This window comes from Triturus cristatus, chromosome 9 (assembly GCF_964204655.1).
Source record: "Triturus cristatus chromosome 9, aTriCri1.1, whole genome shotgun sequence".
Classification (NCBI taxonomy): Eukaryota; Metazoa; Chordata; class Amphibia; order Caudata; family Salamandridae; genus Triturus; species Triturus cristatus.
The window spans coordinates 375,797,550-375,941,728 of NC_140592.1; the positions used below are offsets into that span (position 1 = coordinate 375,797,550).

Genomic DNA, 144,179 nt, shown 5'->3' on the forward strand with positions numbered 1-144,179 from the left:
CTTAATTTTACCAGAAGACAAGTATATTCCAAATAGTTGATTTTACACACTGCGTTTTTGGCATGTGTGTGAAAATGTAAGCAAAATAATGTGGTCTCTCGTGCCATACAGTACTCTGGCCAGAAGGTGGCGGCAGGAACGCGTGAACTGCCAGTAAACTTTGTCTTGCGGCGATCCAGTTTCATGTCAACATGCAAATACAAGTTTCTCCTTCTCCGGAATCTTGTCCCCGAGGCGCTAGAGCTAGGGCGAGGCGTGCCACTTTGAGGCTCCTGAAACATTGCATAGTTTAGAAAAAGGTTTCCTAACCGTCACGCCCTTTTAATACGACTTGAGCTGGTTTCTCCAGCATAACAGGAACAACCGCACCTGCCTGTCTCTGGCTCACCTCAGACAATGACAGCTGGCAAAGTGATGTTTGCACATCAGCCACGGATCCGCCTCGCCCCTTTACAAACAAGTCCCGCCTTACAAATGCTTTAGCAATGCTGGCTTTACAACTCCAGCCTGACGCCGACAGACTAACCAGCAACAAAAACTGCGGATTTAAAATCTACGTAAATAATTCCATAGCAACCCCTTGACTTAACTACCATGGAGTGCGCGCACTCCTGTGAAGAATATGCTCTCGCAGGGGGACTTTCCTTCACGTTTGTGGTTCACGAACGTACAGCACATACACCCCATAAAGGTGTAAAGGTAGGGCACAAGACCTACACGGGTGGTGTGTGTGTGGGGGGGGGGGGGGGGAGGGGAATGGCTAATCAAGTTAGGCAGTGCATAAGCGACATCTTGGCGCCTGACATCGCATGAGGCATCACAGGAAGTGGCATCAAAACCCATAACCTCACAGGAAGGGACATCACAAGAGGTTACATCAGATCTTAATCTCACATGTTTTGCAGGCCTATCATGATGAGTACATTACGACCCCAGCAACCTCCACTCACAACGCCGGACGATCACACACCTGCTGCAGAGCCGCCCCTAAACGCACCGAAGGCACCATCTCCTGCCGGGACTGCAGCTTCACCAGCATCCGGCCCGCTAAACCACCTACCAAAGAACCCAACCACCTCAGATGCATCCTGCTCAACACCTGCAAACACGCCGTGGAACTCTGGGACCTACTCGACAGACGCCACCTTCCTGACAGAGACCTGGCTGAATCCCTCCTCGGCACCAGAGACATCGCCATAGCCATCCCGGAAGGCTACAATATCACCCGCAAGGACCGCACCAACGGAGTTGGAGGAGAAATTGCCATCGTGCACAGGAATACTCAAGATCTAGACAAACACCGACGACACCCTCAGCACCGCCGAAAACCTGCACTTCCAGATCCACATCGATCCCAACACCACACTCAGAGAAACCCTCGTCTACAGACCCCGTCCACAGTTCAGCGACTCCATCGCAGACTTCGTCAGCACACACGCCCTCCTCTCCACGGACTACATCCTCCTCGGGGACCTGAACATCCACCTAGAGAACAACAACCCCAACTCTTCCACCCTGATCGACAAGCTCACCAACCTCGGACTCAGACAACTCGTCACAACACCCACCCACTCCGCCGGCCACACGCTTGACCCCATTTTCTCAGCAAGCGTCCACGTCTCCTTTAACCACACCACCAAACTCAACTGGACCGTTCACCGCTGCATCCACTTCACCTTCCGGAAACCCACCACGCACCACCGCCCCCAACAGATGCTGCACCGCTGCTGGAGCAAAGTCACCGAAGACCAGCTGTCCACCACCCTCGCCCGGACAACACCCGCAGATGCGACTGACCCAGACACCGCCGCTCACAACCTCAAAAAGTGGATCAACGACTGCGCCAACACCCTCGCCCTGCTCAAGAAGCCCTCCAACACCCGCACCAGCAAGAAAGCCAGCTGGTTCACCGAAGACCTCCAGGCGAACCTGCCGAAAACTCGAAAAAAACCTGGATCTGCGAACAAACACCGGAAAGCTACAAAGCCCACAAGAACACCACCCGCAGACACCACCACCTCATCAGATCCACCAAAATGACCTCCTTCAAAGACTGCCTAGACAATGCACACAACAGCAAAGAGCTCTTCAGCATCGCGAAGGAACTCTCCAACCCCAACACCAACGACATCCCACCTTCACAAGACCTGTGCAACTCGCTGGCCACCTTCTTCCATCGCAAGATCGCAGACATCCACGACAGCTTCAACGCCGTGACCACCCCGGCAACCACCGAGACCCCCGCTCCCACAACCACCACCCACACCAACCGCCTTCTCTCCTGGACCAACACCATCAAATTCATGAACACCGTCCACTCCGGATCCCCGACAGACCCTTGCCCACACCACATCTTCAACAAAGCCAGCAGCACCATCGCACCCCATCTCCGGAAAACCATCAACATCTCCTTCGAGACAGCGACCTTCCCGGAGAGCTGGAAGCATGCAGAGATCAACGCCTTACTCAAGAAATCCAAGGCGGATCCCAAGGACCTCAAGAACTTCCGGCCCATCTCCATGCTCCCGTTCCCGGCGAAGGTCATCGAAAAGGCCGTCAAACAACTGACCTGCTTCCTCGAGGAGAACAGCATCCTAGACCCATCCCAGTACGGGTTCCGCAGCAACCAAAGCACCGAAACTGCCCTCATTGCCGCCACCTACATCAGGACCCTACTAGACAACGGCGAAACCGCCGCCCTCATCCTCCTAGACCTGTCAGCCGCCTTCGACACGGTCTGCCACCGCACACTACGAACACGCCTCTACGACGCCGGAATCCGAGAGAGCCCTAGACTGGACATACTCCTTCCTCTCTGGCAGAACATAGAGCATTCGCCTCTTCCCCTTCCGCTCTGAAGCCACCAAGATAATCTGCGGCGTACCCCAAGGCTCGCTCAGCCCAACGCTGTACAACGTCTACATGTCACCGCTCGCGCACAACGGCACGACCTCAACATCATCTCCTACACCGACGACACCCAGCTGATCCTCTCCCTCACCAAGGACACCCATACCGCCAAAATCAACCTCCACAAAGGATGAAGGTAGTCGCCGACTGGATGAGGAACAGCTGAATTTGGACAAGACGGAGGTCCTCATCCTTGGATCCACCCCCTCGGCCTGGGACGACTCCTGGTGGCCGACTGCACTAGGAACACCCACAACACCCACCAACCACGCACGCAACCTAGGGGTCATCCTCCACTCTACCCTCTCCATGACGAAGCAGGTCAACGCAGTCTATTCCTCCTGCTTCAACACCCTCCGCAGGATCTTCAAGTGGATCCCCACCAAAACAAGAAGGACGGTCACCCAGGCCCTCGTCAGCAGTAGACTGGACTACGGGAACGCCCTCTACACAGGAGCCTCGGCCAAACTCCTGAGACGGCTCCAACGCATCCAGAACGCCTCTGTGCGTCTGATCCTCGACATCCCTGGCCACAGCCACATCACATCCCACCTGTGAGACCTGCACTGGCTCCCTGTCGACAAGAGGATAACCTTCAAACTCCTCACCCACAAGGCACTCCACAACACCGGACCAGCATACCTCAACAGACTCAGCCTCTACACCCCCACCCGCCAGATCCGCTCTGCAGACCACGCCCTCGTCACCCGCATCCGAAGAGTGACCGCCGGCAGCAGATCATTCTCCCACCTCGCCGACAAGACATGGAACACCCTCTCCATCCGCCTAAGGCAGACCGAAGACCTTCTGACCTTCAGAAAACTTCTCAAGACCTGGCTCTTCGAACCGTAGCTCCCCCCCCCCCGCGCGCGCCTTGAGACCCTCACGGGTATGTAGTGCGCTTTACAATGTTTTGATTGATTAACTAAATGAGACGATGTGGCGGGGTTGTGCTAAAAGTGACGCAACATCTGGAACTCACCATATGCATATATTTTTTTTAAACTCTCCCATAAAAAAATTGGTAACAAGGAGAAATGTGGCAGTAAATCTTTGCTGCTTAATTGGTTTCAAAGTCTACATTTTAAAATAGCTTATGAAGTTAAGGCACCTGCTACACAGAGATCTTTGTGCACCCAGTAAATTTCAGGGAATGATAATGGTGTGATGGCTATAGAGATTAACACATTTGCTGGAGAGATCTGTGTCTTGCCTAGTACCAGTTTTGAATCAAAGTAGGGTTAATTTGCCTCCTGCAGAGCACATCATGTAACATGCAGGGGACAGTTTTTTATTTTACGTAGATGGCTAAGTGGGTTACTGCTTTTAACACAGAGATCCTTTTGTAACTAAGAGTTCATAAATTGCAGTCCTTCTAATGTAGCATAGTGAGGTATAATGGACATGGGACTCGTACACCTTGTAACTCTCACATGTAACACATCCAGCAGACGCTTTTCCTGGTTGTATGAATGTTAACGTTTATAACACATGAAAAATAAAGTTTAAAAAAAAGTGACATCCTGTATATAGATTTACACACTTGTATGATTTATTGACAATGTATAATGTGTATGTGAAGTACTAACACCCTGCAAAAGGATGAGTAGTGCTATAAAAGATAAACGAAAATAGTGGTATTTAATTTGACATTTGTGTAAATTTGTTTAAATTCTGGGACAAATCAAGACATCTGGCATTCTTACAGTCTATGCATAGGTCCGCTACACAGGGAATGAACAAAGTCAAAACCATTCTTCTTAAGTACTTGTGAAGTAACAACAAGCCGTGTGCCTTTGTTTTTCTTCATTGCATTTGCATCTAGGTGTGAGGCTCCAGATAGCTCCCACAAGGATACTCCCAAAAAACTCACAACTGGAATTTAAAATAGCAGAGCCCCCTACATATTGCTGCCCGGAAACACAAGCAGATAACATACAGGTGCTGCTAAACGTGTCCCGGTGTCTGAAAATGACATGGTCTGGTAGGGCCCCAAAACAGAAGTGACAGGAAGGCAATACAGAGCTTTAGCATTTCGTAATCCGGGATGAAGAAAGACGTTTACTAATGATTTAGAAGTGGATTTTTTTTTTCTATAAAAAAAAAAAGTAACAAAGTTATCTAGCAAAGCAAACGAGTAAGAGGTCAGGGAATAACAAGTGTTTGAAACTCTAATTTTATTATAATAAGAACATTACAATTGTCTTTAGAAAACTACAGAGTGTCGAAGTGCTACATACCAGTCCGCAACAGGTCAAGGCACATCTCAACCCTGTAAGGTGGGGTAGCGGGCGTTTGTGTGCTTAGTCATCACAGTTCAAATGCACTAGTTTTGAAAATGAGGTGTAGTGGTCTTTAAAGAGACGCTGATGTGGAGGGATGAAATAAGAGGAAGAAAGGTGTCAATATTCCTCTATAACGCACCCTCTTCCCTCCAACACGCTACATGATAAGGGTGGAGTATTTTCAAAGAGTTCAAAGAGGGAACATGCAATTTCAGAAACCAAGCAACAAATGTTGATACATAAACTAATAGGTCTGTATAAAAATATTCATATATAGTCCTCATCTATTGCTGGGAAATACAGAGCAAAGGAGACCAACTCAAAGCTAGTAAAAAGTGTGCAGGAGAAGAGACTCATTCCATCTGAGAAAATGCAGAGCAGGAGGTACAAGCTGGCATCCGTCAGAGGCGGGAGGGTGGACCAATTCGGATTTCGCAGTCTTGGGAATTCTGATATTTTGAGGTAATCTCCTTAGGAGTACATTGTCAGCTGCAGCCACTGTAATGAGAGTGCAGAAAGTCAGTAATTTGTGCAGGCAGCACCTGGTTTGAAACAAGATGTGAAAAAGAGGTCTCCCTTTCGGTCCCACAGTCCTGAACGAGCTGGAACCCGAGACAACCCATGCATTAGATCTTAAAAATCATTTGGCTGGTGTTATCTTATTTACTGTTGAGAACGTGTATGCATCTCAGATGCAAGGTCCCATCTTCACAATCTCTAGAACCCCAGATGCAAGAAGCAACACTGCACATCAAGTACCACCACATACCTCTTGCATGGTGACCTTGATTTTACCATCGCCATCTTTATCCAAGGCTTTGAAGGCACCTGCAGGGGGAGACAAAATGAGATCATCAGGTGGTGCACTGGCTATTTCAACTGTCCACTTGGATAGAAGGGCAGATTAGAAACGAGACTGTAGGAAGAAGCTCTATTGCTTAGTTAAATGTTGGTTTCAAAAGTGCTAGCATGCTGCCTCTGGATCACTTTGCTGCGCAAAATCCATTAAAGCTCTGGAGGATATGACTTTGTTGGGATTGGGACCTTTCCTTCCAAACAAGCCAATTGAGGGTCCTTCGGCACATCTGATCTGGGTGTATGCGTGTGTGGGGGCCAGCCCCTACACAGGACTAGTGTTGCCCTGATGACGGATGTATGGTCTAAGGCTTACTTAAAAACGTATGCTTTTAATGTGGGAAGGCTGGGTACTGCTCTTACATTATGAGGCTGGGAAGTAGGGTCCTTGTCTCCATTCTTCTTCTTTCTTTGGACTAGGTGTTTGGGTGCGAAGTCTAGCATGGCAGGTTTCAAAAATAGCCTAGCGTGACGTGCGGTACCATTTCCCTCAAGTAATCAAGCTTGTACACCTCTCCATCACTTTAAATTCCTATGTACAGGACTGAACATGGATGTTCCACAGACATCCACGATTTTAGTTTGCGCTTGTCTTGCTGTAGAAGCTGGTGGGATGCTTAAGACCTATTGCGAACTTTCAGTCTACTTATAGGTCACCTATTGCTTACTACTGGTTGGCTGGTCACCCATTTGCTTGCTTCTTATACAATGGTTAGCGTCCTCTTGTGTTAGTTCCTCCTCTTTAACGTAGCCTTATCATTCTTTAGTTCGGCCGACGTATTCTTCTATTGCTCAGTTTTAGAAAACAGCTTTTTGGGGGGGGGGTTAATCACTTATGTGGATATGTTTTCCAGCTCTCCCCCTGACAAACACTAACCCCTGCACTACATGTTGCTCTTTTTCTTGTGTGCGGTTCGCTATCTGTGCTTCTCTACCCGACAACCCAGCCCCCCCTTCATGATGTGTTGTTCTTTTCATGGTGAGCTTCTCCGGCCTCCAGTATTGTCTCCCATGTGTGCTGCTTTTTGCCTCCTGCCCCACCCGCACATTTTTTGCCCACCCTCACTGCTTATTTTTTGCACTTTGGACCTAAAATAATTAAATAAATGAAATTTACCAATTCAAGTGAGGTCTGCCATCTGGAGATGGGTATAGATACCTATTGACGGGTGCCACTAGGTAGTTCTAGTTAGGTCAGCTGTTCCATTGGAAAAACATTTGTGTTGCTGTTAACTTTGGCACAGTTTGATGATTTCCACGAAACTTTTAAAAAAGGTGCTACTTTTTGACTAGTTTGTGCATGTAAAGTTTTGGTGTAATCCATCAAGTGGAAGCAGAGACAAATGGGGGATTCCAAAACACAAAATCCACATACATCCACGATTTACACCAAATTTGTCAGGAAGCTAGATCTTGGACCGCAGACAGTGCATTTTAAGATAAGGTTTAAACCCGTTCAGTAGTTTTGAGAAATTAAGGATCAGAAATAATTATATATCTAGACAGTGGAGTCAGACGGAGGCTCAAGAGACACTTGCAAGAGCGGCAATTTAAAAATGGAGGGTTTCGATTGGCCCAGGGAGCTTTATTTCCCTTGGGCCAACCCGCTACGGATTGGCTGCCAGCAACATGAAACAAGAGTCCTAGGCACACGTTCTAGAATAAATATATACAAGCGTTTTTCTTTTCAGAGCAACATGAAATTACAGTATGGAATGGAGATAGTCGACACAGATTTTTTTTGTTCTTTCCAAGTTGAAATGCATTTGAAAACATCAAAGAGAAAAACCAACCGACACGTGTTTCGTCAAGCAGGTGGTACACCCGTGACTCTTCAGGGCTGAATGTGGAACAAGGATGAATCGGGCAGGAGGCCGGTGATAATTCCAACCCGGCCTAGTCGGGTTCAAAGTAAAGGATAGAAGCCAAGGATGGCTTGTTGAGAATGATGTACCACGGGATGACGGGCGGGTTCAGCCGTCAACCGTGAAGTCTGAAACCTCCAGGGTTCGAGAAAAACGAGGTACTCTCCACCTTACAGACTTCACGGTTGACGGCTGAACCCACCTGTCATCCCGTGGTACATCATTCTCAACAAGCCATCCTTGGCTTCTATCCTTTACTTTGAACCAGACTAGGCCGGGTTGGAATTATCACCGGCCTCATGCCCCATTCATCCTTGTTCCACATTCAGCCCTGAAGAGTCACGGGTGTACCACCCGCTTGACAAAACACGTGTCGGCTGGTTTTTCTCTTTGATGTTTTCAAATACATTTAAACTTGGAAAGAACAAAAAAATCTGTGTCGACTTTATCTCCATTCCATACTGTAATTTCATGTTGCTCTGAAAAGAAAAACACTTGTATATATTTATTCTAGAACGTGTGCCTAGGACTCTTGTTTTACTTACTGAGTGGGCCCTTGCCACTCCCTTCAGGGGTTATTGGGGTTTCCCCTGACCTTGTGCCACCGTATTCTTATTTTCTAATTACTCTAAATTTACCGCTACCAGGCAGGGTGCCAATTTTCCTGCGCACTCAAAACCCTACACGGAACCCTCAGCAACATGAAACATGTTGGTGGCAGCCATTACAGGACTTGGGGACTTACTTCCCCGTCCTGAAGTAAAAAATGAAAAATAGTATAAAGGGGGCAGTATAGGGATACCCTGACCACCTAGGTCCCATGCGGGTGAGTGTTCAATAATTCTACAGGCCTATGATGCATTAGGAGCACATTCATTTTGTAAACACACCGATTAGCTGGACCCAAGCAGTAAAAAAGTAATATGGTAGTTACCCGCCACTATGTTAACTAGAAAACAAACTAGTGCACTCATTGGATGAGGTAATCACTGATGTTATAGAACATGTTGTGAGTGATGTACTATGCGAGGTCACAAGCAGTGCATGTTGGGGGGGGCACAAGTTATAGTTCGCTCTGCTAACTATAGCTGGTGAAGGATTTCAGTGTTTGTAAACAAATTTGTTCAAAGCGCTAATGGTTTCACTGACAAATTCACCTACCTACACGATCACTTTTGGGGGGGGGGGGGGGGGGGGCAAGAAAGCTGCGCCACCCCTCTTATGGCTGGTGCTTGTGGCTGAGAGGCATCCTGCTGGTCCCCGGCCGCTGAAGGGCAGAGGGTGCCTGGTGGCCACCAGACTACCTTGCTGGGCCCCGCAGGTGCTGCTGTGCCCTACACTGCAGTGACCAACCAGAGACAGCTGGTGACTAATCCTGGGGGTACTGCTTTTGCCCCACGGCGCCCCGGGGCAGACCCGTACACGGGCGGGTGAAATGGCACCGAAGACTTACCTGGGAAAGGGGGCACCGAGAGCAAGGAGTGCACCTTGCTGGCACTGGAAGGGGCATTCCTGAAAGCGCTCCTCCGCCTTACATTTCGGCTCACTATTCCACCAAGAGAGTGGTTGAGCTGGAGCCCCACACTTGAGGGTAAACCAGGGGGCTGCCCGCTACCACTGATGAGACTTGAGGCCTATCTTTGGGCCTACGGCTTTGTGGCCTGGTCCAAAGCGCATCTTTTATGCCGCTGATGGTGCGGTGTGAGCAGGCGAGCCCTGGACGCCAAGTGACCAGAGGTGACAGCTTGAACGTGGGCTGCAGTGGTGCCTGCACAGGACTGAGGTGCACTCACTATTGATGGAGGATTGTCTGAGCAGCTGCAGTAGAGCCTCCAGGGGAGTGGAACATCTTAGGAGGTGCCTACACCTAGGTCTCCTCTTAAGACGACAGGAGCAGGGGTTCCCTTGGGGGACAGCAGGCCTAGGGTGTGGCTGGGAGCTTGCTGCTAGAGGAGGGGGGGGCACAGGGAGCTAGTGATCTGTACACCTGGAGGTCTGGGGTACCAGGGATCCTCGATAGTCTTTTCAAAATGGGGTGACTTCGGGTGAAGGGGTGACTTTGGAGCAAGGTCCTCATCCCCATACTGACTGGACCGGTCCCAGAGGAGACGGGGTGGACAGCCTCCTGGGATTGGGATCGCGGCCTGGCATTTGGACTGTGACCGTTGACACAGGCCCTTCACTGCTCCATTCAGTGACTCCTATCCCGCACAAGCCTCAGATGATGGCAAACCCCCAGCCACTTGCTGCACCAGACATGGACCCTCTGGATGTGGTTGCCCTGCCTTGCTCCTCTGTCTGCCCTGAGATGCAGGTCCTTTGGCGTGGCTCCTTCCTGCTCGAGTCTTCCTGGTGCAACTAAGAGCCTTGAACTGTGTTGGGGGTTGGATAAGTGATGACCACACTTCTTTACAACACGATGGGTAAAGAGGGACCTCAGCGGCACAAGCAGGGGAAAACCATCCTGCAATATACTGCCCCCCACCATCCCACACACGGACTCACTTGCCAAGAGCGATCAGGGACCTCGGAGCGCTTGCTTGAGTGACAAGACAAGCCCTCTTGGGTAGCCATCCTGGAGGCTATGCTGGGCTCCAGGATGGCTCTTGAAACAATTAGCAGGCGTCTCCATCCAAGAGAATTTGCTGCAAAGTGAGCTCTGCAAAGTAGAGGACAAAGTGAAGACTGCGGAAACTATTTACACACACCTGCAGGCGAAGGAGCGTCAACTTAAGCTACAGGTGTCTGTAGTCCGGTAACTGAAAACTCAGACTTCTAACAAGGCCATGGAAGTAAGACAGGCCGATGACTAAATTAGCTTTCTAAAAGACGGCAATGACGTCACATGGCTCGCAGAGCATCAGCATGACTCAGAGAGAGACAATCATCGGGACGGGCCGCGTGTTTGTCTTGGTCGACAATGAAGAGAGCGGAGCGACTAAGCAAGCATGTTGGAGGGTAGAAAACAAGAGTGTAACTAACATGGAGAAAGAAAAAAAGACGAAGGATACTGCCGGCGAGCAAGACTATACAGAAGAACAAGGAGAGTACCCAGTTAGAGTCCAGCTCTCCGGGGGAGGACGAGGAGGCTGTGGAACCAACCAAGCAGCCCAGGAGGCTTCAGGCACGTCCCGTGGGCTAGTGCATGTACAATAAGGAGGTGGTGGGCGGGAATCCGGTTCACCAAATAATACTACGTCTTCACAAATAAAAACCCAAACTGCACGGGTGTTTTGTTCACATCGATATAGAGTAAGTGCCCCGTTTGAGCTGCATCCAGGAGCATGACTGGTAACTGCATACCTGAGCTCTCCTCTGATTCATATCCTATATTTTGTTTGAGGGCCACAGTACACCTTTCTCCTAGGAGGAGATGGGAAAAGACCAGAGAGAAGCCCCAGGACCACCACATGCCAGTGTTAACCTGGAAGACGAGGAGAGTGGATCTGGATTCGGGACCTTCTTCAGGTGGATATAAGAACTGGGCAAAGAACTATACTAATACAAATAAATAACAAAATCGTATTACTGGGTTTGGGGGGAGGAGCCAAGATGGCGACCGGGACGGCAGCGTAGGCTCCCGGCTCCGTGAACCTCCACATCCCGCACAGATATCCTGCATGTGATCCTCAGCCTGCGCTACATGCCCGTGTTGGTGATTGAGAGCGGCAACCGATCGTGTGATCCTGAAGTTTCTGGCGGCGGTACCGCCTGAGAAATGTTCATTTGAAGTTTGCGGCCTGTGCAGCCCTGGAGCCGGGACCTCGGGTGGACAACATGGCCGGGCGGCAGTTCAACAACAGCGGCCATTGGTGACCGGGTGGAGTCGGAATACCGAAGCGGAGCGAATATTGGCCTAAATCTCGCTGTGGTCGCTCCTACCATCGAGCGTGGCGTAGTGGGTGCATACCCGGGGTGACGATTCCAGGGTCTTTCGGCGATTGCCTGGGCCCTCGCCAGTGAACTGATCGGACGCGGCCTGTGGCTCGTCCCGATTTGCGCGGGCTGCTCCCGGTTTTCGCGGGCACTGGCCCAGGAGGAGAACGACTGTTACCTGTGACCACACACTGGATGCATATTTTGCCTGCCTCCGGAACCCTGTTTGCAGTGCCATGGAACTTGATGCGCTTGTGCCGGAGTCCCGGTTCCCATCTGGGGTGGCCCTGCCCTGTGGCCATCTTGATGGGATGGACTCTATCATCCTGTACATTGGGTCACAGCAAGATTGGGAGTGTGTGGCGCAGAGGAGCGTAGCGGAGCGAGCGCCGGGGGCTGTGCTGGGGTACGGTGACCCTCGACGCTCTCGGAGCCCTTCATTCCACCCTGGTTCACGGCGCCCGGGTATTGGGGAGGAAGCTGGATGGTATTGCGTCAGCGTCGGAACAGTTGTGGTCTGCCTGTCCCCAGGTACACAAGGATCTGCTTCACCCTACACAGGAGGAAAGTAACGTGACCGCCTCTGTGAATAAGGGACAGCTGGAAATTTCGGACACTGTGGCAGCGGGTGGTCGGCTGGCTGTGGGGTCGGCCTGTTCCGGAGATTTTGGACTTGAGCAGAAGGTGGTGACTTTGTCCCATGCGCGGCCTCCGGCGACCCGGGCGATCTTCCCGCAGCGGTCGCTTGCTCTGGCTGATTCCTCCTTCCTGGACCTTGTGTGCGGCGCAGGCCCTGGGGCAGTACTGGGAAAGGTGATCTTCCATGACGATGACTGTGTTGGTGTTCAGAGACATCCTCCCTACATGTGTGTGTCCCTTCCTGGTCTTCTTTGGACGCTCCTCTTTCTTGTAACTTTGGACATGATAATGGGTCGCTGGGTATGCATTGGTGGATTCACAAAGCGTGGCCAAGGATAAGGCTGATCCTTCAGAGGTTGTCATTTAATAGGCGGGCGGGCTTGGGGGTTGTGTGCTCTCACGGCATAACTAATAGTGTAGTCTGTGAATAATGCTCCCCATTTCTCTTAGACATGGTCGAATTTTGGTTGATTACTGTTTGTTTTGGGGAGGAATATATTGTGCGGGAGGGAGAAGCCAGGGGCATGATTGAAGGCCCTCCTCCAGTTTATTACTACTCCTCTCCCCTTCTCTGTTAGGGGGGGGGGGGGGGGGGGGTTCCTCTCTTTCCCTTTTTTCTCTGTTTCTTCTATATTTCGGGTCTGGTTCTGGGGCGACAGGCACACTGCGGGGGGGGGGGGGGCCGTAGTCATCTGCAGAGGTGCAGGGTGGGGGGTTGGGGGAGGGGCTTCTTTAGTCCTATGGCCTCCTTTTTCTTCTCTTATTCTTCTTTGTCTTTCTTTTCTGGGGTCAGTACGGTAGGTTTCCTTCGTTGCCAATCATTGTTTTTTATTTGTGCATCAATTTCCGTGATGTCTTCTGGGTCCTAGGGCAGGGGACTGCAGGCGCAAACGGCTCGTGACATTCCTCCACATCCTGAACCTCCTGTTTCAGCGCCAGTGACTTGATAGATTGCTGTTCATTGTTGACGTTCACTACTCTGCCTGCCATTTTTCGCTGCTGAGAACTTGATTGGCACCTGATCGTTCTATCCCTTATTGTAAAATGAAAACCTTTTATATCCTGGTTTCCCCTTTGGGCTGTTCACTGGACTAGAGTATACTAGCATGGAGAATCTGCTTCCCGAGGTGCTGCGTGTGATTAAGATTTGCTTGCTGTTACTTTAACTGCTTAGCGGCCGGCCCCGAGGGTTGTAGGCCCATACTTGTCTTTGGTTGCAATGTCAATAAAGGTTTTTCAAAAAAAAAAAAAAAAAAAAGTGTATTACTGGCTACAGTGTATCTGTCACAGCATGGATTAGAGACCAGTCTCCCAGCTGACAGTCGTCTCAAAAACCTTGGAACATCGAATAGAGGACGCGGAGGGCCGATTACGACAGAATGATCTGAGTTTATTGGGCTTCCCAAAGATTGGTAGATGGCCAGTCCACAGAGATTCTTGATGGACTGGGTGAAGCATAAACTGCGCCACAGGGATTTGTCAGATTTATTATTGAACAAGCACATAGGACCCTGGCCCACTCTCCTCCCCGGGAGCGCCAATGAGTGCCCTTATTGCTAGAGTCTTGAATTACAGGAATAGAGACAATCTTCAGAGCAGTTAGAGAGGCATCCACTCTGCGATATGAAAATAAAAACATTGCGATCTAACCTGACTGCAGCCAGAAAGTTCAGGAGCAGCGTAAATCTTTGTGAGGTGAAAAAGATTGCACGCGACGGACCTTAAGTACATGCTCTTTTACCCCGCAAAGCTCCTCTTTATAGCAGCAGGGAAATAACACTTCTCAGAGTGCTCCGAGGAGGTTGGTTATGGTTCGATATGTCGGACAGGCTCCTTGTGCGCCCCTTAAGTACTAGAGACCCCTTCCACTCCTGCCCTAGACAGCACATTGGGGTAGATGAGTTGGGTCTGCAAGAAGAGGCCAGCAGGTGACACTGGATGTCCCAAGCGATGTGGCTCAAGAGGATTGCACCATGAAGTCTGCTGCTGCAGAGTTCATATTAGTGTCTGAAACACTGTTCAATGGGTCTCCCCCAGATGGTGAACAATCAAGTACTCCTTCCCAAATTAGGGACGTTGTTCATGGTACTGTCTCTCCTTAACTGATATTTGCAATCTCATCGATTGACTGGGGGAGCTCCTTGTTGCTTTCTCAACTCCGTAGTGGTGTGTGGACGGATATTACAGCTGCTATCCGGAGGATGGTTGAGAGGTAATGCTCGCTATGTTATACTGCAGCAGTGTAATATAAGCGGTGCTGTAGCAGACACCAGTATCGACCAAGGAGAAGCAGCGTTTTAGATGCTTCCCCCAGAATTTCTGGGCATCTCCTTGGAGGCAAGTGGTGGTCATGTGCTGAACTCCCTTTTGTCTGTGGTCCTCTTGTATCCCTGTAATGAGCATGGGGAATTATAAGTTGCTCAGGTAGGGAAGGAGGGGTTTTACTATCTAAAGTTCACACTAATTGTATCAGAGTCCCTGGGGGGGCGGGAGTCCTTTTAATGGACCATCTTTTTCGCTACTTATCTAATCACAACCCTGTCTGCTGTGAGATTGGCTGGGGGAGCACTGTATGACCGCCTTCATCCTGAGGTTCCCTCTTGAGATCCTCTGGACTAAGAGGGCAGGAAGACATTAGGGCAAGCAATGATTTTTTTTATTAATCAACTGATCTTTGAAGCGACACAGGGCCAATGAATGGGAGGCTTTGAAGGCTGCGATATGGGAGAGTCGTGTTGGCCACACTTGTGGGGTTAGACTCACCCTCGAGGCAGATCTTTTTCAAAGGAAGGAAGAACTGACACAAATACAACAGCTTCCCCCGGATGATGCTGTGAGGAAGCTGGGGGGAGGTATAGGCACGGAGACGGGTCGCAGACGTACGGGACAGACTGGGCAAGTACACACTTAAATCCTACCACTAGCCCCTCCATAGGGAGGGAGACCGCTCTGACCGGTTATTAGCGTAGATCCATAGGTTGGAAATTCCCAGCTACCCCATACTTCACCTTAAATTCACTCAGGGTAGGAAAGTCTTTACACAGAGAGAGATAGTGGATGTGTTAAAGTCTCCCCTAAAACAAGTGTATCGTAGCTCTCACCCTCCTGACCTGCAGAAGAGGATTACGTTTATGGCCCCCCCTTGCCGTTTCCCATGGTTGGGGGAGGTTGCTGCCATGAAACTGGAGCCAGCTCTCACTACAGAAGAGGTTCCCCTGGCACTCCGGCAGATGCCTAGAGGGAAAGCGCCGGGAAGTGTTGGCTTCCCTGCAGAATTCTGTCATGCTTTCTCCTCCTTTCTTACGCAATGCTTATAAGAGGTATATTTGGAGGGCTCATCCATGAGGAACAGCTACATCTCTATAATGCTGAAACCCAGGACGGACAGATCTAACCAGTCCTCATATAGGCGGCTCGCGATGATCAATACGGATACTAAAATCATTTACCAGGCGCTGTCCCTACGACTGCATCCGGTGATTCCACAGCTAATCCACGAGGACCAATGTGGATTCATTCCAGGGCATACTACTATCATAAACCTGTGGTGGCTAATGCATATCCCACAATTAGTGGAGGGGAGAGACGAGGAGCTTGCCGTAGTATACATCGATATCGCCAAGGCTTTTGACACAGTCAAATGGCAGTAACTCATGCGAGTCTTGGAGGCGATGAGGTTTGGACCACAGTTCCAGGCCTGGGTGTGGCTTTTATACACTAGCCCTTTGGCTAGGGTGAGGGCTGGTGGGGTATGTTCAGATTCGTGGCAGAGAGGCAGGGGAACAAGTCAGGGTTGCCCACTATTACGGTTTCTTTTTGCCATCGCCCTAGAGCCGCTAGCCATCCAGATCCGGCAGGAGATGTCTGCCTGGGGAATCGGGATAGGCGACATCACTCATCTGGTATCTCTTTACGTTAATGATGCCCTTTTCTACCTTACATCTCCTACAAACTCTCATCCTCATTTTCCTGGGACACCTAGATACCTTTGGGGAGCTATCCTATTAATTCTAAAAACATCTTTGGTGTTTCCTTTTGGAGGACCTAGAGACTTAACCACCCGTACCCCTCTGCTAGGGCATGGACGGATTATTATTGGAGGGTGGCGGTGGTGGACAAGATACAAGACAAAAACATATACAGTACAATACTGACAGTGATGGAGGGACTTCGATCCTCTGTGCAATTCTGGAACACTCTCCCGCTCTCCCTTATGGGGCAGGTGGCCATCTCTAAGATGGTATTTTTACCACGGTCTATGTACTCCATTTAGCATTCATTTGACAGTCTTCCTCAGACGGTGCTCAGGAAGCTACATACATTCCTTCCTCCTTTCCTTGAACTGGGCAGGAGGGAATAGCAGGGTGGCAAAAGATTTCCTATTCTTACCGCTGGTAGAAGGGGAGTGGCGGTTCCAAATCTGGAACAATACTACCTGGCCTCTTAGTTACAACATGCTGCACACTGGCTCACAGAGGAGGACAACTGGAAGAAGTCGCTCCTGTGGCGCTCCGTGAGGGGCTGGTCATTTCCACACCATTAAATAGCTGGGGAGGGTGCGGACCAGATACCATACCTTATTTAGCACTCTGCTTCCCTGTGGGAGAGTATCTTCAAGGTGGTCTTAAAGAAAGCTTCCTTTGCTTCGGAATTTGTCTTCTGGGACTTATCTCCTTTCAGAGCGTTAGCAGATACCACAGATGTGTCTGCCTGGTGAGATGGGAGGATGGGAGATGCTAGGGGGTTATATCTAAACAAGGTGTTTATTTAAATTTCGAGGCCACTCAGGATAATTTTCATCTAGGACTGGGGCAGTTCCTGCAACACGCAAGTCTCCCTGCCATAATCCCGCATATGTCCCCACTTCCCTGATGCACCGGTCACATCTCATACATTCCAGGGGTTGCAGGGAGGAATGGGGTGCAATTTGTCTCACTCCTCTAGAAAGCCATGACAGGTGATCGGACAGGACACACCCCATCGCCTGCACATGCAGCATGGAACAATGACCTGGGGGTAAATATTGAAGACGCACAATGGGAGAGAATGTGTACATTGGTAAAATCCATCTCAAGTAATGCTAGGTTCAAACTCACATTTCCATTTACTACAGCACACATACATAACACCTGTGCTCTTGCATAAAATGAATCCTTCTCAGCCCCGATGTCAGAGTCTCTTTGCTTCATTTTTGGACTTGGCATGAACCTGCTCACTAAGTATGCAGATGTTCTAGATGAATGTGGTACCACAAGTTCTCATGGCCAAAAAAAAGGGGGTGGGGGCTCAGCTCAGAGTTGGTAGAAGTTATTAGTCTCTTGGGCTGGCGACAAATAGAAAACCTACATTTTCAGAGAAGGGCCAGAAGTTATGCTACAACTTTTGCCATTCACATGCAAATGACCACATTTGTGTCTGTGTGGAAATATGCAACCATAGGGACAGTACAAAGATGCTGGTGTGTTACTGGAGAACCAGATCCCCACCTGTCCTAAAAGTTGGTGTTTTTCTTCTTCTAGGATTCTGTGGACCACAAAGGAGGGCTTAGCAGCAAACTGAGCATGACCAGACTTGAAAACTGCAAGTGACTCCTCTTTATGGACCGTCAGCTGAGGGATGGTCTGAATACCTAAAGCCTATGTTACCGAAGGGCAGACAGCCGTAGTCTGTGACACATATTCAACTGGGTGTGTCAGGCGCCGGCAGGGTCAGTGAGCCTCATCACAATGCATGTGCTGCTCTCAGTGCATAGGTTGCAGTTCAGCATACCAGCAGCAATGAGCCTGCACTTCAAAGGGAGAGAGCAAGTGACTGTACCCACCTGCAGAGGCAAGTCTTGGGGGATGGGGGCGTTACATCCAGCTTCACATTTTTCATTTTGTGTTTCCTAAATACTATTTACAGACTATATAGATCATATCCCATGGGCATAGACGCTGGTGAAGGACATAATTCTCTGGATGTCAGTGTCACCTCGACTTTGAAAAAGATGGTTTGGATTGCCATCTGTGGTCCTATGCATTACTTCATTTGGTTTTCTGTGTGGTTTTTGCTTCTCTGAGTGAAGTCTTGTGCATTCCCTTTGACAGAAGGACATTCGTCTGGAGTTGTAAGTGTAAATTCAGAGGTAGGGGTTGAATGGTCTTCGATTGCACCCCTATTTTTCCCTGTTCCAAGTTTCTGTCCTGGTATTCTCAAAGTTCCTTTCGAACAAAGGTCCTCTTTGCTTAATCAACCAGAAAGATTCAGATTTGCATTTTCACTCAGTCTTTTAGCTCATCACCCAATTTATTGTTGCTTCTTGTTCGGCCACGGCCTACCTCGATCAGCGGTGTCCTATGTAAGCCCTGGTGGTCCAGTTCCATGCCAGAATTTCAAGATATTCTCAGATACATGGGAATCTCAAGTAACAGACAGGGAGTGTTAATCCCAATAATCTGGCATGGACCGGCCGCCCTGGACCTACAAAGTACATGCCTGATCTAGATCACCTATGTTGTAATTTAAGGTGGATACATTCTATTGCAGCTTCCTATACAGGACTTTGCCTTTTTGCCATTACTTTCATTACTCCTTTCTCCCTTCTGCTCCTCACCTTTATCCTCAGATTAGGATCACTTTGGTTCACTTCAATTTTACTGTCTTTCCTTTCAATATAAATCACTTGGAGGGGAGGGTGTGGAGGGCTATTCTGCCTGTTGTGTGTTCAGCCTATCCTAGACCACAGGCCTACAATACTTTAGCAATGGAATATCAGAGCTCAAAATGCAAGTGTTTCAATGGAGTCGTGGAAGTACTCTGGTACCCCAGAACAAGCATTGGCATAGCCAATAGGTCTTGCCTTTGGGACCTTATAAGTATTTAGCCATGCAACAGTTGCATAACTAAACACTTATAAGGTCCCAAAAGCGAGACCTATTGGCTATGCCAATGCTTGTTTTAACTGCTGCAATCTATTGAAGACTCACGGAGAACATCAAAGCGGCCGTGAAAGTAATCGCGGTAAAGCACATGCACTGTAGCTCTAGGCTAGCCTGGTAGCACTTTTTGGAGCCCTCACAAAATGTCTCGCCAGACCAGCGCATGCGCTGAGTCAGGCGAGACCTAATAAAAACGGGCACTTGCCCAAGGAAGAAAATCTAGAACTTGAACAGAGAGAACAGATGGTCCAGCCTCGTGTGAATAGTTCTAGCGTTTGAGCTCAAGTGAAATGCACGTTGCAAGAATACATACGGAACATGGCGTCCAGTCGCACAAGGCAGCTGATATAGTTGTCAAAGTCCATGTTTCCATTTTCATCAGAGTATCTACGAACAATCATACTGTAGAGCTGCTCATTCAACCGAAACCCTGCAATTGAGAGAGAAGAGGAGCCAGAAGAATCAGGGGTTAAAAAATACAAAGTAGTTTAGCAACACAAATGGTAAAAATATGACTGAAAAACAACATTCTAAGAAGTGCCCGTTTGTCAGATTGCTATTTTGGAAGAAAGGCAAAAACTCCAAAAAAATGTGCACACTTATCCATGACTGCTAAGAGCTAATTTCAGGTCCAACACTTTTGTTCCACCATTTCCTGAGCAGGTGATTGAGAAACTGTATTGCTAGGGTACTGCAGGCACAAAAGCAGTTTCTACATTTTATGCCACTTCCACCAGACAGCAGTGACAATAAGAACCGAGTCACTTCTGTAAGTGTCCATCATACTGCCCTGCCCACCTATTCAGATCCCCTTTCGAGAGAGTACAATACATGTGCTTCCTAAACTTTACTCTTCCAATGTACTTTCCACACACAGCATTATGCAATGCATTTATTCTAGATCGCTCATTCCCAGTAAGTATTGTTCAATCTGGGATTTTCCAATGAAATGCAATGGTTTCAACTTGCCTGCAGCTTCGAAGGCCCCCGGCAGCTCTGATCTGCCAATGGTCCCAGATCTGTCAGCATCATATCGTTTGTAAATGGCCTACAAGAGAAGGTAGAATTGAGCACTATGAATTAACAGAGAACCCTTAAATGTTGTTTTTCTGTTCACAAGTTCAGCTCAAAATAAAGCAGGTATCCTGGACCTAAGCATGTACCATAACTAGGAAAAACGCTGCCTCCCTCAGCCTCAGGAGGATGCAATGACAGAGGGTACAAAACGGCTGTCATGGACAGTAGCAATGGAAAGTAGAACATTGAGTTTGAGAAGCAAGGAAGAACAGCGCAGGCTTCTTGCCAAGTAAAATATAGGTGTGCTCTGAAGGTGGAAAGCTTTGGTCCCAGAGGGTTCTCTGAGAAGATATAACGTTTATGAGCAGAAAGCAACCGCTGATTTGGTGAAGTGTATAAATGAGTTTAAGCTTCAGGGGAGTTTGGTCAGGATGGGTGTGGATTTGCTCTATTATGAGCTGTTGAGTCAATCTAGATCAATATACCACAAAGGACCCGTTTTGATGCATGCATGTGCCAAGGTGTGCGCCTTCTAGTGCAATAATACTAATATGTAAATACCTGCCACTTCTTGATATTGTCCCATAAATACTTGAATTCACTGAATCCCAGTTTTCCAGTGCTGTCACTCTGTTAACGGCATGATTAAGGAACAATAATTATGAGTCACAATACAAATATTAGCAGTCAGGAATCATCTTACCTGTTGCCTAAATAAACCCACCATGCCTCTTTGTTCACATACAATAGGATATATGTGGAACTGCTTTTTGTTAAATTAATTTTGCTGATGCTTACTGAAAGGTTCTAAACATTTACACCGAACATAGTCTGTTGGTATATTCCTATGTTTAAGCGGCATAGTGCTCTGAGGAGGGTACCCTAAAAAGGTACTGATAGTCTTCTAAATGGAACAAGTCTCTGAAAGCTTCTGTAGCCATTCGGAGGATGCGCCTTAAACACCAGCAGATCAATTTAAGAATTTGTGTATTGACTAGTGGCCACTAATATCCGCCCCAGTCAGGCACTAAAGTTGGGGAGAAAGCCGGACTGCAGACTCCTGGGATCAAATTCAGCTCTGAAAACAAGTCTAAAGTATATCAGGTCCCCTTTCCTTCCTTTACCCTCCTAAGAGAGAGGGAACGAGAGAAAACAATTGAAATTTACTTCAGTTCTCGGCGAGGGAAACATGAAGACAAGTCAGGCCAAACGGGTTACAACTGTGGTCGTTTCCATCTCACTGATATACTCAAACCCAAAGCACGTTTTAAAGCTTATTTTGTATTCAACAAAAGGATACATCCATGACAGCCACCATGCTACGACAGGAGTCGACGCTGAATCCATCAGTCTTTAGGTCTGCATCTACAATGTATGATCGGGTAAAATAAGTTTAGGAAATATCTGCAACAGGAATCATTCAGATTAGTTACTCTAAAGCAATAGGCCAAGTTTTTACAATAATCGACTTTGGGGTAATTAATGTTTGTTAACCTTTCCAACTCCCAAAGTCTGCTACTGTTAGTTCAGGACTTCTACCATAGAAACACTAGCCTTACTCATTTAGGATACCAAACTCAAACTGTTGCAGTACTTACGTCGAGTGACAACCTTGTTTAAAATTCCCATCAACTCTGTCGGACTCACTTCCATATCCTAGGAAATAGAAACAGAAGAGGGGATACCAGAGTAAACACCAGACATATGCGACGTACATTTTTAGGGCAGATGCTGGAGCCATTCACAATAAATGCAGTTTTAGGGACCTAAATCTAGACGCCTGCTGTAATTTGAGGGTGGTGGCAAGGCAAAGTATGGATACATTAGAACAACAAGGTTGATTAGATCGAAACATCGGTTTGCGAGGCAGGGGCAGCAACACTACAGATGTTAGAGTTGCACAACTAGCCTACGTCCAACAGAGCAATAGCTGGGGTGTGAGAATAGTTGATGTTTGTGCGGGAATAGTGTGGTGAATTCGTACGTCTTGTTTTTTGTAAAGAGGGATACTTTCCTTTAAGGAACACTGTTAGCGCCTCTCCTGCTCTGAACCAAAGTTACTCAGGTAAACTAATATAGATGGCATACAACCACACCCAGATTTTTATTTCAGAGAAAAGGGATCATTGTGCTTGTAATGGGTGAAAATAAGTCCATGATGGGTCAACTTTAAATGCAAGGTAAGCCTAAAAGGCAATACCTCGTGCCATTCTTGCTCTCTTATTGAGATTCTAGGAACATTTACGTATTTTACAGAGAAGGCGGCACCACCTCGCCCCCAAATACAAAAATTTACCACACAGAAAATACAAATACTGTTAAGTATTTCTGCTAAGAGCCAAGTCATTTGTTTTTTCACCAGGAATTTGCAGAGAGATACTTTTAAAGGTGGTCAGTAGGTTTCAAGAGGAGGCTGAGAGATGGTATATGCCACCCCTCACTCTGTTGGGGAGGGTGGCTGTCTTAAAAATAATAATGCTCCCCAAATTGCTCTAAGCCTTACAAAATTCTTACTACCCAGTTCCCAAGGCGATGTTCACCAAGCTAGAGGGAGACCTGCAGGCATTGCTGTGGTAGGGCGGTCATCCTAGGATAGCGCTAAAAACCCTTCAACGCAACCCATTAGAATGTTGGGATTGCTCTCCTGGATGCAAGGGCCTAGTAATGGGCGTCCCATCTGGTGGCTGTTAATGACTGGTCTTTTGCGCCACAGGACCATTCTACCTAAAGACTGGAGCAAGCACAGTTCACCATTCGGACCTACTGCCAATCCCTATTAGGTGGGAAGGGTCTTCAGCAGCTCCTGGCAGCAACACGGGTGGCAGTGGAGGCCTGTAGGAAAGCCACTAGGTGTATAGGTTGGAGTGGTAGATTAATGCAAGTGACTCTGCTCTGGGAGGAGACATGGATGTGCAAATTGAGGAAACTTAGTGGGTTTTAGCCTTGGGACTTGCAAGGAATCTCCTGGATGAGTGACCTCCTGGAGGATGGAGGTAGGATGTCCTTCTCCTCCCTTCAAAGATAATATCATACGAGTTCCAACCAATACTTAATTTACGCCCAACTGCGACATGTCTGGCAGGCGGAAGGCCTGGGTGAGCTGGATCTGACGGAGTAAGCCCCTCTCGAGGGAAGGCTGCTCCTAGAGGAGTTACATTAGAAGGAATTTTCCCTTGCCTATAAAACTCTCAGGCACACTGGTTAAGCGGAGAGCCTGCTGGGGGAGGACTTAAGGGGGGGGGGGGGGATACCTTGAGGACGTGGATTGGGATGCGGCTCTGATGCATCCAAGGGAGGTCCCCATAAAGTCCCAGATGTGTTTGCTAGAAGTCAGGTTACTGCATCGGGTCGATTATGATAGGGACCATCTGCATGGTATGGGGAGGGTGGCACCCCCGAATTGTTTGCGCTGTGGAGTGACTCAGAGTACATTAGTACATACACTTTGGAGCTGCCTAGCAATTCAAGTATACTGGGTACAAGTGATGGGGGACCTCAGTAAGGTGTTGGGGGAAGATATCCCTCGAGCACAAATAGATTCTGTTGGGAGTCCTGGAAGATGTAGACGTCCCTAGGGCAAAGCGTCTTTTGCAAATTTTGGCTTGTGGTGGCGAAGCGTGATATAGCACGGAGCACCTGCAGTCCAGACGGTGGGTGAATTGAGGCCTAATGTGGACCTCTACATGACGGTGTAAAGGGTTACATATAAAAGTAGAGGTCGCCCGCACAAGTTTTTCAAGGTCTGGTGGAGCTGGCTGAAACATGGACATACAGTTCCCCGCCAAAGTAGCAGAAGCTTTTTACCTGAAGCTTTCGTGTGCTGTCACCTTATGAGTCATGGTCTTATCCTACTGAATCATACTGCTGTGGTCATATGCTAACCCCGAGTGGAGGGCTGCCAGTGTGTACCTGCCTCCTCCTTTGTCGTAGGGTGTGTGATTGCACCCTTTTGTTTCTGGTTATATGCAAATTAAAAATCAAAAATAAAGATATTTATATAAAAAGGCCAGGGTCATCTTTAGGCAGAGAGATGCATCTCCTAGTCACTTCAAAAACATAAAAACAACTGGTCGAGCATTTCCACTCCTAAACCTGCAAATTCTTTACAGGAAAACCATGCATCACTACCCCCCCCCCCCCCCCCACCCCCCAAAAAAATACTGTACTTATCTGCTTTATTATACACAAATATTTCTGCCTATGTCGCTCAGAGGTTTGTGTGCGGTTTACCCAACTGTATCCCTTTATATTAGAAAAGATAGAAGTTGAGTTTCCCATTCTTTGAGCGTGTAGAGCAGGCTCAGTTTATGGTCTCAGATGACCAAATGCTGCGCCCACACCCAGCTCGATGCAGATGGGCCAGATAACTGTGCAACAGTGGTGCCAGGCCTACGAGAGAAACCCTGCAATCAGGAGGCGGGAGGCTTGCAAGACCACTTCAAGATCCATTCCCAGCAGGCAAGCTGAGCACTTAGATGATTCTAAAGGGGAGAGTTACTCTAACCTGAACTTGGCGGGGGACAGTAACAGACTAATAGGAGTCACAGAACAAAAGCAGCAAAGTATATATACACACACATATATATGTACCCTCTTCCCTAGTTCTAAACAAATGCAATGTTCCCTTCCACTCTTAAAAATTAAATATATATTTATTTTTTTAAGAGTGGCAGGGACCATTGCATTTGTTTAGAACAAAGGGGAGAGGGTGCGCGATGCAAATCAGCCAATGAAATATCACCATCTGTAAAACAAAGAGTTTCATATTTTCAAATACTCACATCTCCAGCCAGCTGTGAAAATAGACGCCGGAACTGACGGACCTCTTCACTTTCACTGGCCTCGACAGTGGAAGCATGGGTGCGAGGGGGCTAGAAAACAACAGCATCACTGAGAAGAGGCATGGACGCCTAACAACCGCATCAGAACACAACATTTCTAGAGGTTTATACCAGGGGGAAGCAGTGCAAGGACACTATTAAAGGTGAATCATCGGGACTCTTTTTTTCTAGTGTTCCCAAGTCAATTTAGCTACTCACGGTTGACTCAGTCTTTCCCAATTAATCACTGTACAACGTGTCGAATGCAGTTACTAGGAAACTGACAGCAGATTTCCCCAGTTACCAATGGCAATGCTGTCAACCCCACACAACTACTTACAATGTATATTCATTACAGTAAGCCTTACTCTCCCTTTTCAAAGTCTAACAGTAGAAGGGCTGTGCCCAACCTCTTGGAGACGGGCACCGGGATCATCTTTTCTATGGCAAACCTCAATCCTCTCCAGTGCAGGAAAATGGAAAATAGTGCCAGTGCATCACACACAGTTCTTTGGGTCCATCAAACAGTAACCTCAAGCGGCAAGCTCACTCAAAGCTAAAGCAGGTCTGTGGATGATAGTAGGCCTCAACATTACTGAACACTGCACATAAGCAACAAGAGTATTAATGTGTCCATCTTCCTCGTCCCAGTTCTAAAGGTGTGAGGCTACAACGCAGTTCAGGATAGCATGTTGGTGAAAGAGTCCTAACAGTGCAACACCGATATATTTCATTAGCAAGAATCATGAAGACTAAGATGAAGACTAGGAAATGTAATTCCAAACTCCTAGTGGAGGACTATCAACCTTCATTAGAAAACAAGAAATTAACATGCCTGTGGAACCCAAAGAGACTCTCCACAGATGAGGCATGGAAACAGTGTTGGGAGCCACCTCACATGTACCTAGCAGAAAGGCGGTCTCCATTACATGGGTTTACCCTGTGACAAAACTTCTTTCTGCCAAGGACCAGCATTTCAAGCCCAAGGGATGCTTGACAAAGACTTTGTCGCTCTACCATCTAGGACCTGTTGAGCATCTGGATGCCATGAAGCGCACCCCCACAAATTATTTGCGAGCTAGGTAATTTGTGGGGTGTCGACCATATTCCCTACATCACAATGTCTCAAACAGTATGTGGGGCCACTGTGCACAGTCATCGCGACACGTTAACGCCGGTTCCAAAACTAGAAGGACAGCAGCCAGATTGTGGTTGAGTTGGCTAATCTGCTTACTGATATTACAAAACCTATTATTAAGGCTATTATTGTCTTTGACACCTTATCCCATAAAGAAACCATGAGGAGAAATGAATCCTCCCTCGTTTGCTCGGTCAATCATTTAAACCCACTGACTAAGTTAAAGATCTTGGAATTGAGGATGAGAGAAAGAATAGAGGCTTTTTTCTCAAGAGGGAAAGTACTTGTACTCTCCTCTGGCAAACCTGAAGTTATAGACTTCCTATAGCAAATATAAATCATTTGTTAAAATCAATCAGTAATCAATGTGCTTTCTTACACAGGATAACAGTTTGGTTAAGAGAAGATACCCCGTGGGTCAGGCTTCTTAATCCAAAATCCTACGTTGAGTTTCTGATTACCTCTTTTCGAAAGTCATGGACTTCATTACTTTCATAGCTTGAGAAAATCTTTCCATTTTATTCAGGTTAGAACTATCAATTTAGATCACAAGATGGAGAAGTAAAGTTCTTAAGTGTGGGAATCCTGATTCAAGTCATAAGTACTCGCCAGACTCCCAAGCATCTTATTAGAATATTTTAATTGATAGGATTCTGAATCCTGCCATCCCAAAACAGGATTTGAGAGATTAACTGCCAGTAAAAGGCACTGCAGGTCACAGGTGATACACATTTCTCTAAAAGAGTTAGTGTTAAATTTTAAAATTTACAAAGTGGTTGCTTATTTGTTTACATTTAATCGATCCTTTAAACCAGTATAACGACTAACTAGTGTTATTCACCTTAATTAGCAGTTTATCTATTATTGAATAGTCTTTAATGAAAAACCAAGGGAAATTCAAGAAATGCTGCCTGCAAGCAGGATTCGGTCAGGTACATTTTTAATAGGTCTTTCATACAACAGATGGTAGACATTTAAAAAATGCTAAGGGATCACACACACTTGTGGTCTTTATTCAGGTGTACAACTTCAATGAGTATTCCCACGGACACAGAAATCCCTTTCCAAGTAAGAACGTTCCCTTACTCAACATATGCTGCTTCCATACTGCCAAAAGGCTTTATGGATTTCATGCATGTGGAATGAAAGTTTGCAACAGAGTACCCGGTCTGCCAAATTCTAAATAAGACCATAAGTTTCTCAATTTAGTTTTTATTTTTTTTCTTTACTACCACCCTGTGGACTCCCCAGCTTCTTTTTAGACCAAGAAAACTTTCTATGTCTTACATCATATTAATCTTCGTATTGACCACGTTCTGCTGTTGGGTGATCTAAATCTATGGCCAGAGATGCTGGTAGAATCACGGTGTTCTTTTTTTATGACATTTCAATGAGGTGTCTGGCTCTGCAAAATCAGAATCCCACGCACTTGATGGGATGGATATCTACTGGAGCTAATCGTCACTAGAAACCTTTTCACTTAAAAAACGAAACTGGAGTTTCCTGCCAGGGTGTGGGGGGGGGGTCATTATTGTTTGTCCCTGTCCCTCTGCGCCAGATTTTTCTTGGTGATGAGGGAGAGGGGAAAAAATACATTACATCATCCATCCTAAATAGGGCGTGCTCTGTAATGACCTTCCTCTGATGGCCCTAACTTAGTCAGGATGTCGGAGGAAGAATTCAGTCAGCGGAGCCAATGGGGGCTCCATTAACAGAATACAAAAAGGTCCACTTGCATCTAAATGAGGCAGGCGGACGGAAGGTTTGGCAGTCCGGTTGCTCAGGTCACGTTTGCCAGAAACCTCTTTCGGATGAAAACCCTTATCTTTCATTTAGTAAGACTGCTATTGTAATCCATTTTAGACAGTTGAAGCCTTGCACCCTTTTCCCAAGCCTTTTCTCATTAAGTCAGCCAGAATCTGGAAGGAGTTGAACAGCAAGCAGTTCTCAGAGTTGCTTTGCTATTGTTTTTTGTGATAAATCTCCCTCTCCCTATATAAGCCACTCCTTCAGACTAAACCGGTTTAAAACAGCCTTTACTAATGTACTAAATGCCCTCGTCCGAACGCAGGCTGGGAAAAGGATTTGATTATCTATCCATTCCCACAACAAATTAGGATGCGGCCGCACTGAAACTGGCCTATCACACGTCTGAATAACCCTGGAAGAGAGCCTACTCCCCCACAGCAGTTCAAATCTAAGTTCATAACGCTAGTATGAAGGAAGTAAAAATCTATATTTCATAGCACTCAGACTGCACAGGCTGTCAATGTCTCCAATGACCTTTATATGATTTTTAGAGAATTCACTAATCTTTGTGCACTACGTTTCTTTCTTCACCATTCGCGACATGTAACGGGCCTCATGTTATCGGTCTGCAGAACGGGACTAATATTTGAGATGCAATAGAGCTGAAAATGTCCCCATGCTAGCTGAATCCTTCTGCTATGCCGACCTTATTCTCTCCAAAACATTTTTGGGAGGGATTCACTCCTATACCCGCCAAAGAGGTCAATTAAATTATTGCTTTCATCAAGGTGTCCCAATGACCCTTGTCCATATCACTTATTAAAAGCTGTGGCACCAGACTTGGCTAAATGTAATTGAAAACACAGCGGTCTGGGGGAGGCCACTAAGGTCCTCGGGTAGTGGGGCTACTATTTAAATTATAGCCTTCGTCTAGGTTTAGTAATGGAAAGAAAGAACCAGCAGAACTGGCAAAACAATGCATGAAGGGACACAAGGTTGTACGAATGACATCACATTTATTATCATCATAAAACGGAGTGTCATCCATAGTTAAGGAGCTAGTCCTGGTGCTCACACAAAACGTGAAAAGTGCGTGAAGTGATAAGTGCTGATGACTTAAAATTTACATCGCATTGACAACATAGTACAAAACTCAGAGAGTATTAAGTTGTATTAATGGAGTTTTGGTTGTGAGAGCTCGACGGCGTTTTGATCTCCTTAGTTAGAGATCATCAGGGCGGAAAACGTGTGAGCCGATAGGATCTTGCGGCATGATGCTGATAGCGCCGGTTGGGTAGAAGGTGCTGTCTCAGTCCCATGTAGGGGCCGGAAGCTCGTCTGCGACAGGTGCAGCAAGTTGTTCGATTCTAAGAATCCGGATAGCACTATGTTCACAAGCCTCTCGAGGATTTTGCTGATCGGAAGGAGAAGGGAAATGGGGCGATAATTCCCCAGCACCTCTGGGTCTAGATTAGATTTTTAGTAATGCCTTTACCATGGCACATTTCCATGGCAGAGGGACCACTCCAGATGCAATTGAGGCGTTGATCAGATCTCGGATAACTGGGAGAATTTTATTCTTTGCTAATTTCAGTACATGAGGGGGGGGGGGCTGGATCCCTAGGTGATACTGTTCTAACCCAGGCCGGGATGTCTTCTAGGGAGTTTATATCCAGCTGGGGGATCCGATCCAACGTGGCCTGGGCACTCCAGAGTGGGTAGCCACCGGATGTTGGTTCTTGTGGGTGGTTGAGCAAGGGAATGTGAGATATATATCATGGATCTTTTTGTAGAAGAATTCTGCCAAGTTGCAGCGGATGAGGGCACCATCTGTGGAGATTTGTGGTGACGGGGGGGATTAATAAGTGTTTTGGCTATACGGAAAATGTTCTGAGGTGCGTTGGAGGCAGAGGTGATTATTGCCTCATACTATGTAGCTTGTGCCCTTTTAATTTCCGTTTGATATATTTTAATAGCCTCTCTATATTTTTGTTTTCTGGGGGCTGCATAGTCTTTTCTCCATATCCTTTCAAATGTTTTACAGGCTTGTTTGAGCATGCGCAGCTGGCGAGTACCATGGCGAGTACCATGGCGAGGCCTTAGATCTAACTTTGTTGTGGCCGGATTGTTTTGGGAGGGCAAGGTCTAGCGAGTGCTCAAACCATGTATTGAACCAGTCATTGGCCCCTGTTGGGTTTGAGTCTTTGCAACATTAGGGGGTATGGTGACTTCTAGAACTTGGATCCACTGATCGAGTGGAAGTTTAGACCATGGCTGTTTCCGACTCATAATCTTCTTGGATGAGATTGGTGGCCCTGTGGTGACCCATGATAGTGGGATCAAAAAGTGGTCAGACCAAGGACGTCACATTGGGTCCTCTACCAATAGTTCCTCATTGTTGGTAAAAATCGGATCTAGGAGGTGACCTTTGATATGAGTTTCCCCTGACACTCTGTTTAAACTAGAGTGCTGCCAAGTTTTCTGCTAACTCCGTGGCAACAGAATTGCTGGGGTCATCTAGGTGCAGATTATGATCTCCAATCACTGTGAAATTGGAGGGTGAACTAGCTAAGTTGGCTATAATGCCGCTAATTGCCTCAAGAAATTGTCCTGGTGATCCTGGGGGACGATGGATTAGTACTCCAGAGTGTGTATGAATTGGTGAGAAACTAATTGAGAAGTCCATGTTCTCACAGTTGGGTAATTGCTCAGGTGAGATACTGCATTTAAACCTACCTTTATATATAATCGCAATCCCTCCCCCTTTACTGCTTTTGCGGTCTAGTCTTTGGATGACGTAACCGGAGGCAAGACTTTGTGCGAGGATTGGGTCGGACTCAGTTAAGAATAGCACGTCCAGGCGCTCATCCTCTAGTAGAATAGAAATTTCCATTGCGTGCCTAGGTAGGGATCTACAACTCAAGAGGAACAATTTGTGGCATACCGGTCCCTTCTCTCCTGTTTGAGCGACAGGGCAAGGTGTAAATCTGAAAGGGCAGTATGGGCAGGTATTAATATCTTCGGATATGCATAGGGAATTAGAACAGTTTTCCCGTACAGTACCTCTAAGGGAGAGTAAGAAATGTTAGTTAGTTTACCTGTGGACAAAGGGCCATGGTCTGTGGCCACTGGTCCCGGCCGGGCACAGACGGGCTTGCGTTTGGCGTGCCTTTGGCACGTCGGTGGCGCACCCACTGTGCACATCGCGGTTGCAATGCATTTTTATGCGTTTCCAGCAACTAGCCCGCTGACTATTGGCTTCTCCTCCTGCCCCAGCCGGAATGATGATCCAATTGCCACCTGCTCCCTCCACACAAACGGGATGACCCGCGGTAGACCGGGGGGCGGGGCGGTGGGGACTGCCGGTTGAAGGCTGAGACAGAACAAAGTGAGTAAAATACCTAGTGCGAGTGTTTCAAAGTCTCAATTGCTAAAACAAGTACAATCTAAAAGTCAGTTTCTGTTTTTAAGAGGGTTTGAGTTCAGAGCTTTGAAAGGATAAAAAGGTAAAAGCGTCTACTGCATAAATAAGTGGCATGTCTAAAAGAGTCTTGAGCGCCAGACCGAGGGTGCAGTACCTATGATCTGGTCATGCAGCCGCGTCGCGGTTGCCATGCACTTGTGTGTTTGCAGCAACTAACTCGCTGACTATTGGTTCCGCCTCCTGCCCCAGCTGGAAATAAGGTTCCCAATTGCCACCTGCTCCCTCCACACAAACGGGACGGCCCGCGGTGGACTGGGGGGCAGGCAGTGGGAACTGCCGGTTGGAGGCTGCGACGGAACAAAGTGAGTAAAGTGCCTTGTGCGAGTGTTTCAAAGTCTCAACAATTGCTAAAACAAATAACACCAGCCCCCTCTCAAGTCTAGATCACACAGCCTCTCAGACATTTTAAAGGCGAGCGGATATAAAAGTAGGTCTTTTCGAAGGGCAACCTACTTTCTTCTGCTAAGAAATAAGTTGGTGCTGCTGCTTTTGCTCATTATACCCACGAACCAAAAAATATGCATAAAGGCATGAACTGAGTCGGGGACTTACCAAACTGAAATATTATGGATGTGTGGCAAACACGGATGCTCCATTCACATGGCAGAGGTGCCAAGTGTTAAGATATTATTTTAAGAGGGTGTGGAGGTGCCAGTCTCCGGAGGGCCAGGGTGGTGTGGGAGGAATTTGTTGTCGCTCACCATTCAAACAATTAGGACTGTGAAGGGGGACAAAGTGATACACCAGGCTTCATTGTGCAGGCTACATAATCCACCATGCACCTGTGGTACTGCCCAGAACAAATTACAAAACTAAGTATGTAGAGGAAATAATTCTAAAATAATCTACATATGCCCAAAACATCCTCCCACAATATGCTTTTGAGGCTGCCCAGTGAATTAAGACAAATGCATCAAAAGGAAGGTGCTGAATACTTACTGCTGGCTCTGGGTTATACTGGGCAGCCGCATCGCTGTAACATAAAAAGAAAGTTACACATTCACAGTGGGACAACATGAGGTGCCATATGAGCGTTCCATGTATGCATTTTGTTTTGCATGTAGTGCCACTGCTACCTAGCAGAGTCACTGATGTACGGCATGAGAGGGTTCAAGCAACAGGCATGAGAGGGTTCAAGCAACAGGATAATTTCATATTAGCATACAGCGCAAGAAACCCCTGAATACAGCATGCATATGAGATTTTATCTAGATACTGCAGCAATATTTTAAAAAAAGAATGCACCTTAATATATACAAAGCATATTACTACAAGTGAGTGTCCGTGTAAGGGGGGAGTACAAGCTCCTCACCCAGTTTCTGTATCAATTTATCAAAGTGAAACCTCCTTCCCTCTCATCTGCCATACTCGAACAATCAAACAACGTGGAGGTCTTTGACTTCTACTTTGAGGAATGCTGGATTCGAGTGGATCTTCAAATAATTACTCACATGTTTGAGAATCCCAAAACACTTCTGTTAAAGTCTACTGACATTAATAGGTTCAAACAACGTGTTGAGCCCCTGTATACATGTCTGGTGTAAGACAACAACAAGCATTTACAATGCAATGGTCTCGGCATTGGTAAAGTTAGAGCTATTGGCATTGCTCATGACATTATTTTTGTTTATGTTTTTAAAACATTTAAAGAAACGCCATTGTTATTTACAATGTCAATAGCTTAATCACTCTCCAATGCGAGACCTATTGCATTTGCACCCACACACAGATTAAGCTTGTAAATTGACATTGTAAATAATGCCGTTTCTTTACATGTTTTAAAAACAAACAAAAATAATGTCATGAGCAATTCCAATAGCTCTAACTTTAACAATGCCGAGACCGTTGCATTGTAAATGCTTGTTCTTTTTAAAAGATGGGCTACAGGCGCGCAACACCCATTGGACTCAAAGGGCTTCGCCCCCCCCTCTGTGGCAGCCGGGATGAGACAGCTTCCTGGGCACACACAGCCGCACCCAAGCACTTCACAGGCCTTTAAAAGACCATTTGCATGTTAATGAGGCCTCGCTGTTGTTTCACCCCTTTAAGAGCCCCTGCAGCCCCTCTCTGAATTTGGGATGTCAAATGGGAAATGCCCAGTGGAAAGTCCTGGCTTCCCCTGCCACTGAGAGGTGTGATCTTGGGCGAGGCCGCTCTATTTACAAACCCTTCTGTTGCCCAATGCAAGAACTGAAGGGCCCGAGGGCAGAAACCGCAGCTGGGAAGCAGGAAGTAATTGTTCTTGAGAAATAGTCTTGCGTGATACAGCAGTCAATGGAGGGCTTAGGGGCATTGTGATTAAGGCTTCCTCTTTCCGTTTATTCTGTTTTTCACAGATAAATGGTGTAAAATCGTAACAGTCCCAGCAAATCTAGGACGCCCGACTCCCTACTTCCACAAACTCAGGACTGGAGGCAACATGTGACAGACACTCGAGCAAAGCCTCAGGGCCCAGTAAAATCTAGGATGCCCGACTCCCTACTTCCACAAACTCAGGACTGGAGGTAACATGTGACAGACACTCTCGAGCAAAGCCTCGGAGTCCAGTACTGTCTGCACCTCCACAAAAACTAAGGATCAAGCGGGGGCCGGCTCATCCAACTTCCAAAACCTTGCCACTATTTTCATCCCAAGATTTGAAAACTTATGAAGCATCTACAATTCCCAAACACTGCTCTTATTCGCCAGATTGAAAACAAATGTTAAAATACCCAACGCTGGGATGCTCCTGTCACAAGAACCGAGTCAGGGATGCCAACGGTAGCTCCACAAAGCTCCCTGCGACTCGCCAAAATGCGCTTCGACGCCTCGTCATGGGTAATAAGCGCGATATAAATAAAATTACAAATTACAGCAGCCACGCTGGCCTCCTCGTTGCATGCGTCCTGCCCTCAGAGTCCTCTGGAGCTGCTTGTTAGCCGAAGGGACCGAAGTCAGGGCCCTGGTACCAGCCGTGCGAAGCGGAAGACAATTACAGCTTATTAGGGTCCCGTCAAGGCCGGCTTACCAAAACAGGGAGTTTTACCAGCTATCTCCAACAGAGAACAGACTGAAGGATTGTCTCACCTAATTACGGGCTGCGGGGCCCTCTTTGTCCGCCTCGGCACGGTTGTCCGATCGCTTTTCTCCGGCCTCTGGCTCCACTCGAGCTGGAAGTATGCTAATTAGAAAAGAAATGGCCGCAGCGCCCCTGTCAGCTCTCGTTAACGGCAGAAGACAAAGCTTGGGATACGTCCGCGACGGAGCCCTACGTACTCCCTGCTCCAGCGCTCATTAGCACGGAGTCTGGGGCCTGAGGAGACCCTGGGATAGGCCTTGGAAGTTGGACGGATAGAAAACGGAGGGCCGTGAGAGGGGTGAGGTAAGAGGCGCTCCTTAAAATGGGTGCGGTCAGAGGTGGGAGAGCCGCGGAAAGCTCGAGCCAGGCTCGAGCCTGAAGTCTGTCTCAGCTCGAGAGCCTCTTGGAACGTGGGGTCCAGAATGAGACAAGCTTTCACTGGAGTTCTTTGCGGCCTAGCGGCCTCAGTTGTGGTACATCCAATATAGTGAACCAGTTTCGAATCCGATCCAGGGCTTGCTCAGTTTCTTGTCGATCTTAAAAAAAAAAAAACAAGGCAGAGCAAAAGGCACGCCACTGCCTTTCTCCGAGGCAGAGCAGAAATGCCTCGGAGAAACGCAGTGTCCTTTTCGGATTCGGGGGCGTGTTTTGCTGTTATCTCCTCTTGCCATTGGCTGGAGGAGATAATTAGACTTTCTGCAAAAAACACGCCCCCCGATCCGAAAAGGACGGGGCCTAATCGGAATGACTGACCTCTTCTCCAATGGCTGGCCAGCATTCAAGAGGCCAGCCAATGGAGAACAGGGGAGAAGAGGGGCGGGTGCAAGCCCCTCTTCTCCAAGTCATTAAATCTCGCGAGCGAGACTGCGCAAGCGCAGCCTTCGCTAGCCGAGACCTAAAAAAGTGTTCTTGTGGTCCACCACAGTAGAGTCCTTTTAGGATTTGGAATAGAGCTTAGGGTTAAATGCATGGTAACGTGGCCCTACATGCGATTAACAAACCGTAACTGTCTTTGCCAACCGTTTGGAGGAAAACTACAGCAGTGTGGCAGAGTAGAAAGACGTTATCCGAAGATATGTTCAGGCCAGCTTGAGAAACTCAAAATCTGCTCTCGCCTTGGGATCTAACCAATATTGTTGGTAGAACGTGTGCGCTCTGGGATAAATACTTCTCAAGCGTGCTGGCACTGCTTTGCAACGTGCTGTCTGACAAGAACATTTAATTAAAGAAACGATCAGTGAATAGCTCAGTGGGTCAGAATTCCCCTCTTAATAGGCAAACAACCGAGGGAAGCATCATCTGCCAGTGCATGTGAAACCCTCGGTTTTAACTAGGCAACATTAAAGCCAAGCCTAGCTATCATTAACATAAAACAAACAGTAAGTCTCATTGGCCCCATCTATTGTCATTGTGCTTTGTTTTACCGATGTTCATCATAGAGAGAAAAATGCTTTTGCTGTATTGCTGATGCCGAGTAGGACTGGCAAAAAAAAGTGCGATGACTCACGCACGTGTCTTCCCACTTATAATGCCACTAAGGCGGCCTCGTGTAGAACAAGAAGACAGCTCCTACTGTACAATATACAAATAATGGATCTACTCCCTCAATCACTCATAAATAATTACAATATTAAGATATTAACAAACAGAAATAGTTAACTAGACTGGTTTACTTAGATGAACAAAGGACCAAAGCAATAAAGGTGCTTGATGCTGAGGGGGTTACACACCACGTAAAAGAGAAACGGACTGTGTGAACAAAAAACAAAAACTGACATATGACAATCAAAACAGAAGTTTTGATTAACTACAAGCATAAGGACATAGAACGAAAAATTAGAAGCATGTTCATATGCCACTAAGTCGGTGGTGTTTCAGACGTTCAGCTATGAAAAGTAATGGTCCATGGTGGACCAAAGGAGGGAGAAATCCTGTGGTGCCCAGGTAGGCATAATACGCAGTGGGACCAAGGGGACCAGAAAGAGTGGTGGTGGGCAGAGGAGGGACGTGTAAGCATGACCAATTGAATTGAGGAGCTGCAGACAGCAGCGACCTGAAATTGAAATAAGCGTGTGACTATATGGGTAGATTAATTAGAACAGGACACGCTGGGGGTCCAGAGGCAATTACTTAAAATAACTATAACTGGTGAAATTCAGTGTTTAAGTTTAAAATGTTACGTTTGAACTGATGATTTCATCTAACTAAAACATCGCTTGAATCTTTGATTTTTTTTTTCCTGTAAATTTCTGAGTTTGTTTAATGCAGAGTAAGACGATGTTAGCATACTCAACAAGGTCACTGTAGAGAGAGATAGATAGATCTCCCAACAGTGGCAGTCGCCACTGTATAATTATAGTTGGGAACTAGTAACCATAAGAAATTGATTTTTTGGTTTGCTAATAATGTGGACGCCATTTAACAAATCTTCACGAAACTTTCCAAAGATAAGTTAATTCACCTTAGTTCCAAAGGAGCTTGAAAAAAAAAAAAAAAAAAAAAAAAGAGCGGAACGGACAATGGAAGGCAGGAAGAGCAAAGAAAAACTTTAAATGGCACTAGAGGGATTTCATTCTGAAAGCTGCGCACGAGGGAGAGCAAAAAAAACATGCACTCACATGGAGTTGTTGCAAAGAAAAAAATAAAAAGTCAGTCTCCGGATGTGAGAAGTGGATGGGCACAAGTCAGACAATCTAAAGAATGGTAGAAAGCCTTACTCCGGGGGGTTCAAATACAAGGAGGGAAAGGAAAGCAATCTTAGAAGAAGTAAACAAATGACAGTGACAAGAAAGCCAGTCAATGGTAAGCAATGAGCTGGCTCAAAGCCAATTGCAAATATTGGTAATGTCCACAACAGGTCTTCGACAATTGGCAGCTAAAAACTGTCTGTAGACTAAATCGAGCAAGCACTGGCAAAACTAATAGGTCTCCCTTATGGGAGAGCTATTGGCTTTGCCAATGTATTTTAGCCATGTTGGATATACAGCAGCACCACTGCTAGCTATGCAGCATGGCTAAAAGTTAACAAAAAACAGCTATGACACGGACAGTACATTTTTTTTTTATTACTGCACGTGGGGGGGGTGGACAACGGAAGGGATGTACGTTTCATAATGAGGCAGCCATGTTTTTTCTGCTTTGAATTTAACATTTCCAGACGGCAGAAATCTTGGAGTAAATTAAATATTTACACGTACAAAAGCGCATTTAAGAGTAGGAGTGGCCAGTAGCAAATTGCAGCTGCCGGGCCCTTAAAGGATAAAACAGTTTTAAAAATATGCATATACCTTGATGAGGAGAGGCGAATGAGCAATGGAAGAGTTGGTGGGGTCTACAAATAAATACCCTAGTGAGAGCAACAAGAAGTAGGTCACTGCGAGGTATGGGGCAGCTTGGGTGGGGGTATGGGGCAAGCCAAGAGTGACAGGGTGGATGGGGGGTGCAACAGACAAGCTGAGTAGCACAGAGAAGCGTGGGGGGAGAGGCAGCACACAAGGGTGAGAACCAGAATCACAAGCACTTCCATAGAGTGTTGAAAGAAAAACAAACAAGTGCTGGTAAAGCCAATAAGCAAATAGGTGACGCCTATGCACTTTGACACAGCTAGCACTGACCCAGTCATAGCGCTGCAGTGCAACATGTAGAAAATCCGCGCAGGGGTTCGGGCAAGAGGGAGGAGGATAGGAAACACACTAAGAGCAGGATGGGGGTAGCGTGCATTTGGAGTCGTGTGAAAAACAAAAACTGCTGCAGTGCAAGAACAAAATAAAGTCAAACACAGCGAGAGATTCCATTTAAAGTACAAACTCTCAAAACCAAGTAAATTATCTTAAGAGCAGCTTCCGCTGGCAATCGACCACCATGGCTCATGCATGAGACTGGGCAGAAAGAGTGTTGCGGGATAAAACAGAAAGCAATAAGAGGGCAAGGGCTGCCCCTTAATAAACAAAAAAATGCCCGATTTTCACATGGGTTCAGGAAAACGGAGTGGACAGGGTGCAATACTGCAACATCAAGAATAATGAGCAGATGTTATGTTTCGTTTTCATAAATTTCCTAAAGAAATACATACTTATACCATATTAAAATCGATCAATACAGAGACAGAAGCCACTTCTATTATAGAACCTGGGAGGTTCACTGGTGTATTTTTTAACCCCATGTTGGCTATTTAGAGTACATAGTTATAGCTAACTGATTATACAGCATTTTTACCAGAACCCCTGAAAGCTTTTAACTCCACAATCTATGGACTGTCTTTTTTTAGAAATACAATTTTTATTTTTCTAAACTTTTATCTGCAATTGAGTGAAAGTAACTTTCATGTTTAAAGACGACTTCGGGTCTGCTCAATCTGCTCAGAAATAGTTAAACAGAACATGGAGGGGACATCTTGGCAATTAAAATACGGGCGTTAGCACAACTGTGAAGAAGCATTTCCTTATTGATCATCCACACACCACCCTTGCTGGGTGACACTTGAGGATAGTTTCCTCAGATCCAGGGCCTATGCAGGAGTGTGCACATTCATTACACACTGAAATTATTGCAAAGAGGAGCTCGGAAACAGCCACTGGTCAAACATGGCTGACAATCAAAGACACATTTCTCAGATATCCTACAAAGGCTGAGTAATTTCACTATGATTGTAAGAGGCTAGCATGATGAAACTTGGAGACTAAAACGATTTTTTTAAACTGCAAACAAACGCATGTTATTACGGATGACAACGAGGGGAAGCGGAAACCTAGCTACAAGAGTCCAATCTAGTTTCTGGAGTGTCTGCTCCCTTGCTCTTACTCTGGTCCCATCACTATGAAATAGGAGACTCTTGAGGGGAAAACTTGGTCCTAGGTGTGAAATGTGTGGTGTCAGTGGCGAGGGGTCAAAGAATCAGTGATGTCACTTCCGCTAACCTTGGCCATTTGATGAGCTGATAATGACCGTGTGCTTTGCTCTCTGTACTGCGAGGATTATTGCGGGTGAACAACTTTCGTAGACGGAGGCGTGCTTCAGGCCAGGTTTTCCCCAGATCAGAAAACCCAACCAACGGTTTAATATGGCCTGCAAAAAATATATCCGTATAGAGAGATTAAAACGTTATTCAAATAAAAATACTATTTCCCCCTCCCGCGGGCCAAACTTCCTGGAAGGGAGCCAAGCCCTTGAGGCTGATCTAGCGAGCCGATGGGCGTGGCACTGAAAAGTAACAGGCGGAGGTCGGTACAATGCGCGTGCAACAGGAAATGAGGCAGCCCGAGCAAACGGGGACTTTCTCTCGAGACAGATTAGGTGCACAATTTGTTTAGAATTTTAAACTGATTGTTGCACTTATGAACTTGTCGCGGAAAAGGCAGTGTTTTGTTTTCAATATTAAAAATATTTAATCCCTACAGATGTGTCTGGTCCTCTGTGGGCTAATGCATGGTTTCCCCAAGTCCAACAGCATGCTATTTTCCCAGGTTAATATCCATAAACCGTTTCCCACGGCTATTTACGAAAGTCTATAGATTACAGGTATAAAACACCCTGAACCGTGAACAAATTCAGTCTCAATTATTCAACATTACCAATTAGGAACTGGACTTACTGGCGTACTTTCAAGAACTGGGGTGTGTGATTTGTGCCTGACCAGTCATTCTCTCCGATCTCTGCAGCCGCGCAAGGCACAAACTTCCATCTAATGCTGCACAGGTGTGTCTAGCCGTAGCAGCAAGGCACACCCTGGCAGAGTTACGAGGACAATAGGTTTGTTAGCATTAGAATACTGCCAGTGTCTATTGAGGCATACCAAAGCCCCCGAGGATCCATAATCGACCTACCTCCACCATTCAAGAGGACCGAACTCAAAACACTCGCATTGGAGAAAAGGATCCAATTTAAAACTTTGTGCATAAACTAGGAAGCCTTCGAAGCAAACAAACCCAGACTACCTCCGGAACCTTCCTTCTCACATCAACCCCGCAGTAAAACAGATCAGGCAGCTCAAAGTGAATGTTCGTGAGGCCCTTATATATCAACAATCATTGGCAACGTTAAAACGTTTCGCCTACGAGCTATTTAGGCTTTATCATGTTGCACAGCAGCGTGGTTACTGTGCAACATGGCTTAAAGTAACAGGAGAAAAATACTGAGCCACGACGCGTCTAGCATTGACCGAGTCATAAAGTTGCTGCACAATATGTAAAAAGAAAAAGAAAGAAAAGCACGGGGGGCAAGCCATGAGGAAAGTGAGGTGGAGAGAGGGAGCAACACAACAGTGGGGAAGCAACACTAGGGAGGTGCAAGGAAGAGGGAGGCAATAACGGACAGCAAGAAGAAGGGGGTATGGGAAAAGCAAAGCGAGGGAGGCGCAGGAGAGGGAGCACCGACAGACAGTTGGAGGAGGGCGGAGAAAACAAGCGGAGAAAACAAGCGACACAAAGGAGGTGTGAGGAAGGAGTGAGGGAGCAGCGACACAGAGTGGGTGGGGGCAAGAGAACGGACAGTAAGAGGGAGGTACTGGAGACACATGCACTCAAGAGAGTGCATGTAAAACAAGCATTGGCAAAGCCAATTGGTCTAGCTTATACAGGAGCTATTGGCTTTCGGCAAGGTGTTTTAGCCATGTTGTATACCAGAGTAGATGCTGTTCAGCTTGGCTAACATTGGGGTGGGGTAGATTGGAGTAGAGTGGGGTGTAGTGAGGTGGGTTGGGGTAGATTAAGGTAAACTGGAGCAGGGGAGATATAGTAGAGTAGTTCAGAGTTGAGTGGGGTAGATTGGATTGACATGGGGTAGACTGGGGTGGGTAGACTGGAGTAGTAGATTGGATAGACTGGAGTGGAGAGGGGTAGAGTGAAGTGGGGTATATTGGGTAGACTGGGGTGGAATACATTGAGATAGGGTAGATTAGGGTAGAGTGTGGTAGGTTGCAGTGAGATGGACTGGGGTGGAGTGTGGTAGGATGAAGTGGATTAGGGTCGGGTAGATTGGAATGGAGTGGGGTAGATTGTGGTAGACTGGAGTGATGTGGAGTAGATTGGACTGATGTGGGGTGGATTGGGATAGATTGGAGTGAGGTAGTTTGGGGGTAGATCAGAGGAGTGTGGTAGATTGGAGTTGAACAGATTGGTAAAGAGTGGAGTGGCTAGATTGGGGAATAGTGGAGTCGGGAGGATATGGGTACGGTTGAGCGGGGTGTGATGGATTGAAGTGTGGTAAATTTGAGTTGAGTGTGGTAGACTGAAGTAAAGTGTGGTAGAGTGGGGTGGGATAGATTGGAGTGGGATACATTGGGTGGATGAGAGTTGGGTAGATTGGAGTGGGGTAGATTGGGAAAGGGTGGGGTAAATTGGAGAGGAGTAGATTGGGGGAGTGGGTTATACTGGTATAGAATGGAGTGTGGAGTGGCATAGACTGGAGTGGGTTAAACAGAGTGGAGCGTGGTAGAATGGGGGTAGATTGAAGTGGGGTAGATTAGAGTGGAGTGAGGAAGACTGAGTAGATTTCAGTGGAGTGGAAATTGAAGGGGAGTGAAGTAAGCTGTGTGGAGTGGCATGTAGTAGAGTGGCGTGTTGAGTGGAAGGGCATTGAGTGGAGAAGAGTGCTGTAAAGTGGGGAGGCATAGTTTGGAGTATGCATTGTGGTATGGTAGTGCATTACAGACAACATATTTCAATTTGAAATGACCATTACATTGGCAGAGACATACAGCTTTACTGCACTCAAACGATAATGCGTGGAAATGTCATCACCTAATGCATTGATGTGTTTTGATCATATTCAAATATTTATTTCCACCACACTTCAGAATTACAAAAAGAACGCGCTTCATTTGTACTTCAGGCAAAAAACAGAGTGCGGCCAATCGGATTTTTGTTTACATTCAGGCTTCCATGAGCCGGTGGGGCGACGAGCCCATGGCTACGCACCTGCGCGCCTTGAGTGGTACTTTACCTGAGAATATTTTTGGCAGCCTACGCAGCAACCCTACACACATACCTACTCCCTGCTGACGAGAGGCAACTACCTCGAAACACGTGTCCAGGGATGGCTAACGCGACACTTATTTTCATTTTAAACTTTTGGCATAGGCGTACCCGCCGACGCTACTTCATGGACCACAATTCTTTGGGGTAACACGCTGGTAGGACTAGCAGAGTGCGGTCAATCGGATTTTTTTTTTTTTAAAAAAAACAAAATGTTCACAAGGAACTCATTTATCCAAAAAGTACTGTAAATGCAAGCTAAGTAACCTGCTCAGATTTAATCAAAATTATTACTCTTTGATGCCGACCATCTGAATTAGGTCACAGTAGACAAATACGAGAGTGGTCGCTCCACTGAGAAAACCGCGTTGGTGACGATTAATTCGTCCTGGAACTGAAATAAAGATCAGCATCGGGTTTCTACCGTTAACCCTTGATGCAACCCAGCCAACTCCATATTGGAAGCAACCATAGTTCTGCAAATGCTGTTCCTGTGTGATTGTTACCAAATCTTCTCATGACAATCGTTCCCACTGAAGGAAACTCCCAAGCAATAGACACCCTGTGCAGTACTGCTCCCAGAAATGCTGTCCTGAAGAGACCCCGTATCAAGAAAGGGTCGAAACGTCCACTTTGACAAAAGAGAGTATGAAAAACACATCAAAAATACATCATCCAATGTGTATATAGCTCGTCCTTTTGCTATTTACCAATAAACCTGTTTGTACCCCCATTTTTTTCACATTTCTCACTTAGTACTCACCTAGATAGGTTATGGTCACTGCACTGGGGCTCACAATTCACCCTTTTGTACAATTAATGCAAACCGTATAATTATTTTGTGTATAAGGATATACATCTGTGGTAAAAACTGACTGCAGAATAAATCTTACTTACTTCGGCTGAAGTAAGCACCATCTTGAATAATATGTTGTCGGGCTTATTTAAGAATTCTCATTATAAAGTGTGCAATGTATAGATACTTGGGTATTTTCTACCGTGACCTAATTCAGATGGTCGGTATCAAAGAGTAATCATTTTGAATAAATCTGAGCAGGTTACTTGGCTTGCATATACAGTACTTTTTGGATAAATGAGCTCCTTGTGAACATTTTGTTTTTTGCCTGAATGCATACCCACGCAAGGACATATGGGTCGCTCTTGTTTTCTTGAATAATATCATTTGTACTTTCGTTATTGTGATATATGATGAAACATTAGCACAGTTTATTTTTAGGTCTCCCGCAGGCAGCGCATGCGCTGTGTCTTCAAGACATGCTGTGTTCAGTATGTGGGTTTTCATCCCCCACGCCCTGCTGCAAATTTGTTAGTGTGTGTCGCTCAGAAAAGCTAGTTTCGCAGTGGTTTATTTGCGTTCTATGTCCCACCTTCTTGTGTCTTGCTCCTCCCCTGGAGTATTGGCCTATTACGAGTATCCTTTCACAAAAGAGTTTTTCCAATTGTGTTCGCCTACTCTTATTATTTTGGCAGAGTACACAAGTTTTCCTGGCTCAGCGCAGCACCTGCTTCATGGACACCGCGCTTTATCATTTACAGACGCTCGCTCTGCTCACGGTTATTTACAGGACAGCAGCACCATCACAACAAGGCCGCAATCTTTGCACTACGATAGTTATTACAAGCAGCAGTTGAGGGGTACAAAATTTGCTCGCCTTACGGTCTCTCAGTGTTGAAAGGCTAGTTCGCATTATAGGAGTTCTGACTGGACCTGCGCATCGGCACAAATCACACTGGATGTCAGAAACACAACTAATTATACAAGAGCATCCCCAGCGCTTTAGCGCTATTACTACTCAATTTGCCCAGATTTGCATCCTGTTCTCCCCCTTTTCAAGTGCGCCCAAAAGATTATATGTAAAACGAGTAGACCGGTCATGTAGGTTGACACTGTAGTGTCAAAAAAGATGCCCAAAACCCCCATCCTGCAAATTCTGTGGAGTTCAGGAGTCATCTCTGCCCACTGACGTCAGCCTATTTTTTTGCTTTTAGGAGACGTTACACACCTATTCAAGGCAAGTTACTGACAGAGAAGCTGCACAGCCAATGCAAATGAGCCTCCAGGAACTTCAGGCAGGAAAAAGGTAACTTTCTAAAAGCTACTTTTCCTTGATCTTTATTAAAAATTCGACTTCACCATTGAATTGGATTGTTATTAGCTAGAGCTATTAACAATTGTTGTTTATTTCTCTAGCTGGTCCCATTCCCTAGATACAATATTATCATTTTATTCTGTGCTCTGGTTTTCTACATTGAACAGCTAGGCCTGCCATAGTGAAAATAGTTTTTGGGTGCTAGTCACTGTAAGGAGATGCAAACATGAAATCTCAACATAGCCTATTTTTAAATATCATGCACTCTGCCTTGTGGTATACAAGGCCTACACAGGAGTGACTTGTTCATATATAAAAAGGGAGGGCTGTATGTGCCTACAGGGTTTATTTTAAGAGGCTCAAGTGCAGTGTTTACACTGCAGCAGTTAGGCTACAATGGTAGGCTTGAAGCCATGTTTGCATTGCCAAGGTAGTGGATGGCACAATAGGTGCTGCAGTCAACTTGTGGCATTTAACTTGCAGGATCTGGGTACACTTTGTACCATGTGCTTAGGACTACTAGGCAAGTTAAATATGCCAATTAGGAGTACGCCAATTCTACCATGTTAAAAGGGGAGCACAGGCAATTTACCCCTGGCTAGAAGGGGTAGTGTACATATTTCTAAAACCAGCAAAAATAGAGTCCAGCAAAAGGCAAAGAAATCCATAATGACCGCGCAGAAAAGGTGTAACCCCTACATTCATCAAATGAGGTGTACCTATCCCGCTGTTAACTTCATGAAAGCAACACCAAGAATAATAAGGTCCACCTCCATTACTTGATGGGCTACTTACTTCTATGTATGAGCCCAGTTAGAGCCCAATCAATGGTGAATAAAGCCATTGAGGTGTATGTAAACTACACTTCATGCAAACCATGCCGGAGAACTCCTAGCCTTTAGAATGGTATAGTTCTCCAAATTAAATGTCATTCAAAATGTGATTAGCATCAGATGTGGAAACAGGTCTGCATGGTTTTGTAAAGCTGACCCACTCAGTCTTGCGCACTTTAACTGACCTATTGAAGTGAACATTCTTTGAAAATTATATCAGACTGGGTGCAGCATGTACCATTGGTCTGTTAAAGTAGTCGATGTGAATTGCTAAACCGTATATCCTCCAGATTTCAGCCTGGACTGCTTTACATCACTACAACTTGAACGTCAAATGCCTGCAGGGAGTAATGTGCAATTGGTATGTGACATCAGAGTTAAACAACAATCTACAACGTAAAAGAAGAATCAGATTATTTTATTCATGTACTGTTAAGAGCAGTAGATCTGGAGATACACACAGAAACCAGAAGGTGCTACCATCATCTAGGGTAGACATACGATCCTAAACATATCTACAAATCAAGGATTTGATTTCTGTAAATAACAGCGAACCTACTGGCCAATGTCATCTTATGTGGCAGGGCTCATGCACGGTCAGTAATATAGGGACCTGCTGCGTTTAACTCTAACATTAGCAAATTGAACTGCCATGTGGCACATAAGTGGCAAGAGTGTAGTAGCAAGATTACTATATGTATGGACATATGGTTCAGTGTTGTTGACTCCATTTGAAACTGGAAACTTGTTCATTTGAGACCCAGTCCTAACCCCCAATACCCACCCACACTTCCAAAGGGAAGGCCCCGCAACAGACTTGCTTTTATTTGGCTCTGTTCATCTAAGTTTTTTAAGTTACACGGTGTTTTGTGACAAAAGAAGGACACAATTTTTTTCAGGCAACAACGCTATGGCCTACAATTCTCCACCAGTGGAAAAATAAGTACGACAGCAAAGTGCACTTGTAAATTACAAGCAGCAAGGTAATGGGTTTTCTCAAAGCGAGATGACAAAAGAAGCAAGTTCAATACAAGCACTGGCATAGCCAATAGGTCTCGCCTTTGGGACCTTACAAGTGTTGTTGCACCAAGGATATTGTGCTGCATAACTAAACACTTATAAGGTCCCAAAGGAGAGACCTATTGGCTATGCCAATATTGTTGTAGAGTGGTGCAAAGTAGAGTGCAGTGGTGTAGTTTAGTGGTATAGAGTTCAGTGGAAGAGAGTGCAGTGCTGCAGAGTAGTGTCAGAGTGCAGTGGTGTATAAAAGTGTGGCATAGTGTGCATTGGTGTAGAATGGTGCAGAGGAAAGTGACAGAGTGCAATTGTGTGCAGTGGGGCATAGTACAGTATAGTGGCATACAAAGCAGTGGTGAACAAGTACCACTCTACTTCTGCACCACTGCAGTGTACGTCACTATACTCCACTCTGAGCCACTGCACACTGTCAGTTTACTCTGCACCACTGTGGCATAGAGTGCAGTGATGTAGAGTGTATTGGTTTTAATGTCAAGTAGTGTACAGCGCAGTGGCATGGAGTGCAGTGGCATAGAGTGCAGCAGTGTAGACTATAGTGGCGTAGTGCGGAGTAGCCTAGACTCCTATGGCACAGAATTGACTGTTTCAGAGTAGGGTGAAGTGGAGTAGAGTGCAGTGGTGCAGCGTGACGTAGAGTGCAGTGGTGCAGAATGGATTAGAGTGGATTGGCATAGTGTACAGCGAAGTAGAGTAATGCAGAGTAGAGTGGCGTAGAGTTTAGTGGGAGCGAGAGCAGTGTTGCAGAGTGGGGATGTAGAGTGAAGTGGATTGGTGCAGAGTATAGTGGAGCGGAGCAGAGTGGAGTTGTGCAGAGTAGAGTGAAGTGCGGCAGAGTAGAGTGGTGTAGAGTGCATTAGCGATGAGTGGCGTAGACTACAGTGACGTAGAGTGCAGTCAAATGGCATAGAGTGTAGTGGCATAGAATACAGTAGTGTGGTTTAGAATGCACTGGCATAGAGTGCAGTGGCGTAGAGTGCAGCGGTGCAGAGTGGCATAAGGTGCAGACACGTAGAGCACAATGGTGTACATTTACATAGCGTGCAGGGGCGTACAGGGCAGTGGCACAGATAAGAATGCTAAGTGCAGGGGTGCAAAGTAGTTGGTGTAGGTACAGTGGAGTAAGGTGCATTGCTTTTGAGTTAAGTGGTGGAGTGAATTGGCGCAAAGTGCCGTGGTTTAGAGTGGAGCAGAGTAGAGTGTAGTTGTGCACAGTGGAGTAGCATAGAGTGCAGTAGCATAGAGTAGATTGATTGAGTGGAGCAAGGCAGAGTATAGTGCAGCAGGGTAGAGTGCAGTGGCACAGAGTAGTAACGTAGAGTAGTGCAGCGCTGATTGCAGTGGCATAGAGTGGAGTGACGCAGCGTGGAGTGGCAAAGAGTAGATTGTTTCAGAGCAGAGTGCAGTGGTGTAGAGCGAATTGGTGTACACTGGTGAAGAGTAAAGGGACGTAGAGTGCAATGATGTAGAGTAGAGTGACGTGGCCTAGAGTAGAATATAGTGGCGTACAGTGGCACAGAGTAGAATGGGGTTGAGTGCACTGGCACAGAGTAGAGTATAGAGGTATAGAGTGTAGTGGCATAGATTGTATTGTTTTTCAGTAAAGTGGCAGAGTGCAGTGGAGTGGCGCAGACTGGAGTGTAGTGGCATAGAATATATTATTTAAGAGTAGAGTGAAGTGAGAGTGCGGCGGTATAGAGTACATTAGGGTGGCTTAGAGTGGATTGGCGTACAGTGCAGTGGCCTAGAGTGATGCAGATTTCAGTGGCATAGAGTTTGGTGGCATGCAGTGGCATAAAGTAGAGTGGCAGAGAGTGAAGTGTTGCAGAGTATACTGTCAGGGTGCAGTGGTGTATAGTAGAGTGGCATGGAGAGCAGTCACGCAGAGTAGAATAGAGTGGCTTAGAGTGCAGTGACAGAGTACAATGATATAAAGTGCAGTGGCATAGAGTATAATGGCATAGAGCACATTTCTTTTGAGTAAAGTGGTGCAGAGTGCATTAGCATAGAATGCATTGGCACAGAGTGGAGGGGAACGGAGTGCAGTGACGTAGAGTAGATTGCAGTGGTGGAGCAGATTAGAGTGGTTTAGAAGGGATTGGCATAGAGTGCACTGTTGTACAGTGGAGTGTATCAGAGTAGAGTGCAGAGTCGGGTGGCATCGAGTGGCACAGAGTGGTGTTGAGTGCAGTGGGGCACCGTAGAGTAGTTTGGGGTAGAGTGCATCAGCGTGGAGTGGTGTAGAGTGGAGATTAGAGGAGTGGAGTGGTGATTAGAAGAGTGCAGTGACGAAGAGTGGTGTGTGTAGTGTGGAGTAGAGTAGAGTGCAGTGGCCTGAAGTGGTGCAGAGTATGCATGGTATGGTAGTGCACTGCTATTACAGACAACACATCTTAAATTGAAATGACCATTACATTTCTACTCACATACAGTTTTAGTGATAAGAATACAGCGCACAACCAATAATGTGTGGAAAATGTCATCACCCAATGTACTGATTTGGTCATCAGAACAGTTCATTTACAGACACTGAAATGTTGTTGTGTGCTAGAAAAAAAAAATTAGAACATTGTACAGCCTTCCTCAAGTAGACCCCAGCAGATGTCACGTAACCCTCACTTTTAAGTCTGATAAAGAAAAACGAACACCAAGCTTCCTGGAAGACACAGCCTGACTTTTGACCTTTGTATTTGAATGGACATCAAAAGATAACAAGATTTAAAGGCCTGTTTACAGAAAGTGAGTTTGTGGAAAAATTCAGTAAACAAGGTTTGGGCAATGGGAGTGATGAACTCGAGCTGGACAGCCTAAAACAAATACAGCCAGCAAATAGAAAGCCAGAAAATGTGAGGTACAAACCTCAAAGCCAATGGTAAGCAATGAGCGGAATGCTTTCCTAGGTCAGCTTTCTGAATATCCCATGATGTCCATAGCAAACCAGTCAGCTATGCTGTCTGATAGGCTACGACCTAAAAACACAGTTTCAGTAAGTAACATCCCTCGTTTTGTAGACTGCGAGTGGTACCACCAGTGAGCTATTAAAATGTATGTGATACCAAGAGATGTTCTTGAGAAGCAACACCAGCGCAACCTGAAACATCAACCGTCAATAAACAGACGGTCAGTAATCCAGAATCATGCCACTAGGTTCAGCTTCGGCTACAAAGGAATACAATGCTAAATGAAAAGGCATTTTCACTGAGGTGAATGAAACAATCGGATCCAGCTGCAATACCAATGCTGTGACGTGCATGCTTGGAAGAGGAAGGAAAGTAACTATGGTGTGAAGTCAGTGAAGACCATCATTCCGGGCCAAGTTCACAGACCACCAAACCAGAGCCAGAAGAGCAGATATAGAGAACTTCAGCAAATGAAACATGGGGAAAAAAAAATAATCACAATGTGTTCCAATATTAGTCACACTTCGGCTCTAATGGAAAGGTCAAGCTCACATCCACGAAGCAGCAGGGAAAACATGTGGAACTACGGTGCAATTTGTAGATGAAGTATTCAAACTTTATGTGGGTAAAACAACTATATTTAAACAACCACTGAAAAAAAATGAGTATCTCTCGTTTAAATGTTTTTATTTTTAAAAAAGAGGTTGTGCGCTTGCTTTGAAAGCTGAAATCTGTAGGCTCTCGATTAATGCTGGTGTACCATTAGCCATTAAAAGGTCCCTTGAGTGAAACACATGCAGCACAAAAGGTCATTACGAGAGGTCTCTTGCAAGTAATCCATATTCTCTGCACACTTAAAAGTCAAGAATGCCAGCCCATTTGGCAAGAGAAACACACACCGACCTGTAGACATAACAAGAATCTGAATATCAATTCAGCTTTATTCGGTACAAATTAATGACCATAAAAGCATACACAATCACAAAATCAAAATATACAAAATATGAACTTATAGCAGACAATCATACATTTAAAAAAACACTATGATTAGTTAAAAACAATGATTTCATTTACATATTAAAATTACATTTCAACAGAATAATTCACATAATGAGGTATTAAAATCCCCACACCAAATAATATCAAATACAACATTGGAATCCAAACTTAGGGTATCAATAGCATTGGCCAAATCGGTTATTATTCTGCCCCTGGTGCTATCAAAAATATAGTTATAATAATTGATCAGAAGGATGTTACGGCTTTTGCTTTCACGAATCCAGAGCATCTGTACTAGATCACCCACCGGTACATATTTTATCACCAGCATTTGTCGGTGGACCGATACAAGGGTGAGTAAGCCCCCCTTAGCTCTTCCCGGACCCTCTCCATATGCTGGTAAATTATATGAAGCAAATCCCTCGTAGTCAATATTACTTTTGCACCAGGTTTCCTGGAAACATAAAATATCGTACCTATTAATAAAAGTTTCCCAACCAGGGTCTCTGCTCTTAGATTTCAGACCAGCTACATTCCAGCACACCAGTCTGGAACATGTACCTATTCTGGCGGTAGTCCCAATGGCAGAACCTCGGACATTTCCCTCAACGTTGCCAACCCCACTTGTTTGGCCCATATTGCATGTATTCACACTTCCCCTCGTGAATATTCTCTGCCTCATTCTGATTAGGCGCATATCCTGAGCCCCTAGTTGTTATTTCAGGTACACAGTCATACATATGGTCATCCCTATCGGGACCCTCTTCCCTTACTAAACATATCTCCGTCACTTGTATGCGTCAATCATTAGAGTCCAGGGAACTAAGTGCATGAAATCTATTCTGTGTGGGAATATCAAAATAAGGTTTAGAGGTGGGCGGGTAAGTAGAGATTCTAGTATTGTCCCTTCGGTTGGCATTAAGGTGATTATAAAAGTAACCTAGTGCTCGGGCGCATACATTACCATCGGAAATTGGGAGAGATGCAGCTCTTAGGAGGACAGTAGTAACATGCTGTGGATGTTTGAAATTTATGATGATTACACAGTCCCCCTTTGAGCTTTTCCTAGCACTCCCTATCCAATTAACTCTCCTGGTAGTCAAAACATTATCAGAGAAATTCAATGGGAAACCACACTGTCTATTTAGCCAAGATAAACATTTATTTTTTAAGGAATCGTGGGTTTCTTGAAGACCCCTATTATCAAGCGGCGGTACATTTGTTAGTACCACCACATAAGGAGCACACTCAGGTGGGAGATTAATAGCATACTTTTTGTTAGTTTCCTCCCATCCATTTATATTTTCTATGGCAGGCATAGCCTTACTGCCTAAGTGCATGCTCCTTTGAGGTGTTATGGGGTTAACACTACCATTCCCTTTATTTCCTATGGCTTCCTTAGAAGGGTCTCCCTGTATATACTGCTTACATTGATTGCTAGTTGTGTCAGTTGCAACAGTTGTGACAGTGGATACCTCTCCTGGTTTGTCCAAGGCCTTGCTAAGCAAACCACCCAATCTAGCAACCTCTTTTGTTAATTCCTCAATTTTTGATACCAGCGGATCTATAATGCCTCTAATCTTTAAACCAATAATCTCCTCTAGGTTAGTTACTATATCATCCTCTACACCAACCTTATTAGATTTACTCATTACATTTGTTTCAAGGACTTTATCTGGTGAGGCTGCTCGTTTCCGCACACTACGCAATGCCCCCTTCTTAATAGGAAATTTCCTACATGTTCTAACTGCCCGTGCTTTCGGAGTCGGTAGACATTGTTCTACCATATCAGGACAGTCTCCTGTTCCTAACTCATTGGGGGTGGTTTGTAGAATCAAGCTGTCCCATCTCTACCACATCCGGGATAATCATGTTAGAATGATTGTTCGCATCCTCTATACTAGAAGCTGATGAACCCCTTACAGGGCTCTCTGATTGCGGGGAACTAATTTTCCCTAGCGACTGTCGCCTTTCAGAGTTTATCTTGCTGACCTTCTGGACCAAATAATTATCCAAAGTGCGTGGCCCAGAAGGGGGCTTAGATCCCGACATATTATAAACAGGCACAGCCCCCTCTAAAGCTTACTGAATTGTTAGAACGTTTATCCCGTCTACTATTTGTACTATATTAAAATAAAAACAATTTAAAACAATAGCCAAGTCTTGGCAACCTACTAAATGTCACACCCGGTGCCTTATGTACCATGTATGTTCATGAACAGCGTCTCTGGCCCAGCCCAGTCTCTTCTGGCCTCTGAGGGCCACAGAGGGCCCGCCCTTTGCCCGGGCTTAGCCCGGGCTTAGCCCGGCGCCGCCCGCGCGCGTCCCGGAGGGAGCCTCGCGGTTTTAAGCGCCTCCGGGCGCGCAGGAAAGCGGAAGCGGGAAGTGCCGCTAGGAACTCTGGGGGCTGTAGTCCCCCCACACGGCGGCCAGCAAGAGAGATGGCAGCGAGGGAGACCACGGCGCTTCCAATCCCCAGGTAATGCAGAGGTGCGCAGCAGAGCGTCCGCCAGCCAGGTAGGCTCCTCCGATATGCCCCTCTGAATATCAATAGGTCAGTATTGTTTGTTGCCTACTTCATGTGTGAACTACGGCATGCAAGCTGGAGAAGAAAATATGGACGACATAACAAATAGAATAACGAAAACACCAACGGGGTGGTGTGTACAGGAAACAGTAAATAGCAGAGGGTTATAGAAAGCAAATGGCAATTTGAAGGAGGTGGTGATTAAAAGGAAGGCGGAGGTGACTTGCAAGAGATACTCCTGGTTTCTGAACAAGTTATCAAAACAGAAGCAGATATTTCACACCTGCCAGTGCATTGCTGTACCTATGGGTACCAGCATGTAAGAGGGCTTCAAAGCAAATGTTCATAGTGAGCTCCTTTACCATTTGTTCTCTGGTGCAAACTACTAGTGTTTATAGTGACGAACAGCTTCTTAAAATGACAAGGAATGTTGAAAAAGAAAACTATTAACCAAAAATAATAACCTTTAAAATGGTAACATGGCATGCCTGTCATCGATACGCTACACAAGACAAAGATTGTACCATATAGCTACCGAATGCATAAAACCTGGAGTGGGGAGGGTCACTTACAACTACCTTAATGATTGGTCGCTCATAAGTGAGAATGAGATTATTAAAATCTGCAAAGTATGCACAACAATACTTTGTGCATAACTGTTCCTTTTTTCGCACAGAGGTGTTCATAGGAAGAACGTACAAGCCTGCATGCAAGTGTTTTCCCTCTGGTTTTAATGTTGTGTCTCAATGACCCCAATAAATCAGGATTTCAGCAACAATCTTGAGCTCTAAAACTAACTCCAAGGATTAAGGAGCACTGCTTCACAAAAAACAAGTTTACTGAACACTGTTTCATTGAACTGGTTTTTCTGGAAGACAACCCTCATCTGTGCCACTCTCTAACAAGATATGGCAGCTAAACTGCTTTCTTTGGATCCTAGTTTTCAATCTTTCTCCTCATTCACAAAAACTTTAAAATTCTGAGCACAGTAATCTACATCCAAATGCATGCCTCTGCTGGCTAGCTTTCCGAAGCTGGAAGTTATAAAAGCAAGAAAGGCTACTTGGGCACTGGCAAGATTCAAATATATGCCCTGCATGTTTTAGGTGACTGTGTTTGCTTTACAACTCCCCTTCATCCGTGTCAGGGAAGACTAATATGATGTTTGCCGCTTTGGTCAGATCAGATAAAACTCAGCCTTCTGGTCCTCTCTGCCAGCAAGGCTCATATCCACAAGTCTTCTCTGAGCCTTTCTCCAGAGAGCACCACACGCCCGGTGCGGACAGCCACGTTTTTCAGACACCATGTTTACGTGAAGTATGTTAAACCTGGTCTACATGTGTGCATGTTTCCATGCCTTGCAACATGTTAAAAAAAATATGTATTGCTCGACAAAGGGGATAGTATGAAAATGTTGAACGTTTCTGCTAGGCAAACGAAAATCAGACAATCGTGTTTCAGTCATAAAGGCAAAAATAAGAACAAACCTCAAACACGCACCGAGGCAAACCAAAAAAAAAAAAATTGTGCGCACAAGACAACATAAATAACCATAAGAGTAAGACCACCTGTAACAGGAGCTGTTTCCGTGGGAGGGACCTAAACACCAAAAGGAGGGACTAATAAAACCGATTCACCAAAGAAAAGCACGCATTAACAAACGGCACTAAGAGGAACGAATGAAAAGCGATGGGCGTGCTGTGCTCAAAGTCCACAGGAGATACAGCATGTCTCTAAGAAACAGCACATGCGCTGCCTAGCTGAGACCTAAAAATGTCAGGAAACAGATTCGAAGCTAAGCAGAGCAACAAAAAAAAAAAAAAAAAAAAAAAAAAAAAATCCAGGAACCTGACAGCAGGAACCACTCACTATGGGCCCGATTTAGATTTCGACAGACAGGTTACTCCATCACAACAGGGACTGATATCCCACCCGCCGAAATATAAACGCCATTATATTCTATGGAGTTCATATTTCGGCGGACTGGATATCCGTCCCCGCTGTGACAGAGTAAACTATCCGCCGAAATCTAAATCAGACCCTAAATGTTTGTGTTGCTGATCAAGCACATGCTGCAAAATACAATTACTTCTAGGCTCATAGGCACAGATGGCACACATGGCAACATGGTGAGGGTCAATGAATTGTTTCACGTTTTAAGGCAACATGGAGGGAAACATACAGAGGCGAAAAATAACACATTTAGATTACATATTTAGACTTAGTTAGTAATTAACCAAATATAGATTCATAGTGGTTAAATAAAATTGAGCTATAGGTGCCTTGGCTGACAGTCTGGATAGAGAGAGTCCAGAGGGCATAAGCAAGGCCATGTAACACACGGGAGAGGCATCCTTTGAATGGGTAAAAGACATTATACAATATGCAGTTGATAAATCTGTTGCACACATGAACAGGGTAGGAAAGGAAATATATGAATGGGGGGGGGGTGGGGAATTATAAAGGAAGGAATGTGACTTTAGGCAGACGGATTCATGAGCATTAGGAACAAGCATTGGCAAAGTTTACCTTAGAGACCTTTGAGCTTTTCTAATGGCTTTTGACCAAGAAGGATGGGAGATGTGATGCAGTTGCATCATTTTGTAGGTGCTCATACTACCTGGGAGGCTCAACCTAACAGAGGACTGCTTGCTAAGGATAAACAGAAGTAGAGCAAGTTGAAGTGAAGTGAACAGAGAAATGATAACTAGTAATAAGATTAAAAGAGGGAGCAAGTTATCTAATAAAAGAGATGGACAAACAGGAGTAAAGTCACTGGAAGGCGAAAGACAGTTAATGTGTATAAGCACTGTGGATAAAGACAAGCAGACAAAAGTCAGGAAACATGGTGGAACTAGGAATTGACACAAAAGATGGCACAAGCAAACAAAAAGGGAGAACTGTGAAAAAACAGGGGCACCACAGTGAGCTTGGGAAAACATACGGAAGATTTGCTGATAAGACCAAAGTAAAATGTAAATAAAAAACATAGAAGAATCATGAATGAGATGACAAGGGCGAAAAGGAGAGTTTCAGTAAATCAGAGGAATAAGAGAAAGAGGTAAGAGGAGAGGAAGGAAACAAACCTAAGGAGCTAGGAATGTGACCAACAGACAAAATATCATCAGAAGACCCCAGAATGAAAACTGGAGAAACATAATGGATAAAGTGCGTTAGGAAAATGGAGAAACAAACACGTACGTAGAAATGGACCCAGTGATGAGTAAAACATCGAACTGGCAGGATGCAAGAGAATTCAATATAAAGACAAACAACAGACCTCTCAGGCAGACTGATGCTTTAAGATGCCTGGCGGTGTTTGGGTGAATGACCAGCTCTAAAAACAAATGTGTCACAGTTCATTGATCTGACATTGGTGCTTGCTAAGCGACATATTGCAATGTCATGGAAGACCGCAAGAGCGCCAACACGAGGAGACTGAGTGGCTGATTAACAGAAATAGGCCAAGGTTCGGGTGACGTGATGTCAGGTGTCCGTGGCCAGGAGGGTGTATGGGTGGGTTGTAGGGAAGATGAAGAGGCACGCGTTATGAGGAATGGAATAATTACATTTAAAAATTGTGACCTAGAGCAGACAAGCACCTCCCTTAGCATCAGCCACATTGTAGTGGCATACTGGGCATGGGTATGCGTAGGAGAAGGGCGGTGGAGGCTCGGATGAGGACTGTTGCGAGAAAACACTACACTGGACTCACACTTCACTGTAATTTTCAATATTTCAACTACTCTTACAGCACAGTGCGCTCAAAGGGTTCTTGTTTCTGTTAAATTTAAGGCAAACAGTAGTTGTTTCGCAGATGCCAATAATTCAAGCCTTATTGCTGTTACTTTTATATCCGCACTACTGTTGGCAGGGCAGGAATTGCTTACAGTTGTTAATGAGTGGTCCTGGTGCATTGCGTAATGATGTCTTATGAAAACAAACGAACTATGGCAAAAAAAAAAAACCAGACGAGCAACAGCAATCGACAAAGCGAACAGTCACAAAACCAAGGAACAAGAGCTTAAGGGAGTGGCAAACAAGGAGGACGGCACACCAACTCCACAACTGGAAGCTAGAGCTGTATACAGTAATGGCCACTCACCTGATGATGTTCATGAAGGTCCCCATCATGTTTCCTGCTCCTCCGCCACTTCCACCTGGGAAGCCACCCTTCATAAAGCTATTTATTAGAAACATTATGGCGTCTCAGGATGTAAGATACAAGAAAGATACAAGCAGGAGCTGAAACAAAGAAGGGGAGAGGAGGGTCATGTTAATGTGATGATGTAATTGCCAAATAACATCAATAAAATCTCTCGTCACCCACACACAAGGAACTGGCATTTGCATTACTGAAGGCTCCGTTTTCCACTTTGAGATTCATACTCAATACTGTATAGGTAATTCTTCCGTGTTCATACACAAAAAATCATTTGGAATCATCTTCAGGAACTGTAAACGTTACAGTTCTGAAGTTGGGAACATTGTGTGTGCAGTTTGTAGTGTTAAAATGAACTTTTTTGCGTCTTGTAGCAAATTAATTTTTTGTGAATTTTCTAGCACAATTTGTGTTTGTATTTTAGGATAAATCAAGATATTTTGTGTTCTCTGCAAAGATAATCAGGTGCAAGTGCTGTAGGCCTGTATCCATCAGAGTCTCCGGCAACAGCTGCCTAACGACTGAATATATTCTGAAAAATAGACTGGTGTGTAAACATGTACAATGTATTTGCCTTTATGTAAAAATAATATCTTTGGTTTACTGTAGTGTTAAGCCCCAAAATTTCTGAAGGTCTGCCTGCTAGAGAATTTGACACCTAAACAAAAAGCAATACCAAGGCATCTATCAAAACAAAAACAAAATCGAGGCACCCAATCACATTAAAGTCTTTTCAAGTGCTACAATAAACCAAGCCATAAAAACAGACCGCTAGGTCGAGCCTGGGCTGCGCATGCGCTGCTTTGTGAGCCATGCTGTGTTGGTGTATGGACTTTAAGCCCCCCCCACTCTCTGACCATATTTGTAATTGGCTTGCGTCATTGTCCTTCGTACATGCTGGCTTCCGATTGCAGAATAGGCTTGTTAGTCCCGCCTTAGTACCGGCCTGTCTTCATTTGTAACCTCTCACGAGGACTGGCCTTTTGCTTCGGTTGTTACACAGTAGTCTTCTTCAGTCTGTAAGCACTATTTTCTTTAATGGTTTCTTCGACTGCAGGCACTACATGCTTTACTTGCAACATTCAGCGCGCTATGTGCGCTTTCACGGGGCGCTTTTACAAAAAAAACAAAAAAACAAAAACAAAAACGCATTTGTCTGTCAACCTGACAAACATTCTTTTTGGGGGGTAAAAGCACCCCATACTGCACTCACTTTAATAGTGTCCGCTGACCTTTTAGACGTGGCTCGTCTAAAGAAAGGGGCGAGGCCTCTATTAACCCATTCAACGCGCATGACGGAGCGGTTCCGTCATGCACGTCGGTTGCGCTGTGCGCATGACGGAACTGCTCCGTCATGGCCCCGCCCACGCACAGAACCTTCAGCAGGGCGTGGAAATCCACGCCGCGCTGAAGGGGTTAATGCGGGTCTGATAGCGCCGGGACACTCTGCCTGAGTAGCTGAGCGATTAACAAAACCCCGATTAACATAACATAACATAACAGAATGGGACGCTTGTAAACAAACAGCATTTGCAATCAAATAGGTCTCGCATTTTTGAAACTTGGACCTATTGGTATTGTAAATGACAATGCCTTTTATTATTGCAGATTTTTTTAAACACAAATAAAAGGCACTGTCATTTACAATGTTAATAGCTCACAATCTCGCAGTTGCAAGACCTACTGCATTGCAAATACATTTTAGGTATCTTACTGATTACGTTTAGTTGTACTAATCCCATTATGGACCATACCAGTACTCTGAGCTAGGTCACTGCACGCTAGTGATAAGCTTCCTTGTCAGTCTCATTTGCTTACTTCTTAGTCTTTGTTTTTTCCTTTCTCTTCTAGTGTTGGTCAGTACCCTGAAGCATAGCTTCTTAACTATTCAGTCAATGGGAGGCTCACGGTAAGGACAGTTAATATCCAGTTCAGATTTAGCAATGCCTCCCTGTTGGTGAAGGCGACCAGCGCTACATTGTGAGCCACTGCATGCTGCAGCTTGTTGGACACAGAGGTTATCAGCAGTAACCACGCTATCTAACCCAGAGCAAGAAAAAGTTTGAATATTTACCGATTAGATGTTTCATACTGGAAAGCAGAAAATTAAACAAAATTAAAGATCGCGGCTGCTATGTAGCCTACTATCTTCGTACACCATGTGAGGCATTCTAGTCCTTTGTTTCTGTACAGCATCATAACCATTAGAAAGAGACCTTTATGAATGCTCTGCGGCCACAATGAACGGTCACTGACATAGACCAACGACTGTCCGACTAACTTGCTTGGAATCCACAGTAAGAGCAAGACACCATACTAAAACAATGTGAATATTTAAATTTGCAGTAGAAATATCCAAAAACTCAGTAAATTGCATGTCTGTTATTCATATGAGTTCCTATTACATGGCTGAAAATAAAGAAATGTTTAAATCAGAAACTTTGCCTATGTTGTCCAATAACATAGAAACGAAACTTTTTTTGTAGTCCGAGGTTTTGCTACTGCTTGAATATTGTCATCTCCCTAATGCTTGACAATATAACTTTTTTTTTTTTTAAAGGACTTTACTGAAAAAAAATTGGCATGGACATTTTGGGTTTCAGTGTAGCAATTGTGGAAAGGTGGTGGGGGAGGGGGGGAGCAACAGAGAAGCTGGGTGGGTGTAGTTTAAAAAAAAGAAAAAGGGGCGGGACATGGGAAGCAATGGATGAAACCGGAAGGAAGGAGCAATATGAAGAACATGGAGGGGGTGGGGGTTCAATTGGGAAGTAACACACCTGGGAGGGGGGCAACAAAACACATGCACTCGCATACAGTATTGCAAGAAAAAGAAAAGTAGTTCCATGATGTGGAGCAGTAGAAGGATACAGGTCATCCAATTAGAACAATATTAAAGAAGCAATGCTCGAGGAGATGGACAAACAAGAACAGGAAGGAAAACCATCAGATACGAAGCAAGCAAATGAGATTGACAAGAAAACCAACCAATAGTAAGCTATGTGTTGAAGCAAAGCTCTAAGTATTGGTATTGTCTACAAAAGGTTTTCAAGAGGTCTTTAACCGAGAAGGCCTAAAAGTGATCTGAAAAAGGTATGGAAAGCTTAAACATTTCATACAAAGAAACCTTGGTGCAGGCCAAACATTCTTTAGTAGTAAATGTAAGGAAAATACTCTTTCAATAGGTCTACCCCTACCAGCCACAAACACGAAATCCCCAACAATAAAGGCAACTCTGAACTCCATTTATTTTTCTCCTCAGAAGACTGATTATTACCAAGTTATTCACCATCCTACTAATCCCAACACCCATCACGTTTCCATTGCAAAACAGATTCTAAAGCACAAACTCCAGTACATTAACTGGCAAAACCAATTGGTCTGGCCTTGAAACAAATTTCTGTTTTTTAAATTTAGTATGGAAAAATATACAATATACAAATAAATAGAAGCAGAAGCCCAGGCACTGGAATGGAGTTCATTTTAAGCTGCTGTGCATGTGTGAGCAGGCAAAATGCAACCAAGCAAAGTGCCTGCCAGCCAGTGGGTGAAGTGAACTGACCTGCTGCCCCATACACCATGCTGTGGTGTGCTGAAAATAAATGTGAATGACCTTGAACAGACCAAAGAATGAAGAGGCAGACCCAAAGTCTTGTATATGATTTATGTGTGTGCATTTTTCCTTTAGTTTTTGGGGGAATGGAATGGTATATACATCGTAATACAATACTGACAACAAGCATTTGCAGTGCAATAGGTCTCGTATTTACGCGAGTTTGAGCTAATGACATTGCAAATGACAATGGCTTTTTTTTTGTTTTCGTTTTTAAAACATATATAAAAGGCATTGTCATTTGCAATGTCAATAGATCAAACTCGCATAAATGTGAGACCTATTGCATTGCACATATTTGTTCTCTCTTTTGCTGAGGGTCAAACAATGAGGATGTGGAAAATATGCGCTGTGGCCCCAAAGTACCAATGGTGCCCGAGAGGGGTCGGGCAGAGAGCAGGGAGGAAAGGAAGCAGAAACCTATCAAGAATGAGGCAAAGGAAAAAGAAGCATAGGGTGGTGGGAGAAGGACATGCGGTGAAATCAATACTAGCTGCATTGGTACTTGGCAGCGCCCGGGGCGGGCTCTGCAGAAAAGCTTTAGACCTTTGCACTGATTTGTTTATGCATAAATTAAGACCACATCTACAGTAGCTTACCACTAGTATACCTAAGATAAAAGGACCTTTTTGGTCCTGTGCGAGATTCTGCACCAGTGGCATGAGTTCACTGAAGAGTAATATTTACAGTATTTATGATAATTTCTTGTTATATACAACGCTATTACAGTTACTAAGCGCTATAAATAATAGCTGCCGTGCCTGACCCAAGCTAAAGATACTCAATACCACAAACAACTCTAAAAGGTAAGTCCTTCACTGCAGCTAGCGTTTTTCTGGCAGCCTGCTAGCACGCATCAACTCCGCTCAAGAAGGAGCACAGCATAGACTAAGTGCTCATTCATTACTTGGCCTCTCGCTGACACTTAGCTGATCAACTCAACAGAGCGGGCTCGACTCTGGGATTGAGTCCGATGTTGCACAAGAGAGCAGTGATTAACTCTAAATGAAATGATCCCGCGTCCGCCGCAGATCTTTGAGCTCACTTTCCTATGAAGGTTAATCAAAGACTTGTTACTTAAAAGCTGTCAGACAGCTCTGTTTATGATGAGGGAGTGCTAAGAGACTGTCGGTTTGCCTGGGGAGCGCTTCAGTCTCCTCGGTCGCAGTTCCTGACCCTACCCGCTTAGGCGCTTACCTCCCTTGAGGGGTCCCCTTGTAGGTGGGGGTCCGATCTGCTATGGGCCAGCGAGAAATTAACTGCTAGAAGCTACTTACGATGACTGAAGTGCTGTGCTCTAACTAGTCAGTAAGCGATGCTAAGGCTGATTATGGGGAGATGGGTAGCAGTGTTCATAAGTGATGAGAAAGGGGGTGCATATCTAATCAGGTAGTGGTGGAAGTCGCTAATAGAGTACAGTGTACATGAAATGAGTGTACAACTCCTGCTGATTTGCTATCGAGAGACTACTAACAAAAGCACATTTTAGCAGAGGGCACAGTGTCCTACTAATATAATCAGTGCAAATCCATAAGTGACTAAATATGTTGTGGTCTTTGCATCCAGTGCCACACGAGCATTTGCGCGGGGCCACCGGAGCACATTAATGAGCTAGTGCTCGGAAGGCATTGCAACGGTCATGAGCGGAAAAATAAATGAGATTAAAAGAAAAGAAAGTAAATGTTTCATCTGATCTATTAGTGTAAATGAAAAAAAAAAAAATCGAGAAGCACATTTTTATTTAAAAAAGCTGGAGATGCTGGGGATTGAACCCGGAACCTCATACATGAGAAGCATACACTCTACCACTAAGCTACATACCCAGATAGATAACTGCCCTTCTACCAAATCCTTGAAGATAGAGGGCATACATGCTCGTCAGTGTTTGACGTAGTATGTATCAAAAGCGAATACTAACGTAAAATTTGTACGATAGTACCAACCCTTACATTTTTATGTTGTCTCACTGCATGTTCTCACAGTTTGTTTTTGACTGTATTTTTATGCACTGCCTCTCAGTTTCCATATTTTTGGGGTTTCTATATTTTTATAGATTTTGGAATTTTAAAAAAATATAGAAACTGAGTTGTCTAACATTATTGTGTGGGTAATTGAGAAACTGTGAAACCAGACATGGTAGTGTCTTTCTATCCGGCCAGCGATCGTTATTTAATTCTACTAATTTCTTTAGCCATTATCAGCTCCAATTCAGCTGTATGGATATCATTTTCGGTCGATACATCCATGAATATTATTATTATCATCAATAATACATTTAGTAATAATAATACATGGCTATGTAGACCGTCACCCACAAATATACATAAATCATAATCCATTTTACGTAGCAAAAGAAACGGAGATGCTGGAGAATCGAACCCAGGGCCGCGTGCATGCACAGCATGCGCTCTACCGCTGAGCTACAGCCCCTCAGGTAAATGGCTGTACCGGAAGAAGACCATCTATCTCACCCACATCTTCCGCTGTGAGTGGTGTGAAAGATTGTAAGTGAGCGTCATCGTGCCGCCCTCACAGAGGCCCCTCACTGCCAACAGCATTTCCTCCGCACTTTATCTCTTTTTTATTGTAACACAAACACGTATTTAGCAAAGAGCATGCAGTGTGTTGGCCCATTTTGGGAAACTTAAAATATTTTAAATGTGAACGCACTGTCTAGCTCTTACCAATTTCGACGCCTTATCAGGGGTACTAGTGGGCGCTATATAAATGCAATTACAAATGCATCATTATAGTCTACTCCCACTCACACTTCAGTTTTCTACAAAAGCCAGACCTACCGAGTTTGTCAGTATTTGTTTCCGAATCTGCACAGCAACGCCAGGTTGAGACCAACCCGTTGATGGCGGGCTAATTCCTCCACTCTCATTTCCCATTCACTCCCACTCTCATTTGAATTTGACCTATGGGCATCTCATTGTAGGGTGTAAACACACAAGTGAGTGACCAGCTCTGCTCCTTCGCCCTGCAGCGCGCAGCCTGCTTTCAGTGCATCTGTCATGCTCAGGATCGAACGAAGCAGCACTGAAAACGCGCTGTGAATTTCCGCCAACTTTGTGTGTGGGAGATGGGAAAGTTGAAGGGTCAGGATGCTGATAGTCATCAGCCGAACCACTGACTGAGATGTATGTAATTAGGTCAGGTGACGGCCATGAATAGTCCTTTGGACTACAAGGCGTTGTAATCCTCGGGCTCTCCCTATTCAAATGGAGAGGCGGACATGGGGAGGGCCCTGATTGCCAGCAGTAATCTCTCCTCCCCCCACACACACTCCTCGCCTCCCTTGGCAGTCACTTCTATAGCTTTTTATTAACATGTGAATCCCGGCGCCCTGCTTGGAAAGACTGCCCCTGGCCGAGTTTTCCATTCATTTGATTCTGCATAACAGCTAAATAATGCCACTCTGCTTGAATGTAAATTGCTTGAGCGCCCAGAAGAAAGGGCAGATGGCATGCGGCGCTCTCATGGGTGCTGCTGCTGCCGCCGAAAGCCACATCGACGACATTTCCAAATCCTAGAACAAATTTGCGCATGAACTTGTAAATATATGGAAATATCCCCACATTATGACACGCACCAGACTTTGTACGAGAGCCTTGCTAGGAGCAGACCATGCTTGAAAGTAGCATGCTAGGCTGGAGGAATGCCGCCGTTCTATTGCGAACACGGGGAGCGCGTCTTAAATAAATAAACAAACGCGGCGTGAGAAACAGATGACACACTGCAGTTAATTAAAACAAGTGCGAGTTGCGGACGAAAACTGTACTTAGGCGCCGCTGCTTTGGAACTATACGGAAGTAACTGGAGGATCAACAGCCAACAGAAAGCACAAACACAACACAATGCCTCAGGTAAGCCAATCACAAGCGGAAAAACAAATTACACTAAATTTCAGCCAACATATAGATTACTTCAGGTCTCGCTGAGACAGCGCATGCAGCGCATGCGCTGCCAAACACGAGACCTAAAAACCATTAGTTCAATTGGACCCTCTTTTTCTGTCCATCAGCTGAAAGGGGGTGTTGGGAACACACACACACAGTGCCTGACACATCAGAGGGGCAAAGAAACGCAATTAAAAGTTATTTTTAAAACACAGGTACAAGGCACACCGTAGATACTAATGTTTACCATTACATGTCAACTGAATATCCAAGTGATCACCGATTATTTTTTTTAGATCAACCTTGTCTGTTTTTAAAAACATTTTTTTACTGCATATGGCCCCCAGTAATGTGCTATGTAAACCGTTACGCATTTTGTTAGTAATTAGGTTTATTCTATGCGTCAAGTTACACTACATTTATAAATCTGTCAAACACAGAATTCTTTAACATATATATATACATACATATTTTTTTTAGGCAGTGTCCATAACTGCATAGGCCATCTGGTGGAGGCTTGTTAGGAACGCTTTTTAGACCACACCCCTCTCAGAGGCCTCCGACACCGCATTTTTCGTCCCACTTAAAGCAGCGAGTCATTATTAAACAGTCACACACTCAGGTGACTCGTCTGACAACAGGTAACATAGGAGACCAGACCCTGCCCCACTAAGGAATGTTACCTGCCAACAATCTCACCTCCGACATAGCAGGCTGCCACGCCCCAGTCAGTGCCTAAAGCATTTGTTTTTTACATTTTGCTGCATTCCAGCTAGAAAGGATAGAAAGCCCATCTATACCAAAGAAAACTCGTACAGGCCACAAAATGGACAGAATACAGGCAACCGTGAACAGGCAGAATGCTGCGACCAAGTCCTATGCAAACGAGAAAGAAGTACTCTGGTTCAACCAGAAAAGACAAATGGGTGGGGTTTGGGCAGTAGTGAGTCAGGCTTCGCGTGAACACACAGAACAAATACTGCAGGGGCAATAGAGAGCTACACACAGGGAAACCTAATTCAAAGGCAGGATACAGAAACGGCCTCAGCCACTGGACAAGCACTCTGTGGGCCAGCGGGGTTCAGGTTTTTAACTCACACAGTAACAACCAGAAGCAGTACAAGTTTCCATCGCAAGCAATAGGTAGATCACAAGATACTTTACTGCAAGCGTCACCCTCAAAGACATACATGCTCAGTGAGGAACACAACAGTGCAAGCTTGCCTCCCGAATAGTATGTATAATCAGCAACTCCACATTCACCTCCAGAAGACAGCTAAAATAGAAATAAACAAAGTGCCCGTCTCCTTCAAAACAGAACATGAGAAGTACAACAATCACTAATAAAAGGCACACCATGCAGAAGCAACAGTGCAGGACACCCACCTGATTCATAGAACAGGAGTCAATGCAGAGCACACAACATAAAAAAACAAGCAGTGGCAAAGCCATCAAGTCAGCAACTTCGGGACTGTTGTCCTTGAAAGAAAATCCCACAATGAAACAACATCTCGATCTACAACATCTAGTCTTCTGCTGGGACGATTCTCGCAATCTGAAATCTCTATGTACACAATTTATATTAGCACGCTCTGCTCGGTTATAAAGCATCTCAAAGTGTAATACAGTCATATCCATCTTGACCTCCGCATTCATTGATCTCTTGACTTAACACAAACTTGGCAAACAGGTCTTTAGTGATGCATTTTATTCAATAATTTCTTCTTACAACATCCACCATCAATATGTGGTGAAAGATAGTGAGGTTAGAGCTTTTGAATTATTCAACGCCCCAATGCGTATCTTTCATCAGTGATTAATGGTCATATGTTTAGAAGTATATATCTCTGAACACAAAAGAGAAAACATCTTCGAAAATGTATTGCAATTATACCCAAATAAAATTTTAAACAATAAATACATTGATCTAAAAATTAAGCAAACTAATATTTTGTTAAGATATAGTCAGTTGCCCGGAGAAGCACCCTCTATGCATTCAGGGGTCTATAAGTTACAGATCAGACTGTCTCCCACAAGAGCCATAATAATTGGAACAATATGGGCTCCGTTTTGAGGTAATCACGTAAATGAATAAATGTGTGCGCTGGGTGTATCAAGGGACTGATAGGACTAAAGCAATAGGAATGTGATTCGTCTGATATTGACTTTTCAGTATCAGCAGGTGGGACTTTGAAATTTGCAAGATACAGGTCCTATAAAACTACTCCAAAATTCATTCCCATTATGCCCTTCAAATTCTTTCACAATTAATGATCGAACAAAACACTATGCTTTGCTGAAAGTGTCACCTATGGGCCTGTGGGTTGGTCTGGACTAGGTAAATAACGTTTGTCTTCCAGAGAACCACAATAATGCTCACTTGGTCGGTCCAACGAATGGCTTAGTTTTGCAAAACCACTTCGACTTACAGATCTTCGGCTTTTACCTAGTGAATAGTTACATTGTGACCACATCCACCAATGGCAAATGACTTAGGGGTGTGGAATTTGAAAAATATGTGCTTGTCCATGGGACGGGACACTTTATAAATCTACTCGTGCTGTAAAAACAAATCTACTTGTCCCTCTAAGATGACAAATCATGGCATCAGATATATATATATATATTATATATATATTCCCCCCCAAGACTCATATCCTGTTCTGAATTTAGTAATACCCTGATTTTGCCACCTCCTTGCAAATCTAAATACTGGGGTTGGAAGTAGGGGTGGCTCCAGGGTCGGAATGCCCATCGAATTTGTGCACTCCTGGAAACTTGCATATTTACAGAATAGTTAGTGATGGTGAAACCCCTTAATTCATTTCCACACTGGCAAAGGTTGGAAGTGTAATTCTGACCAGAGCAGAAAGTAAAACCTTTTCTATGGTAGGGGGGAAAAAAAAAAGGGTTGTATGGAAAGTCAACTTGCAAATGCAAGATTTTTTCATAAGAGAACGTATAATTCTGTAAATTGTTCGGAATTCATGAAACTTGTAAATTTGCACTAATGAGACACTAGGGATGCCATTTTGTGACTTTCTTTTAAGAATTTGACTTCTAATTTAGGTCTGGGAATTTTTTTTGATTTAATTAAAATTATATACCACTGTAAAAACCAAAAGGGTAAAGTGACATAGTTAGGCTAGGTAATAAAAAAATTAAAATAAAAAACCCACACTGCAATTTACCAGCTATAGTTTACTGAGCCAACTATAACTTGTGCCCTCCGCCATGCAGTGCTTATGACACCACACATCACTTTGGACATCTTAAATAACAATTTAGCAATGTTTTTATATTGGTGAGTGTTGGGCAACTCCTTTCCTTTTTTTTTTTTTTTTTTTTTTTACAAGACCCATGTGAAAATAAAACGCACATTGACAAAGCCAAAAGTCTGGCAATCTACTTCAGACCTATTAATTAGGCCAGTGCTTGTTTACTTGCACGTGTCCCATAATCTTGCTGAAATTAGTTTTACACCGATTATCCATTATTAACCTTATCTGGAAATATTTGCATTCAACAAGCAGGTTTTATTAAATGTAGCATCAAATAAATTGTACCTTTAATTGCACAATAGTTTAGCAAAACATTATGTCTAGACAAAATGTTTGTGTTTTTTTAAGCAATCACCATTTTTGCTTTCAAGCTTCTGTAACTATTTGCATTTAATCATGGAGCATTCTGGGAACATTATAAGTCGCCTCAAATTGTTAAACTTTGCAAACACATTTTTCAGCTTTTCAACTGGAACCACCATCAGTTATGCAAGCTAAGCTCACAGAAATTCCCTAGAGCTCTCACCCTGATGAGTGCATTGCAATAATGAAGCATGTATACGTGTTTGAACAGCTTTACATATGGATACAAATCTCACCTTAGTTAGAGAGAATGCTTTTTCACAGTTTCATAATGCGGTACTGTACAATGGCAGCCAAACGGTTGTGCTGCAGGGTGGTGGGCCAACTTGTCCAGCCACTAAAATACAATGAAAACTTGTTTTCGACCCCAAGCAATATGTATTTGGCTTTGGGATATAGACACCCCACGCCCCTGATGCCTACTTGAGCAGGGATGAAGCAACACACCACATGAAAAAAGATGGAGGCTGCAATATTATCAAAGTTCTGTAACAAATTGCATTTAATTACAGAGGTGTGCCCACATCATGCAGGCATTGAAAGGTGTGGGTTGTCCTCTCCAACAGAGTGGCCTGAAGCCACCAACAAGATGACACTGAAACACATTTGCAGCAACAGTTCTTTTGGAGCGCAAGGCTGTAATTCGAACTCATAGGAGTCAAATCTCTCCTCCCACTTCCACAAACTGCTTCCCTATTACTTAAGTCCAGTAGAATCTGCAGTTATTTTATCAAGAATGGCACAAGATATCTGTTAATATTGCATAGAATTCAAATCAAACACCTAAGAACTACACACAAAGACAAACGTGCATTTAGAAATACCACATCTCTGTTCCGCTGGAGAAGTAGAGACACTATTTAAACGTGCCTGTAGGAAGCTGGCTCTTTATGTGATATATTAAAACTCCGATGTACTATGTAACGAGTCCAGGTTTTTTTTATGAGTGGACAGGGGCCTGCTATGCAATCCCAAAGTGCTCTGTTAGGGGGTAGTGTGGTTGAGCAGCCTTAGGCTTAACACAGAGGAGTGCACAACATTTGCAAATACACAGAATGTTCAATAAATGACACATACTCAAGGAGGAGATCCACATAAAAATAGCATGTATCTTTATATATGTTAAGGTAGAGAGAGACATCTTTCAGGCAATTACATTTTTAAATATAAAATCTTTTCACTTTAAAAAGTGGATACATAGTGCAATTTCTGAGTTCTGCAATATTATTCTATGGAAGGAAGAAAAAGTTCTGCAAACAGGTACGGTACAGCGTCTTACAGGACCAATCGCCAGGAGTTAAGGTGAGTGGGCAAGATCCAAGTCAGCACCAGCAGTACACCACCGTGGTACGGAGGCAGCTGGGTGCAAGGTGAAAAACAGCGCCAGGAGCCCAGTAGGTTTCTATGGAGCTTGGTCACTACGAAATGAGGCTGCATGCTGTGGCTGGAAGGCCAGTCACTTTGAACCAACAGGGGGGGTTGAAGTCTTGCAATGTTTAGGGACACCTGGGGTCCTCTTCTTTACAGTCCGAGGGAAACAGATCCAGAGGAGACTTTGGGAGTCGGGTTTTCTTACAGGGAGCAGTCTCAGCTGAGGGGGGGGGGGGGGGGACTACGTGCAGAGGCTGCAGGCGGCATCTGGGAGTTTACGAGGTGTGAAGCCACAATGGACTTTAGCTCTGAAAGGCTGGGAGACCTTTTAACACAGTTGGCCCACTTCAACTCTGGTAGGGGCAATGGGTGCAGTGGTTGCTTCAGATATCTGGTTTTGGCAGTTCCAGAGACATCAGAGTCTTTGCTTTTGAGTTTCTGCAGGAGAACAGTTCCGCTGTTCACAGGAGGTGTTGGGTCTTTGTGCAAGACAGGCAGTCTTCCCAAGGTTCTTGGGTCAACAGCTGCAGGACAAGTCGACTTTGGTGCAGTTTTTGACGAGGGATACAGACAGGCTGGTGGGGTTGGTACCAGGTCAGCGTCTTCCCTGCTTTTGCGACTCTTCGGTGTCCTCTCTCTTCTTAGGCCTTCAGGATCTCCTTCTCTGGTGCCAGGGAATCCCCCCAAATACTTAATTTAGGAGTGTGAAATGTACAAGCCAATGGGCTACTGACCCTTGGGGTCACTATGCCCCCTATATGACCACTTCCAGTGGGCATAACCCTGTCCAAGAATTTGTAAGTATGCCATCACAAAGTTGGCAACTTCTGAAAATTTGTGTCCACCTCAGTGTAGCCCACCTTATGGGTTGTACAAGCCTGGAAGTGGTACACCTCCCTGACTAGCTAATTTCCCCACCTGTCTATCTGCCAAAGGGGTCTTGGACAAAAGGGGGATGGCTTTCTCTCCTGTGAGGGGAGCAAGACTCTCATTCGACATGGGGCAGCTCTTTGAAGCTTGCTGACCCAAAGAGGCTAATCAGCAAGTCATCCGGTGGGAGGGGGTGTTACACTCTCTTCCCAGACAGGCTTTTGTTCTGGGCCTCCTGAGAGCAGAGGCTTGCACCCAACAGTGTGTTATCTAGACTCTGGATTTTTAAAGGTTTTTCAACCTCATTTATTTTGGTTCGGATCAATAGGAGAGGCTGCGCGCATTCCAAACTGTTCAGAAATGCCTTCAACACAACTCTAAACGGATAGGGGTCGAGATCAATGAATTTGAGACTTTGGTAATCACCAATTTAACTTTAAGCCATATTGTTGCATTGCTCCATACCAGTATCAAGTGCTCTGAAGTAAACAGATCACATTATACAACTTCTAAATAAATGTATAGATAATTGAGGACCAGATGTAATATGATTTCATTTGGAAAAAGTGATCATAAATTGTGCATCAACTTTATGCAAATGGAATAGGATTTTGTGATATGACCTATGTAAGGTTAGGTCGGTTCACACAATCATCATTCATGGGGAGGTGAGGGGGCTCTACTGAATGACCTGCCTAATTAATAATCAGGCAGGCAACCATTTGGGACCTTTTGCGATTGGCTACAAACACTGGGACAGTGGCCTGAAAGGGACAGTAGACCACTATTCCTGTGCTTGCATTTCGTGATGAAAAACTGCACTTTATGTGACCATTGTTTCTTAAAGGAACTATCCTACTTTAAAAAAAAAGGTTAACCACTAGGGGGGCGGGAGAAATCAGGAGGAGTAGATGTTTTGCAGAAATGGGAGAGGTCTCAAAGGGGCCTCCCGTTCTTTGTGAACTGTTACCACCTCCTCTGAGGTGTCTAACTGTACAATGGTTTGCAACCGGAACTGCGGTCGTGAACCACTGATAAAAAAGGTTACCTGATCAAAATTTGGAAGGAACTCCTCTTCCAAATTGCGATTCGGTACGTATCACAAAACCCATTTTATGACTAAAAAACGATTGCAACTCGTAAAATGGATTTGGGTTTGTAAATTTGAAACAGCCATTTTGCTGCTGCAAGCAATGTGATTTTGCGAACTGCAGTGTTTTAAAATACAAAACTGCTTAGTGGATCTGGACCTCAACCGTTTAACTGACAGCCCCATGGGCATTGGAAGCATCCGGTCGATACAATAAAGACTGTACATTGCAAAAAAGAACATGTGCATTTGTAAACTGCACGCTCACCCTGAAGAGTTTCTTGGCACTGTACAACAGATGTTTATAGCTACCTAATTCAATGGTAGTCATTTTATCGACTTCAGGAGGGTGAAAGGCTGGGTGGACCCGCCATGGTTCATACCTACGACCAAGAGGTTAAACACAGATCCTGGACTGTGGATGCATTAGTCCACTGAGCCACACACCAAAGCATATTAAGGGTATGAGGAGCCACCCTAATACATTTTCAGTATTAACAAGGAGGTTAAATAATATATCACTCACGAGGATGACACCACACCATTCCTCTTCTGCTTCAATCTGTAGGTCTCATGATTTTCTGGGTACTAACTTTCCAAGTGTTGAAAGGAAGAGAAATTTAACGTAGTCTAGACCTGATCTCTACTGGCCCCAGGGCCTATGGCGGACATCTCCTCCCGCCTCAAGTGTTACGCATACAACCCCCCATTTTTGCGCTTGGCCCATGACTACGGTTTAACTGTTAAAACATGCATTTTGACTCCAGCTTATGCATGGAATAAGGCAAAGGATTCAGTAAGTAACTAACATGGAGATAAAAGAACTAGCTGCTCAAAATTCATTAGACTGGGGTATTCAGCGGTGCGATCTCATCTTTCCAAATAAAGCAGTGGAGTAGTGACCTTCTGGATCACTTACGCAGTTATTCCCAGAGACTGACTGCCGTGGCTGATAGTTATTTTTTTTAAAGAAAAAACATAAACAGGGACTTCCTATTGGGTCCTTGTTTTGTAGTACTGCAGCAACTTCAAGGACAGATTGAGAGGCAGTTGGGATTGACATGAGACTCACCATGCAACGCTGTATAGAAATTCAAAAGTATGCCACATTGAAAAGGGGCTCTTGGTTACCTTCACTGGTCCAGATAAACAAGTCTTTAGCTACCTTAAACCCAGGTTCTTTCCCACACTGCCATCTAGAGCAACAGGTTACAGCATTTAAGAAATTAGCACCATTTAAACGCTTAGGAGAGCCCAGAATTAGTCTCTCTCCTGCATGTTTCACCCACCTCCTAGGCTTACAAATTACACTTGTGTGCCACACAATGTGTGTTCGGCTACGCTTTTGAGGACCCCACAGACTGCCACAGTTCAGCAGTTTGCCAAGGAAGTTTCCAGTGTTTATTTATCTAAAACAGACACCCCTGAACGGCCTTGATCAAACTTGAACTTGTCCTCCTTTCTGCGTTCCACCCACACCGGTACGGAAAGCGAGGAATCTAGGAATCCTGTTAGATAATAAACTTTACATCAGTATTCTTTGCGTAAAGAATGATCTGAAAAAAATCTGTCCTTTTGGGCCTTCAAAAACGATAGTTACTACCTTAGTTCTAGCTAAACTGGATTATGGAGACACCCTTTTCAACGGCATCTGGAAAAAATCTCTTCTAAAACTCCAGATGCTGTAGAACGCCTCTGCACGTCTTCTTGCAGGAATCCCAAGATATTATCAACATCACAGGACTTGATCAAGTTGCACTAGCTTTCAGCAGCAAGGAGGATGGAATTTAAGGCACTGCGTATTGTGTTTAAGGCACTGCACAATATTGGACCTATCTTTGTGAGAAATGTGTCTGGTATACCCCTCCGAGGATTCTCAGATCCTCAACTCTTAATATTACCCAAGAGCAAACGAGCTTTATGAGGAGGTTGGAGTTTTGACTTGAGAACCGCAAGACCATGCAACTCCTTTCCCACTAATCTAAGAAAATGCCCAGTCCTCCTATAATTTCGAAAATCTCTGAAGACTTGACTTTTTAGTCAATAAGAGCTTCCATATTTCTGACTTGCCGCCTCACCCCCCCCCCCCCCCCCCCTCATTTAGCGTAGCAGCAGCGCCAAGACGCCTCAGGGCATTCGGGCGCTATACAAAATTAAAAATCAAATCTTTGCAAGGCCATGTCAGCATGCACCAGTGTGAGCGCCATATGGCCCTGGACTTTAACTCACTAAGGCTTCCTTCCACCCCTACTCTATTTCCTAGGCTTCTTCCTCACTGGCATCCGACTCCAACACAGTTCAAAGTGACCTCTTGTTTTCTCAGACTTAATTTCTTTGTCTCCACCTCACCCTGCCTGTAAGAAAATTCTTCTTTTTGCATGATCCACCTACCCCCACCCCGCCAAACTTTTGGATGGATACTGCTGTTTTTTTCCCAACGAAACCTGAAGTGCACAGAGTCCTGCCAAACAGGCCTCAGTGGCAGTGCTCCGACCCTTAAAATGTGAATGTCTAATTGGTCTACCCACAATTTGCACAAGTTAACTTACTGATAAGTGTCAGGTTATGTCAATTTGTATAGTGTACTAATCACCAGTGAGGGAATCCAGGAGCATGAGCAGGTGTGTGGTCCCTGTAGAGTGATTCGAAGAGCCAGTTCTTCAGCTTCCTGCAAAGCTCCAGACGAGATGATGAGGCACTGGTGTGCTGTGTGTGGGGAGGAGGGGCGTTGCATGTTTGGGTGCAATATAGGAGTAGGAGCGACCTCCTGCTCTGCTTTTCTGAAAACAGGGGTGCGAGCAAGTAAGACTGAAAGTAGCTGTCTGGCAGTCTGGTGAAAGTGTATGCGGCTGCTCAGGTATGCTGGCTGAGTGTTGTGCAAGGCTTTACATGTGTACGTTAGAGGTTCCTAGTATGTGGTACCAGAGTTACCAGGACCTAGAAGGTAAGCGTCCCTCATCGTCTGCAACACTTATTGATCCACCACAAGTGTGACGAAACAAGCTCGACTCCCAGTCCGCCATTGCTGGCTAGCAGGCTGATGGCAAAGCCCAAATGTTAATTTTTTATATTCATAAATCACAACCTAATGAAGGCCTGCTAAACCCTAAAGCAGGATTGCATTGTAGGAAAAAGGACATGTGTTTTATTACCTTTACAGGTATTGACAGAAAAAAACATGCATTATCCTTTTTACTGTTGCAAGGCTGGTAGCCCATTATTGAGTATGGAGTAACACACATTAACTCACCAGAGCTAACTTCTAAATGCGACTACTAAATATGGCACTTCAAGGTATCAAAAGAATTTTTGCTTTAAACCAGACTTGTTGCTCCAGTTGAATTTAATGTAATTATTGTACAAATTGCAACTTTAGAAAGTTGCCACTTTGTTGCCCAAAATTGACAGTAGTAAGTTAAGCTGGGAATCTGTCGAGGAGTGGTTATCCTAAGAGGACGCAAGACTAAGGCCTCAACAACCACGGAAATAAAGAACCAACTAGAATAACGGATGTTAAGTTTTGTTTCATGATAATGTGACAAATATTTGAAATGGGAAGAAAATTGATAAAGAATATACAGCCTGTTTGAATTTAATATTGCGTTAAAATTATATATTTGTAGCCATTTTACACCACAAGCTGGCTAAACACGTATTTGCTGGTAAAGAAGGGGTTCATGGCGGAATTGTCTGATTGGCTGGTCTTGAACAGGAGGCAGAAAAGTTGTGGCGCTCGATCAAAAGCTTCATATGGCGATCAGTGACAGAAAAATTCTGCACTACAGACTACCATTAAGCAAGTAAAAGGAAGACCTCAAAAACATTATGACCAGAGTATTCTAGATATAGCATGCTGTAGCCTATCCTAAGGCTCGAATGTGATCAATGAAGAAGGACCATGAGGCATATGAATCACAGGAGACCTACATGTTTAAAGAATGTGTCAAGAGTGTTGTGAAACAGGACTCTAGGGTTGATAAACTGGGTAATGTGCAGAGAAACAACATGAGGGTTTTGGGAGATCCACATCAGTACCTACAGTCCCTCTAATTGCAGCAATGTAAATATTAGATATGTTGCTTTAGCTGGGAGGGAGGTTTGCTCGTAACTTGTTCCAAAGATCTCACTGGAAATGGACGTCAGCCTCAGTATGGTCAGTTTTTATGATTCATTGGAAAGTCGCAATTGAATTTTACAAGTTTCCCATTGAAAGAAAATAATTATATTTGAAGGGAGCCACCTCTTCTTCGCAGATCAGAATCCCGGCACCCTTGCTGGAAAAAGAGCTCTACTGGAAATTAGGCATGACTTTAATGTCAGAGAAATACAGGCGTCGGTTGCCCTGCCAGTCAAGCTGAAAGTGAAAAAGGGACAACTATTCAGTCAAACTGAAGCAGCGAAGACTTTTCTGAAGAGTTTGGACACTGCCACTAGAATGACTGAGAGCTGCGATCTTGAGTTTTCCTTTTCTTTCTCTGCTCTCCGTTGTGTGGGCAGTGTCCTAGGGGATCATATATAGCCTATTGTAGTGGCTCTCCGGTTCCTACTACAACAGGGGCGAACAGAAGTAGTCTTTCCCCTCATCTTCAAGCTATTGATGTTCCTCTGTTTTTCTTATTCCCTTGGATGCTTGTGAGCTACACATTATTTATTCTCAAAGCATGGTACTGCTTGGGCCAAATTTCTAAAATTCGGTATTTTGAGGTTGAGATGGGACTTTTTCCTCAAGGTTGTCTCCTGTGTTATCACTTTCATTTATACTTTTGTTGGGTTTCTTACGCAAAAATTAGTTGGGGAAAAAAAAAAAGTAGCAGGCCTGGAGATTTTCATGGGCTCAACGTTTTGTTGAAATTAATGCTGTTCTACAGTGTCTGGTTTAAGCACAAATAATAAAATAAAAGATTTTCAATAAAAAGTCACGATTATTTCCAACCTTTTAGTGATGCAGATAAAAGCCCTTCCCAGTCCATCAAAAGAGGACATTAACACTGTCTGGTTAGCAGTGTACCTCATTGGTACCAGCTCAACACCTGAATAATAGTGTCACTGCATTAGTACCAGTTCACCATCTAAATAATTAACAGCTGAAATGTGACCAGTTAACTTTTCCAAAGTGCACTGCAATTAGAATGTTCATTAATATTACATTTCTAAGCAGTTGTGGACCCCCTGAGTAGGCTTCACGGAACCCCAGGGGTCCACAGACCACAAGTTAAGAACCACTGCTTTACGGTATGAAAATAAATTAAGGATGTCCACGCTCACGAACACCTCAGTGTATGCAATGTCTTCCTCTTGTATCAAGAGTAGATAGGAAACCAGACAGAGGATACATCAAAAGTACAAAAAAGCAGCATGTTTTGAACACCCTAAAGCTTGCAAAAAGACAGGTGTTCAACTTTTGTCTATGTGTCCTAGAATCATTCCCGATAACCACAGAGTTTTGGGGTAATCCCTACTCCGATTCAGTAGAGGTAACGAGATCTTGAGGGGATCCTATAAAACAGCATGGACCCCGCTCTAGAGATGTAAAGCATGAATTATCTTATGAGTTTGCTGGAGTCTTGATGGCAAGCACTGGATGCTGCAGTCATTTTAAACTTCCAGTACAGACTAAAAGGTAGACAGCAGGGAAGAAACAGTAAGCAGCATCCCATCAAGGCGAGCCTGCTATTCCTGTCTCAGACTCCTCAATGTACCCTTCTCTACAGATGCCCACAAGGGGCTGCCTATATAAGTGGGGAGCAGCACTGCACACAGCAAGATCAACGTATATGCACGAGGGTCGGAGGGTGCTGTTGAAGACTACCCACATAAACAGACTAAGCAAAGATTTGAGAAACATGCTCAATTTCACTATTTGTGTTTCGCACTGAGCCATCCCTCACTTTGCAGTGATGTAACGGTGGACACCTTGGCAGTAAAGACTGAGAATCCCACCTTCCACACACTCAAGAGGAATGGGCGTGAACTTGAACTTTGAAAAGTTGAACTACTTACTTAGCAGTTAGTTCGACAAGATGGGTGTAAAAGGAACAGAATTTAGCTTTCTCACTAATATGACATCTACTCTTTAGGTCTTGGCTAGCGAAGGCTGCGCTTGCGCAGTCTTGCTCGCGAGATATAATGACTTGGAGAAGAGGGGCTTGAACCCGCGCCTCTTCTCCCCTCTTCTCCATTGGCTGGCCTCTTGAATGCTGGCCAGCCATTGGAGAAGAGGTCCGTAACTCCTAACAGGCCCCGTCCTTTTCGGATTCGGGGGCTTGTTTTTTGCAACTTTTCTAATTATCTCCTCCAGCCAATGGCAAGAGGAGAGAACAGAAAAACACGCCCCTGAATCTGGAAACGCCGCTGCCTTTCTCCGAGGCATTTCTGCTTCGCCTTGGAGAAAGGCGGTGGTGTCCCGGCGTCCGGACGCATTTGTTAATTATTTTAGATCTCTGTCCACGACTTTCCCTTTCTCTGAGTGGGTGGCTGCTTGGCCCCTTACTTTCGCAGGGGTCACGTGCGCGCCCTCCATGACCCCAGGGCTTGTCTGCCGTTGAGTGCTTCTCTGGCACCTCTCTCCTATGGCGTCCACAGCCGGTAGTTATAAAGATCCCCGCGCGTGCTTAGCTCGCCTTCAGCCCTAGGTTTTCAGAGGGAAGATGCATCGTTTTCGTTCACAGGCTCTCATCGGCTTCTCCTGGTCCCGCTTCTGTTCTGCCCGCCGTTGCTCGCCTCTACCGTTAGGGGACTTGAATCTTATACCCGAAAGGCGGTTTAGTAAAAAGTGTTAGTCTATCGGCTGATCTCTGCCAGGCACCGGGCATGGCACAGCGCGCCGGACATGCCCAGGACAAAGAGGAGGACGAGCGACGGCAGCCGGGGAGCAGGAGCCAGCGGCGGTAGCGCAGGAGGTGAGCGTGTTACCCTTATCACCGAATCGAGTTGTGTAACGTGTACATAGCGCGCGAGCCGACCCGATCATGCCCCATAATGCATTGGCCCGGTAAATGGTGCTCTGTCTTCGTGACGGTGAAGGAGGTGGGACTCCATGTTGGTGACATGCGCTTGCGCGGTGATGTAGGTTGACATCATTGGGACGAAGGACGAAAGGTTGTCGGCCCCTTAAGTGACCATTATGTGGCCCTTGTATCTAAATACATTAACTCCGTTTACTATCGCCAGGTGGGCATACAGCGTTGGCTCGTTTTGAGTGATAATTTCAATCTCATAAAGGCACCGGTGACTAGCTGGGACTTCTTAAGGAGATGTTAGTTTGTACAGTAAGCATTTGACAGGCTTGTGATCCGGCCCTTTAAATCATTGGCTTTCTTCGACCATCCTTTTTCTGCTCCTACTTGCTTCCTAAATCATTAAACCGAGACCCATTACCTTTACCAAGGATTGTTTTCAGTTCACTCACCATTCATTGAACCAATGCAAAACGTCTTAATAACTAAGCTTTAGCGATTTGCTGCTGAAGTGGGTGTATAGAGCAGACTGCGTTTCCTTTCTTGGTACTTCTACTAAAAATGAATGAGGAATTTATAAAGCGCTGGAATCACCCCGGCAGGGGCATCTCCGCGCTAGCAGTGGATAGAAGCGAGGAAGTCGTGAGGGTGCTCAATCTTTAATAAGCTCTGTTTTTAATAGTTTTCTGATTTTAATCAAGTTAGGCCACTTGCGTAAGGCACACGGGAGCGAGTTCCAGAGACGTGGGGCAACATAGAAAAAAAGATTCCCCCCCCCCCTTTCGAAGTTTGTTGACCCCAGTCACCTTTCCACCTGCCGTTGAGGGCTTCTCTGGCACCTCTCTCCTATGGGAGCTGAGCACGTGACCTGTGGGCATGCTCGGTGGCGCTTGGGTGTGGATGGCGTGTGTATGTGTGGCGGCGTCACCCGGGCCCCAGGGAGGATACGAGGGCGGCTGTTTCCCACTTGCGTTCCCACCTTTATTCCCGCGGACAGTGGCACTTTTGTAAAATATCCTAACCCCCGGAAAACTGACGAGCGCACTGTCAACTTCGCCACGCGAGCATTTTATCCAGTCTCAGTTTTTTTCTTTAATATTCTGACCCTTGCAAATCTCAACATAACATGTCTAATGGCTGACACCGCAGAAAAGCAAAGCGTGCCAGTAGACTATGGGGGTGATCAGGTCATGCGTGGGGTGAACAGCGGCAGTGCAGGCCGAGCCGCGCGCTCCGCCCTGACATAGAATGTCAAAATAGACCCTGATTTACAGCCACGGCCTACACGACGGCACGGGCTGCTGCTGCCTCTTTAGGTCTTACTTGAGAGTGATTGGTGCCTAATGTTACAATTTTTTTTTAACATATGCATACTATACTCTGCTTACACCTCACTCACTCTACACCTCACTCACTCTCTCTACACCTCACTCACTCTCTCTACACCTCACTCACTCTCTCTCTCTCAATACCTCACTCTCTCTCTCTCAATACCTCACTCTCTCTCTCTCAATACCTCACTCTCTCTCTCTCAATACCTCACTCTCTCTCTCTCAATACCTCACACTCTCTCTCTCAATACCTCACACTCTCTCTCTCAATACCACACTCTCTCTCTCAATACCACACACTCTCTCTCAATACCTCACACTCTCTCTCAATACCTCACACTCTCTCTCAATACCTCACACTCTCTCTCAATACCTCACACTCTCTCTCAATACCTCACACTCTCTCTCAATACCTCACACTCTCTCTCAATACCTCACACTCTCTCTCAATACCTCACACTCTCTCTCAATACCTCACACTCTCTCTCAATACCTCACACTCTCTCTCAATACCTCACACTCTCTCTCAATACCTCACACTCTCTCTCAATACCTCACACTCTCTCTCAATACCTCACACTCTCTCTCAATACCTCACACTCTCTCTCAATACCTCACACTCTCTCTCAATACCTCACACTCTCTCTCAATACCTCACACTCTCTCTCAATACCTCACACTCTCTCTCAATACCTCACACTCTCTCTCAATACCTCACACTCTCTCTCAATACCTCACACTCTCTCTCAATACCTCACACTCTCTCTCAATACCTCACACTCTCTCTCAATACCTCACACTCTCTCTCAATACCTCACACTCTCTCTCTCAATACCTCACACTCTCTCTCTCAATACCTCACACTCTCTCTCTCAATACCTCACACTCTCTCTCTCAATACCTCACACTCTCTCTCTCAATACCTCACACTCTCTCTCTCAATACCTCACACTCTCTCTCTCAATACCTCACACTCTCTCTCTCAATACCTCACACTCTCTCTCTCAATACCTCACACTCTCTCTCTCAATACCTCACACTCTCTCTCTCAATACCTCACACTCTCTCTCTCAATACCTCACACTCTCTCTCTCAATACCTCACACTCTCTCTCTCAATACCTCACACTCTCTCTCTCAATACCTCACACTCTCTCTCTCAATACCTCACACTCTCTCTCAATACCTCACACTCTCTCTCAATACCTCACTCTCTCTCAATACCTCACTCTCTCTCAATACCTCACTCTCTCTCAATACCTCACTCTCTCTCAATACCTCACTCTCTCTCAATACCTCACTCTCTCTCAATACCTCACTCTCTCTCAATACCTCACTCTCTCTCAATACCTCACTCTCTCTCAATACCTCACTCTCTCTCAATACCTCACTCTCTCTCAATACCTCACTCTCTCTCAATACCTCACTCTCTCTCAATACCTCACTCTCTCTCAATACCTCACTCTCTCTCAATACCTCACTCTCTCTCTGTATCTCACTACCTCACGCTCTCTCTGCTAATGCAATAGGTATCACATATGCAAAAAAAAAAGCTAATGCCAATAGAAATGACAATGCCATTTATTTAGGGATACAAAAATAATAAAAAAAATAATGAGCAATACCAATAGCTCTACCTATAATATTGCCGAGACCATTGCATTGTAAATGCTTTTTTATTAATGGTGCACTGGTTCTATGAAAAGAAAACGGAGCTTCTAATTAAATCCAAATTGGTGAACTAAGACCTGAGAATGGTCGTGAACTCAAAGTGACGAAGAAGTCCGCAGATGCTCACAACTAATCCCCAGTTAGTTTGTATTTTTTTCTAATCTACAAATGTATGCTTAACTACAGAGACAAAGAAACAAAAAAAACAAACAAAAAAAACAAAAAATCCCGTCATCTATAAAAAAGTAGTGATAGTTGCACCACTAACACAACTGTCATTATTACCCTTTTCAGCAGCATTTGTTTTCTGAAACTCTCATGGATAAAGTGCTCATCCGGACAATCTTCCTACTGGCATTCAATGACCTGACTTAGATCTGCGAGTGGCACTGAAACAAATGGGATGCCCTTAAAATAGCACACGGAAAATCAATGCTTCCGCTTTCCGTGTGCGGACGGGTGGCTCTGAATAAAGTTGAACTCATTTGCTTCTTTGCCTTCATTTTGGAACGGAGTTTTTATTTTATTTTTTTCCGGAGTTCTGTATAGCGCGAACTTGACCCGAAGGTATCGATATTGTTAGGCACGGGGAGATTAAGCGATTTGCTCAGAATCACAGGATGTTGAGCGTCATCATTGCCGAGACTCGAAACCGGTTCCCCAGATTTGAGGTCGACCGCCCTAGCCGTTTAGACCACATCCTCTCCCCTAAGTGATTACTTTTAGCAAATAGATTAAATGACAAACGATTGAGTAAAGTTCTAAATGTTTATGTAAACATTTAAACTTGATAAGGAAACATACATAAATCCTAGAAACTGAACCCCATGCAGTTCAGTGTAAAATAATCTCCTGCCTAAAATTACGCAAATTTGCTCAATGATATTGTTGACAATAAATGTTCACTAACCCTACACGTGATTTGTAGTATCAAGTCAGTTTTCAATTTATTTGTTTTAAGTGCCAGATCACTTCCAATTGCGTCGTCCATTGCCGCGGTCAACTCTGCCAACTACAGTAACACTACAGCTACGAACCATCACACTGAAACAAGTGTGACAATTCAGATTATTCCAGGTCCCCGAAGCTATAAAAATGACTGGCAGAAAGGATTAGTTATTTTTAGCCATATTAAATAAAAAAAATTTAAAAAACTGTTGCTGTGCTAGTCTGAAAATTAGACAAGCAGTGCCACCGTGTGGCAACGTGTCATAAGTGCACGTGTTGACAAATGCTTGTGCCAGGCACCGGAAACCGTCAACTCAAATTAAGTACTGGTGTACAGATGTTACGCTCGGGTTATTATTGAGCTACTTTACAGAAATGTCAGTAATTACAGCGCATACCGTGTATAAATTGGCAACGCTAACGTACCCGCCCAGTTTATTGATTAACTTAAATCTGAATTAGTTGGGTTCGAGTTTAAGTTAAGAAAACCATTGCAAACTGTCCGGGAAAACCCATAACGTTATGACTGCGTTTCTCGGATTAATCACTCATATGAGCCACAACCCCGCTAAAGTATCAACTTGTTTAAATGACACTCAAATCTAAGTGTGAGTGGTGAATAAATGATAGCCAAGACATATACTCTCTCAATCCCTATTTACGGGCACGCCTTGATGCATCTATCATGTTTTGTGAGTTATTAGCAGAAGACTCAAAATGCATAAATTATGATTTCTTCCAGACACAATCACTATTCATGCTGGGAACATGTTTGTGAACTGACCCTTTGGGTTTGGCTAGTTGCACTCAGTGCCTCCCCAGAGCACAGGTAGAGCGCATGCTTCAATTATTCTGCACTGCATTTAGTTATGCTTGCATCGCAGAACATCCGCTTTAGGCGTATGCTGACCATTTTTCTCAGTCTCTATTATTTCACTAATAAAAGCCATTCAGGTACAACAAGTTCTTCAAGGAAACATAGAACATCAAACTCCAGTCAAGTGTCAGGCAGTAACTGCCTGCACAGTGGATCGATAGCAGCTGACGGATCCACGCCCACCACGAAATGCACAATAAGCAGAAAAAAAAAAAAAGAAAAAAAAGGGATTTTACAGCCCCTTTATTCTTCAGTCTGTCAATGCAGAAAAGGCCTCTAAATGTACTCACCGACGTTGCTTTTTGATGTCTAGGAACTAAACATTTGAGGTTGCAACACAACCTGGAACGATTTGGTGTGCATGAGACAGCATTATTTTCTGGATGCACGAGGAGAAAAAAAGTGGTGAACTCCGGGGAAACATTGCACACTGGCAGAATCCACACCCCTACAATAAGAAATAGGGACATTGCCAATGGCACCTGCAGTGCTGAACTTACATGGGGCTCATGACATCACTGAAAGGTAGTAGCATCTTCATCTGGACCCACAAGAAACACCGCCCGCTCTACCTACCTACCTACCTGCCCCCCACCCTCACCACCAGTGTAGCCATTGGCTGTAGCACTGCCCTGAAACCCAGGCAATTGGTTCTCCTTCCGAGAAAACCTGGATTTTTCTCCAGTCTTACAATGCAAAATACCAACAATTTCTCCTTATCTGGTCTTACAATATTTGCTGCTAATGTAAAACATAACGGATCCCTGAGGTTGCTTGAGAGCATTAAGTGGCAGGTGGACAAGGGAGGTGCCAAATGAGGGAAGTTCCTTGTGAATGAAGTATCTTCCCCCAAATATCTTGCGACTCACAGAACAGCATTGTGGATAGCCGTTGTGTTTTTGAAGTGGAGTGATATTTGCAATGAATGGCATGTCACTCCTGTGAACACCCTTAAAGTGGAGCAATGCAGCGAAAGAAACAGAACATGCAGCCGACAGCTCGGCAACTAGCAACTAGCAGCTACCGCCCATCAGAGGTGTGCAAGAAGTAAAAGGGGTTAGCGGCTTACCAAGAGGTCGCCCTGAATTCTGGTCCATCTGTCCATCCTGTGGCCGACATACAAGTACCTCGGATTGAAGAGTGAGCCGCACACAAAAGAAAAAGGCACGCGGCCGCCAATGTTTAAGATGAAGCAACATTGTTAAAATTAAAGCGGGGCATGGCACACTTAAAAAAAAAAAAGAATGTTGAAAAAAGTTTATGTATGCGAGCCGCGCAGCACAAATGAAAGGCGCACAGCTGCCCTGTTAAATCTGGCGCACTGTAAAAAAAAATATATATATTTAAAGTGCGATGTTGCCGCATGCTCTTTTTGTCAATATAAAGCGGTCACACAAGAGATGCTGCCACCATATTTTAAGTTAAACTGCGACATCACAGTGTGTGCTTTTTTTTTTTTACTAAATATAAGGTGGACTATAAAGCATGATGTCCAAAGCAGCTGTAGCCAAGGAGGAGGAGGAGCGAGCAGTAAAGACAAAAAAAAAAAAAAAAAAATTTTAAAAGAAAAAAAAAAGGAGTGCTCAGACACTAAAATGATATGAAGTGTAACACCACATGTAAGAGGGGCAGTCCTCATGGGAGGTTACAAAAGTAAACAAGCATTTGCAATGCAATAGGTCTCGCAATAAATAGCGAGATTTTGAGCTATTGGCATTGTAAATAACAATACCTTTTCTGCAATAATAAAAGACATTGTCATTTACAATGCCAAAAGGGCAAATTTTCTAAAATGCGAGCCCTATTGGATTGCAAATGCTTGCTGTTTACAAGCGCCCCATGCTGCGCTTTCACGTTAGAGGCCACACCCCTTTTAGACAAGTCGTGTCTAAAGAGAGGTCCATGGCTCCTATTAAGGTGAAAGCGTGGTATGGGGCGCTTTTACCCCAAAAAAGCATTTGTCTGTCAAGTTGAAAAACAAATGCTTTTTTTGTAAAAGCACCCAGTGAAAGTGCACACGGCATGCTGAATGTTGCAGGAAAGCATGTAGTGCCTGCAGTAGGAGAAACCATTAAAGAAAAAGTGCTTGCAGAGTAAATAAGACTACTGCGTAACAACCGAAATTAAAAGGACCAGTCCTCATGGGAGGTTACAAATGAAGACAAGGCGGTAGTAAAGAGGGACTGACAAGCCTTCAACAAATCAGAAGCCAGCACTTACGAAGGACAATGATAAGCCAATGACGAATATGGGCGGAGAGTGGGTGGGTCTTCAAATCCATACTCCAATACATCATGGCCTGCAGAGCAGCACATGCTCTGACCAGGATTGACCTAAAGATTTTAAAACCTTTCTGATAAGGCCTACATCCTACAGTTCTTCTACTGGTACATTAGTCTGTTTTGCAGATATGGCCAAGACGCTTCTTATGAAGCAGCTGGATGCTGTATAAATGCTATTTGATTGATTGATTGAAGGGCCGGATACTTAACCAATATGATTGAGGGGCCGGATACTTAATCAATATGATTGAGTAGAGGAACTGGCACACGTAAGCAGGCTGTGGAATGTCACCCAAGGGGTCTCTACCTTGGTGCTCAGCAACAACTAGAGGGGAGTTAATCACAAGGAAAACACCACCACATCTATAGCCCAGACATTGACCCTCTCAGAGGCGTGGCTGAAAGCTGCAGGCTTCGAGAAACCCATGCAGCAGTAAGCTGGTAAAAGGATGTAAAAAGGGCTACTAGTGGGACCTGCATGAACCGTAAGCTTTTAGTCTCTGAAGACCTCCCGCATAAGGGCTGCCCAACATTTGTCCACAAGGGCAAAGTCATGCCAAATATTCAGTCTATTCAAACAAGGTACATATATACACAGTGAATTTAAACGTGAAATATTTAGATATCACCAGGGTGTCCTGAAAAGATGGCAGGTCTGCAACCTTGTGCACCAAGACTGGAGACCCCAGGTCTGCAGCTTAGGAGTCTGTGGAACATCTCGCGCCGGAAAAAAAACAAAAAAACAATCGGGGTTAAGTGCTACAGAGATGCGCTATTGTAAGACGACGTTACACATAGTGCACGGGCTGGGAGGGAGCGTCCTGTGGGTTTACACATACACACAGAGCCCAGGCGCCGATAGTGCACATTGATATCGCTTCCTTCTTGTTGATGCATTCACCAGGCCCTCACAAAGACAGGAGGAGGAGGAAGAAATCTGTAGGCCTCAAGGCCGGTTTCACATCAAGGGGAAGTTACATAGCTGATAACCGATGGTGTATTCAAGGAGCCATATTTGAGCAACTGGCATCAGATACTTACACAATATGAGGGAATCGTAAAACACAGACATCACACCCAAAAGGATTGGGAGACATTGACAACGCACAAGAGCACACACAACCAAGCATTTGGAGAGGTCAGGAGCATGAACCCACCCATGCACACATACAAGTCTAAAGACCCTGGCAATGCACAGACAGTAAAACAAGCATTTACAATGCAACAGGTCTTGCAATTGTGAGATTTTGAGCTATATGAATTGTAAATGGCAATGCCTTTTATAATGGTAAAAGGCATTGTCATTTAAAATACCAATACGTCAAACTTTTGCAAAAGCGAGACCTATTATATTGTACAACGCTGTGTCCCTGAAGCGGGCACCGTGCTAGGCATGGAACTTTATATATATATTTTTTTTTAATAAATAAAATCTGAGAGAAAGTGCGGTGTCCCTGAAGCGGACGCTGCGTTCATGTCTAAAGTAATAAAATACATAAAAAGCGTTGCCATTGTGCAACTTAGAGCAGCATAGCCCTCGATGTGAAAAGCAGCCATCATTGTCCTGCGTGGGTGCCCTGCAAATGCAAGAAGCAACCGCTGATGTCCACCTTAGTCAGTTAATAAACAAACTAGTGCTCACCGACTTAAAAAGGAGATCGTGTAACAAGCCAAGTAAAAAGGCCAGTCGCCATGGGAGGGTACAAATAAAGACAAGGCAATACTAAGGAGGGGCTAACAAGCCTATTTACAAATCAGAAGGCAGCATTTACGAATGTCAATGACACAAGCCAATGTCAAGTATGGGCAGAGAGTGGGCGGGGCTTCTATTCCATACTCCAGAACAACAATTTTCGCAGAGCATCGCATGTGCGCTGACTCTAGGCTCGACCTAAAAACAATCCACCCTGGCAATCGTGCACACAGGAGACACCAACAACGCATGCACACCCCCATACAAGATGAGAGACAATATATGCAAACACAAAATTTTACAAACTTGTAAAATGTCATAACCCCCAATAAGAAAATAAGAAGCAACAACCACCTAGAATTAAAAAAAACACATAAAAACTTTGTTTCTCCCATGAACTTCAACATGTCATACTCCTGGTTTTGCATACAGCGAGTTAAGGATGCTTCCAGAATCAGCAGCACAAGCTTAGTGAGATAGTGTCGATCCAGACTGCACGGTTCCACAAACTACTGGTCAGACCTTAGTGTGATGGTGGGTTCCTGCGACAAGACCCTGAGTGACCACAATCAGTTGGTGGTCTGCCTCTTACTGGCACATCCCTGCTCTACCGACTAATGGCTCAAGCTGTGCAACACACAAACCCAATCAACAGCTCATGGGTGGATGTGTCTATCCTAACAGGACTGCATAACCTTTATGCTTATGTGCCAAGAAGCTCGTTCAACACTTCTAGTCGCTGCATGCCATTTCATCCACCTTTTCTATTCATGTTTAAGTACATTTGATGCCAGGGCTTTAAGTTGGACAAAAAAAACCCCACAACTGGTGGTCTCTCAAAGGGACGTGGTCGATGTAAGAAGGGCATGGCTTAAAACACGCAAGCTAACAATCTGTGCTTAGCATAGTGTGTCGCCCCACTAGTATTTTGCTGCTTCTGTCATCGCATCCAGATATATAATACAACGACATTACACCTACAAAAAAAATAGGACTATTGGCTTTGCCAATGGTTGTTAGTTGCATAAGATAAATAAGCAACAACTTAAATTATAATGAAATATAGGAAATGCTTCAGTGATGAAACTGTTAGACTGTGAAAGAACTATAACGAGTGTCTTTGAAGTTACATTAAAGGCAGTGATGGGCGGTACTGCAGCAGAGTTAAGATTTTCCTTTTCACCCGGAGGGTGAGGGCAAAAATGGAGAGTTTAATAGGGACCCGTCTGAGCACCTGCTTTTTAGAACTGCTGGTGCTGAGCACTGGCAGGACTCGGCCCACTTAAAAACCCGTCTAACGCCCTTCAAGGATGCACCCTGGGCGCTAAAGAATTTACTGAAAGTCGGATCATTCAGGTTATCTTCCAGAGCTACGAAGCGCTATATTCACGAGACATCCGGCGGAGGTTCTCAACAGTGCAAAACGCACCCAAGGCGGAGTGATAGGGAGCTTTATTTCTAGATCAATAACCACACGATACGATACAAAACAGACACACACACACACACTTTATGCGACACCGACAGTGCACGCACAGACATGGACACGAGAATTATGGAACGCTGTTAATGCATGCGCACCCAGGATTTTGACAACTTGACAGTATACACATCACGACAAGAATAGTAGACGGCACTTTAAAGATATCTCTCTCTCTCTAAGTCGGAGGACACGCTAACAGGCTGCGCTTGATTTGCGTCCGTGGTTGTTGGTGGGGGGCTTACTATACTTACTTTTGAGTTCCGGCTTAAGCCCTCTGAGCCCAATGGGCGTTGCGCGCCTGTCAATATACATGCACAGGTAAACGGCCCAAGGGGAGAGTCAGGCTACATGAGCAAGCACACGACCCGAGGGGGTGAAGTCAGGGGGGGGGGGGGGGCATGAGCAGGCACATGGCCTGAGGGGAAGACACTGTATGTGCACAGACAGAGGGGGAAGTCAGGGTACAGGCGCAGACCCCAAAGGGGGGGGGGGGGGGTGAGTCAGGGTACATGACCAGGCACATGGCCGGAGGAAGAAGTCAGGGTACATGAACAGGCACACGGACCGAGGGGGGGGGGGGGGGAGTCAGTATACATGCACAGGCACACAGCCCAAGGGGCAAGATAGGGTACATGAATAGGCACGCGGCCTGAGGGGGAAGTCAGTATACATGCACAGGCACACAGCCCAAGGGGCAAGATAGGGTACATGAATAGGCACACGGCCTGAGGGAGGAATTCAAAGAGTACATGCACACACATTTACACAGTCTGAAGAGTAAGATGATGGAGTAGACACACACCCCTGAGATAAAAGTTTGAGTATACATGCACACTGTCCAAGAGGGAGGTCAGAATAATATATGTTCATACACAGACACAATCGGAGGGGAAAGCTGGAGAGTGCACAGAGACACACACACCGTCGGCTAGGTCATTACCAACATCAAAGCACCTGGTTGATACAGCTTACGACTGAAAACAAGGTCCGTAGTACCTTAGAGGGAGAGGTTCTCCCTAAACACACACACACTTGCTCCACCTGCAGCTCTATTGTCAAGTCACGAAAGCCTCCTTTGTGTATCTGCAGGCTGGCTGGAGTGTGTGTGGAAACAGTGCCCCGCCCACAAAAAATAAAACAGCCAGACCTCACAACGGAGGCTCCACTTTGCTCTACTTCACAGACACACACCACATACTACATCCTGGCTCCTGCAGTAAGAGAAACTCATTAAAAAAAATTAGTGCTAACAGACTAAAGAAGACGTACTGTGTAACAACCGAAGTAAAGGGTCCAGCCCTCATGGGAGGTTACAAATGAAGACATGGCAGTACTAAGGAGGGACTAACAAGCCTATTAATGAATCAGAAGGCAGCATTTATGAAGGACAATGACACAAGCCAATGACAAATATGGGCAGAGTGTGTCTGGAGCTTCAAGTACATACTCCAATACAGCATGGCTCGCAGAGCAGTGGATGCACTGCCTAGGCTCGACCTATAATGGAGGGACTAGTGATCATATTAAGAAATGAAAAGCAGCCATTTACAAAAGACAGTAGAAGGAGCCAATTAGAAAGAGGGGTGTTGCTTAATACCCATATCCTGAATACAGCATGTCAGGAAGAGACAGCACAAGCGTTTCCTAGGCGAGACCTAAATAGTAGAAAGGCAGGTGAGGCAAAAGGGAGGCAGTGAGTAAAGGAAGGACAAGTGTGAAAGATCAGTAGATGGAAATGAGAAAATGTGTCATTGCCTGTAAAGAGGTTGGGTGTGATGGTCTTGAAGAGTAATCTGGGCCCGTCACAGGATTAGAAAGTATATTAACCAGTTTGAGAAATGGGTTGATGAGAACAGGAGACTAAAGGATTCTCTGAAAATGCTTGCACTCAAACATTTCCTGCAGCTTTTCTCTAAAGAAAGCATATACCTGCGGGTCTACAAGTTGAAAAGGGAGTCGACAGCTAGAGCTGGCGTTCAATAAGCCTGCTCCTCTTCCTTCCCCTTGGAGCTCTGGCTTCTGGGAGGGCATAACTCTCAGGATTAGAGAAGGCAGTCTAACAGGATGAAGGACTTCCCTGGCACTCATAGTTTTGAGTGGCCAAGAGTATGTTTCGAGAGCTCAAAACCTCAACCCTGGGTTGCTTCTCTCAAGAGAACCCAGGATCAAGGTTTGGTGTGGCAAGGCCGGTTCTTAAGGAAGGTGTGCTTGGATTCTTTACATAAGCTAGAACTATGTATTGACTTTTCAAAATTCTCCAGGGTAGCCCCTTCAAGCTAGAAAGTGTACTGAGGTTTAAAGAGCACCCCTATAAAATTATTCCCTTCGTGGACTCCGGAGGATCACTATGTAAAATCACTACCACTTTATAGAGTAATTAACTTTGTGGCACTCCAAGGTTTTACTGGTTATGGGTGCCACACATCCATGTAGTGACCACTATGCACCCAAATCCCACGCCTCCAAAGTGGAATTCTAAGCCATATAAATTCTCAATGCACAACCACCTGGCAGTCATGAGGAACAGTGTGTGGCACGGCTGCATGGCACTCTAGGGGAGCACGGTGCAGGACAGTTACATGGAAGTATCACCAGGCCCTTTAAAAGACTACTGCTGCCTGCTCTTCAGAGAGACAAAACTTGGCGGCACTGCCAGTCACACCAAATAGACAACTGATTGCGCTGTTGAGATGACATATTTGATCAGAGATTTACAGAGGACAACCCACTTCTGTTACATGCGATGTGGCGAGCCCGATGCAAACATTCAAATGACATTCTTGGAGACAGATAGCGTTAAATTGCTTCACACTTGAACTTTTATAATAACAGAGGCTTCTCAGCTCGGATATTAGTTTAAGTGCGTTTCCATCTTTGGCACAGAAAACTACAAAGACCCTGAAGATGTTATAATGATTAAGAGTTTCCCTTTCACAAACTTTTGGTTTCAATAGGGGTTTGACTCAACTTGATCGTATACAGAAATAAAAATTTCTAATGTGCATCCAAAAAAAAAAAAAAAAAAAAAAAAAAAAAAAAAAAAGGACCATTTCAATTTGCAAAACATTTAGTAACATTTTGACGGTCGGCATATTCGCTTTACACAGTTTCACGTCAATGTAGCAGACTAGAACACAATTAAATACACACGAGTAAATACACAGTGATTGTCTAGTGTTATTCTGGGCCCGAATACGTTAGCTGCACGCCTTCAGTCATGTTAGTTAATGTATCCTTCCTGACGCCCCTTCAAACTAACTCCTAACCTCTTTAGGATCACCTTTTCCTGTGTTATCCCAAATTTTGTTATGGCCCTTTTATCATTCAACTGCCCTCCTCCTTCTGTGCACCACTGTTTTGCTTTTAAGCCTCAGCCTGGCTAACGTTCTATAAATACCAGTTTCAAAAACTTGGGCTCAAATTCTTTTGATCCGGCACTTAAGAACAGATATGTCGATCGATAACACACACACTGACTTCTCAAGCGCCTAGAGGTAAAGCACTGCGTAAGAGTTTTAGAGGAAAACCTCCGTCCACGTGCTAAAACACGTCCACGTTTAGCTCACACTCGTTAATCTAAAAGTTTACGACTGTAGAGAGAGCTGATGTTTCACTGCAGCACATATAATCCTTCACACACATGGCAAACTCTTCTTAAAGTGAGCACTGGTCTTTGATACTTAATCTTCCACCGACAGATTTTTAAAAATAAAACTACGGGAAAGCACTCGAAAGAACCTATATAGCACTCTAGATACACAAAACACAATCTGCTCTTGTGGGAACTTTACATAAAATTCTAGATAAAGCAATACACAAGACCTTCAGACTCGTCTGGTCAAAACCCAGCCTATAAGACCCAGATTTTCTTTAAAACGCCTGCGGTTAAGTTCGAACAGTGGCCTTTGCTTTAACTTCACTTATTTAACCCCTTCGAATTGAACCAGACGTTATTATTTATTAGCCCCAAGTGTTATTACCAATTAAAACAATATATAATTACTAATCTAGAAGGCAAGAGCTCATGCCAGTCTACACAGTAACACATTTCCCTTTGCAAATATCCCGAGAAGCAAAAGTACTACAGTCCACAAGACATTCTTCCTGTTTCACATAATTGTGAGTTATCACTCCTCTTTCATAAAGCCACCACCATAGACACTCCCCGAGTTCAAAGGACCCACCCACCCGAACGTGTTAACCCAACACGACCACTCTCGTGACTTAAACCACTAAAGATGATCCTTCCAGAAATGTCCCATTAAAACTACTCCCTTCAGACCCCCCAGTCCCCATAAAGGCCGTGCAGCACAGAAGCTGCTAATAGCCCCCACAGCACCCTCGCTACTACCCTCGTAACACAGTCTCCACTTCCTGCTGTAGTCATATCTACTTGCTACCGCAGCCCAGAACGCCACCCATTCATGGGGCCCACCACAGCACCTCTTCCGTTGCCCGTCTTATTTTTCTAGCTCCCTCAGCACATGTAATCACAGCCGTTCACCCTCGTCTCCCCTACTCACCGGCGGGATCAGCAGCGACGAGGAGCACAGCTGGGGCAGTACAGCTGCTGCTTGAGCGGGGCTCTAAATGAGGCTGCCAGGAATGTAAGGCCACACCCGGGTCCGCCCTCTCCCCACTCTACGCACCAAGCAGCAAAACAGAGGAAGGACTACGCAGCACCGATGAGTCATACACTGTACAAATATTTCATAGAAATGGAAGGAAAAGAAACAAGCCCGTCAGCGATATCTTCGTACAGCAGGGCGACATATTGCTCCGGTGTTCTATCCGTCCCACCTAGGCTCCGCCGTCTATGCCTCTTGGATTTCTATGCTTCCTCTGGAACTCGTCGGGGAGGCATATAGCGTGTACTACCCCTGACACGCTTGAAGCGCGTTATGTCGAGTAGCACGCTACTCCGGCACCCAAGGCTAGTAGTTGATCCAGTGGTGTTCTTGCCTATTAGGATTACTCATGTGTTCTCAACGAAGAAAATAACAAGCATTTACAATGCAACGGTCTCGGCATTGTTAAAGTTAGAGCTATTGGCATTGCTCATGACATTATTTTTGTTTATGTTTTTGTTTTTAAAACATTTAAAGAAATGGCATTGTTATTTACAATGTCAATAGCTTAATCACTCTCAAAAGCGAGATTTATTATGCAAGCATTATTTGGGAAGTTTGGCAAATCCATAATTATGAGGAAAACGCTGCAGCATCGCAAAATGCCAGTGGCCCAGACTAATATGCATGATTAGAATTTGGATTCCATGCCCATTCCTTCTTTGTCCTCTCTGCTGAAACTGCTGTCTGAAGTGTCAAATTTTATTAATACTAAACAAAAATCGCACTACCGTGCCAGGGCCAGACTTGGCGTTGATAATGATTGTTTGAAAAGGGAACTTTGAAAGGATACGAACTTGACCAATTCTGGTTTCAAAATATAAGAGAACACTGTAGAGGCATGCGTCTACCGACTGTTATATATAATTTGGGATATATTTCTTAATCTGTCGAGTTCAGCCACTGCATGATTATATTGTTGTCTCTTTTTGAAACTCAGGAGCAGTAACATTGTCGTGGTGTCACTAGGGCTTCAAGTGGATGCTTTTTCAATATTATATACAAGCCACAGTTACTGCTAATTTATATTATGCAACTAACAACGATTGACAAAGCCAATAGTCCTAACTTGTTGTAGGTATCATGTTACTTGTTGTATCATTATGCCTGGATGCAATGACAAAAGAGACAGCAAAATATAAGTCGTATAGACCCCGCGCAACACCGCCCCCCACCCCCACCCATTTTTTTTTATCCCACTTAAAGCCCTGGGTAGGATACTCAACAACAGGGCCGAACTGGAACCCCAAAGTAGGCCTGGCAATTATGTCAGACCAGCTGGAGGGTCATGGGGGAGGTTAACTGTGAAGCACTTTTGCTACAGGAAACGCCCGATGCCCGGGCAAGCCAGCCCGGCCCTGCTCAACAACCCCGTTCTCTCCCGCATTTACCTGTGATCAGGCGCGCAACACCCATTGAACTCAAAGGGCTTCAGCCCCCCCCGTCGTGTGTGGCAGCCCGGGATGAGACCGCTTCCCGGGCAGACACAAAGCCGCGCCCGAGCACTTCACAGGTCTTTAAAAAGACCATTTGCATGTTAATGAGGCCTCGCTGTTGGTTCACCCCTTCTAAGAACCCCCGCAGCTCCACTCTGCCTAGATTCAGCCCCCCCCACCCCCGAAATCAGCGCCACTCTGCCCACTGTTTAAAGATTCAGCCCCCCCCCCGAAATTTTTGCTTAGCCCCCCCCCCCGAACATTAACTAGCAAGTGATTTCGCTGGTCGCTTTTTCACAAGCTCTGAACTTTGGCAGTGATGTTTCCCCTTGATAGAGAAGTTTCAGTTTCTGTATTTGGATTCCATGCCCATTCCTTCTTTGTCCTCTCTGCTGAAACTGCTGTCTGAAGTGTCAAATTTTAGTAATACTAAACAAAAATCGCACTACCGTGCCAGGGCCAGACTTGGCGTTGATAATGATTGTTTGAAAAGGGAACTTTGAAAGGATACGAACTTGACCAATTCTGGTTTCAAAATATAAGAGAACACTGTAGAGGCATGCGTCTACCGACTGTTATATATAATTTGGGATATATTTCTTAATCTGTCGAGTTCAGCCACTGCATGATTATATTGTTGTCTCTTTTTGAAACTCAGGAGCAGTAACATTGTCGTGGTGTCACTAGGGCTTCAAGTGGATGCTTTTTCAATATTATATACAAGCCACAGTTACTGCTAATTTATCTTATGCAACTAATAACGATTGACAAAGCCAATAGTCCTAACTTGTTGTAGGTATCATGTTACTTGTTGTATCATTATGCCTGGATGCAATGACAAAAGAGACAGCAAAATACAAGTCGTATAGACCCCGCGCAACACCGCCCCCCACCCCCACCCATTTTTTTTTATTCCACTTAAAGCCCTGGGTAGGATACTCAACAACAGGGCCGAACTGGAACCCCAAAGTAGGCCTGGCAATTATGTCGGACCAGCTGGAGGGTCATGGGGGAGGTTAACTGTGAAGCACTTTTGCTACAGGAAACGCCCGATGCCCGGGCAAGCCAGCCAGGCCCTGCTCAACAACCCCGTTCTCTCCCGCATTTACCTGTGATCAGGCGCGCAACACCCATTGAACTCAAAGGGCTTCAGCCCCCCCCCCCGTCGTGTGTGGCAGCCCGGGATGAGACCGCTTCCCGGGCAGACACAAAGCCGCGCCCGAGCACTTCACAGGTCTTTAAAAAGACCATTTGCATGTTAATGAGGCCTCGCTGTTGGTTCACCCCTTCTAAGAACCCCCGCAGCTCCACTCTGCCTAGATTCAGCCCCCCCACCCCCGAAATCAGCGCCACTCTGCCTACTGTTTAAAGATTCAGCCCCCCCCCGAAAGTTTTGCTTAGCCCCCCCCCCCGAACATTAACTAGCAAGTGATTTCGCTGGTCGCTTTTTCACAAGCTCTGAACTTTGGCAGTGATGTTTCCCCTTGATAGAGAAGTTTCAGTTTCTGTATTTGGATTCCATGCCCATTCCTTCTTTGTCCTCTCTGCTGAAACTGCTGTCTGAAGTGTCAAATTTTATTAATACTAAACAAAAATCGCACTACCGTGCCAGGGCCAGACTTGGCGTTGATAATGATTGTTTGAAAAGGGAACTTTGAAAGGATACGAACTTGACCAATTCTGGTTTCAAAATATAAGAGAACACTGTAGAGGCATGCGTCTACCGACTGTTATATATAATTTGGGATATATACCGCCACTCAGTGCCTTGCTGCAACAGAGAATCTTCGGTACCTCAGTACTTGCAGCGTTTTGTAAAAAGCATATTTCCAAGCAGTCATCGAACACCGCCGCCTTTCTCCGAGGCAGAGCAGAAATGCCTCGGAGAAACGCAGGTCGTTTTCGGATTCGGGGGCGTGTTTTGCTGTTATCTCCTCCAGCCATTGGCTGGAGGAGATAATTAGACTTTCTGCAAAAAACACACCCCCGATCCGAAAAGGACGGGGCCTGATCGGAGTGACGGGACCTCTTCTCCAATGGCTTGCCAGCATTGAAGAGGCCAGCCAATGGAGAACAGGGGAGAAGAGGGGCGGGTTCAAGCCCCTCTTCTCCAAGTCATTAAATCTCCGACTTCCTGTTCTGCCTTCGGCAGACCGGCGGTCCTCGACCTAAAAACAAAAAGTGTAGCAAATCAGCCATGCCCATTCGGCAAGAAAGCTGTAAGGGCATTGTTTGTGGCAGGTGTTGCATTTAAAAGCACACTGCCACAAATGTATTACTAAAAGCATAGTGTGGTAGCACACTGTGATTTCCAGACAGCATATTCTCTATTGAAATGGCCATTAATTGTGCATAGACATACCATTTTACTGATAAAGCTGTGTAGCGCACAAACAATAATTTGGAAATCAGACTTCATTGAATGTATGTCGTTCGCTCATCACTAAGTAAAGTGTCTTGCTTTGTTTTGATTCTATTATAATCTTTGTTGCAGTCATACTTCAGAATTACAAAAAGCACTTTATTGGTGCTTTCTCGCTGCTATCTTTGAAAAAAAAATTATAGTTCATTTATATGTATTTAAATGTTGTGCCTTAGAAAAACAAGCATTGGAAATGGAATAGGTCTCACATTTTTTGGAGTTTGGAGCTACTGGCATTGCAAATGGCAACGTTTCGTACTTATGCAATAGGTCTTGTACAATTTACAAAGCCAATATCCTAAACTCGCGTAAATGAGAGACCTATTGCATTGCAATGCTTGTTGGGGGGGGGGGCTTCTCGCACGAGTCTGCCACGCAGGGGAACTTAGTGAGGGGGCATTTTATGGCGCACATGAAGTGCTCGAATTCCTATGAGCTGCGAGGGCAGGGGTGGGGTGCAGGCAGGATATCTGGGATGTACTCTGGAGGACTATTCAAGACATAGCTGTGGGAAAGAGAAGCACATTTAGCTTAATGTATGCAGGCACCTGAAATGAAAAGAAAAACAAAAAAATCTGCTGTACGAAAGAACTGCGTCTAAAAATACAGCAGCGCAAGGGCTGGGCGGTTGAACCGCATACCTGGCGCTGTCTGGGTTGGGGAGACAGCGAGGAATGTGAAAGGAAAGAGGAAGCACTGAGAGGGCTTCTGGTATCTTCGTCGCATGATGTCTGCCCCGTGGCGATGCTGCCAACGCCTCCCTCTTCTTCCCAAGCCTTCCTCCCCCCTCAGCTCCAGCCCAGTGATGTCAGCAAGGCCTTTCAGTCGCCGCCTCACTTAATCCAGCAGCTGTGACCAGGAGGAGAACGGGCCCGAGGAGGAGGACTGTGTCTGCAAACAAGAAAAGGCTAGCAAAGGGCTTTCCGGGCTGGAGAGAAAATGGCACCAGCGTGAAAAGCAGTACCACAGAGGACACCCTTTTATTTGCCCGAAAACACGTATATAATGGCTAACGTCTGTAGTCGGGAGGAATAAAGCAGCAGAAGCGAAAAGAAACACCTCACATTAGCGAGAGGTGTCCCTGTGCAGTACAAGCATTTAAACAAGCTGTCGGGAAATATTAAATGCCAATCAATACCGGTCAAGTTACACAGAGTTTAACCAGTTTTCTAAACTATAGCGCAAAGAAGAGTTCAGGAAACAGCAGCACACACTTTGCAAATACTTGGCGACAGTGAGATCCAGCTGACACCGATTACAAGAAGCACAGCCGAAGTGGGCCGCGCTGAAAAGGAAAATGAAAGAGTGCTTAACAGACTTATAAAGTAGACCGTGTTACTCCACTAGTAAAACATCCAGTCCAGGTGGGCGGGGCCAAAATAGGACAGGGTGCTGACCAGGAGGGACTAAAATGCCTCAGTTACAATCATAAGACACCATTTACCATAACCAATGACACAAAATGACGCACACCAATGGAAATTACGGGCGGAGCCGAAAACGTAACTTCTTAAAGTATATTGATTCCAAGAAGCCCTCGCACAGCAAGCAACGCATGCGCGCTGCAACGCCAGGCGAGACCTAAAAAACAACATCCTACAGCCTTACCTTTCATACCAGCAAGATTGTCACATAGTTTCACTTTACAAAATCTTCTCTCATTGCAGAGAGAAAGAAAAGTAAATGTCAATTTCCTGTTACATGAATAAGCCGCAATTTGTCAGAAGACATATCTTGATATTTGATCTCTGTCATTGAATGCTACTGACTCTCCCAATAGTGCCTATTTAATTTGTGAGGTGCGTGGAGTGATTTAATTTTGTGAATTAAGGTGATTTTACTGGTGATGTTCGAATGCTTGCTAATGTCCGATTCCTAGAGTTGGAGATCCTAACCCAACTCCGGAGATTGCTGGTGATGGGGAGCAGCTGTCTGGTTATTACGGAATGTTGTCGTTTTTTCACATGATATTGCGTGTGAAAAGGTAGTGAATAGTGGCAATGTATTTTCTTGGTTTATCCCCGCATTTTTCTTGGTGTAGATTGCGAATTATAACTCGCCAAACTAATTACAGCATGTTGTGCTGGTCTTTGCCCTATGGCATTAATGATAAATACCTCCTTTATTGGTGTTAGGCGTTCTTTGTTGGCACTGGTTAATAATATTGAATGTCTGTAGGAAGGTGGATATCTGACTATGGTTACCCCCAATTTTTTGCCTAGTGTCTAGCTGGTTCTTCGACTTAGTTGGCCTGAGATCCTGCCATTCAGGATCTCAGCCCATCTGCACTCTCTTTAAAATGGACTCCATGTACCCTAGGTGCATAACCCATTGGAACTAGATCACCCTGTGAGCCCCTGTACCAGTGTACACTAGGTACCCAGGGCATTGGTGTATCTAAGGCCTACCAGGGTCTGAAGCATGTATTATGCCACCCCTGGCCTGGCCTAGCAATTTGACACAACTGGCTGATCGCTCAGCTGGGGTAAGTTGGTGTAACCACCTCTTACTTAGGTGTAGTATACCTATACCTAACCTTAAATGGGACACATGTTAACCTATAAGTCACTCCTATGGCAGGCCTTAACAATCCTGAAGGCAGAGTGCTTGGTTCCATGTGAGATGGTGCTCTGGCATGAGCTGAGCCTGTCTGCAGTGGTCGGAACAACTTCCTTCTACCGTTTCCAGATATCGTCATACCATATACTCTTAAGTGCATTATGAACCTCGCGGTTAAATGCTAACTTTGGTTTGGCTTTATCAAAACATGTCGAGTAAGGTGTCATACGAATTGGAATACTAACCCCTCGCCAATTCTGGCGACGGGGTTAGCATTCCACCCTTCTAGAGGGACACGACATGTACAGTACCTGAAACCCGGGTAAAATCAGACATAGCCTCAGCTCCACAAAATGGATGCTGCCACCACAGACACAAGTCTGCCCTCCTGCTGCTGGGAGTCCTTCCAGCTTGGGAGACGTGGACAAAGGGTTTCCTGCCAGGGGAGGTGCGTGCACCACCCCAGACAGGATTTTGTGTATTGGTCAGGTAGGGCTTGAATAGAATCAGACATGCCTGAGGCTCACAAGGAGCCTCGGTGCATATGCCAGTTCAAACCGGTCCTGGGGCACACCAGCCCCGGACCTGGGGCGAGCTGGACAAAGGATTGGGGGTGTAACCACCCCCCTTCCTGGTCCCACCCATAGGGAGGGACCTAGCAGGTAGTCCGGCCCCTAGAATCCGCTTAAAGGTAGGAGCTGTGTCCTAAGACTTCAGACATCCTGGAATCAACTTACTACAAAGAAGGAGACGGGAACTTCGACACTCTGCTGCACAGAGGACAGAAGGAAATCTCCCCTATGGTCAAGGAGTGACCATCTTGCTAACGCAAGCACCAACCAGCTACTCGACGTCTGCTTTGCCGCCGCCTCCTGCCGGAGCCCAAGCCCAGAGCCCGACAAAACCTGGACCTCCAGACCTCTCACCGCCCGATCCACAGTCCCTGCAAAGAAGGAACCCGTGGAGGCACCGAGACATGTGGAGCCAGCCATCTTGAAAGACCCACGACAAGCTGCAAGCCCGACAACAGAGGCTCCCTCCAAGTTGTGCTTTGGGTCCTGAGAAGCCCAACACCGGAGCAGCATCTGCACCAAAGGTGAGCCCTCCAGCATCTCCACGATCTGCGTGGGGCCCCTCTGCACTTTGCATCTCGACGCGCCTGCCCGGTCCCTGGCCCGTTGGCTAGTGGCCATTTTGGTGACGAACCTTGAAAACTACGACGCTGGTCTGGTTGCTCCAGACTGGCCCCTGCTGCTCTCCAAAGGAGCAGCCCCTCTGACCTTGCTGGTCAGAACAATCAGCTTTCTTCACTTTCCACGACTCCTGCCTTTGCCAAGGCTTGTTTGCTTCTTCCGAGTCGCCGACAGCGAGAGCCTGCATGGGACAGCTCGTGAACCGACTCCTGGACGTCGTCGACCTTCAGGGACCACGTGGCTGCGGAGACAAGCTACACCTCATCACCTGTTTGCACCCGACATCACCTGGTACCTACCTGGTGCCACGCCGGTCACTGGCTAGTGACTGTGAACACTGTCCCCTCTGCTTTCAGGTCTTCTACAACTCTGATCCACTCTTGGATCCACCGCATCTCTTCTGGCCCGGCTGCCTGCAGCATCTTTGTCATCAGGCTCCATTGAACAGATAGACGAAGCCCGACGCACTTCGAGACCTATGCACCCGCTTCCTGTGGGTGAGGTAAAACTGGCACTCCGGTGCCCATGTGTAGAGAAACATCTCTAGTGTCTGTGTTTTAAGTCTTAAGTTCGTAGTCCATCCAGAAGACCCTTCTAGCAGTAACGTTTGAACTTTTACGCACCCATTGAAAACCTATGGGAGCCCGCGTGTAACTTTCCTCACTGCACACGCGACCCGTGGACCTCCTGGTCACTAACTAACGTTAGCTCCTTGTAGGCCCAGCGATTCTAGAGGCCCTAGGCCTTTTCCCTTTCCTAGTCGTGGTACTTATACCACTATTTTAGTATATGGTTTGAGTGGCCACCAGGGCCCATCCATATAAAGTGCAACTTCTGTATATTGTAATACTTTCTTGTTTAACGATTTGTGCTCCTGTGCTCATAAAGAGTCTAGGGGATACTTTGAGTAATAAATACATATATATTTTGAATATATATCTGTGTGGTGTCCTTTCATTGGTATAAAGGGGGGTTACATATGGTAAAACAGCTGGCTTAACACGCTTTAACGAGTTTAGCCTCAAAGACTGCTTAGCCTACGCTACCACTAGGGCAGCTAGTCCGAAAAGGTTGACTTACAACCACACCATAAGGGTTGCTTGGCATGGTACAAGGTGGTCACTTTAACTAGTGGTAATAATCAAAAGGGAATGGATCACTTGTAGCTGGCACCAGGGTTCGGATAGTTGTTTCCGATGTTGGTAAAAAACCCTCATTCAAGTAAGATAGTTCGTGGGCGGTATATCTTGGTTCTCCGCCTTGATATTTAGATACGTGACAGCATCATCATAGGGTTTTTCCCATGCTTCCTCCAACCCGGAGGGAACCACTGGCCATTCCAGTAGTGATCAGGGAAAAAAGGAAAATGCAAAAAAAGGTGAGAAGTGCTCGGGTGATGTGAATGGTTAAAAAATTCCTCTAGCTACCTCTATTCAATTTTATTCCGATAGGTGCAGGGAAAAAAAGATAAAAACTGCTAGTTGCAGAAAGGACAGGTGATGTATCCGCTGCAGTTTTAGGTTAGTGACCGACCACTTAGACTAAAACTGCATGCTCTCCATAGGCCAGAATGGGCTGCTAGATTATAACACTCTATAATCCTGGCAGGCTCAGGAAGCATGGTAGAGATTTGTGTTTAGTATGCCTGAACTCAGAATAATAAAATACATCTTTTAGTAAAGTTTATTTTAGTATCCTGTGTTTGCAAATGCTACTTTTAGAAAGTTAGCATTTGCTTGCTTAACCATTTCAGGCCGCCTCTGGAGGGGAGGGCTATCTTCTTTGTGTGTAGCTTGAGTGACAGGGCTGGGAAGTTCCAGGAGACAGGGTGGGGCTACCAGGTGGTGAGTAGGAAGATTACACCAGGATGGGTGGGAGGAGTGCACCTTGACTCTGAATAGGACCGTGCTCTGCCTCCACAATGCTGGCTCCACCCCCTGGGGAGCGTCTGATGTCTCTGCCCTGCCTGCTGAAAGAAGAAGCCAGAGTCTCAATAACAAAGTGCTCCTCACTGAAAAGAACTGGACTAGGATTATGCAAAGGCCCCCCTGGCCTATAAAGACAAAAGAAACTGAGTATAAATGTAGGAGCCCTGCTCCTAAGAAATCAGATCCCGCTTGTGACCAAGAAGAACGCTCTGCCTGAGGAGGAGGAACCTGAAGCTGAAGGAGGAAACGCTGTTCCTAAGTCTGGAGGACTTGCCTGCAGTGGTTGCCTCGCTGCCAAAGGAGAGAAGAAACCTGCAAAAGACTTGCTTTATATATTGACTCAACGACTTGTGTTCACAGCAATCTCCAAGGGCTTGATCGAGCTTGCCCCCTGAACTGAACCCCAGGACCAGTGGGTTCACCGTGTCTCCGCTCGTCTGAAGAATCGAGCCGTGTGCTTTCTCCCGCCGGAGTGCTCGGCGCACCTTCACCCCCTCCAAGGGCCGTGACACCCAGAAGCCTGGTGGCCTCCACTCGCCGAGAGCCCCGCTCTACCTGAGTCGCTCTTGACCCATCGGGTCTGGCCACCCCGCTTCCCTGTCACCTGCCTGCTACAGGAGCGTGCTTGGTGCCCCCTCGCCCTCCCGCCGGATTTCTACTTGGAACGCGAATTCAAGCCTCAGACGGCCGCCCGTACGTCGCACGTACCCGGCCGCCCCGCTTCGCCTCCACGAAGAGTCAGACCGCGCCGCCCCCTGAAGTGACCTCTCGCACCGTCCGTGTCAGAGGCCCTGGGCCGCGCCTGTCCAACGAAAGCCGCCCGCTGGTTCTAGATCCGGAGTCCCTCGAGGTGCAGAACCTGCACCCCACCACCGAAGACTCGCCCAACACATCGCACGCTCCCAGGTACAGTGAACACTCTCTCGGACTCGGGGTCCGCAACGTTCTGATTTCCCCGCCACACTGTGCCTAGGGTGCCCTGCGCATCACCGTGACCGGACAAACTCGAAAGATCACCACGAAGCGATCAAAGAAAAGACTAAGTGCCTAATTATCATCTTGTGGCTCCCAGTTCGCAACCGTTATATATGGTCTTGTACTAAGCCTGCATAGTAGAGAAACTTTTACATAAAGTATACGTATTTTTGATACAACTCATGCCTGGCGTCCATTTATGGGGGATCGTTGTGATTTACTGTGTGTCGTCATAAATGCTTAACTGACTTAGCGCCCTGAAGTTTAGCCCTGACTGCTCGCACCACACTACCTATAGGGTGAGCAAGGGTTGTTCTGAAGTGGTAATTCTCTTGCCCTGAATAGAAGAAGGGACCGCTGCTTGTCACAAGTACCTACCTGTGCCAACCAGAGGTGCCCCATTCTAACATTGGTGGCAGCGGTGAGGATTTCGAATTTGCATTTATGATTTACATACAGTGAATTATTGATCACCACGTAGAGCAGACCTATAACGCAGCCACAGGTTGAATTTTGTTTTGCTGAGGAATCTCCACTTGAAGAAACCATGCCTAGCTCAGTCAGTGGAGGCGGAGTGTCCTCCATACTCTCTGGGATTGATGACATAGATTGGGAACAAGAGGCACTGAGAAAGTGCACTAATGAAGTCTTGAAAGGATACCTCGCCAAGTACAGAATTAAACAAAGTGGATTAACCACCAAGGATCAGTACATAAAGGCGCTGAGGGCCTGGCACAAATCAAAGTTCCCAGAGAATGCAAGAGAGGTGATACCCCCAGAAGGTGTTCCTGAGCCTGGCAGAGGCCTGTCGCCAGAGGAGATAGCCGACAGGAGTGCTGCACGCGCACATGAGGTGGAGATGGCAAAACTTCAAATGGAGATGGAAAGACAAAGGTTGGCCATGGAGCATGAGGTAAAAATGAGGGAGTTGGATATCAAGGCCAAGAGTTTAAACCACTCTCCCTCTGGTGGCAGCAATTTAACAGAGTCAAGGGTGCATATTCCTAAAGATGTAGTGAGAGAGTATTATAAACAGGATGATATAGGGCAGTGGTTCAGGGCCTATGAAGTAGCCATGTCCTCCCAACGGGTCCCTGAGAAAGATTGGGGAGCGGGGTTGTGGGGAAGGTTCCTGAGTGAGGGGCGGGACACACTGCTGGATCTCCCCTCTGATGTCAAAACATCCTATCCACACATGAAGGAAGCTCTGATGGCAAGGTATGGGTTAACTCCTGAATTGTACTGGCAGAGGTTTAGGGATTGCACCAAGAAACCTGGTACCATTTATGTAGAATATGTGACTTTTTTTTCCAGAGCGCTAGATGGTTGGGTGAAGGGTAGCAAAGTGAATGAATACCAAGGGCTGTTTGATTTAATTGCATGGGAGCACTTGTCGGATAATTGTTTTCCTGAGCTACGCCAGCACCTGATCGATAGTTACAGACAACAATGATCCTCAGAAACGTAAAAATGATTCAAAGGTAAATATAGTTCAGAATCGATGCTATATTCCAGGAGTCCAGCCGGACAACCGATTTAATTTATGCAAATTAGAGAATACACACTTATAAGAACAATTGTACGTGGGACACAGTCCTGTGCCCAAGGTAGAACAAAGACATTAACAAAACAAACAAGGCATTTCAGGCAAGACAAAGTAGAGCTTGTTCAGAGATGCAATGTTAAAAGCTCATATGAAATAGCAATTGCACTTTTTAACACATTGGAGTAACGTGCATGCTATTTAGGGGGGTCGACGGCGTTTCGATCCTTTGTGCAGGGTGTCAGGATCATCATCAGGACTTAGATGTGTACGTGCCTGATTGTAATTGAAATTGCCTGTGGAAAAACCAAATAGCAGGGGAAAAGGAGGGATGAGAGAAGAAAAAGGAAGAATGAATAAAAGTATTATAGGCAAACCGCTCGAAAAGTTTGGCGCGAGAGTTGGTTGTTCAAGGTGACATGCGTGGCATATGAGCCAGAGTTGTACATGCGAAGCGTGGGTGAACGGATGAGTAAAGATAGAGGTCGCGTGAAGGCTTGGCATGCGATAAGGAATGCAGGGACCATTTAAACGATCAATGTCGAGCGCGTGGAGTGTGAAATTGACTGGAGTGGGGTGGTAAGGACAACGGGAGACGGATGCAGGCACGCGTGAAGTGAATACGTGCGTCTATTTGGATTTGAGTAGTGTGAACGCCGATATGAGGGGATAGCAGGTAGCGGGCTAAGTCGTGAGAGGGTGCCGTGGAGACTGGCTGCATAAATTATACTAATACTGTTCTCACCTTAATGAGCGAGAGACCGGAGAGCGTGTTGAATAGGCAACAACTGTGAATGGGGCTCACAGGGAGTACGCTCGAGGCGGAACCAAGTTAGGTAATGCCGATGGCAGAGAATTCCGCTGAAAAAGGATATGCGTGTTAGTGAGGCAGTGAGAAAATTGGGTCGGCGGAAAAAGGAACTGATAATTACCCAGTTGAGGATGAGGGAGATCCGAAGGAGGTTCTAGGGTAATTAAACCGATGTTTCAGAAGGAGACGGCGTGTCAATGCACTAAGGGGAGAAACAACGGTGTGAACATGGTGCTAAAACCATTGTTCAAAAAGGAACTGGAGGGAGTAAAGAGCTTACCAGTAGTCCGCCAGGTCCTGTTGGTTGCAGTGAACCGAGTGACGGAGTGCCGCGCGGGAAGTGACAGTAAATACTAAAAGGATGTGTGGGAAAACTAGACCGGAAACGAGCGGCGCCATCTTAGAAGGACCTGATCGATAGCAAGCTGACTAACCCTAGGAAGCTTGCTGAGGAGGCGGACCGCTGGATCAGCACCAGGGTCCACAAGGGTCCCATGGGAGGCCCCGCCAAAGGTGTTCAGGGTCCCCAGCAGAAGAGTGGGGGGGACAAGGGTAAACAGAGGGAGTTCTACAGAGGGCCCCAAAGTAATTCCCAAGGGAACGGTTCTCAGCCACCCCCACCCCCGAAGCAGACCGGGGCCCCGACAGGTAACCCTGTTCAAAGAGGGCCCCCCAGATGTTACAAGTGTAACAACCTGGGGCACTATTCCATGGATCCCAAGTGCCCCATGTATGGTAAACCAGCACCCTCTGGTGCTCCACCCCCCAAGCAGGTGAATAGTGTAGCCTTTGGGAGGGAGATAGATGTCCAAGGGGCGGGGGATCCTGTACAGATGATCCTAGTCTCATTAGGAGACAGTGAGATGGTCGCGGAGGCCCAACTGCCCCCCAATATTCAAAAGTATGGGCAGTGGGTGACCATAAATGGCCGAAGGGTGGGGGCTCTTAGAGATACAGGAGCCAGTGTGACTGCTGTCAAGCAACACCTGGTGTCTCAAGAGCAGGTTGTCCCACACGCATTCTGCCGTGTTGTCAACGCCGACAACACAGAGAGTCAGTGTCCAATGGCTCAGGTTCCCTTTGAGTGGGGGGGGGTCTCTGGTACTCTGCAAGTGGCTGTGAGAGAGGCCATGCCTGTTGATTGTCTCCTAGGTAACGATTTGGAGAGCTCCCCTTGGGAAAAGGTGGAGAAGACAACTCACCTGAGGATGGTGGGTTTACCCGATTGGGCGTGCGTGACCACCCGGTCGATGGCAGCCAGTAGGGGTGTTGAAGGGACCCTGGAGCCTGAGGGAGAGGCCCAGGAAACGGCCTTAGGGAGAGGGCACAGGAGGCACGGGAATCCGGCTCCTGAAGTTCCCACGGCCCAGGAGGAAGCAGACCCTGAGGAGGATGCCCTGGAGCCTACCGGGGAACAGATAGCCGAACTGGGAGACCTGCCTGAGCTGACCCATTGGCAGCAAGAAGGAGGCCCCACCAGGGAGGAATTCTGCAGGGAGCAGAAAGAGTGCCCCTCTCTAGTGGGTATGTGGCAGCAGGCTGCAGCCCAGGCCAATGGTGATCAGTTCGGTACTCACTTGATCTACTGGGAGAACGACCTCCTGTACTCAGAGCCTAAGGTTGCTGAACCTGGGTCAGCCCGTGCGCTGGTGGTACCCCAGAAGTTCAGAGCCTTCCTACTGGGGCTGGCTCACAACGTTCCGTTAGCAGGGCATTTGGGGCAGGACAAGACCTTCGAGAGGCTTGTCACCCACTTTTATTGGCCTCAAATGCGCAGGAGTTCTGACACTCACTGCAGGACATGCCAGACTTGCCAGGCAAGTGGTAAGAGTGGAAGGAAGCTGAAGGCTCCACTCCAACCTTTCCCTGTGGTCAGTACCCCATTCCAGCGAGTGGGGATTGACATTGTGGGGCCACTGGACCCCAAGACAGCCATGGGCAACAGGTTCATCCTGGTCTTGGTGGACCATGCCACCCGGTACCCTGAAGCCATCCCTCTGAGGACAGTGACGGCCCCCGTGGTGGGACGAGCACTGATGGGAATTTTCTCACGAGTAGGATTCCCTCTAGAGGTGGTGTCTGACAGTGGGACCAATTTCATATCGAAATATATGAAATCCCTTTGGCAAGAGGGTGGTGTGACGTACAAGTTCACCACCCCTTACCATCCCCAAGGAAACGGGTTGGTTGAGCGCTTCAACCGAACCCTAAAGGGCATGATTATGGGTCTCGAGGAACCCATGAGGCGTAAGTGGGACGTCCTCTTACCATGCCTTCGCTTTGCGTACCGTGAGGTGCCACAAAAGTCTCTGGGGTTCAGTCCCTTTGAGCGTTTGTATGGCCACCCAGTACGAGGACCTCTTAGTCTGGTCAAGGAAGGCTGGGAGCAATCTCCCAGGAAACCTCCCCAGAATGTAGACAGTTACATGCTGGCTTTCCGGAACCAGACTAGGAGTTTCAGGCAACTTGCTGAGGCAAACCTGGAAGCCAGCCAGGAGGAAATGAAGCGGTGGTACTGTGGTAAATAATTTAATTACCGGAACTTAATTTGATGCGGAAAATTAATAATAATAGCTCAGAAAAATAAGAGGCAGAATCCGTGGTATTAGAGGTTCGGAACGAGCTTTATTCCAAAATCAATTCGAATTGATGGGCTCCATATTCCATCACCACGAAGGTTCAGGAAGTGAAGGACCATACTTTATTGACAAGTAATCATTTTTATACAATAGGCATTACAGTGGAACAGATGCAGGAGGCGTAACAATTGATAACACATACATGCGTAACTAAAAGTGGGTGTAACTAGGCGTAACTTAAAGAACGTCATCAGGTATGATGTCACAATAGGGTGGTTCCATGAAAGAATTTCGCAATGTCAGCAGAAATACTTGGCAGAGATGCGCACGCAGCAGCATGACGTGTGATTGACGTGCAACTAGGGGGTGAAGGGGACTTGACATTTAGCTCTACATGTGGAGACAGAAGACTGGGGGGTCAAGTCAACCTAATCCCAAATCATATCTAACATCCTATGTTTAAAGTACTATGTTATCCAAAAGGAAAGGTCTTTCGAACAAAATCTATTCTATACTGACTGTGAGTGCGTGTACAAGCGTCTAAGTGTCTACACTAGATGCGAGGGCAGAAATCTTCCATAGTAACAGGGCTATGAATTACTTGCATAAAGACAGAGAAGCCGAGCCCTTTGCTCGGTAGCTGGAAGAATGTTTACTTAAACTACTAGACAGGAATGCATTGGATAGGGAGCGGAGCAGATAATCACAAGGTGAAATACAGTTTTTGGCAGGCAACAGGCTGGAGTCAGGCACCGTTAGCCGCGCAGGGAATAGGACAAAGTTCATGGATACAGATGCGGGCTCAGACTGGAGCTTTCAGAGGCAGAAGGCAGGGAAAGGCTTAATGGCAGAATCAGGGCCTACTCGCCTGGACTGAAAAATGGGATAAATGAACCATATAAAGCCGGTGGCCTTTCATACTTAGGAATTGAATATCCGACCCATTCATGGCGGATCTGAAAGAGGACATGTTGGCGGTGGACGCACATGTGTTTGCGTCTTCATAACTGGAACTGGAGGGAACATACATGTACTTGTGATTTATACATGAAACCGTTGGGGTCCAAGATAGGGGACATAACTGATCATAAAAATCCATATTTCCACATTCCCTCCTTGTCCCCTACTTGCCCTTAAGAGATATCAATCTTCATCAATCCGTTGATCTGTTCATATAGCATCATTTGTTCTTCTTTTTTCTTCTGGGATGAATGAAATCTTGGTGGTGGAATACACGATGTGGCACACAGACCACAAATCGCTGGTCCACATTGTAGGCATAAGCAGCAACTGAATAGTATGAGAAAGCCAATACCTAGGAAGGATAGGACCCTCCATCCAAAGGTAGATAATACACTCCAAAACCAACCGGACCAAGTCCAGGTGCCTGGATTCTGGTATATCTGGCTTACAATCTTATGAAGGCGAGTTATGGCTTTATATACAGATGGCGAATTTTCTGGTATGAAAATGCAACAGCTTGATCCGATGACCCTACAAGCTCCGCCCCTATCGGCCAGGATGACGTCAAGGACAAGACGATTTTGAAGCACAACAATCCGCATAGCAGACTGCTCTTCTGTTAAATTGCCTAAGGCGGAAATAGTTTCGTTCACTACTGCTTCAAGCGTTCTGGTTAATCTACGTATCAGCTTACTATTGGTAACTGTACCTATATAGGGAAAGAGACCTTTATTGAAATCTGTGTATTTTTCCCATGCTGTCTCAGTGTAATCGACTATTGGGAGATCTCTCCGTTCTCTATTGTGTACTAAATGAGTATTTCTATGATAATCAGGAGGAGCTAGGAAAACAGGTGGCAAAAGGAATCCGATGTAGCAGGTACCATCCCAATCTAGAGGCAAACGTATATATGCAGTCTGACCACATACAAAGTAGGAATGGCGAGAAGCTCTAAATATAGACTTGCCTTGATCACTGAATTCTATTACAGTGGTGCATCTACTATGGCCCATATGTATGGATCCATTCTTTCTTACACATAATTCACCTTTAACTGGGAATACTGACATGGCGGGCAAAATTGGTGCAGCTTCGGATTCAACATTCAGGATCATGAGATTAAGCGTGAAATTCCCTAATCCATATACTTCATTTTCTAGATCAGTTCCTGTTCTTTTGGGAAGTCCCTTCTTGTCAGGGTAGCAGACTTTGAGTAAAACTAAGTTCAGGTTTCCCCATACCCAGTTGTCTTGGTAAACTGCAGAATTCGAATCTAGGGTATTAATTAAACTAAACCATGCTCCACAGGAGCCATTGTGTGTGAACGGATATGGAAAGAGAGGCAGAATTCCCTGATAGTTCTGATAGGGAGGGAGTCGGCCACATATCCAACAATTCGTAGCATTGCTAGCCTGATGGGAATGATGTAACATACTAATGAAAGTGTTATTGCGCAGCGCAAATCTATAGGACAACTCATGCGGGGGTAATTCACTAAAAGAATGTTCAGCAGTAACATTGTAAACATGTTTAGAAATAGGATAATATATGTGCAACAATATACTTGCAGCGATTATTAAAAGACTTAAGAAAAACAAAATTAATAACGTCACTGTGCAATGACTACGCAGTGATTTACAGTACGCATGTTGTTTCAGTCGCATCTTTCGGTTTCTTTCTCTATTCAGGTCTAAGGGATACATGTCAGAGACAAATTCGACCGATTCACCTTGGAGAGGACTTAAACAATCAAATTGCCTGACTTGTTAGACCGTAGTTTTAGTTTATATTGTTCCTTGTCATTCAGTTCAACCAAAGGAAGCTTTGAGTCAATCGGTGAAGACACGCGAGATGTGTCGTTTACATCGGACGGTAGTCCATGAAATTTCTTGATATGACTTGAATGTATCCAGCCTTTTCGACCTTCGATCTTCACGGCTGTCCTCGTGGTTAACAGTACGAGTTGAGGCGATTTCCACCTAGGATCCAGCTGAGACTTCCGGTCAAAATTCCTCACTAACACCAAGTCCCCGGGAATTACGTCATGGGGTTTCACCTCGGTGTTGTCGGGAAAGGCTGCAGCTACCTTTGAACGACAAGATTGTAGTGCAGACATCAAGGAAGCCAGGTAATCTGTCAGCATATTACAGTCAACATCAGTTATTTTGCGTGGTATAGGCGTCCCCCACATATTTGGTGGTCTGCCAAAGACCACCTCATAAGGGGATAGCCCTGTTCGAGAGTGCGCTACCATTCTCATGTAAAAGAGTGCAACTGGTAAGGCTACTACCCAGTCGACACCTTTCTCTCTACATATTTTGGACAATCTAATTTTCAGAGTTTGATTATGTCGTTCCACGAGACCTGCTGCCTCGGGGTGTCGGACACAGTGAAATTTCCACTGATAGCCTAATAAAAGTGAAACGTGTTTCATTAGTTCGGATGAGAACGGCTGGCCGTTATCTGAGTAGACAACACGTGGTAAACCGTACCGTGGGAAGAATTCTCGAACTAACTGTTTGGCAGTAGTCGGGGCAGTGTAATCTGAAACCGGGTATGCCTCTGTCCAACGGGAAAGAGCACAGACAACTACGAGAACATATTTGAATCCTCGACATCGTTCCATCTGGATATAATCCATCTGGAGGACTTCAAAAGGGTGATCAGGAGGCTGAAATCCACCCTGTTCTACGGGAATGCTTTTACCTGGGTTAAACTGACAACAGATCATACAGGTACGAACTTTTTGTTTAGCTGCTGCTCGTAAATGTTTGTTGAACCAAATGTGTTGAATGCTGTCTAGCATAGCTTTTTCTCCTAGGTGCGCTGGACTATGTACAGTATTAATTATAACTTGGACCATTGAATCAGGAAGGAACCACACAGATTTTTCCTTCGTCATCCATCCTTGATCCGTTTGGATCCCTCCTAATTCAGTCCATTTCTTTATTTCATCTGGTGTAGCATGTGTCTGTATGTCAATTACGTCAAGAGCGGGATCCTTAACCGTCATGCAATATGTTGGTGTCGGAACTATTGTCTTTGTCATGTCAGATGTTTGAGTTTGAGCAGTCTGTTTAGCTGTTCTGTCAGCTAGGTCATTGCCTTGGGAAATGATATCAGTAACTTTCGTATGAGCTTTACATTTCATAATTGATATTGCAGTGGGTAGATGTATTGCATCTAACAAGGCATGAATGAGGGGTCCGTGCTGAATGTGGGCACCGTGAGAAGTTAAATAACCTCTCTCTCGCCACAGCACGCCGAAGTCATGTACAACTCCGAATGCATAATGTGAATCAGTGTATATGTTGACTTTTTTATTTGTGGCTTGAATACAGGCTTGTGTCAGAGCGATGAGCTCTGCTGCTTGAGCTGACAAGGTATTTATGCAATTTGTTTCAATGATTTCAGTGTCTGTTGTGACTGCATACGCAGCCACTAGCTCTCCTGTACTTGTTCTCATACATGACCCATCTACATACAATGTCAGGTCTGGATCTGACAATGGGACGTCTGTTAAGTCTTGCCTAGGTTTCGTCGTGATAGTAATAACTTCAATACAATCATGTGCTAGTGGGTCTGTTCCGTTTACTGGTAACAGTGTGGCAGGATTCAATGTACTACAACGTCTGATTTCTATATGTGGCTGAAATAATGTTAATTCGTAACCAGTGAGTCTTGCTATAGTCAAGTGTTGTGTTTGTGTGCGGTTCAAGAGAACCTCTACTGCATGTGGTACTTGTACTGTCAATTGGTGTCCTAACACTATGGCATCGCTTTGTCGTATTGCTAAAGCCGTCGCTGCCACTGATTTCAGGCACGCAGGCAGAGCCTGAGCTACGGGATCTAATGTACTAGAAAAATAAGCACATGGTTTGTGTGATCCTGCTTGTTCCTGTGTGAGTACTGACAAGGCAGTACCTTCGCGTTCTGTAACAAAGAGTGTAAACTGTTTATTGTAACATGGTGTTGCTAAAACAGGTGCTTGACATAAAGCTTTCTTTAGGCTTTCAAAAGCTTGTGTATGTTCCTGAGTCCAAGGGAGAACAGTCGATGTGGCTGCCTCCTGTGTTGTCAACTGAATGAGTGGTTTTGCTAGAAATGCATACTGAGGGATCCACTGCCTACAATACGAAGTGAGGCCTATGAAAGCCCGCACCTCCTTTTGTGTCTTGGGTATTGGCATGTTAGCAGTTAACTGGATGCGATCGGGTGTAAGCTGCCTTCCCTCCTTGGATAGCGAGTGCCCAAGGTAAACAACTCGCTGGACACAGAATTGCAGCTTAGAAGGGGACACCTTGTGCCCCTTTTCGGCCAAAAATTGTAAAACCGTCAGTGAGGCTTTTTCACATTCAAGTTCGCTTCTAGCGGTGATCAGCAGATCATCGACATATTGAAGCAGGGCAGTGTTGACTGGCATGTGGATACTGTCAAGTTCTCGTTTCAGTGCTTGGCTATAGATGCTGGGGCTTTCTGTGAATCCTTGAGGTGCGCGTGTGAATTTAAAGCTTCGTCCATTTAAACTAAATCCGAACAAGTATTGGCTTTCCGGATCTATTGGGACGCTGAAAAAGGCATTCTTGAGATCAATTACAGTAAAGAATGTTGCTTCGGAATCAATGGCTGTCAGTAATGAAGAAATGTCTGGGACTACGGGGTATTGTGGTACAATACATTTATTTAATTCGCGCAGATCAATAACCAATCGATATACTGGCGGGGCTGTTGGATCAGTTCGTTTAAGAATCGGAATTATCGGGGAATTACATACATTGGAGTCGGTCTCCACAACCACTCCTTGGGTAATAAGTTCGTCAATGATTTGCAGTAAAGCCACTACAGCATCTGGGGGTAACTTGTATTGTCGCATTCGTGGTAGTACCACTCCTGCCTTTAGTGTCACTCGATATGGTGTAATGTTCATGCAACCAACATCTGTAGGGCCTTGTGCCCATAAATGTGTGGGTAAAGTCTGCAGTCGGTCATCCATGTCTCGGGACACATAGTGCCCTTTGAAATCACGTAGAAACAATCTTACTCCTTCCGGAGAACAACATATTATAGCTCCTAGAGCTTTCAATGTTTTTATACCTAACAAGTTTTCTGGACATGATTTAGTAAGTAATAAATCTGTAGTTCGTGTCAAGGGACCAATCGTAAGTGGAAGAGGCTGTGATACTTCGTTAATGATAGGTTTTCCTGAAAAGCCAAGGGAAATATTCTGTGAGCCTGAGAGGGGTGCCCCTGGAACTTCACTACGTTTTATTGTTGTTCGGCTTGCCCCTGTATCAAGTAAGAATTTTCTATCTTGGCCTAATAGTTCACTGTGTACATAAGGTCCTTCTTGATCTACAGGAACCTCAATAAGGGGTAAGCCAACTTCCCTCTCTAGGCTGTTTCATGAGTATCGTTGATAATCAGGATAGTCATACTGTGCGGTCTGATACATCTGTCGTGTCGTTGTTTGAGTGGCAGCAATAGGCTGCGGTGGTGGAGCTGGCATAGACTGTTGCGGAGCTGGCATGGACTGCGCATGCTGCGGGGCTCCTTGTTGGTTCTGATCCTGTCTAAGTGGTCGTGGTCTTTCTTTTGTATTACCTATGGCGATATTATGTTTTAAGACTGGACAATCGTGTACATAATGACCTGGCTGTTTACAATAGTTGCACGTCCCTTTTACAGGACCTGCTGAAACACTGGACTGTGTCATACCCTTTTTATGACCGTCAGCTGGAACTGTCTGGGAAACTAGCATTTTCATTTTCGTGTCTTTCATGCGTCTTTGTTCATGTTCTTGTTCCTCTCTAATTCTATTGTGATGGTACTGTAGCATTTGTAACATTTGTGACGGAGTGTTACCTTGCCAGGTACTCTCGAATTTCAATACTCTATTCTTAACTTGGGGCAAGGCATTTTCAACCAATTTTGTCACAAACAGATGTGGATACGACTCGCTACTTGCTTTTATTCCACTATTTATACCAAAACATTTTTCAAATCGGGAATAGAAATCACTAGTGTCTTCATCTGGTTTTTGTTTACAGGCTGAGATTGCACCCCAGTCTTCCTTTTTCGTAGTTAACAAACGTGGCAGTACCTGTACTAGTAGACCTGGTAGTGTTTTGGTCTTTTCCCCAAGCCCTGAACCTGGACCTCGAGCTTTTTCTTCGTTTTCTAATGCTGTCCAATCTATCTTCTGGTCTCCCACCTCCCAATCCTTTTCCTTGAGTTATTCGTAAATGCCTGCAGGCATTAATACCTTCAATATTGTCATAATGTCGGGGTAGGTATATTCTCCCATGAGTAACATATCTTTAATTTCACGGTGGAAACCCGCTGGGTCTTTGTCATGACTGGGTACCACTTTCTTCATTTCTAATAGTTCTATTTTGGATATGGGTGTGTATACAAACACACGTTTAAACTGATTGTCCTCACCTTTTATCGGGTGCACTTCGCGTAAGGGATTCTGTCTATCCATATAATACGTCGTTCTTTCCTTGATGGGCAGTGAGACATGTTCGGGACATACAAAAAGAATGTACTGCTTTCTGGATTCTAGTATTTCTCTAATTAACTCAGTACCTGAACCTCTCCATTTATTCGTGAGTAATTCAGTCAATATATCAGGTAAGGGGCCAGGATCGGAGTGTTGGCTTTTATATAATATAAGGAGTTGTTGAATCATATAGATACCAGCTAAACGCTGTTCATCTGGGGTGAGGTTCAAAAACGTATGTGCTAGTGTATCATCACCATATTTTCCGGGACTATCAACCCAGTGAACGGCTGACCTGGCTAATTCTTGTTCGTCCATAGAATCGAGTATATGATAACCCCTTCGTTCTCGGAGTAATTTGTCAGCGGCTTGGAACGAATGTTCGGGGGACCTTATATTTATTATAGGAGTTTGGAATTTCCTGCTATTGTCTGGACGTATCGGACGTATCGGATCAGTAAAGCATCTAGTATTATTGCAAGATCTTCCTCTACCTACATACGCCATTGTTTCTAACTGTCCTGTGGGCAGTTCTAATTCTTCCTCGTCCTCGGTTTGTTCAGGTTCGTCTACTGCTAATCTTTCTTCGTGTATTCGTTCTATTTCTTTGCGGATCTTGCGGCACATAGCTACTATACATGATCGTTTATCATGTCTCCCCTCTGATATATTCTGACTCCATGTGGTAAGAATTTGCATTTCTTCCGGATTTACCCCTGGTCGGTCTTGATTTCTGATCACACAGTTTATGAGGAAACGTAACAGTTCCCCCTGTATTTCCACTTTTTGGTACTCCATGGCTCTGTTAATACTCTCAGAATCTCGCCCTGACTGGACAAAGTGATATATATTTTCTAAATGTGGTGTCATTCCTGGTAGCTTCCCTAAATATATTGCAGCTCGTCGGATACGTAATGATGCCAGCATCATTTCGTCCCCTTTTCCGGGCACAGGGTCATATCTACAATCTATTAGAAGTTCCTTGAGCGTGTTGGGAGTTACTAGTTTGGGCGTACGTTGGTGGGCTAATTCTTGAAAGGAAAGTTTATTTGCTCTGGGTGGCGTGGAAAAAATGTTTGATGTACCTCCGGTAGCACCACCTGGGGTGCTGGATGTGAAAGGATTCGTTGAACGTGATATAGCAACCATAGGTGTGGATACAGATGTAGAAACAGATGTGCTTGCCGGAACTTGTGTCGGAGTTTGCTGTTGCGTAGGTACAGACGGAGGAGGGTCTTGGCGTTGAACCCCCTCGGCAGGCGGTCTATGTGGCGCAGTATTAGCATACTCGGGAGCTGCGTCGTCTAAATAAGAGGAAAGAAAAACATCTTCTGCGGTTCTGGGATGCCCTTTGGGATGTACTTTTATCGGAAACAATGGGGGTGGCAAGTCTTTTGGTATCTCCGGGGTAGCCTTAGGTAACCCTTCGGCCAGAAGAGGATACATACCATTCATAAGGGCATTTCTTTGTCTATCTGTTTGTTCTGCTTTTACTCGAGTACCTTCTTCAATTAATAGACTTTCTCGGACTTTATTTGAATTCTCCTTACTTTTCTCTTCCTGTCTGAGCGCTTTTTCTGTGCGTCTATATGATTCTTTACGCCATAATTCAATGGCATCTTTCTGTGACTGTCTAGCTTTCTTTTTCCATAATTCTTCTTCTACTTTCATGATGCAATCTGCATCCCAGGTCCCAGCTGCGGGCCACCTCTGACTTTCTGGTAATTCCTTGGTGTAGTCCACCCATAAATCAAGAAATAATATGGCGTCTAGGCCATGTTTATGATACATGAAGTACCCTGGAGTGTCCCTAGGAGGAATGGGAACAGCTTCTTCGAGTACCCCTTTTCTAGTTTTGATCTGTCTTAATTTCGAAAAGAGCGGCATATTGAGAACTGATCTGATACCTAATTTTGAACACGTTTAATAAAGCAAAACACAATAATGAACAGTCATTCACACCACAGTATGCAGAACGTATTTAAAACATTTAACATTTAACATTTAATGAACAACAATGATGGCCATTTAGGGAACTAATCACTAAGCATAATACTCGACACTAACTAGGTAATTCTGAATTATATACTAGACATACTTGATATACTGCTAAACAGTACAGATACACTGCTGAAACAGTGCAGACCGGATTTGTGTACCCAAACCCGTCTTGACCGGCACAAACTATGTGCACGTCAGAACGCCTCCCCGACAATGGTACTCACCGGGTAGCTCGGAACGGAAGGCCTCGGAACTGAACTGAACTGGACTTGGACCGGACTGGACTCGACTCGAAACTTCGGAACCTCGGAAACTGGTGGGCCTCTGTATACCTCGGATCTTGCTCTCTCAGCTAGGCTCTGGTCGGGATACTTCGCACTTCTCACCGCCTCGTCTGGGTGTTGATCGCAGCCTCAGTTACCCCCGCTCGGCAGGAGGGAGATACAGGAAATCCTGTGGGTACGCGTTGTTGTCCGTCCAGCTGTGGCAGGAGACCGGGCCTGCAACGCACCTCCGGCGCGTGAGATGAGAAAGTGTCCCTGTTCGGGCGCCATATATGTGGTAAATAATTTAATTACCGGAACTTAATTTGATGCGGAAAATTAATAATAATAGCTCAGAAAAATAAGAGGCAGAATCCGTGGTATTAGAGGTTCGGAACGAGCTTTATTCCAAAATCAATTCGAATTGATGGGCTCCATATTCCATCACCACGAAGGTTCAGGAAGTGAAGGACCATACTTTATTGACAAGTAATGATTTTTATACAATAGGCATTACAGTGGAACAGATGCAGGAGGCGTAACAATTGATAACACATACATGCGTAACTAAAAGTGGGTGTAACTAGGCGTAACTTAAAGAACGTCATCAGGTATGATGTCACAATAGGGTGGTTCCATGAAAGAATTTCGCAATGTCAGCAGAAATACTTGGCAGAGATGCGCACGCAGCAGCATGACGTGTGATTGACGTGCAACTAGGGGGTGAAGGGGACTTGACATTTAGCTCTACATGTGGAGACAGAAGTCTGGGGGGTCAAGTCAACCTAATCCCAAATCATATCTAACATCCTATGTTTAAAGTACTATGTTATCCAAAAGGAAAGGTCTTTCGAACAAAATCTATTCTATACTGACTGTGAGTGCGTGTACAAGCGTCTAAGTGTCTACACTAGATGCGAGGGCAGAAATCTTCCATAGTAACAGGGCTATGAATTACTTGCATAAAGACAGAGAAGCCGAGCCCTTTGCTCGGTAGCTGGAAGAATGTTTACTTAAACTACTAGACAGGAATGCATTGGATAGGGAGCGGAGCAGATAATCACAAGGTGAAATACAGTTTTTGGCAGGCAACAGGCTGGAGTCAGGCACCGTTAGCCGCGCAGGGAATAGGACAAAGTTCATGGATACAGATGCGGGCTCAGACTGGAGCTTTCAGAGGCAGAAGGCAGGGAAAGGCTTAATGGCAGAATCAGGGCCTACTCGCCTGGACTGAAAAATGGGATAAATGAACCATATAAAGCCGGTGGCCTTTCATACTTAGGAATGGAATATCCGACCCATTCATGGCGGATCTGAAAGAGGACATGTTGGCGGTGGACGCACATGTGTTTGCGTCTTCATAACTGGAACTGGAGGGAACATACATGTACTTGTGATTTATACATGAAACCGTTGGGGTCCAAGATAGGGGACATAACTGATCATAAAAATCCATATTTCCAACGCCGACAACACAGAGAGTCAGTGTCCAATGGCTCAGGTTCCCTTTGAGTGGGGGGGGGGTCTCTGGTACTCTGCAAGTGGCTGTGAGAGAGGCCATGCCTGTTGATTGTCTCCTAGGTAACGATTTGGAGAGCTCCCCTTGGGAAAAGGTGGAGAAGACAACTCACCTGAGGATGGTGGGTTTACCCGATTGGGCGTGCGTGACCACCCGGTCGATGGCAGCCAGTAGGGGTGTTGAAGGGACCCTGGAGCCTGAGGGAGAGGCCCAGGAAACGGCCTTAGGGAGAGGGCACAGGAGGCACGGGAATCCGGCTCCTGAAGTTCCCACGGCCCAGGAGGAAGCAGACCCTGAGGGGGATGCCCTGGAGCCTACCGGGGAACAGATAGCCGAACTGGGAGACCTGCCTGAGCTGACCCATTGGCAGCAAGAAGGAGGCCCCACCAGGGAGGAATTCTGCAGGGAGCAGAAAGAGTGCCCCTCTCTAGTGGGTATGCGGCAGCAGGCTGCAGCCCAGGCCAATGGTGATCAGTCCGGTACTCACTTGATCTACTGGGAGAACGACCTCCTGTACTCAGAGCCTAAGGTTGCTGAACCTGGGTCAGCCCGTGCGCTGGTGGTACCCCAGAAGTTCAGAGCCTTCCTACTGGGGCTGGCTCACAACGTTCCGTTAGCAGGGCATTTGGGGCAGGACAAGACCTTCGAGAGGCTTGTCACCCACTTTTATTGGCCTCAAATGCGCAGGAGTTCTGACACTCACTGCAGGACATGCCAGACTTGCCAGGCAAGTGGTAAGAGTGGAAGGAAGCTGAAGGCTCCACTCCAACCTTTCCCTGTGGTCAGTACCCCATTCCAGCGAGTGGGGATTGACATTGTGGGGCCACTGGACCCCAAGACAGCCATGGGCAACAGGTTCATCCTGGTCTTGGTGGACCATGCCACCCGGTACCCTGAAGCCATCCCTCTGAGGACAGTGACGGCCCCCGTGGTGGGACGAGCACTGATGGGAATTTTCTCACGAGTAGGATTCCCTCTAGAGGTGGTGTCTGACAGTGGGACCAATTTCATATCGAAATATATGAAATCCCTTTGGCAAGAGGGTGGTGTGACGTACAAGTTCACCCCCCCTTACCATCCCCAAGGAAACGGGTTGGTTGAGCGCTTCAACCGAACCCTAAAGGGCATGATTATGGGTCTCGAGGAACCCATGAGGCGTAAGTGGGACGTCCTCTTACCATGCCTTCGCTTTGCGTACCGTGAGGTGCCACAAAAGTCTCTGGGGTTCAGTCCCTTTGAGCTTTTGTATGGCCACCCAGTACGAGGACCTCTTAGTCTGGTCAAGGAAGGCTGGGAGCAATCTCCCAGGAAACCTCCCCAGAAGGTAGACAGTTACATGCTGGCTTTCCGGAACCAGACTAGGAGTTTCAGGCAACTTGCTGAGGCAAACCTGGAAGCCAGCCAGGAGGAAATGAAGCGGTGGTACGACCAGAATGCCACTCTGGTTGAGCTTCAACCTGGTTAAAAAGTGTGGGTCCTGGCCCCTGTGGAGCCTTGTGCACTCCAGGACAAGTGGACAGGACCCTTTGAGATTGTGGAGCGCAAGAGTTCTGTCACCTACTTGGTGGACTTGCAGTCTCCGAGGAACCCCTTGAGGGTCCTCCATGTCAATCGACTGAAGCCCCACTTGGAGAGGTCCGAAGTGGGCATGCTCTTGGCCACAGATGATGGGACGGAGGAGGAGTCTGAGCCTCTTCCTGACCTCCTGGTAGCCTCAGAGCGAGACGGGTCAGTGGATGGAGTTAACCTCTCACCCACCCTGACCCCTGAGTAACAGGATGACTGCCGCCACCTGTTGGGGCAGTTTCCTGACCTGTTCTCCCTGGTTCCTGGTATAACAGATTGGTGCGTCCATGATGTGGATACAGGAGACAGCTTACCTGTGAAGCACAAGGCTTACAGGGTAACTGACAGGGTCAGAGCCTGCATCAAGGAGGAGGTCTCAAAGATGCTTGCTCTTGGGGTGGTTGAGTCCTCCAGCAGTCCTTGGGCCAGCCCAGTGGTCTTGGTCCCAAAGGCTGCCTCGCCGGGTGCCACACCCGAACTCCGGTTCTGTGTGGACTACAGAGGACTCAATTCGGTCACGAAGACTGACGCGCACCCCATCCCCAGAGCTGATGAGCTCATCGATCGGTTGGGGGCTGCACGGTACCTCAGCACATTTGATCTAACGTCTGGGTACTGGCAGATCGCCTTAACTGATGGGGCCAAGGAGAGGTCCGCATTCTCCACACCAGATGGGCATTTCCAGTTCCGGGTTATGCCATTTGGGATGAAGAATGCCCCTGCCACCTTCCAGAGGTTGGTCAACCAGGTGTTGGCTGGGCTGTCCGAGTTCAGCGCAGCCTACCTGGATGACATCGCAGTGTTCAGCGGCCCATGGGAAGAACACCTGCGACATCTCTGGGAAGTGTTGATGGCACTGCGCAAGGCAGGCCTCACGATCAAGGCAAACAAGTATCAGGGTTCCGTGGTGTACTTGGGACACCAAGTAGGGAGCGGCCAGGTGGCGCCCCTACAACCCAAGATAGAAACCATCCTGGCTTGGGAGCCCCCAAAGACCCAGACGGAGGTGAGGGCCTTTTTAGGACTCACAGGGTACTACAGGAGGTTTGTCAAGGGGTATGGCAGCATCGTTAGCCCCTTGACAGAGCTGACTTCAAAAAAGCAGCCCAGAAAAGTGATATGGACTGACACCTGTCAGAAGGCCTTTGACACCCTGAAAACTGCCATGTGCACGGCGCCCGTGCTCTTGGCTCCTGACTTCTCCAAAGAGTTCCTTGTGCAGACAGATGCATCAGAGCATGATGTAGGGGCTGTTCTCTCACAGATCACTGAGGAGGGCTTTGACCAACCCGTAGCCTTTATTAGTAGAAGGTTACTTCCCCGGGAACAAAAGTGGAGTGCGATTGAGCGAGAAGCATTTGCGGTGGTCTGGGCATTGAAGAAGCTAAGACCCTACTTGTTTGGGTCTCACTTCCGGGTTCAAACAGACCACCGGCCCCTCAGATGGTTGATGCAGATGAGGGGTGAGAATCCTAAGTTGTTGAGGTGGTCCATTTCCCTACAGGGGATGGATTTCACGGTGGAACATCGTCCCGGTACAGACCACGCCAACGCTGATGGTCTTTCCAGATTTTTCCGCCTTAGTGATGAGAACTCCCTGGGGTAGGGTAGTTCTCCCCACATTTCAGCTGGAGGGGACACGTGTTAGACCTGGCACCATTGGCGTGGGTCACCCTTCCATTTTTGTTTGTGCCTCAGTGTATTTTTGTGCTGGTGTTAGCTGCTCAGGGCCCTGTGACACTGCCATCCAGTGTCACGGTGCAAGTGCTCCCTATGGTAAAATGTATTACGTGAATTGACTTCCATGTTTGGCTTATTTGGTTTACTATCAGTCCCTAGTAGAGTGCACCAGGGGTGCCAAGGGCTTGTATATCCAAATGCTGCTAGTGGGCTTGCAGCACTGGTTGTGCCACCCACAGAAGCAGCGGGGTAAAATGTGTCTAAGGTCTGCCATTGCAGAACCTGAAGGCAGTCTGGTACTGTCATGCTGACTGGGCAAGTGCCCCCACTTGCCAGTCCCTAAACCTTCCCTTACCTTCATATTAGTCACCCCTATGGTAGGCCCTAGGACAGGGTGCATTGTAAGGATAAGGTAGGACATGCCCTGAGGTGTGTGGCATGTCCTAATAGTGAATTACAGCCATTTTCGTTTTTCACTATTGTAAGGCTACCTGCTCTCCATAGGCCAGAATGGGCTGCTAGATTATAACACTCTATAATCCTGGCAGGCTCAGGAAGCATGGTAGAGATTCGTGTTTAGTATGCCTGAACTATGAATAATAAAATACATCTTTTAGTAAAGTTTATTTTAGTATCCTGTGTTTGCAAATGCTACTTTTAGAAAGTTAGCATTTGCTTGCTTAACCATTTCAGGCCGCCTCTGGAGGGGAGGGCTATCTTCTTTGTGTGTAGCTTGAGTGACAGGGCTGGGAAGTTCCAGGAGACAGGCTGGGGCTACCAGGTGGTGAGTAGGAAGATTACACCAGGATGGGTGGGAGGAGTGCACCTTGACTCTGAATAGGACAGTGCTCTGCCTCCACAATGCTGGCTCCACCCCCTGGGGAGCGTCTGATGTCTCTGCCCTGCCTGCTTAAAGAAGAAGCCAGAGTCTCAATAACAAAGTGCTCCTCACTGAAAAGAACTGGACTAGGATTATGCAAAGGCCCCCCTGGCCTGTAAAGACAAAAGAAACTGAGTATAAATGTAGGAGCCCTGCTCCTAAGAAATCAGATCCCGCTTGTGACCATGAAGAACGCTCTGCCTGAGGAGGAGGAACCTGAAGCTGAAGGAGGAAACGCTGTTCCTAAGTCTGGAGGACTTGCCTGCAGTGGTTGCCTCGCTGCCAAAGGAGAGAAGAAACCTGCAAAAGACTTGCTTTATCTATTGACTCAACGACTTGTGTTCACAGCAATATCCAAGGGCTTGATCGAGCTTGCCCCCTGAACTGAACCCCAGGACCAGTGGGTTCACCGTGTCTCCGCTCGTCTGAAGAATCGAGGCATGTGCTTTCTCCCGCCGGAGTGCTCGGCGCACCTTCACCCCCTCCAAGGGCCGTGACACCCAGAAGCCTGGCCGCCTCCACTCGCCGAGAGCCCCGCTCTACCTGAGTCGCTCTTGACCCATCGGGTCTGGCTGCCCGCTTCCCTGTCACCTGCCTGCTACTGGAGCGTGCTTGGTGCCCCCTCGCCCTCCCGCCGGATTTCTACTTGGAACACGAATTCAAGCCTCAGACGGCCGCCCGTACATCGCACGTACCCGGCAGCCCAGCTTCGCCTCCACGAAGAATCAGACCGCGCCGCCCCCTGAAGTGACCTCTCGCACCGTCCGTGTCAGAGGCCCTGGGCCGCGCCTGTCCACCGAAAGCTGCCCGCTGGTTCTAGATCCGGAGTCCCTCGAGGTGTAGAACCTGCACCCCACCACCGAAGACTCGTCCAACACATCGCAGGCTCCCAGGTACAGTGAACACTCTCTCGGACTCGGGGTCCGCAACGTTCTGATTTCCCCGCCTCACTGTGCCTAGGGTGCCCTGCGCATCACCGTGACCGGACAAACTCGAAAGATCACCACGAAGCGATCAAAGAAAAGACTAAGTGCATAATTATCATCTTGTGACTCCCAGTTCGCAACCGTTATTTATGGTCTTGTACTAAGCCTGCATAGTAGAGAAACTTTTACATAAAGTATACGTTATTTTGATACAACTCATGCCTGCCGTCCATTTGTGGGGGATCGTTGTGATTTACTGTGTGTCGTCATAAATGCTTAACTGACTTAGCGCCCTGAAGTTTAGCCCTGACTGCTCGCGCCACACTACCTATAGGGTGAGCAAGGGTTGTTCTGAAGGGGTAATTCTCTTGCCCTGAACAGAAGAAGGGACCGCTGCTTGTCACAAGTACCTACCTGTGCCAACCAGAGGTGCCCCATTCTAACAACAGTTTATCCAGATTGGTACCAGTCCAGTCTCGATAAACCAGATATAGTTTAAATATGTGCTCTGGCTACAAGGCAGAACATCTAATCTAGGACATGCTTGTGTCATCCGCATCAACATACTCCTTGTAAAAGGACAGCTCAACGCAGTTTAAAAAAAAGAAGACTTCTGAACCAGACAAAACCATTATTTACACTACTTGTCACATTTTATTTCAGCAGACTGGAAATGCATGGTAAATCTTTGCAGGGAAATCTGCCAGCATAGACATGACGGATCCTGGCTCAAATAAGATGTAACCAATCAAAACAATAGGAAGCACAGCATAATATAGAAAAAAAAGTTGTTTAGCATTTGGAAAATTATTCCTTCGAACACATGGCTTGTTGGCAGCTGTGGTGGACCCGAATGCATCAATTCTCACAGTTTTGTGCGTCCCCTCATACCTAGCCACCGCTCCCAGTTCACCGCACCATGGCTGGAGAGTGTGTCTCAGATCCTCATGCACCTCATGGATCACCTCCCACATAGGCCAATCTACAATCCACCAAGACCCATCTATCAACCATGCACTGTGAAATGGCTACTGGAAACCAAAGGTGAATCGGAGTGCTTAGCAGTCTCATCAGGAATATGAACCTCTATATAAATTATGGAGCACCATATCCAACGAGCACGAGCCTTCAGTGGCAGCAGGCAAGCCAGCATTCTACGTTTTTTTACTTTGCAAGACTCATTATGCACTTGGGCTCATCTATTCAGTATGCAAATCAGAGGATCCGATCAGTGGTCTACTTACTGTGTCATGGGCCCGACTCCTTACCTTGCAGCATGGCCGCCTCAAGTTTCTTAAGGTCCACTCAGAAATGCTGTGCAGGCATTTCAGGTTATCCTCGGAGCTGGCCAGCGGGGAGTCGGTTGCAACCACCGACAGTCGCACAAAAATGGGGGAGTGACTAGAGAGACAGCCTCCTCCCACCCTGCTGTCTCACTCTCTAAGCTTAGCCAATCCTGGCGCTGCTCCTACTATTACAGCAGCACCAGGATTGGCTGGGGCAGGGTACCTCACCGCTCATTTCTGAGACCGGGGGATGCGACTTTGAGTCACACTCCCAGCTCACTAATGGGTAGGTAGGCGTCCCTAGTGCGAATGTCAAGCTGGCCAGAGAAAGGAAGCGGTCCAACCTGGCATGCGCACTTGGGTCCAGGTGCGCTCTGGCTAACTTCATATTACCAGAGTCTGTCAGTCAATATGAGCCCCACCCCCTCAGGCCGCTCCTATACTGCAGCAGCTTGTTTTGTCACTGTGAAATACAAATAATACTTGCATGTAATTTGGGGGGCCAGGGACAAAATATGGGTGGGGCAAATCACCCACACCCTAAGGGTTCTTCTCCCGTGCTATGTTGCTTTGGTTTATGCATTCACTTTCTTGCTTTATTTCCAGGGCGGCATATTGAATGTTCAATAAACAAACAAAACCCAAAGTTACTAAAAGAAAAAAAAACTGTTTCCAAGATGTGGAACATCACCCAGTCCGAGTCTAACATATGACATAAGCATACTTGTTATCTGTGATGCCTCCTCTTTCTTGCTACTCGGACCAGCCATGATAAGTACAATTATTCCTTTTATATTTAATTCACCTTATTTATTGTTAAGCACATTAATTTGATTGTTTTTGGGGTTTGGAGTCACTCAGATTCAGGTCTGTGACACCGATCTTTTTATTTGTTGCCCCCAAAGCTCAGGTGAAGGGAAGTGCTTTGCGCTCATTTGATATCCCCCTTCCTGTTTACCTCACATTGACCACAGGCACCATTTTGAGTGATTCTTATCTCACTTCCGCTACCGTCAGACTGCTTGCTCTCCTTACTCCTCTCCTGTTCGGATGAGCCTTGCTGCAGCCGCATCATGCGCCTTATGGTCAGGCCCTCTGTCTTTTAGCCTGCTCTGGTTCCACCCTCCATCTATTCCAGAAGATGTCTACTTCTTTCTTAGATGCAGCCCATAAGGTGGTACAAAGGCAGAACCTTCCTCCCTGTTCTGGAATTACCGATTTCCCAAGTTCCAGTTAACACCCTGCTCTATAGAGAGCCTGGGTTGAAGCAATAATTGAGCAGTTGGTCTAAAGAATGACATTATGGCAAGATCATGAGGTACCCTGGTTATGGTCAATCAATGACCTCTTTGATATGGAAAGGACCTTTAGAGACTGCTGAAGAATTTGTTTGATTAATCAACATCAATGATTTGAATCTACAGTCGACCAGCAACAGTAACAGGCAGGAAGTGGCATTTTTGTATGTGAAAGTCAGGGTAGAGACCCACAGAGTATGCACATATATGTACAGAAAGTTGACAGCAAGAGACAGCTTACTACAGTCTAATAGATTTTACCCCATACCTTTAATAGAGAGTATTCCACATGGTGAGCTCTTACAAGCTAAAAGAATTTCCAGTGTAGAATAAGCATACGAAAAATCTAGGTTAGCCACCATCCAGAGATTCAAAGAGAGAGAATACAGAGAAGAAACACTAATCAAAGCTAAAGGGAAAGTCAACAAAAAAGAGTGAGGATATCCTATTCCCTAGCAGCACAAGAAAAGAGAAGAAATGGATGTCCCATTGATTCATCACAACATACAGTTTACAACACAAACAGATGAGACACATACTTAACAATCACTAGTCTGTACTAAAATATGATCCAATAATAGGTTAGAATCGTGGAAGGAGACCCACATTGACATTCAGGAGACCTAACTCCATGTGGGATCAGCTGTTTGCAAGGGATTTGGAGAATGAAAATCGATGTGGTTAACAACAGAGGCAGGCTTCCATAAATGTGTGATGTGCAAGGCCTGCAAATATAGAGTTAACATTAAAAGTTTGAACACATCTTGTACAAAGTCATCAAAACCACTGAATGGTACATACATGTGTAAAAGCAATTTTGTAGTGTGTATGTTATAGTACCTATGTCAGAAAAGATACTTTAGGAGCTCTAAGTTACCAGTTCACAAGAGGATACTGCAACATTTAATAGCGAAAGAGAATACATATCCAGTAGCTTTTAGCAGCAGCATGAGGGGGGCAGCAAATTGTTAAGATACAGTGCAACAGAGGGGGTCCCTAAGAGATTGAGAAGTGGTGACAGAGAAAAGGAACTGTGAAGGTTAGAATCATAAGACAGAATGGAGCAGAACAGCAGGCAGCCCTTTGGGCTCAATATGGATGAAGAATTATATGTGCATTTATGAGGTCTGGATGTAATAATGTTTTGCCACAGACCCTATATGAACTACAGCTGTGGTTCTCAAACTTTTTAGAACCACAGTCCACAGTCCACCCACCCTTGATGGACACGAAGAGGGATGATTTTTGAATGTAACTAAAACATCGTGTGGTAGTGCATTGCCATTTACAAGAAACACATTTTCCCTTGAAATTACCACTACTTTTCCACATATGTACAGTTTTACTGATTGAACTATATGGCATACAGCACTCAAATAATAATGTGTGGAAATTGGGTTTCTGTAAATATTTATCATTTGTGCTTCACCAACTTTATTTGCTTAATTGGCGTTGTTTGTTTTGATCCTATTAAAATCTCTGGTGCCAGCACACTTCAGAATTCTCAAAAACATGTTGTTCATTTTTGCTTTCCTAACTGTTGAATGTATACAGTTCATTTACTAGTATCTACCTTTTGTGTGCAGCAAATAAACAACATCCTAAGATTGTCCCATAACTTAATTAAAAAACTTTGCAGGGGGGAGGAGCCAAGATGGCGACCGGGACGGCAGCGTAGACTCCCGGCTCCGTGAACCTCCGCATCCCGCACGGATATCCTGCACGAGATCCTTAGTCTGCGCTATGCGATCGTGTTTGTGAATGAGAGTGGCACCCGAACGTGTGACTCCGAGGTTTCTGGCTGCGGTACCGCCGGAGAAATGTGCATTTGAACTTTGCGGCCCGTGCAGCCCTGGAGCCGGGACCTCGAGTGGACGCCTTGGCCGGGTGGCAGTCCAACAACAGCGGCCTGTGGTGACTGGGTGGAGTCGGTCCACCGGAGCGGTGCTAACCTCGGCCTGCATTTCGCCGTGGTCGCTCCCACTGCCAAGCGTAGCGGACTGAGGGCATGCCCGGGGGTGCAATTCTCAGATTCTCCGCTGTTTGCCCCTGCCTTTGACTGTGAGCTGCCCGGACGCCGCCCGTGGCTCGCCCTGATCCTTGCGGGCTGCTCCCGGATTTTCGCGGGAGCTGGTCCGTGGTGGGGACGACTGTTGCCCGTGACCACGTAACGGATACATTTTTGCCTGCCCCCGGAACCCTGTCTCCAGCGACGTGGACCTCGAGGCGCTTGTCCCTGGGTCCCGGCCCCAATACGGGTCGGGCCTCCCCGGCGGCCATCTTGTTGCGATGCAGCCTACCATCCTGTCCACGGGGTCGCAGCAGGATTGGGAGTGTGTGACTTTTGGGAGTGTGGCGGAGCGATCGCAGAGAGCTGTGCTGGGGTACGGCGACCTCCTAGAGGCCCTTGGTGCCCTTCATTTCTCCTTGGCTCGGGGCGTCGGGGTCTTGGGGAGTAAGCTCGATGGTGTGGCATCAGCGTTGGGACAGTGGCGGCCTGCCTGTCCACAGGTACACAGGGACTTCCCACACTGCACACAGGAGGACAATGTCGCGGCCACCCCTGCGATTAGTGCACAGCTGGACACTCCGGACAGTATGCTACCGTGTGATCGGCTAGCTGAGGGTTTGATCTGTTCCGGAGGTATTGGACCTGAGTGGAAGGTGGTGGCCTCGTCCCGTGCACGGCCTCCGGCGACCCAGGGACAATTTCAGCAACAGTTGTCTGCTTTGGCTGATTCCGCCTTCCTGGACCTTGTGTGCAGTGCAGATCCTGGGGCAGCACTGGGAAAGACGTCCCTCCATGATGTGGACTGTGTTGGTATTCAGAGACTTCCACCCCACCTGTGTGCGTCGCTTCCCGGTCGTTTTTGGACACTCCTTTACCTTGGAACATCGGACATGGCGCTGGGTCGAGGGGTAGGCATGGGCAGAATTGCAAAGAGTGGTCAAGGATAAGGCTGATCCTTCGGGGGTGGTCATCTAGTAGACGGGCTGACTCAGGGGTTGCGTACTCTCATGACATAGCCATTAGCATATTAGGTGCATAATGCTCCCCATCCTTTTTTGATATGGTCGATTTTGAGCTGCTTATTGTTTGCTGTGGGGAGACCTCACCGTGCGGGAGGGAGAAGCCGGGGGTATGTTCTGAAGGCCCTCCTCCAGTTTATTATACTTTCTCTACCCCCCCGTCTGGTGGGGTTCTTTTCTTACTCCTTTTTCCCTGTTTCTTCTATACTTCGGGTCTAGTTCCAGGGCGACAGGCACACTGCTGGGGGGGGGGGCCGTACTCATTTGCAGAGGTGCAGGGTGGGGGGTTGGGGGAGGGGATTCTTTAGTCTCTCATCTCTTTTTCCATGGCCTCCTTTTTCTTCTCCGCTTCTTCTTGTTTTTTTTCTTTTCTGGGATCAGCGTGGTACACCTCCTTTGTTGTGAATCGTTGCCTTTTCATGTGTGCCACAGTTTCCGGGGTGTTCTTGGGCGTTAGGGCGGGGGCCTGCAGGCACAACTGTTTATGATATTCTTCCCCATCCTGAATTTCCTGTGCCTGCGCCATTGATCCAATAGATTGCTGTTTATTGCTTACGTCTATTATTCTGCCTGCCTCTTATCGCTGTCGGGAAATTGTTTGGCACCTGATCCTACTGTCTTGTTCCATTATAAAATGAAAAACCTTTTTTCTCCTGGTGTCCTACCTGCGCTGCTCACTGGCCGGACTATATTAGCATGAACATTCTGCTCTCCGAGGTGCCGCCTGTGTTCACATTTGATCCTTATTGCTCTGATTGCTTAGCGGCCGGCCCCGGGGGGTTGTAGGCCCATACTTGTTATTGCTTGAAATGTCAATAAAGGTTTTTCAAAAAAAAAAAAAAAAAAAAAAAAAAACTTTGCAGTCAGAGAAAGCAAAGTAAACACAGTCCCATGTTAAAAGAATAAGCAGCAACTTGTCAGAAGCTGTAGCCTGTCATTTGTCGTCTGCCGTTGAAGCACTTTAAATTTGACAAAATAAACACAGAATTTAAAAGGCATCTTAATCTATTGCCTGGACTTTCCAGACCCACCAAAAAACAGCTTGTCGTGCACCAGTGGTTTGTGACGCACAGTTTGGGAAACACTGAACTAGAGCATCATGTTGGAGAAATATGATTTCATTTTATTTTCTTGTAGACGGTTTAATCGATAAAGAATATCAATTAAAATGACTAAAAGAAAAGGGATTTGAAATAAGACAAAATGGAAAGGGCCCGAATATGCTGGTGCAAAGTAGGAAAATAAAGGTTTATGTACCGTAAGCCCATGGGGCTATATAATAAGGAACTTTAGTAGGTCACTTATTTGGTTAATTTAACATGGAATATATTGACTCAGACTCATGTGAAAAGAATGACAGAAGACCACAACCAGTAAATTGTAATTTGACATGTTTGGAAATGCGCCTGCATGCATATTGCACAATGGGTGAAAATAATGAGTAATTTTTAACCAAATATTATGAATTAAATTATTTGAAGTTGGTAAGAATTGTAAACCAATAAGCATAGAAATTATTTTTTTATTGTTAATGTTGTTTGTATACAGATTTATTCTATGCTTATAGCACAGGTGTTTTGGATATTTAAGGCCATTCCAAGATGGCAATCGTCACTGTGAGCAATCCCTTACATTAAGCCAAAACGCATTGAACTTTCCTAGCCACATCGTTAGCAAACCAACAACAGAACTTCTAATCTGGGAGAGTGCTGTCCCTTTTGAATTATGTACGTAGGGTTAGCAACATAACCACGAGGAAAGTGGACCTTGTCGATGTCAAGCACCGCCATCAATCAGATGCTTCACAGCAATCTGCCACGAACAGGATAATCAGTGTTGAAGCAAGGACATTGCCGGTACCAGTGTTTGAGGTTCGGGGACTCTGAGCCGGATGACATGGAGCACAACAGTTATTATGTTTATATGAATATTTACTTTCGAAGACTAAGCATGAAATATTAAAATACACAATTCAATAGGGTGGAAAGTGATGGTTGTTACAAGGAGGAGGCTTCATTGAAAATATTTGGAGAAGGTGACACTGTAGATAAAGCAACAGCATTGGGTACAGGCAATATAGGAGATGGCTCCTAAACCTTACAGCAGTTAATAAATAATTTAGAAAAGCTCTCAAGGAGTGAAATGACAAAATGGTGGAAGAGTGCATCGATGCATCGTAGTTGGAAGGGTCCCTAGAGCACTATGCATAAAGATAACTCCATGTAGTGAAAAGTGTAATCCTGAGATGCTTCGAGAATGGTCAGATAACAATGCACAATCATTCTGCAGATGTTGGAAATTATAGTCAAGCACTCTGACATGGACAGAGAGGCTGTGCTCAAAGAATTACAAAAGGTGAATATGGAAATTGACAAGCATGAGGATAAGGATAGAATATCCGAATTCTAGTTTGGCATGAAGGAGAGATTGATGAAATTGGAGTAAACGATCAAACAAAAAAAATAGCACAAACTTATTCAAGAGATAAGAGAGGTTATGAGTGGGGACAAACAAAAAACAGACCTTACTATTTACTGATTTTCTTATAGTACCAATGGAGATGAGCACCTTTCCCACTCGTTTCTAAACCTGGTGATGTCCTCCTAATGAAGTCACAACATTTCACGTTAGCAACCTTGTGATATCAATATTGTTAGGTCTGCTATTACCGGGTCATCGAGGGCAGAGTCAGCACAGAACGACTGTTCGACGCTGAAGAGAGCGTGAGCGACCGCCCTAACTACACCCGCTGTAGCCTGCAATAACGGGATACAGGTTCAATTGAACAGATACACTTGGGATCAATCAACCTCCCTCTCCTCACTGTAAGACCTTGTGAATACTAGGCGGTACAAAAGGGGGTGGTGATGGACGGAGCATCAGAACCAATCAAACACTCACACCCAGTCAACAGATCCGGGTTTGATCCATCACCGTTCTTCCGGTCCAGGGAAGACATGGCTTGGCAGTTCGGGCTGGACTGTTCCCATGAGGCACAGGGTCAGACTGATTTGCATATGGCCATGTCTGAACTGGGGTGGCAGAGTGGGCTAAAGAACGGTGATGGATCAAACCCAGATCTGTTGACTGGGTGTGAGTGTTTGATTGGTTCTGATGCTCCGTCCATCACCACCCTTTTTGTACCGCTTTGTTCGCCATAAGTTGGCAGGGTATGCTCAGACGTGAGTCCCTTGCTCACTTTGCCACTGGATTCAAGCAAGCCTGGCTGAAGACGGCTGAAATGCCAGAAACCGGTCCTAGGAAGCTTGTTTCCGGTCCAGGGAAGACATGGCTTGGCAGTTCGGGCTGGACTGTTCCCATGAGGCACAGGGTCAGACTGATTTGCATATGGCCATGTCTGAACTGGGGTGGCAGAGTGGGCTAAAGAACGGTGATGGATCAAACCCAGATCTGTTGACTGGGTGTGAGTGTTTGATTGGTTCTGATGCTCCGTCCATCACCACCCTTTTTGTACCGCTTTGTTCGCCATAAGTTGGCAGGGTATGCTCAGACGTGAGTCCCTTGCTCACTTTGCCACTGGATTCAAGCAAGCCTGGCTGAAGACGGCTGAAATGCCAGAAACCGGTCCTAGGAAGCTTGTTTCCGGTCCAGGGAAGACATGGCTTGGCAGTTCGGGCTGGACTGTTCCCATGAGGCACAGGGTCAGACTGATTTGCATATGGCCATGTCTGAACTGGGGTGGCAGAGTGGGCTAAAGAACGGTGATGGATCAAACCCAGATCTGTTGACTGGGTGTGAGTGTTTGATTGGTTCTGATGCTCCGTCCATCACCACCCTTTTTGTACCGCTTGTGAATACTAGGGTCTTCTTCACCGTTTAGGTCCTGAAGAAAGCCCACTTGACCCTCCGGGGCATAAGAAGGGCTGAAACATGTCGACCTTTTTTATGGACACCTTTTTACAGTGCACAGGGCCCTAATTACCCTTTGAGTGCACATTGAAGATCTATTAAAACTTCCTGCATCCAGTGCAATTAAAGATTTTTTACTGGCTCTACGGGATTTTTAAACATACCTTTTCACCACTTGTCACTTCACTAGAATTCAACCTTTTTTTCTACGATCACTACCAATACAACCAGTGGTACGTCCTCCAGGTGGAGGGAGCATTACAGTAACCCGATGATGATGCTGTCACGTTACAAATAACGAAGCGGAGAATGAAAATATACCGCTAATATTGATCTCTGTATAACGTGATTGAGGGTTTCTTAACAGCACTTTGTACTGCCTTTGCACACCCTGGTTCATTTGGGACTAGTGATCCACTCTCCCATTGATTTGGGGATAGGTCTGCTATTAGCCAAGAACTTTTGACTTCACAAAAATTATATATGTATAATATCATTATTGGGAAGTTCTGTCATCCCTCTTCACTATTGGTCTGTGGTTTGTCATTCAGATACCTCATCCACTCACTTTACAGCAAGAAGCAAAGTGTCACTCCAATTTAGCCATTGGCTACCTTTACTGTGAGTGACAGAATTGTACCCTTTCAAAAGAAGCACATACGCACACAAAGTACTTCTATTCAGTGCGTCGGATTACTATGGTAATGTATGCCTTATAAGACAAAAAATGTAGTTTTTCCTTTAGAAAAAGTTTTTTTTATAACGGTGAGGGACCAGCCACTTTCCAAACAATAACGTTTTATAAAAAAAAATGGAACAATCATTGACAACCTCTACAGGCCTTGCGGCCAGCGCCTGACCTATCGCCTTTCCTAATACTTGTTACATCTAGTCTTTTTTACTTTGGGCAGCCATGCTTGCATTTTCATCATTTACCTTGTGCTCATTTTGGACACTTATCTTACACAACTCCATGCCCTTGGGGTACAATTTGAATGCTTAGTGCCACCTTCCATTAGGAAGATCTTCATGGATGCAAATATAAATTGTAGACCATTGTCTCTCACCATTTGTTCAGGGAATCCTACAAAAAATGTAAACGTGTCATAAATCAGTTCACTCTTTGAAGTTTCACAGATGGGAAGCAACAACCTCAGTTGGGTACTGTAATTAACAAGCATTTGCAATGCAATAGGTCTCGCCTTTGTGAGAGTTTGAGCTATTGTCATTGTAAATGACAATGCCTTTCATTTATGTGTTTTGAAAAGCTGTAAGCGGTCCGTAAACACGCAGTTTGTACTAATAGCTGGCTGTAAAAGAAGCGCAGTTACTGCCAGCCTTGCTTCTCGTAAGCAACGACTATAAGTACAAAGTGTGTGTTTACGCACCGCTTGCAGGTTTTCAAAACACATAAATAAAAGGCATTGTCATTTACAATGCCAATAGCTCAAACTCTCGCAAAGGTGAGACCTATTGCATTGCAAATGCTTGTTGTTTTTGTGTGATTTCCACCTATTCTTTTTATTTTACCATTTAAACTTTCCCATTTGTATCTGTAACGTGTAAGTTGCTAAATTTCCTCATATAGTTTAGTTTAGTTTAAAGGAGCTTGTAAAAAGCGCCTGGTGACGCCTCCCGGCGTGTCCCCGCGCTGTGGAGAGAGTGAGTTATGTGGAAGAAGGGAACCTATCACGGATTAAAGAGGCAAGTTTTCAATTTCTTCTTAAAAGAGGTCTCATTCACCTCTAACCTGATGTCCATGGGCAGGAGGTTCCAGTGCTTCGCTGCCACTGTGCGGAAGGATCTGCCTCCCATTCTGGCCTTTTTAGGACGGGCAATTCTGAGCAGACCTGTACCTTTGGATCTAAGGGTTCTGTTGGGTTCATATGGCGAAGCCAGATCCGACATATAGGCAGGTGCCTTGTTATGGAGGATCTTGTGACACCATAGCAGAGCTTTAAAAATGATCCTCTTCTTGACAGGCAGCCAATGGAGAGTTGCCAGAGAGGGTCGTGAAGGGGCTCTGCGGGGCAGTCTTAATACTAGGCGTGCTGCCGAATTTTGTATGACCTGTAATTTCTTTATATTTTTCTCTGAAGTGCCTAAGAGTAAAACATTCCCGTAATCAATCCGGGAAGTTAATAGTGCCTGCGTCATAGTCCGTCTGGAGTTGAGAGGCAGCAAGTCAAGGGTACGGTTGAGAGTCTTCATCACTCCGAAGCACTTGCCTACAGTTCTCTTTATATGGCTATCAAAAGATAGCTTATTGTCAACCCAGACTCCTAAATTCTTCGCCTCCCGGCTGGGAGGGGGCAAAGGACCCAAACAGGTGGGCCACCATTCTTTAGTCCAATTGGTCTCATTACCTCCAATGATGATGACCTCTGTTTTGGTTCCGTTCAGTTTTAGACAGTGCTCTGTCATCCAAGATGCCAGCCTGCTCATACAGTTGTTAAAGTTAACGGCTTCCGTGGATGGGGCTTGCGTCAAAGATATTAGAAGTTGCGTATCGTCGGCGTAAGAGACAAGCTCCACGCCGAACGATTGCACCACCTCTGCCAGGGGGGCCATGTATAGATTAAACAGGGTGGGACTCAGGGCCGAGCCCTGAGGCACCCCCTGTTCAAGCCACACACTGTCTGAGAGGGAAGTCCCTCTTTGGACTTGGAAGCTTCTATCGATCAGAAAGGCTTTCAGCCATCCCAATGCCCTGTTGGTTACTCCAGCTTTGTTTAGACACTGTAGCAAGATGGAGTGTGCTACAGTGTCAAACGCGGCACTGAGGTCGAGCATGATGAGGGCCATGGTCTTGCCCTCGTCTGCTCCCTTGCGTAGGGTTTCAGTGGCCCTGAGGAGAGCCGTTTCCGTTGAGAAGTTGGATCTGAAACCCGACTGGGATTTATGGAAAACATCGTGTTCTTCAAGATGTTCCATGAGTTGGATGTTGGCAATTTTCTCGGCTAGCTTAGCTAAGTAAGGTAGCAGGGAAATTGGCCGAAGGTTGTCCATAATGTCTTGGCTGACATTCGGCTTTTTCTTGATTGGTAGTACAACTGCCTGTTTCCAGTCCGCCGGCAGGCAAGCTGTGGAGAATGAGATCTGAAGTAGATGTCTATAATGAGGTTCTAGAGCAGGGAAGGCTTCAGCTAAAATTTTCGGAGGCGCCGGGTCTCGGGGAGAGCCCGATTTGATTTTGTTACACAGTTTAGACAGGACTTCGTACGAGGGAACTTCAAAAGATTTAAGGCACTTTAGAGTCTTAATAAGACTGTCATTTTCTGTGAAGTCAGAAGCCGACTCTACATGATTGGCGAAGCTTGTATATATTTTATTGATTTTACCTGAGAAGTACTGTGCAACTTCATTACATGATTCCACAGAATCATTTTGAATGGAGGAGTTAGTATCTACTACAGATATTTCTTTGTAAATCTGAAATAATTCCTTCGAGGAATTGCCTGCTTCCATGATACGGGAATGATAGTGCTCTGCCTTAGCCAAACGTACAGATTTGTAGTACACTCTTTGAGAGTTTTTATACTTTATTTTAGTTTCTGCGCAGAAATTCTGGCGCCAAGCTCTCTCAAGTTTTTTGCAGGTTGTTTTCATGGTCTGCAGTTCTTGGCTAAACCAGGGAGCAGCTTTTTTTAGTCTCCTGGCATTAGTCATGATACGACTGGGGGCAGTGATATCGAGGGCCTTGATTACGATATTATATCGTACTTGGTTCTATTGTGAAGCACTCTGACTTTTTTGGGTATAGTCCACGCTATATAAAAATGCATTACATAAATAAATAAATCTTTCTACATCTGTCGCTTTCCCAGAGCTCACACTAGCTAGCTCTGTCCCTTCACGCCAGCACTACCTCTGTCCCTTTTTCACTCCATCACTAGTTCTGTCCATACTTTGGTGCAGCACAAAAACACTGTCCTTCACCCCGGCAACAGCTGCTTCCTTTCCTTTCTCAAGTACTAACTCTGTCCCTTCTCGCCTACACCAGCTGTGTCCCTTTTTCAATCCAGCACTTTATCTGTCCATTCACAATTGCACTAGCTCTGTTCCTAATCACTCCCGCACTAGCTCTGTCCCCTCCCCCTGCACAAGCTCTGCCCATGTTGACTCCAGCACTAGCTCTGTCCCTTCCCCCTGCACTAGCTCTGTCCATTTTTCAATCCAACACTAACTCTGTCCATTTTTCACTCCAGCACCAGCTCTGTCCCTTCACACCTGCACCAGCTCTGCCCCTTCTCACCTGCACTAGCTCTGTCCCCTTTTTCACACCTGCACTAGCTCTGCCCATTCACTCCTACACTAGCTCTGTCTCTTCACACCTACACTCGCAACAGCTTTGTCCTTTCCTCCGCTTACTATCTCTGTCTCCCCTTTGCTCCACCATTAGCTCTGCCCCGTCTTCAATACTGTATTAGCTCCGCCCCTTTATCACTCTCCTACGTACTCTGTCCCTTTCACTCCAGCACTAGCAGGGTCTCTCCATCCAGGAATACCTCTGCCCTTTCTTCACTCTAGCACAAAGCTCTCTCCCTTCCCTCATGCACTAGCTGAGTCCCTCCAGCGCTCTGTCCTTTCACTCCTGCAGTAGCACTGTCCCTTTACCCCTGGGCTGCCTCTGTCTCCTCCACTCCTGCAGTGTTGTTGTCCCTTTGTCACTCCAGCACAAAATATCTGTCCCTTCATCTGTCTCTTTACTCCAGTAATACTTCTGTCCCTTTGCTCCTGCACGCCTACCTTTGCTCGAACACTAGATCCACGCTTCCTTCGCTACCATACGCTGACCTTGGCCTGCCGTGATCTTCCATCCTTGCCTCCTGTGAGTGTCTGGGGGGGTTCTCCTCACCCCACCTCTGTCCATGGTTTACACATCGCGTGCCCGGAGCAGATGCACGCTCATGAGAGGAGTTGGGACCTTTGCTGTGTCTCAGAGGTTTGGACTGAGTCCATGGCATGTCCGCCTGCATGCGATCACTTGTGGACAAGGAGAGAGACAGACCCCTTGCTTCACAATTTTTCGTATGACTCAGACATCCTGGCCAGTGGTGGAGCACACCTGGCGGGCAGCCACAACAGTGGGCGTTGCTCAGAAGGGTCAGAGGTCAAGACCTAATGAATCCAACGCAGAGCCTCCTCATGTGAGTCAGGGCGCTTTGGTGTTAGGTCATCTGTAAAACGAAGGCCTTGTTAGCATGCCCCCTGACGCGTTCTAAATCCCACCTCGCTTTGGGTTTCTAGATTCTGCTAAGATTTTGTAGGCCACGTTTAAGAAACTAGTTTTAGGGAGCTACCTTGTACATAAAACCAAACATGTCGTGAAGCAGATTCACAAAAAAAAAGATATAGAACTTCGCTCATGTAAGTTCCCACCCACGTTTTGGGTTAAACTTCTGATTTGTGTGAAATCCACACTGCTTCCAAAAGCACACCTGGGAGGCTCTGGCAGTCACATGTTCCGACCGCCACCATACATGCACCCTCTGCAGGTGAGTTCATGTCACTGTCACTGAAGCCCCACAGGGGACACTCTCATGCGGCGGTCTTTGTTCCCGCCTCTTTATGACGGGTCTGTGACAGGGCCCGTCATGGCAGCTTTTCACCCGGGCCCCTCTTTAGTGCGCCTTTCACAGCGGCGGACAATGCTCTGGGCGCTGTTAATCTGGGCACTGTTCACGCCCAGGATGTGGGAGGACGAGGGAGCAATGCGACATATAGACTCGTAACACCACACCCCGGGTCTGACTCGAGAAAATACAGAGAATTATATTTCCTTCCTGACTTGCAGAAAAGTGGGGATCTTTCAAGCGGAAAAAAAAGAAAAAAAAAGTAAAACAAATAAAAAACATTTTTGGCTGATTACTCGAGGCTGACTCCTAAATACAAAGAGGTGGCATGCATGTCTTCCTATTCATTGATTTAGGAGCACAATTAACACATTACAAAAATAAATAATGATTTCCCGAATGTGTAGCAAACACACTACAATCTAAAGTTATTAATCACACCAGATCCAGGGTAAACTGCCATCTGAGCTGAACACGATGGAGGCCGGTGGGGAGATTTGGTGGCTGTGCTGAACGTGAGCAAACAATAAAGACATCTTTATGTAGCAGTTCACTCTTATCTTAATTGCACTCATTTTATCGGCCTCAAAAGGATGACATGCTGAGATGGCTTTGCCAGGATTCACACCGCAGCACTGAAGATCCCCTCCAAATGTCAGCTACAGTTGTAAGGTACAGGGTGTATCAGGATCTAAAACATCTGTGAGAGGAACAGAGAAGGTGTGAAGTAATCTTTTACCTGACACAAATGAGTTAGACGTGATTAAAAATGATTAGAGTTTTCACAGCTGTGAAGATGTGCACGCGGGGACTGCCTTTACTGGCGGCGGAAAAAAAAGTCCCCAGTGTATCACGCCGCCAGTAAAGCATCCAATCCCTGCGTGCACATCTTTTGTCTCGTTTGTCTCCCCGCGTGCACGCTGGAATCGTATCGATTCCAAAAGGTCTCTGCCTGGCAGAGCAGCGCATGCGACGCTTTCACCAGGCCGAGACCTAAAAAGCAGAGGGAGGATGAAGTGAAGTGAAGAAAGGAGCTGTTATTTTCCCTAACAATAAAAATAATTGTAATGCTTCATTCTGGAGGGTGCGCTAAGTAAACACGTTCTTGTTGCAAAGGATGCAGGAATGTGTTGTTGCTGCAGCAGCCTCACCCGAGCTACAAGCCACTAGCTAGAATTAGTGCAGCAGGCCTGCTAGGGGGTGCCCTCTTTTTTGACAGTAGCATCCCCCGTCCCCCCGCCCCTCGATGTCGATTGCAGACAGGGGCTCATTCACAGCAGTTGCAGCCTCCAGGCTGGATTTTAGGCGGGTAATTGTCTTTGCCATTTGTGACTTTCCAAGCTGATCAGGGCTCCCACTTAACCAATGACAGTAGTTCTTCTTGTGGCAGTTTCTACTTCAATGTAAACGTAGGGAGAACCCAATATACCCTTGGAGGCTTGGGCAAATCAAATAATAACAGGTCAAAGTGCCTACAAAGGATTTTGTTTCAGGATGATTCTCTAATTATTAATCCTGGAATTTCTCTGCGGGTGAGTCTACTCAGAACACAAACCCAAATGTCAATCGACTAAACCAATAAATGAATATACAAAGCACAAACACAGAAATATCTTTTGTTGAATATACAAAAATATTTATATGTATAAGTCAAGTTAAAAAGGAGTACAAATGAACAATTAATTCAGCAATAGATCATGAAAGAGGTAAGCCTAAATTTGTCCTACACTTCATGAAAAAAACATCTATTCCAATGGAATCAACAATGACATATCTCCTGATGAGAATAATGGTCAATTGAATATAATAAGTATTGCGGAAATAGATGATGGAGTCGATGTTTCGGCCCAGCCCTTTTATCTGTCCGTGATTAGTGCTGTACCTAAAAACGTTCTCACCTTGAACTACAGAAAATGCAGTCCCACTCATTATCCCTACCATCCACTCAATTGCAGTGCTCAGGAAGTAATACTCCTCCGCCTTTTGCCAGCAATGTCCTCATTTTTAATTTCTGAAGGTATCCTTGTCTCCGTCCTTCCACACTTCAGTATCTGCATCTCCACCCTTCAGTCACAAGAATGCAGTCAATAAATGTCCACTGTCTGGGGAAGCTGTAGCCACTATCCATTGTGTACCATGCTGTCCAAGATGGATCCCAGTGGTCCCTAGTACTTAAAATCTCACTACAAACAGAGTCATACTACCACAGGTGCTACACATTCACTGCACATACTCACACTTGGCATACAGGCAGAATCTCAGCACAAGGGTCTGGGGTTCACTATAAAGCAGAACTTTACCTAAGTGGAGTCAGTAGACCACACTCTATGCTTACCCAGAAAAAGGTCTGGTCTTAACTAAGAATTCACAAAATGTGTGCTGGTGCCACAGCTTTGTGTAACAAACCCAGGTCATGGGCAGTAAGGACAACTGCCAGCCAAGAAGGCACATTTTGTGTGCTTCTCCGGGTCATAGAGCAGGCTCTGACACCTGAGCCTTAGTTCTCACCCTAGATTAGTGAGTCCACACAGCCAGACAAAAAGTTACGGCAGTAGTACAAGCCTATTTGCCATGCAGGGAACATTCCCACCCACCACCACACCATGAAGCCTGCAGGTGAGTGGTTTATAAATGAAATATATAAGTAAATAAGATGGCAGCATTGTCCTAACTTCCCAATTTAAGTCTGTAAACGTTTTTAAAAGTATTCCTGACTTTGCGTGGAGAGACGAGTATTTGTGATTGTTGTTCTCATATGAATTTACCTTAAAGAAATGAAAAGACAAGAGGTATTTGGCAAAACAGGAACAAGTTGGTTTCATTGAACAGCGGCCGGGAGAGTATCGACAGAGTTGCATCTGAAAAACGTCTCTCGCTGTACTGAGTTTCGGCCGACAATATATACATCTTGTGAGGTACAATAAACCAATTTTGCATTCTTGGAAAAGCATCTTAGTCATTAATAACAAGTACAGTTATCTGATAAGGGGTCACAGGTGGTTCTCAACCTCAGGGAGAGCTAGTGTGGGCCAGAATGTGTATGTCCAGAAATCTGGTGTGCAGAGCGGGTGATCACTATGTGTGTTGTACATGTTGGTCCTGACTGGCTGAGTTTTCCTATCTACATGTGGCATCTAGCTTTGTGGTATTTTGGGGAACGTGTGCCTCTGGTCAAACGTGTTTTATTGAGGCCAATTTCCTTGGACCTGTTTGTGGTGCAACTGTCTATCTGTGGGATCGATCAGGGTTTTCCCTGGGTGCGCGCTTGTCTTTGGGCTAAGTGAGACCCCCACCTGTGACCTGTCAGTCGATAGGCATGGGTTGGGGTCGCAGGGCCTGTCTCACCACGTATCTCTGACACGGGGTTGATGGAGTGTTCACCTTGGGTGAATCCAACAGCAACAACACGAGTTTGTTAGAACTTCTACAGATAATGTGGCGTTCAATTATATCATTTTTACCGACATCCTTAGTATTGTGCGTACTGTTCTAATAGCGTACATCAATATTGTCTTTACTGATATTGACAATGCTATGCATGCGTAGATCATAACATACTTTGACATTGTTTCTACTGGTATTGACATTGTTTTGCGGTCATAGTTTATGGCATATGTTAACATTGCATTAATTGGCATTGCAGGTGTCAGCCTGCACATTGACATCGTATTCACCCATACTAACATGATCCATAACAGAGAGTCTGTATGGGCCATGGAAATCAGCAGTTGTGTCCAGCCATCTCTTAAACCCAGATTGAGCATAAGATTAAACTGTTCCTGCAAGAACATAGAATTCCACTACATCAAGATACCACTATTTATGCAATTGGCCACTCCAGCAAAAGTAAATCTAACCATAGACC

At 45.8% G+C, this 144,179-nt stretch overlaps 1 protein-coding gene across 2 annotated transcripts; it reads right to left on the bottom strand.

The window, feature by feature from the left end:
• Positions 1-5,070: 5,070 nt before the first annotated feature.
• On the bottom strand, positions 5,071-93,786 carry CAPNS1 (calpain small subunit 1). Of its 2 annotated transcripts, none has more exons than XM_085625210.1 (11): positions 93,404-93,786; positions 57,097-57,236; positions 32,498-32,531; positions 25,149-25,238; positions 21,966-22,023; positions 21,668-21,732; positions 20,929-20,997; positions 20,320-20,398; positions 19,664-19,780; positions 5,965-6,023; positions 5,071-5,693 (listed from the first exon to the last, which is right to left on the bottom strand). In XM_085625210.1, the coding sequence occupies exons 2-11, from the start codon at positions 57,189-57,191 to the stop codon at positions 5,667-5,669; spliced, it is 693 nt and encodes a 230-aa protein (XP_085481336.1). In that variant the 5' UTR covers positions 57,192-57,236; positions 93,404-93,786; the 3' UTR covers positions 5,071-5,666. The 2 variants fall into 2 exon arrangements, with proteins under 2 accessions (XP_085481336.1, XP_085481337.1); XM_085625211.1 differs by having other exon boundaries at positions 93,324-93,413.
• Positions 93,787-144,179: the final 50,393 nt, after the last annotated feature.

What these genes read in the sequence shown, in the direction of transcription:
- CAPNS1 (XM_085625210.1), bottom strand. Translation starts at nt 57,191, where the DNA reads ATGTTTCTAATAAATAGCTTTATGAAGGGTGGCTTCCCAGGTGGAAGT. An exon ending in ACCTTCATGAACATCATCAG is followed by an intron (nt 32,532 to 57,096) that starts GTGAGTGGCCAT and finishes TTTATGTTACAG; the next exon opens with CGATGCGGCTGCCCAGTATA. An exon ending in AGTATAACCCAGAGCCAGCA is followed by an intron (nt 25,239 to 32,497) that starts GTAAGTATTCAG and finishes GTTGTTTTCTAG; the next exon opens with CCCCCTCGCACCCATGCTTC.